The sequence below is a fragment of the Onychomys torridus genome, chromosome 18, assembly GCF_903995425.1.
Source record: "Onychomys torridus chromosome 18, mOncTor1.1, whole genome shotgun sequence".
NCBI classification, from domain to species: Eukaryota; Metazoa; Chordata; class Mammalia; order Rodentia; family Cricetidae; genus Onychomys; species Onychomys torridus.
In genome coordinates, this window is record NC_050460.1 from 14684323 (window position 1) to 14828501 (window position 144179).

At 40.2% G+C, this 144179-nt stretch overlaps 1 protein-coding gene across 3 annotated transcripts; it reads left to right on the forward strand.

Moving 5' to 3' along the window:
- Positions 1 to 53546: 53546 nt before the first annotated feature.
- Positions 53547 to 113108, forward strand: Tfap2d (transcription factor AP-2 delta). 3 transcript variants are annotated; one of them, XM_036168289.1, is made up of 8 exons: positions 53547 to 54114; positions 55192 to 55689; positions 59077 to 59137; positions 69253 to 69418; positions 69597 to 69715; positions 87092 to 87233; positions 90987 to 91100; positions 109626 to 113108. In XM_036168289.1, exons 1-8 carry the CDS (start codon positions 54076 to 54078, stop codon positions 109843 to 109845), a joined length of 1359 nt encoding a protein of 452 aa, XP_036024182.1. In that variant the 5' UTR covers positions 53547 to 54075; the 3' UTR covers positions 109846 to 113108. The 3 variants fall into 3 exon arrangements, with proteins under 3 accessions (XP_036024182.1, XP_036024183.1, XP_036024181.1); XM_036168290.1 differs by lacking the exon at positions 53547 to 54114 and adding an exon at positions 54305 to 54348; XM_036168288.1 differs by lacking the exon at positions 53547 to 54114 and having other exon boundaries at positions 54890 to 55689.
- Positions 113109 to 144179: the final 31071 nt, after the last annotated feature.

The window sequence follows — 144179 nt, forward strand, 5'->3', positions numbered from 1 at the left end:
AGACTCTCCAAGGACCAATTAAAGGAAAGGAGAACTGGGAAAGATTATTCTCCACAAAGAAAAAGAAAGAAGAATGATTCAGGGTGGATGTGGTTTCCCAATTTCCTTATTTTGTCTGTGAATAGAAAAACATAAGCCAAATACAAATAAGCGTTATCATCATCTTGTCCAGTTATTTGTTCTGGTCATTAAGGAGATGTTTTGTGCTCTCCGTTCTGGCCATGTATTCTCTAAATCGTAGTTGCCTTCCAATCTCAAACACTGAACAGTGTAATTGATTCCATTTTTCCACATCCTGGGGTGTGTGTGTGTGTGTGTGTGTGTGTGTGTGTGTGTATACATCCATATTTACAACTGGTGCTCATTTCATTAACAAGTACCATGTGACTCAAAAAAAATAGAAATCATAGATTACTCTTTAAATATACAAACAGAAAAAAACTTACTGGTCCTGTTTAGTATTTCTCATTTAGTTTTACCATCATATATTAATTATATATAATAGAGTGAGTTTCATTATGACATTTTCACATCTATATATAATATAATTTTGATCACATGAGTGACCACCCTTTATTTCCTCTCTTGTCTCCTTCCCACTCACACTGATGCTTTTCCTTTTCCCAACTAATCCTCAGTCCACTTTCACATTTCCCTTCATTTTCATGGGGCGGGGGTGATGGGTGTAACACAATGAGTTTAGTTAGAGTCATTTACAAGCACATGGATGAGAGGTTATTTACAGGAGCATAGACAAACTTCTCAGTGACAACATCACTGAAGAAAATATCTCATTGCTCCCCTCCCAGAAACCATTAAGTACCTATAAACTCTTGAGTGGGTGGGGGCTGCATGAGTCCCTCCCCCTACACAAACAGAACCTTTCAATGTTTACTATAGGGAGTGTTGTACAATGGGGGTGGGTGCATGTCATGTAAAGGTCAGAGATCAACTTTGTGGACTCAATTGCCTTCTTCCAACTTCTCATGGATTCCAGGGATCAAGTCAGGGTGTTAGGCTTTCATTCAAACACTTTAACTTGGCTAAGCCACTACTCTACATCAGCTTAAACTCATTGCCAATCACCAATCTTGGGTTTTATATATTATGTATTTTTAGCTTCTAAACCAATGTATAGAATACATAACAGGCTCTCAGAGGCTGATTCAGTTATTAATTGTCTAATTAGGGTAGTTGAATTACGCATTTCTATTGCATCCTTTAAACAAACCCTTCCCCTGCTCCCATATGTATTCTTTCCTCAAACTTAATTAAGACTAGTGGCTTCTGACATTCAAAGAGAAAGCCACTGAATCCATACACTGACCATAGGGCTTGTTGTCACTCAGTAATTTTAGAAGTATGGACTGTGAATGGAAGAGACTACCAAAGGGGCAGCAATACTGGCAGGTGGGCAGGCTCCTTCCCTTGGCTTATATATTTTAATGTGTTCAAAGTTCAGGAGCTCCTCTTTCAGCATGATCCTGCATTTTGCATCATGCTGGGTGATTAAGAACAAAGCTTCAGGGCCCTGTGGGAAGGCTCCCCTTTTCCAAGAACCACACCCTCCCCACACACCCATTTGCCCGAGACTCCAGCCACATCCTGAGACTCAGAGACCAGCCCCCAGCTCCCATCTGCCCTGGAACTCCCATCTGGACCAGAAAGACCCTCTGGTGGACACTACAACCTCAATGCCTTGCCCCCACACCTGCCTGCTAGAGACCCCAGACACTTCTGGAGACTTAGTGACCAGTGTCCAGCATTCCACCCTGCTCCGGAAATCCCATCTGGACCAGAGAGCCCCCAGCTCCCATTAGCCCCAGAACTCCCATTTGGACCAGAGAGCCCCCAGATTCCATGCGCCCCAGAACTCCCATCTGGACCAGAGCTTCCATCCTGTCCCAGAACTCCCATCTGGACAAGAGGAGCTCCCATCCAGACAAGATAAGGAGACCCTAGGGACTTCCTGAGACTCTGAGTCCAGCCCCCCAGCTCGTATGTGGCCAGCAATCTCATCTGGACCAGAGCTCCCATCCAGCCCAGAGCTTCCATCTGGACCAGAGAGAGGCTCGCTAAATCTGTCAGCTCTGTCTAGACCAAGTACACTGATAAGACCAAGAATGAACCCACAAGGTGATGGGCATACACCAATGCAAAAGTACATACAACAAAATAAAGAGCAATACAGTATCACCTGAACCTAGCCCTTCTCAAACAGCTAGACCTCAATATCACAGAATGGAAGAAACAGAAGAAAACAACCTTATAAGTAACATCATGAAGAGGCTAGAGCCTTATATAGAAGAAATCAAAAATAAAGTGGAGGAACAGACAAACAAAAAATGGGGAAAAATTCTACAAAAAACTAGAGGAAAGGACAATTAAAGCAGAAGAAAACAATAAGTCCCTGAAAGAAAATCATGAAAAAGCAAGGGAGACAGTCCAAGACCTGAAGAGGGAAATAGAAAAAATGAAGAAGACACTAGCAGAAGGAATGTTGGAAATAGAAAATCTGAGTAAACAAACAGGAACTTAAGATGCAAGTATAACCAAGAGAATGCAAGACATAGAAGAGAGGATCTCTGGTGCTGAAGATACATTAGAAGAAGTAGATTCATCAGTCAAAGAAAATACTAAAACCAACAAAGTCATGACCCAAAATGTCCAAGAAATTTGGGACACCATGAAAAGACAAAACCTACGAAAAATAGGGATAGAGGAAGGAGAAGAATACCAACTCAAAGGCACAGAAAATGTATTTAACAAGATCATAGAAGAAAACTTTCCCAACTTAAAGAAGGAAATGCCTATGAAGATACATGAAGTCTATAGAACACCAAACAGACTAGACCCTCCAAAAAAGTCCCCTCGCCACATAATAATTAAACAACTAAACGTACAGAATAAAGAAAGAATATTAAGGGCAGCAAAGGAAAAAGGCCAAGTGACTTATAAAGGCAAACCCATGAGAATAACACCCGATTTCTCAATGGAGACTTTGAAAGCCAGAAGGACCTGGACAGATATAATGCAGACACTAAGAGACCATGGATGCCAGCCTAGACTAATATATCTAGCAAAACTTTCAGTCATCATAGATGGAGTGAACAAGACCTTCCAAGACAAAACCAGATTTAAACAATACTTATCCACAAACCCAGCCCTACAGAAAGCACTAGAAGGAAAATTCCAAACCAAGGAAGTCAGACACACCCATGAAAACACAGGCAATAGATAACACCACAGCAGTAAACCTCAAAGAAGAGAAGTACACACACACTACCACCAAAAAATAAAAATAATAACAGGAACAAACAATCACTGGTCATTAATATCCCTTAATATCAATGGACTTAATTCACCTATAAAAAGACATAGACTAACAGAATGGATACAAAAACAGGACCCATCTTTCTGCTGCATACAAGAGACACACCTCAAATTCAAAGACAGACACTTCCTAAGAATAAAAGGCTGGGAAAAGACTTTCCAATCAAATGGTCTTAAGAAGCAAGCTGGTGTAGCCATCTTAATATCCAGCAAAATAGGCTTCAAACTAAAATCAATCAAAAGAGATGATGAAAGACATTACATACACATCGCAGGAAAGATCCACCAAGAGGAAGGCTCAATTCTGAACATTTATTCCCCAAACACAAGGGCAACCACATATGTAAAAGAAATGTTACTAAAGCTTAAATCACATATAAAACCCCACACATTAATGGTGGGAGACTTCAACATGCCACTTTCACCTCTGGACAGATTGGCCAAATTGAAACTTACCAGAGACATAATGGATTTAACTGATGTTATGGCTCAAATGGACTTAATCGATATCTACAGAACATTCCACCCAAACCAAACAGAATATACCTTCTTTTCAGCACCCCATGGAAACTTCTCTAAAATCGCCCACATACTTGGCCACAAAGCAAATCTCAACAAATACAAAACAATTGGAATAACCTCCTGTGTTCTATCAGACCACCATGGTTTAAAGTTAGATTTCAACAACCAAAAAAAAAAATAAAACCACAGAAATCCTACAATCTCATGGAAACTGAATAATGCTCAACTGAATCACCAATTGGTTAAGGAAGAAATAAGAAAGAAATTAAAGACGTCCTAGAGATCAATGGAAATGAATACACCACATACCCAAACTTATGGGACACTATGAAAGCAGTGCTAAAAAGGAAAATCATAGCACTGAATGCCCACATAAAGAAGATGGAGAAATCTCATACTAGTGACTTGGCATCACACCTGAGAGCCCTTGAACAGGAAGAAGCAAAGTCTCCCAGGAGGAACAGAAATGTAAAGGGGGACATAACAAGAAACAATGAGGAAATCCAGAGAATCACCAGGTCATACCTCAAAAACCTCTACGCCACAAAACTGGAAAATCTAAAAGAAATGGATAATGATAATTTTCTGGATAGGTACCACATACCTAAGTTAAATCAAGACCAGATAAACCATTTACATAGTCTAATAACCCCTAAGGATTTAATCAGTCATTAAAAGTCTCCCAACCAAAAAAAGCCAGGACCAGATGGTTTCACTGAAGAATTCTACCAGATCTTCAAAGAAGACTTAATACCAATACTCTTTAAATTGTTCCACACAATAGAAGCAGAAGGAATATTATCAAACTCCTTCTATGAGGCTACAATTACCCTGATGCCTAAACCAAACAAAGTTGCAACAAAGAAAGGGAACTACAGACCGATCTCCCTCATGAACACTGATGCAAAATACTCAATAAAATTCTGGCAAACAGACTCCAAGAACACATCAAAACAATTATCCACCCTGATCAAGTAGGCTTCATCCCAGGGATGCAAGGGTGGTTCAACATACGAAAGTCTGTCGATGTAATACACCATATAAACAAGCTCAAAGGAAAAAAACCACATAATCATCTCACTAGATGCAGAAAAGGAATTTGACAAAATCCAACACCCCTTCATGATAAAGGTCTTGGAGCGATCAGGAATACAGGGAACATATTTAAACATAATAAAGGCAATCTACAGCAAGCCAACAGCCAACATCAAATTAAATGGAGAGAAACTCAAAGCAATACCACTAAAATCAGGAACAAGACAAGGCTGTCCCCTCTCCCCATACTTATTCAATATAGTGCTTGAAGTTCTAGCTAGAGCTATAAGACAACATAAGGAGATTTAGGGGATACAAATTGGAAAGGAAGAAGTCAAGCTCTCCCTATTTGCAGATGACATGATAGTATACATGAGTGACCCGAAAAATTCAATCAAGGAACTAATACAGCTAATAAAAACCTTCAGCAACATAGCAGGATACAAGATCGACTCAAAAAAAAAAAAAAATCAGTAGCCCTCCTATATACAATAGACAAACAGGCTGAGAAAGAAATCAGGATACATCACCCTTTACAATAGCCACAAATGATATAAAATACCTTGGGGTTACTCTAACTAAGCATGTGAAGGACCTATATAACAAGAACTTTAAGTCTCTGAAAAGAGAAATTGAAGAAGATGTCAGAAAATGGAAAGACCTCCCATGCTCATGGATAGGCAGGATTAACATAGTAAAAATGGCAATCTTACCAAAAGCAATCTACAGATTCAACGCAATCCCCAACAAATTACCAACACAATACTTCACAGATCTGGAAAGAATAATACTCAACTTCATATGGAAAAACAAAAAACCCAGGATAGCCAAAAGAATCCTGTACAATAAAACAACCTCTGGAGGCATCACAAACCCCAACCTCAAACTCTACTATAGAGCTACAGTAATAAAAACAGCAGCTTGGTACTGGCATAAAAACCGACATGTGGACCAATGGAATCAAATTGAAGACCCTGACATTAACCTGCACACCTATGAACATATAATTTTTGACAAAGAAGCCAAAAAATGTACAATGGAAAAAAGAAATCATCTTCAACAAATGGTGCTGGCATAACTGGATGTCAATGTGTAGAAGGCTGCAAATAGATCCATATATGTCACTGTGCACAAAACTTAAGTCCAAGTGGATCAAAGACCTCAACATAAATCCAGTTACTCTGAACCTGATAGAAGAGAAAGTAGGAAGTACTCTTGAACGCATTGGCATAGGAGATCACTTTCTAAATATAACACCAGTAGCCCAGACAGTGAGAGAAACAATCAATCAATGGGACCTGTTGAAACTGAGAAGCTTTTGTATATAGCAAAGGACACGGTCAACAAGACAAAGCAACAACCTACAGAATGGGAAAAGGTCTTCACCAACCCCACATCTGACAGAGGGATGATATCCAGAATATATAAAGAATTCAAGAAATTAGACATCAAAATTCCCAACAGTACAATTAAGAAATGGGCTATAGAACTAAACAGAGAATTCTCAACAGAGGAAGTTCAAATGGCTGAAAGACATTTAAGGAGTTGCTCAACATCCCTAATTATCTGGGAAATGCAAATCAAAAGGACTCTGAGATGCCACCTTAGACCTGTCAGAATGGCTAAGATCAAAAGCACAGAAGACAGCTTATGCTGGAGAGGATGTGGAGCAAGGGGAACTCTCCTCCACTGCTGGTGTGAATGCAAGCTTGTACAGCCACTTTGGAAATCAATATGGCGCTTCCTTAGAAAATTGGGAATCCATATCCCCCAAACCCAGCTGTAGCACTCTTGGGCATATACCCAAGGAATGCTCAATCATACCACAAGGGCATTTGCTCAACTATGTTCATATCAGCTTTGTTTGTAATAGCCAGAACTTGGAAACAACCTAGATGCCCTTCAACTGAAGAATGGATAAAGAAAATATGGTACATATACACAATGGAGTACTACTCAGCAGAGAAAAACAATGACATCATGAGGTTTGCAGGCAAATGGATGGATCTAGAAAAAATCATCCTGAGTGAGGTAACCCAGACTCAGAAGGACAAACATGGTATGTACTCACTCATAGGAGGATACTAGGTGTAAAACAAAGATGACTAGACTGCTACACAACTTCAGGGAGACTACCTAGAAAACGGGACCCTAGGAAAGACCCAAGGATCACCCAATGACAGAGAAATGGATGAGATCTACATGAACAACCTGGATGACAGTGGGAGTAATGAAGGGCAAGATTTGAGGGAAAGAAAGCTTAGGGGAGCAGAAAATCCCAGCTAGATCAAGAACAGAAAGGAGAACAAGGAATAACAGACCATGATAAATGAAGACCACATGAAAACAGGAATAGGCAGAGTGCTGGAGAGGTCCCCAAAAATCCACAATGATACATCCTCTATAGACTGCTGGCAATGGTCGAGAGAGGGCCTGATCTGACCTAGTCTGGTGATTAGATGGCTAAACACCCTAAGTGTTGTGCTGGAACTCTCGTCCAATAACTGATGGAAGTGGATGCAGAGATCCTCAGCCAGGCCCCAGGTGGAGCTCCAGGTGTCCAACTGTCGAGAAAGAGGAGGGTCTGCAAGAGCATGAATTGTTGAATCCAAGATTGCAAAAAGCACAAGGACAAATAGCCAAATGAATGGAAGCACATGAATTATGAACCAAAGGCCGTGGAGTCCCCAGCTGGATCAGGCCCTCTGGATAAGTGAGACAATTGAATAGCTTGAACTGTTTGGGAGGCATCCAGGCTGTGGGACTGGGACCTGTCCTTAGTGCATGAGCTGGCTGTTTGGAACCTTGGGCTTACACAGGGACACTTTGCTCAGCCTGGAAGGAGGGGACTGGACCTGCCTGTACTGAATCCACTAGGTTTAAATGAATCCCCAGGGGAGTCTTAGACCTGGAGGAGATGGTAATAGAGGGGAGGGGATGGGGGCAAGGTGAGGGTGGGTGCGGGAGGGAGGAGGACAGGGGAACCCATGGCTGATGTGTAAAATTAAAACACAAATATAATAATAATAATAATAATAATAATAATAATATTCCCCCCCCAAAAAAAAGAACAAAGCTTCACTAGCCTCTCTGAAGCAGGAGTCCAGTGACATCCCAGTGGCAAGGGACAATCAAGATACAGCCACCAGGGGTCAGCTGGTGGTGTCTTCAGAGAATATTGACTAATGGTGTTTGTCAGAATTAAAACGAAGTCATCCCTGGCATGATGCCTCTTCCCTGTAATTTCAAGGAAGGCAGAAAGATGAAGTTGTGAGTCTGAGGCCAGTCTAGGCTTCTTAGAGAAACCCTGACTTAAAGCCCACAAGAAAAATGTGTGTGTGTGGGGGGGGGGGGGGGATTAAATCACTTTCATTGACCCAAAATTGACCAGAGGTGAGAAAGTATAAAGAAGTAGTTTTTATGTTTACTTACTGGACATTATCATCTCATCTTGGTTTTTATTCATATTGCTTTATAACATTTGCTTCCTACATGTCTATGTTTCACCTAAATATGAAGATGTAAACACAAAGAGGGGAGAATTGCTGCTGTCCTGGCAGGAAGAAAAATAGTCTAAAGAAACATTGGTATGCATTTCTTTCCATATCAGACTTTTGAAACAATGGATCCCAATTAGTTGGAATTTTCCAAAAGAATCTCATGTTAGGAGATGAAAAATGCTGACACCTGAGACCAGCCAGAAGAGGAGCATGTGTGTGGAAGAAAAGCTCACACAGCCCCAATAACTTTTCGGAACACTTTGCAGGAAAGTCTAGAACCAAAACAAAGATGGGCCAATGCTAAATCAAATAACAGCTTGGCCAGGATTCGGCTTTACTAAGGCCTCTTGCCCTCTGTTTAAACCCCAATGTCATTCTAAGTCCCTGAGCTTTGACTTGCTGGTTCACTGGACCTCCTCATTGTTCCCTTTCTTACAGTGGCTACACTGAATAAATGTCCTTTGTCTGTTTTAATGTAAAACTAAGATTTTATTCAAAGGAAAGTCATAGGCAAACTTTGTGTCACTGCTGTAGAAATCACCTGGATTTTAAAACTGATTTACAGATTTGTACTCAGTAAGTCATAATGCGCTCCATGGTAATTACTGTTATCTTAGTCAATTTTATGGCCACAGAACATAGAATAATCTTAATAATTTAGAAATTAACCTAAATAGCGTATTGAAGCTGGGGAAACACACGAGGAAGAATGCTGCGGAGATGCAGGAATATGCAGTAGGGATTCAATTGGCTATGACAAAGGCATTTCCAGAGGGTAAAGCCAAGGCTTAAGGAGTCTTGGTGATACTGGCTTTTGAATATTAGCCATATCCTCATATGAATCTCTCATGTGCTATTGCAGCTTTCCCATTCCTAAGAACAGTATATTTGATAATTCTTTGGGTACAATTTCCCCTATACAATTAAAGTATTTGTATAACTTTATCCAGCTGTGCTAACAACAGACACAGTCAAGATCCCTAATTTCAGGCCTTTCTGTAATTATCATCATTAGCAACATCTAGCCAGGACCTCTCCAGATAAAAGTATCTTACCTGAGATACTCCCCCAGACTTTCTAAGAACAGACTTAAGCATCCAGACTATCTGTTTGAGAAGTCCTGGAGGATGTGCTAATTAAGCTTAACCTTGCCCTTTCCAAAGTCTTATCTCTAATTTTAGATCTACCTTTAACAATTAACTAAGAACTAAAGGGATTTTACTTACCATGTACATCAAGCTGTGACTCAATTTACCTAGCCACCAAGTGTACTCCCCCACCCTATCAGAAAACAGCAGCAGCCAAGATAGCTTGGACAGATAACGGGCCAAAGGAAAATAAGGCAGTTTTATTTTCACTCGTCACTGATAGACTCCTAACACTTTACCTAACAACTTCTAAAAATATAGTTTGAGCACAGAATTTTCCCTTTTTGATCTATTAACCACAGTTAGCCCTCAGTTGATTCATTCCCCATTAGCCACTTCCTTTTGGGGTTGCTAATGATAGCTGACAATTACTGCTCTTTTGTGTAGATTTTATTGCCCCTCCTTTTCACCTCGAGGGAATTCCAGCCAGGTGACCTTGCCTTAGCCAGAGCATTGCTATTGCATGGGTATATAACTATAAACCTCAGTGACTTAGAGAGGACTAGATTGGAGGACTAGAGGAGAGAACTAGAGGAACAAGATGGAAGATGAGGGAGAGCTGGGTGGGGAAGCAAGATGAGAAAGAAGGAGATGGGAGAGGAGCTGAGATGGGAAAGAACTAGATGGATGAGAACCTAGATGGGGCAGAACTAGATGAAAGAATTAAGATAGAATTTAGAGGGAACAGCAGAAAATGTGGAGAGAAATCAGTCGAGAAAGGAGATGAGCAGAATAGAAGCTGTGTAGAGAGAACTGACGCAGAAAAATAAAAGTGAATGGACTGAAGAGTTTCATGTACATAGACTTATATGAGTATCCCTCAGATTAATTAATCTGCTGCTGTTAGCATCTCTTCTGGAACTCTTCTGGGAGAAAGTTATCTAGGGGCTGGACCCCAATAGTCTTCATTAGAAGAAAAGTATGTTAACTGTGTAATCATGAACCTGGAGGGGATGCTCAGTACTGCCAGGCAATCATGTTCTATCTCCCTGTTTGCGATTTTTTTCCTACTCAGTGTTCAATCCTAGACGTGTTTCAGATTTTCTCCTCAATCCTCAATCCTCCATCAGTTCCTCCTTCATGCTTTCTCATCCAGCTTCTATTCTTGTATTCTGAATGAACTGGCTATGCTCTTAGGGAAGTCAGCTCATCCACTTTCAGTTTATCCCACCCTCTCAAGCCAGCACAAGAACAATGATTCCTGTAGTAATTCCCCTCGCTGTCTCCTAAATCCTGATGTCTTCCTCTCTGTCGTTTCCATGACTGGGCCAACATCAGACTCTTTACGTCCTCTGAAGAAGAAAAGTGAGATCTTGAATCTGCATCTCCCTCTAACTGCAACTCTGCACTACTATAATCTGGGACTTTCAGACCTCCTGCCTTCCTACCATTTCTGCTCGTGTAAAAGTCACCAATGATCTCCATTACAAAGATACTGTTTTACATTTATCCAGTCTTCATACTCAAGGTTATATCAACATCATGTGGCTTTGTTACTCTCTCCTTCCACTCTAATATACCTCCTTCTCTTGTCTTCCGAGGTGCCACACCCTGCTGAACCTAGTAACCAAACATACATTCAGTTCTGTCTGCAACACCCCCACTTGTAAGTTTGTTTGGCTTCTCAAGTTCTTATCATCCCCAACAACAACCGTACATGCCTTTCTCAAGCTCTTTTCTAAGCTTTTCCAACATGAATAATTTTAACACCTGAAGTTTAGTTGCTCAGGCCAAGAACTTGGGAGTAATTCTTGATCTTTCTCTGTTTCACATCCAGTGCTACAAAGAAATAGATGGACCAAGTAGATCTTTAAATTGTGTCCAGTTTCCAGTCAATTTTTGCTACTTTCATCCTGACTATGCTGGCCCACATTATCATCAACGGTTGTACAATTATTGCAAAGGCCACCTAACTTCTTTTGTCTCTCCTTGTCTTCTGAAAATTTTCAGAACAGCCAATATATCTTATTATATCAAATTAGCTCAAATTTTTGCAATCTTTTTTCATCTTGCTCAGATAAAATACAAGCGTGTGCATATGTGCGCGTGCACGGGCACACACATACACACACCTCAGTTGTCTCAGACTTCTTATATTATCTCTGGTCTACTTCATTCTACGTTAGCATTTCCATTCCAATCACCATAACACCTCTGCTGCTTCCTCAACATTCCAGGTTTGGTCTTTTCCAGGACTTCATACTTAACTACTGCCCTCTCTGCATTCAATCTTCCTCTCCAGGTAGCTTACTCCTTCCTTCAGGTCAGTGATTCTTAACCTGTGGGTCAGGACCTTTGGGGGTCGCATATCAGACATCCTGCATATTAGATGTTTACATTACAATTCATAAGAGTAGCAAAATTACAGTTACGAAGTAGCAACAAAACAACCTTATGGTTAGGGATCACCATAACATGAGAAATTGTATTAAAGGGTCACAGAATTGGGGAAGTTGAGAACCCATGCTTTAGGTGTTTATTCAATTTATTCAATTATCAACCCAACAAGAGCTCTATTCTGCCTACAGGAGGTTTCATTGTCTCCCCCACTAATCTCCTACAGTCTGTATCCCCTTTCTGCTGTATTCTAGAACATATTGAGATTTCAGCTAACATTTCTTTAAAGAATAAGCTGTTTTTTTTTTTTTAAAAAAATGATGGGCTGGAGATAGAACTCAGTTAATATATTGCTTGCCTAGACTTCTGGGTTTGGTCCCCAGCACCGTACAAAATGGACACATTTATAATACTAGCACTCAAGATGTAAAGATGGGAGAATCAAAACTAAGTATGTTTTATGGAAATGCCATAAAGGGGGAAGGGCTCAGGAGATGTCTGGCTTCCAAGAGCATTAGCTGCTCTTCCAGAGGATCTTAGTTCAATTCTCAGCACCCACGTGGTGGCTCAAAGCTATCTGTAACTGCTGTTTTATGGGTTCCTATACCCTCTTCTGGCTTCTGTGAGATCAATATGCCTGTAAACATAAAATAACAAGCTGTTTTATTTGAAAAGATGATAGAAAGTGTCAAAAAGGAATCTACTACTTTTGCGCTGATCCAAATTTTAATTAAAGAGGTTTGAGTTTATCCTTGGTAACATGGATGGTTGAGACCAGCCCTGGCTACATGAGGTGCTGTGTAAAAGAAAACAAAACATAGGAATGACACGAGAACACTTAAGAATATATCTCAAAAACAAAATTTGTTTTCAAAATTTCTAAGATCTGTGAAATGGTTGTCTGAAGGAGTACTCCAAATGTTTTCTTCAAATGACATATACAATGTTTATACTTAACATATAGTCCTTTCAGAAGTCATTGAAAATCTCTAGCATACTTAAAATTGTTTGAATGTATTCACTTTGAGAACAAAAATATTACCAGATACAAAATGCCATAAAATTTATGCCTGTTTGTTATTTTGTTGCAGACTTAAACTGGAACTAACTTGTTTTTTCATCCCTAAGACCTAGGAAAGCAAGTCAGTTTTGATCTAATTTGAGTTTGATCTTTTTGTTGTTGTTGTTGTTGTTGTTGTTGTTGTTTTTCAAGACAGGGTTTCTCTGTGTAGCTTTGTGCCTTTCCTGGAACAGGCTGGCCTCGAACTCACAGAGATCTACCTGCCTCTGCCTCCCGAATGCTGGGATTACAGGAGTGCACCACCACCGCCTGGTTTTGAGTTTGATCTTAAAGTGAGGGGATTAAAAAAAACAAAAACAAAAACAGAACACAACTTGGATAGTATACCAGCACATCTGATAATAACCTAGTAAGTGGAAATTCCGTCCTAGCTTATTATTGTTATTTTGTGTTTTATATATATATATATATATATATATATATATATATATATATACATATGTATATATGTATATACATATGTATATATGTATATATGTGTGTGTGTGTATATATATATATACATATACATACATTTGTGTGCATATGTTTGTGAGAGTCCATCAATTGATGTACATGTAAAGGCCAGAGGTCAAAATCAGCTGTCCTCCTCTGAAGAACCTTACCCTGGTTGTTTGTTTATTTGTGTGTGTGTTTGTGTGTGTGTGTGTTTATAGGTATTATGTGTGGATGTTTATGAGAACACATGTGCATGGACTTGTAGAGGCCAGAGATCCACATCATCTCACTTTCTCAGTAACTCTTTATCGTACTCTTTGAGATAGATTGCTTACTGAATATAGAGCTCTCTGATTGGCTAGAGAAGAAGGCCATGGTCCCCAGCCTCCAAGAATCCTGTGTCTGCTTCTCAGTCCTGGAATCATACGCACATGCTGTCACATCTGGATTTTTATGTGGTTCCTGGAGAACTGAACTCCTGCTTGCACAAGAAGCACTTACCTGTTAAGCCATATGTCTAGCTCCTTTGTATTATTGTTTTATAGAGTAGTTTTTCCTTTTTATTTAATTAAAATACAAAGACATTGTTTCTCTTCTCCCTCTTGCTCTCCTGCCCTACACATGTCTGACCCCCTCCCAAATTTACGGCCTTCTCTTCTTAAATTATTGTTGTTACATACACATATAAGCAAGTCAACATATAAATACAACTTGCTGAATATATTCAGTGTTGCCTGCATGTATGTGTTTCTAGGGCTGGCCACTGAGTACTGGATAACCAGAGGGCTCATCCCTAAAGAAGACTAATTCTTCCTCTAACAATTGTTAATTGACTGTAGCTCTTTGTCTCAGAATGAGACCTTATAGATTTCCCACATGCACATTGGGAGGTCATCTGTTGTTAAAATTGCTTGGGTCTTGTTTAAGCAGCCATGCTTTTGAGGTTTTATGGTTGTAGCTTCCATGTTGTAGCTAGATGGCACCATCTCACAGCAGACTTCTTGGTACTCTAGCTTTTAAAATCTTTCTGTCCCTTCTTCCCTGATGTCCCTTTAGCCTTGGGTTCAGAAATTGTGTTGTGAGTGTATCCACTGAGGCTGGGTACACCATGATCAAATTTTCTCTGCATTTTGGCTGGTTGTGGCAGTCTGTAATGGTAAATGTGAATATCTCCTTCAACTGTGAAAATTAGCTGCTTTGATGAGGTGTACAATCTACACTTATCTGTGGGTATAAAGATAAGTATTTAGAATGTCATTAAGAATTATACTGGTTTAGAAAAGTGTCAGTAACAGGTCTTCCTCTATAATCTATGACCTCACTTGCCCATGTCTAGATTTTTAATGCCTGCCATTATTTTCCTCTTGTTAAGTGGTCCTGGAATCCAATTAAGGAGTGGTTGATTACCACCAAGATGTAAGTGCCACCATTTCACTTTTAGGGACATCTTTTGTATGCTAGTCATTGTTGTGGTCCATAGACATCACAGCTGGGTGGACTATTGATTGCTTTCTTCCATTAGCAACTTTGTATATCACCTTCTGGGATGATGAAAGCTATTCATCATGGAGGAGGCTTTTGGGTCAGTTCCAGTCCAAATCCTCCAAATCCTGTACTCAAAGTATATGGTCTCTTCAGCAACAGGGACTTACATTCAACTTCTGGGAGGAAACCAAGGACAATAACAATGGGCTATATTTTGGGGAAGTGTCCTGCCCTTCCCTTACCAACAACTAGAAAAGATCCCTTTTTCCATACATGGTGCTGGGTTTTTGTTTTTTTTTTTTTGGTTGGTTGGTTGGTTTGGTTGGGGTTTTTTTTTTTTGTTTGTTTGTTTTGTTTTTGGGTTTTTTTTGGTTTTTTTTTTGGTATTTTTTGTTGTTGTTGTTGGGTTTTTTTTTTTTTTTTTGGTAGTCTATGGATCTCAGAGAGAGAATTATCACCCCAAGTGGCATGATTTCATTTATAAAACATTGTTTTAGAATTTACAATCTAAACAACTTGCCACACCATAGCCACAGTATTTTTCTAAGTAATTTATAGATGTCTTCCTAATTAGACATCTTTCTCCCTCAGAAGGATTCAAGTTACTAAGTAAATTAAAACAATCTTTTAGAATACATTATCACAATACATTATCATGTCTTTAGGAAGAATTGCTAATTTTTGCTTTCACAGATTGACTTATGTAATTACTATTATGCATGACAAGTCTTAAAAGTGACCGTAATAAGGGCTGGAGAGATGGCTCAGAGGTAAACAGCATTGACTGTTCTTCCAGAGGTCCTGAGTTCAATCCCCAGCAATGACATTGTGGCTCACAACCATCTGTAATGAGATCTAGAGTCCTCTTCTGGCCTGCAGTCATACATGCTGTATACATAATAAATAAATAAATTTTTAAAGTGACAGTAATAACCTAAATGAGTACTGAATTTAATTTTTACAATTAGAGGCAGAGAGATGGGTTAGTAGCATTTTGAAAAGGGATTCCCATCATTATCTGCATTAAGGAAAGATATAGCACCACCTTCTGAGGGTACCTCAACCAGGAGGAAAGCGTCTGAACATGTGCTATTGGAATGACAATGGAGAACTAAAGTTCATCACTGTCTGCACAGATTTAGGAAAGCAAGACTTTCAGTTCAATCTCTGAAATTAATTCCTAATCCAGAGGGCCCAGATCGTCCTAGTTTCAAGTGAGCTCTTCAAAGTGCTCAAAATGGGGACTACTTTTTGAACCTTGGATGAAACAGAAAGTAATTTGCCAGTTCTGTTTATTTTAATGATTTGGTATTCTCTGGGCCTTACATTACCTTTCATTACATTCCTTCACAGATGCTGTCAAATCTCTTATCTAGAAGCCCATTTTTAATTTATTCATCGATCACACCATCAGGGATATCTACAGGTATATGGTATCATCATCTATAGGTAGATGGGTATCTACAGGTAGATGGGTCCCTACAGATAGATGGGTATCTACAGGTAGATGGGTATCATCTACAGGTAGATGATGGTTATCTACAGGTAGATGATGGGTGTCTACAGGTGGATGGGCATCATCTACATGTAGAGGAAAGAAAGAATGTAAGGTTGATAGTCACAGGTATTATAGAATGTGCTTATAATCCTTACACTAAAGAAGATAAATTTCGGGTCCCCTTGACATCAGGAGTTTCAATCAAGCCTGGGAAATATAAAGACTTCATATAGATAGATAGATAGATAGATAGATAGATAGATAGATAGATAGATATAGGTATAGATATGCATATGTGTTTGTGTGTATACATATATGTGTGTGTATATATATGTATATGTATCTAAATATACATATATATGCTGTGGATATCGCTCTGTGTAAATAAAGTTCTGATTGGCCAGTGGCCAGGCAGGAAGTATAGGCGGGACAAGAGAGAAGAGAATTCTGGGAAGTAGAAGGCTGGGGAGACACTGCCAGCCGCCGCCATAAAAAGCAACATGTAAAGACACTGGTAAGCCATAAGCCATGTGGCAAAGTATAGACTAACAGAAATGGGTTAATTTAAGATACAAGAAACAGATAACAAGAAGCCTGCCACGGCCATACAGTTTCTAAACAATGTAAGTTTCTGTGTGCTTTCTTGGTTGGGTCTGAGCAACTGTGGGACTGGCGGGTAAGAGAGATTTGTCCTGACTGGGCCAGGCAGGGAAACTCTAACTACAAATGGCACCCAACGTGTTTACAAGAGTTTCCACCTAAAACCTGAGAAAAAGATTATAAAACAGAGCTAAAAACAGCTTCCTAATTGTCTCTCTCAAGTTAGCGGCAGCCTCCCTGTTTGAGCTACTATGGCGGGTTCCTGGCGTGTGCGTCTGACTTGCAGTGCGGCGGGAATGAGGAGTCTACAAGCAGCACTTTACTCTGCTGCATGGTGGATTTAGCGTTTGCTAGTTAAAAAAATAAGTTTCTGGGCTATTTACTGCTTTGATAGAACTGCTTCTAGAGCCAGAGCTGGCAGTAAACTGTACCACCACCATGTTGGGAAGCTGAGGTGGGTGGAGCCAGCAGCCACAGTGGCGTTTCAATCTTACAAAGATGGATATTACACAGAGAATCTGGTTTGTCTTGTCTTTGGGATTTTTAACTACAGAAAAAGATTTGATCGTAAAAACTGTTGAGTTAAACAAATATGTAAATTTTAAAGGTAACTTGACTTCAAAATTTGGATATAAGGATATGTTGCTTTGGAAAAGAGTCTCTGCTTTTGTTTCCACAGAAAGCCAGAGGCTGTGTTCCAGATTAAGATATATCAGGTTTGATCAGCCAAGACCACCTGAAAGGTCTCCAATGACACCATGGCCCAGATGATCTGACATCCAGAATGGTTTCAAGGCAACTGGCTCAGAGGTTCACCCTAATGGACTACTCTATAATCCTAAAATTTTCTTTGTATCCCCATAAGATATAGTGCCCACCTCCAGCAGGAAGTAGTAAGAGAAACTACGCCCACATTCTCAAAATTATCAAGCTGGCTTTGGAGATGGAATTGGCTCACTCCTTCTCTAAACCCAGACATATTGCTAAAAGAAAAGGTTAAGAGATTCTTGTGTCCCAAATCAGAAGAGCCCTCTGGTGTGGGGCAGAGAGAAACCAATATTTTTCTTTAAAGTAGATTGATTATAAATATGATCTCTTTCTAAAGAAGAAAAGGGGATATGATATAGATATAATAGGAAGAAAGGGTAGATTAAGGAACTTACTTCTAAAGAGCAACAACCCATTTAAAATGTTTTACATTGGTATAGACTTTAGTCTATTGATACAAACTTAAAGTAAATTTTGTTATACTGTGTGTATATTTCTACTTGTGTTTAAGGTAATTATGTTTATATAGCTCATTTAAAATTGCAATGGATAATTAAAAATAGATTAATAACTGGTCATCTATGATAATCATACTCATAGCCATGTTAGTTAAGTCTTCTAGGTATACAAGAGATATTTCAGATAGATAGGTAATCTTCAAATACTTCAAAGACCTACAGAATATGGCATTTAAAATACTTTTAAAATTTAGACTTTCTGGACAGTGAGACATGTCTGCTCCTGGCAGCACCGTTTTACTTCAGAGAGGAGGATGGGCATTAAAGACACTTCATATCTTATCTTCACCTTGGCAAAAATAGCCATTTGGGCAAGAAACTGTTCTTGCCTGGACTGCTTGATCGACTGGACATGCAGGACCCATAGAAAGGTGACCACTGAACTTTGCTTGACAAAATGGTCCTTCAGGTTCCTGCTTCACAGAGGAAACTGCCAGACATTCTACAGGACACCGAGAGAAGTGACTAAGAGACTCTAGGCCTATGGGCTAAAGAAAAATGCCCCAACTTTACAAAGGAACATTAGGTGACTGTCCAGGCTGCCAGCTGTCTCTGTCTACTCTTGCAAGACTCCTGAAAAATGTTTACATCCTTCTCCCAGTTCTCAGGTAATATGACACTTCTGAGGTCTTTGATGTGGTTGAAGACTAGATAGTTATAATTTCCTCAGTTATGATACAAGATAAGTTAGATATAAAACCTTAGACTCACAAATATAAGATAGATAGGATATCTTCTTTAATATTGTAACTGTAATTCTTGCTAGATAATTGTTTTGTTATATGTAATTATACTATGTTAAAGTTAAAACCTTCCTTTAAAAAAAAAAGAAAAGGGGAAGTGCTGTGGATATCGCTCTGTGTAAATAAAGTTCTGATTGGCCAGTGGCCAGGCAGGAAGTATAGGCGGGACAAGAGAGAAGAGAATGCTGGGAAGTAGAAGGCTGGGAAGACACTGCCAGCCGCCGCCATAAAAAGCAACATGTAAAGACACTGGTAAGCCATAAGCCATGTGGCAAAGTATAGACTAACAGAAATGGGTCAATTTAAGATACAAGAAACAGATAACAAGAAGCCTGCCACGGCCATACAGTTTCTAAACAATGTAAGTTTCTGTGTGCTTTCTTGGTTGGGTCTGAGCAACTGTGGGACTGGCGGGTAAGAGAGATTTGTCCTGACTGGGCCAGGCAGGGAAACTCTAACTACATATATATGCAGTACATATGTGTGAATGCAAAGTTTTAAATGTAAAATTACATTAAAAATAGGGCAGCCAACTGTCATCAGAGAGGCTTCATATTCACACAGCAACTAATGGAAACCGATGCAGAGACCCACAGTCAAACATTAGGTAGAGTTAGGGGAATACTTCAAAAGAGGAAGAGGAAGGATGGTAGGAGCCAGAGGGTCAAGGACATCCCAAGAAAACCCACAGAATCAACTAATCAGGACTCATAGGAGCTCATAGTGGCTGAACTGACAATCAAGGAGCCTGCATGGGACTGACTTAGGCCCTCTGCACATATGTTACAGTTATGTAACTTGGTCCCTGTGGGACATGTAACAGTAGGAGCAGGAGCTGCCTTTTACTCTGTTGCCTGCTTTTGGGACCCTCTCCTCCTACTGGATTGCCTCATCCATAGTTTATAGGGGAGGACGTGCCTAGTCTCACTGCAACTTGAAATGCCATAGCTGGTTGATGTCCATAGCAGGCCTGCCCTTTTCTGAAGAGAAAGGGAAGAGGAGGAATGGATAGGGTAAAAGGCAAAAAAGGGGAGAGACTGGGAGGAGAAGTGGAAGGGAAAACTTGAGAGAGAGAGAGAGAGAGAGAGAGAGAGAGAGAGAGAGAATGACACACCAAAGTGCGCTCCTCAGTTCAGAAAGAGGGAATACGTATTATAATCCTAACTTTCATTCCAAAGCAGAATTTTTTAATTGAACATGGATTTTTTTACAATATAATTCAAATCAATTTTTGCCTCTCCCACTCCTCCCAGAGTCTCCCCAACCACCTAAATCCACACCCTTCCTTTCTCTCTCTCATTAGAAAACAAACCAGCATCTCAAAACAATAAAACAAGAAAAAATTAAAACAAACAAGCCACAATAGGACAAAACAAACAAACAAACAAACAGAAAAAAAGAGCCAAAGGAAAAGCACAAGAAACACATACAGACTCAGAGACACACACACAGAAAACACATAAAAATAAATCATAATCATAATATGTAAGCAAAAGGCTTATAAGGAAAATAAAATGTCAAGACAAAGCAGTATGAAACAAACAAAAAAAACTTTCAAAATTACCATGTAATTTGTTTTGTGTTGGCTTGTGCTGAGCATGGAGCCTGCCTTTAAGTGTGGTTTGTATACCCAGTAAGTCTCAATTGGAGAAAACTAATTTTTTCTTTGCAAGTGGTTATCATTTGGAGATAGCTGAGCAGAATTTTAAAAGACAGAGGGATAAGGAATGATTCTGAGTGAAAAGAAGATGGAAAAAATCCTTAATCAAAATTCAAATTTGCCAAGTATGGTATCACAGTCTGTAATTCTATTAGTTTAGAAGCTGAGTCTGGAGAATCAAAGTTTTAAGTCAATCTGAGCTATAGATCAAGTTTCTGTCTCAAAACCCCATGCTTTTAACTTTCACATCAACAGTCAACTTTGACAAATACAAGGGTAAAATCAGAGGGCAGCATCAGACTGTTTATAAGGAGATACAACACAGCCCATCACACAGAGATCACGAGTACACACTGTGATGTCAGAGCAAGAGTGTTCCGATCTTCTTCATGCTATCTGTATGAATGTATGGAGTTCGGGATCCCCATAATAAGTGAGACCTGTCAGATTCATAATGATGCCTGTTTTCTCTCAGATTTGGAATCTGGATTTTAGAAAAGATACAAAAGTAGAAGGGAGAATACTTGGAAAAAGGAGAAAAAAAAAAACAGAGGAAGAGGGGACAAGGTGAGATAATGGGATTAAACATGATCAAATTATTTAATATGTATTTGTAAAAATGTCACAATGAAACTAATTGATTTATTTCTCTCTCTCTCTCTCTCTCACACACTCTCTCTCTCTCTCTCTCTCTCTCTCTCTCTCTCTCTCTCTCTCTCTCTGTGTGTGTGTGTGTGTGTGTGTGTGTGTGTGTGTGTGTGTGTGTGTGTATGTATGTGTAGTGTAGTGTATTAAAACAAGGTCCTACACAGCTCAAGCTGACTCAAACTGTTTAACTGTGAATGACCTTGAATTTCTGGTCAAACTTCCTCTACCTGCGGAGTGTCGGAATTACAGGCATGCATCATTATGTGTTTTTCTTATTGTTCCTGTTACTACTTATTCAATGATCATCTTCATTAAGCACTGGTTATATCCTTAAACTAAACTAGCATTCATTAAAGCGAGTCTGTGCTATTCGATAAATGTAATCTGCCCTCCAGGACCATGCCCATACCTAATGTTTACCTTCAGCATACCAATGTAGAGTTCATATACCAACAAGCTGAACAGCAACACTTTCTTAGTACCTTCTCATTGGAACATGTCAGGAAGAAAAGCCATGCCTTGATGCAGATAAAAGCCCACAAGGATCTTATGTCCAGAGTCAAATGCATTGTGAGGCTCCTTACCAATGTTATTGGTTGCTTTGTAAATGAATTGGAAGTCCTAATTCTTCTTCAGTTTACAAATCTGATAATCCTAGGGCTTGTAAGAAATCAGCTTTAATCCTCTTTTAAATGTTATTCAACAGGTTCTCTCCCATCATGGGAAGCAAATGAATTTTTCTTATCACATCTTCTACTAATTTACTTTCTTTCCACAGGAATTTCTCAGAAATAATTTAAGACTAGATTCTGAGAATAATTCTAACCTTGAATAACACATGTTTGAAGCACTCTGTCTCTTCAGCCAGCAAATCGCTTCTGAATCATGACTCAAAGGCAGAGTTTCTTGTTACTCCATGTGAAAATTAAATATGAAAAATATCTGACATATGGTGTCCATATCTGGGCTGTTCTCCGTGTTTTACAATGTTGGTTTAAATGGAATTTTAAAATTTGAGCTTTGTCTACCCTGATAAAAACAAAACCTCTTCTCTGATTATCCAATCCCAGTCTATAATTCAAGGAGCTGAAGAATGTAGCTAAAGTTTCACACTTGTTTTAAAAGCCAGAGGGGATGGAGGACATTGGGAGAACAAGGCCCTTCAAATCCACTGAGCAAAGCTCATATGAACTCATAGAGACTGAAGTAGCAGGCACAGGGCCTGCACAAGTCTGCACCAGGTCCTCTGTGTATATACTATGAGTTTAGTAATTTTATGAGACTTCTGGGGGAAGGAGAAATGGGTCTCTGATTCTTGTGCCTTCTCTTGGACTCTTCTTTCTGTTGGTTTGCCTTGTCCAACTTCGTTGTGATGGTTTTTGTTTTGTCTTATTATATTTTACTTCGTTATGTTTTGTTGTTGTATCTTAGAAGCCTGTTCTTTTCTGGTGAGAGACAGAAAGGGAGTAGATCCAGATGGTAGGGGATGTGGGGAGGAACTGGGAGGAATGGAGGGAAGGGAAATTGTAACCAGGATATATTATGTGAGAAAAGAACCTATTTTCAATAAAAGCAAGGGGAAATTTTCACACCCATAGTAAGAAATTCATAGAATTGTTAGTGCCCTTTTAAGCAAACCAAAAATTAATCTTGAATCAGAGTCATGGGCTACTCCAAAATTTGTGGAATAATATGGGGAAAACTATACCTTAATATATTCAAGTTGAAAAGTAAATGAAATTTTGTTTGTATGTTAATAATTGGGACCCCTGAGGGGTAAAATTCACAGTGAAATTGATATAAAATTTTTTCTCTCAACAGTATGAAAAATAGAATGTGTATGATCTAAAACTTAATGCATATATTGTTGGTTGAATCCATGATGTAAAGATCTGAAATAAAATTTGGAGGGTTTTTTATGTAATTGTGGGCCTTGGGCTCTAAGTGTGGTTTCTGTTTTTTCCTTTACCTCACATAAGTATTAAATTATTGCATTTGCCCCTTGCACACATTACCTTTTTGGCTTTTTGAATACATTATTTGGCCATTGACAGATCAATATTACATTTAGAGCTGGAGGAACTCATTAGCTGTCACTGAGTTTAAACTCAAGAGCTGTTCTTCTAATCACCACACTTTATAGGAATAAATTTAGCTGAGATATTAATGCAAATTGGAAATTAATATACAATTCCCTGAATTTTAATCTGAGTAATACATTTTGGGAGTTCCACACTTTGAGGAGGGGGCTCGGTGGTTACTGCTCTCTCAGAAGGCCCAAGTTCGATTCCTGGAACCCCTGTCAGTTGGTTCACATTCAATAATCAGAGCTCCAGAGCATCTAACACCCTAGTCTGGTTTCCCCAAACATGTGCATGTACCTACGCACAAACACACAAGATACAAAATTAAAAATGAAATGAATCATTTCTAAAAAGAAACAAAAAAAGGAATTTCTCCCCTTTTTGTAGGTCTCAATAGGAAGAAGACCTTATCTTCCACTGTGGAGAAAAATAAAATACTAGCTCCTGGACTTCATGGCAAATTCCTGGGATGGCAATTTCAGCATAAAGTCCAAAGTTTTCGTTCCAGGAACTGCTAGAACAAAAGCAAAAGTGTTGGGGGACCTGAACAGGACCCTGCAGGCTCAGGGTAGCAGCCAGGACAGATGTATAGAGATAGGCTTGTGCTCAGCAGAACTTTTCTGAAGAATGATTCAGTGTCTGATGAGGCCTCTATGATGTTGGGCCTCTTTAGCAGATTAATCATCCAAGAGAATGTTTCATACTGTGACTATTCAATAAAATACGAAAAATCTTTTACCAACTCTACTGTCTACATAATGCGTCAAAATAAGCCTGGAATGTGTGTAACAGAGACCTTTGACAAAGCACATTATTGTGAATAACTGAAAATTAGGGATTTGCCAAATATCTGTGTGGCATATACTAGATATGAGATGTGGCCATCTTTGGTGCAACCATATGTATTACCTCCTAGTCAGAATTACTCTGGTATAACATTGCTAATTGGTCACATAAAGGTAAAACATGTAACAAATTTCTTTCTGGATGGCTGATAATTAGCTGATAACCCTAACTTCTCATCCACTTCAGTAGTAAGTTTACATTTTATATAAAACTGACACATTTAAAGTGTATTTTCTGGAGTTAGAAGTAATATGCATCTATTTACACATACAATTTCCTTATCACTCCCACTCCCAGGTGTACTCTGTATACTTTGTTAGTGATAGGATATAAGCTATAAATACCTAAATTTTATCATCAGTTTCCCATGAGAAAAGAAGCCATATTTCACCTTTTTGTGATTTGCTGTCCCAGAAAGATTACCTACAGATTCTGTCATTTTGACTCCCTGCCCATTTGCCCCTTGACTCACCTATGGGTGTCAACGCTGACACAATGTCTTTGATGGTCTTGCCTTGACCACAGCTCCTAATGAGTATGGGTAGTCCTGCAGGGTATAGAAGAGCAACAAGATGGCAACAACCTTGCATGCTAATTATGCTATAGTTGTTCTTTCCATCTTCTCTGTCAAAGCTAGTTACTGACCACTATAAGAATGAGAAAGGACATTATCCAAAAGCACATGATTGCCTTTAAATGAAGAACATATAACTTCACACATCAATTCAATTCATCCTCCCTTGGAAAAGCATTCCACGACCACAACTAGCTGCCAGTGAGGCTGGGGATGAGAGCTCCAGCTGGATAGCCATATGCAGCATCAATATGTAACTATGAGATGAGGGATGATGCATGTGAAGGAATATCATAAAAGATGTCCTGGGGGTGTTTAAGAGACAATACATAAACACTGACTTGTCCTAAGTAGCACATAAATATTGGTTTCCTGCCTCTCCATGTCTGTTTTTCTCATAATGTTAGAAAATCCCTGGCATCAAAAGTTATTACACACAGTTCTCCCTACATGACAGAAAACTCCTATATATTTTCTGAGTCCAATATATGTCACTCAATCACAGGGAGCCATCTGTTCCTCTTGCCTTTCACAATTGCTCACTGCCATGTGCAAGGATCAAAACCTAGACCTGTGTGCTATGGTTTATTTCATACGTTCATTGTGTTTAGAACTACTAGAAACAGAGCTTTACCTTGAAATTACAAGACACATTCTAGTAACCTGGTTCTATCCTGACACTGATAATAAAAACAAGCATTTTAGAATAGATTTTATGTTCTGGGTCAAATTTAAGCTTACAAAAAACTGGTCATCAACTATAGAGTTAATACATACCCCTTCCCACACATCCTCTAAACCCAGTTTCTCCTGTTACTTTGTTTTTATAATAGATGGGTATATTTATTGCAATGCATGGATTATTGATGACAGGTTCCTCTGTGTTAGATAGTACTGTAGGTTTTGATAAACACAAAGAATCTTCAATGTATCATATAGAATAGTTTCCTTATCCTTATTCTTATTCATCTTCTTATTCATCACACCTCCTTCTCCCAGGTTAATACCTAATAACCACTGACATTTTTATTATCCCTCAAAACCTTACACCAAACCCATATAGTTTTGGATTTTTTCCTTTGGAATGTTACATCACTAGAATGTTACAGCATATAGCCTTTCAATGTTTGTTTCTCTTACTTAGCTATATGTATTTTTATAGCCAAACATTTCAAATTTCTGTTTATTTGATGCTGTGTTTTTCCTTCTTTGAAACAGGGTCTCATGCATCCCAGACTAGCTTCAGATGAAGACAACCTTGAGTTTCTAATCTTCTTGTCTCTACCTCCTGAGTGCTGAGAAGACTAGTGTATGCCACCATTTCAGGTTTCTTAGGGTGCTGATAATTGAACTCAGGGAATCATGCATGCTAGGAAAGTGTACTATCAGCTGAGCTGTATCCTTAGCCCCTATTGTATATTGACTGATAAATACAAATAACATGTAGTTATGCTGCCCAACATGGTGAAATAGGCATATATTTTAATCTTTATAATGTTTTATTTATTCTTGTGTGTGTGTGTGTGTGTGTGTGTGTCTGTCTGTCTGTCTGTCTGTCTGTCTGTGTTCATGAGTGCTCATGTGTGTCTGCCCATTCTTGGTGCTCAAGTGGAGGTCATATGACATTGTGCTGAAGTCAGCTCTTTCCTTCTTCCATGAGCTCAGTGGTCAATCCAGTTGTCAGGTTTGGCAGCAAGCTCCTTTACCTGTTGAGCCACCTAATGGCCCCTAATAATCTTTTCATGAACTTTTTGGCCATTTGCATATTTTCTTTTGATAAAAATGCATCCAAGTCTTTTGTCATTTTTAATTGGGTTATTTATTTTCTTGTTATTGTATTCTGTGAGGGTTTTGTGGTAAAATTGTTATTATTTAAGTGTATAAACAAGTTCTTGAGTGTTTTCATATGTCAGTGTATTGTTTTCAAAGGATAGTCCCTTTTGTGAATGTAAACTTCACATGGCTGGGCACAATGACTCATATTTATAATCCCAGCAGTTGATAACTGGAGGCCCACAGGGCTAAAAGTGAAAGCCTGTTTCATCAAGATATAGATAGATAGACAGATAGACAGACAGACAGGTAGATAGATAGATAGATAGATAGACAGACAGACAGACAGATAGATAGATAGGTAGATAGATAGATAGATAGATAGATAGATAGGTAGATAGATAGATCATATATATGGATGTTGCAAAATTTCTGGTCAGGCCTAATGTTGCAAGTCTGCAGTTCAGCTACTTGTGTTGCAAGAACATTGCAGGTTGCAGGCCAGATGGGTAACTGGTTAAGACTCTATGTCAAAAAAAAGTCAAAGCAGGTCTAGGGAATATAGTTTGATGTTAGAGAACCTGAGTAGCATATGCAAGGCCCAGTCCTACAGAAAATAAAAATATCTGATTTCTGTAGTAGGACTGTAAAATATTTAAATGTTAATATTCACACCTAAACATTTTAACCATTTTGCCTTCTCAGAAATAGCCCCCTTTTGCTTTGTTGTCATATATGTGTGTTTGAACCTAGATTCTTCAAATGAGAGAAAACATGACACATTTTATCTTTATTACTACTCCAGTTGCCCAGTGTTTCTTATTATACCTCTCTTTTATACCCCTCTCTGCCACACATACTCCCCTTTCCACTCTGTCTGTGTGTGTGAGTGTGTGTGTGTGTGTGTGTGTGTGTGTGTGTGTGTGTAGATTCCATATGTAAGAGAGAGCATGTATTATTTCACTTCCTGAATTTGACTTATTTCATGTAACAAAAAATTATTTCCTATATGTGTAGAAATCACTTAAGCTCTGTAAAACTCCAGTTTCTCACATTTATTTTATTAGTAGTTACTTGTGTGTAGTTGAACATTTAAAAAAATCTACCACAGCAGGCATTTCAAAATTATGATTTCCTGCTCAATGAGAAGCCAATTTGAGAAGCCTCTTTAAAAATTATTTTTCTTGGGACTGGAGAGGTAGCTCAGCAATTAAGAGCACATTCTGCTGTTGCAGAGGGCCCAAGCTCAGTCCCCAGCACCCACTCTGTGTGGCTCACAACTACTTGTGACTCCAGCTCCAAAGGATCCAGCTCCTTCTCTGGCTTCCACTGCAGAACACACATGTGCAAGTATTCACATGCCTACACATACTTAAAAATAAAAACAAATCCTTTTTAAGTTCTTTAAAATTTAACTTAATTTAATTAAAGCAAACAGTACAAATGAAAAGGTCATGAATAGGAATTGAGATGCCAAGTGTTAAGGTGTTCAATAAGTTATGAATTTTCCTGTCATGAGTTCTTGTCCTGCCATCCCTCAGAGATGGAATATCACCAGTTGTAAACTGAAATAAACCATTTCCTCCCCAAGGTGCTTTTGTTCATTTATCACAGCAATGAAAACCCTAATTAAGATATAGCCAAACCTCAAGTTATTACCTGTTCTTCATTTAGATATTGTGCAAAGTAAATAAAAAAGAGTCAAAATGTGCCATCTTTCCCCATGGGACATCAAATGACAATCAGGCAACATCCAGTAGATTTGAGAGGAATTACTTCATATCTGAGGTACCCCGGACAGAAAAGAATATGAGTCATAGACAGTAAGTACTGTCTTTCAGAACCCCACACACATGGGCTGTGTATAAAATCTGGCTTGAGAAGGGAATGTTTCTCATCAGGCCTACTGTGATAAACTGCTGTAATTGCCTCTGGTGGGGCCTGAAATTTCATACATTATGTTTTGGCCTGAGCCTGGGCTTTTCAGTGAGTACAGCAAAATTTTTGAAGAATATCTTTCAATTTTGGAAGAATATCTTTCAAAATCTGAAGTTTCAAGAAAGCTGACCCACTGATCCTGAATTATTTCAGATAACAAGTCTACTGCATTAATCCTTTGCTTGCAACCATTCATTAATTTCATGGTTGCCCAGATAAACACTAAACTGGCATCCTCAATCTAGCTCCAACCCTTTTATGCGCCTGTACTTCACTTGCATGGAGGCTGTCTTCACAATAGCCTTGCTAAAATAATTATATTTTACCAAGTGCTCTGGAATATCTATCTCTCCTGGGATTTCTCTCACATGTTTTACTTAACCTAGACTGTATCCCTTTTCTAATGCATAACCTGGCAATTCTTAATTATATAATTCAAATATTACCTCCTCTAGGAAGTTTTCATTAGAGCACATTGGGAAGAAAGTCCCATACCTCAATTTCAGACTAGTCTGCAAGTCTGTCTCATTGTGATTTTATTACTGTATTTTGGAAATCACAGGAAAAGTTAGTTGGTATTTTTATAGCCAAGTGCCCCATGCTAGCTATCTCCCTAATACCCATTCTCCTCTTCATTATAACAATAGAAATTTAATTGGCTTCATGGCTTTATGAAGCACAATCCTAATTAGTATTAACAATAAAAACCCGGAGTCAGATATCGAGGATGAAAGCCAAAAGATCAGAGAAGCAGAGCAGCAATGACTAGAAACTTCTTACCTCCACAAATTCTCAGACTGAGTGGGAACAAGATCCTGTCTCCACCTGCCTTATATTCCTGTTTCCACCTCCCTAGTACTAGAATTAAAGGCCTGCACCACCACCACCTAGATCCATGTCTCTTTTAGACTGGTTCGATCTCACGTAGCTCAGGGTGGCCTTGAACTTCTGATCTTCCTGCTTCCTCCTCCCAAGTGGTAGGATTAAAAGTGTGTGCCACCACTGCTAGCCTCTATAGTTAATAAGTGGCTAGCTCTGCCCTCTGATCTCCAGACAAGCTTTACTTGTCAGAACACAAACAAAATATCATCACACAACAGTTTTACCAAAGCAAAGTACATTTCCCATTCTCCCTTGAAGCAGGAGATATTCATTTCCATATTGTGGTCAATGGTATGTGAGCAGAACACTTTATACAATTTCCTAGTGGCAGCTTAACAAGTAAAGTGGGATCATCTCTTTGTCTTTTCCATGACAGGATATACAAATGTGATGGCTTTTTATTGTTCATTTAAGATTAAGTGTGTTTTTGAAGATTGGGGTATATGATAAAAAATGTCTTTATGCTAAAATAATTAGCACAGTGTCTGGTATATCATATATGCTAAATGAATAGGTACTAATAATTGTAGTGGATAGACATCCCAGCATTGGCCTGGAAGTTCCAACCCCCATTGAGGCTTCGGTAATGGTCATGCCCACAAGGCGGGGCGGAGGAGGAAGCGGAAGACTCAAGAAAGAGAGGAGGCACTCGCTCTCTTGGTTTGGTTCAGGGATGCTGGACACAGGAGGTAGACTGAGCAGAGTTCTCCAGAGAACACCGCCAGACTGGGCCATACCTTTGCTAGACCCTACAACCTATCCCTTCATTTGTAAGTTACCCCACAAAATAAACCTCCCTTTTAACTACAAGGAGTGGCCTTAATAATTACACCAATAAATAATTATATGTCTGTGGGCCCTAAATGAAACACAGCTAATCTATAGATGTCTTAAGAAAGGGAAGTGGCATAGCATGGTAGATACCGCCTCACCAGCTTCTGTAGATACAGCTGAAAAGCAATAAACTTTATGAAGGTACACTTACACTCTTGAGTGCACCTTCACCTGGACGAACAGTTAAATCACAGCTTAATGAAATCCTGGGAAGGGGGTCAAAAGAAAGACAAAGATACAAAAATGCAAAAAGTAGGAGTAAACCACTTTGTACAACTTTAAACTTTCACCTGGAGAATGCTATCTAAACAGCCATATACCAATCACTCCTTGCTTTCTCCTCCAACTTTAAAGATTTTTGAAGAACCCTGGGGTTTCTTTAGTTTACTTTTTTCTAATGGTTGCAACCCACACCTAGTCATGGAGCTATGGACAGCTGATTGCTGATGGAAGAGGGAGAGTTAGTTTTCTTTGAGGATATGACTCATAGTTGGTCAGTTATGCTCCAGGGGGCTGGCTTCATATTCCTGAGTATGTGAGCAGCACAAAGTGGACATCATGGGTTATCAAATAAAAGGGAGGGTGGAATGTGAAGTTGGGAGGAGGTGGAGGATAGATCTTGGAGGAGTCAGGTACAGGAATAAGGGATGAATATGATCTAAATATATTATATACATATATGAAATTCTCAAAGATTAATAAGATATTATATTGTAAAAATGTGAACTGGAGGGATGAGTCAAAAATTAAGACTGCATACAGCTGTTGAAAAAGCCCAGAGTTCAATTCCCTGAACTAGCATCATGTGGCTCACAACTAACTCCCTATAACTTCAGCTCCACAGCATCTAAAGCGTCTAGCCTCCACAGGTTCCAGCAATCTTGTATACATGCATACACATAGACCCGTACCCACATTTATAATTAAAGATAATTAAATAAGTCTGTTTCTTAATGCTGCAAACCAGGCATGTTGGTGTACATCTTTAATCTCAGCATTTGGGAAGCCAAGGCAGGTGAGCTTCTGTGAGTTTGAGTCCAACCTGCTCTACATAGTGAATTCCAGGCTAACCAAAGCTACATAATGAGATTCTACCTTTTATTTATTTTTTTTAATTACAGATATTTTATTTATGCATATTGTAAATGCTTCATTTTAAAACATTTTCAACAATTAACAGCAATCAGGAAAAAAAAAAGAGTTGAATAGCAACTTGTGGATGAAGGGTACCATAAACAAGAGAAAAGAGAAATTTCCTACATGTATTTAAAATCTACTATTTTTTGTAAGGGCACTGAGGGAAGTGTCTGGTTACATTTGTTTTCTTGATTTTTCTTCATAAAATATATTCTGATCCCACTGTTTTCCCTCCCCTAAATCCTTCCAGGTCCTCTCCAGCTGCTCACCAACCCAACTCCACACCTTTTCTCTCTCTGGAAACTAAAACATACAAATAAAGACAAAATAAGACAAAAATGCTCAAACAAAGCAGAATGAGAACCAAAAAAAAAAAAAACCCTATAAATATAGCATTGAGCTCATTTTGTTCCTGGGCACAGGGACTACCCTGAAGCACGTGATTAATATAACCAGTGTCTTATTTAGGGTTACCATTGCTGTGAGGAAACAAAACACCAAAGCCAAAATGCAAGTGGGGGAGGAAAGGGTTTATTTGGCTTACACTTCCACATTGCTGTTCATCATCTAAGGGAATCAAGACAGGAACTCAAGCAAGGCAGGAACTTGGAGGCAGGAGCTGATGCAGAGGCCATGGAGGGAGGGGTGCTGCTTGCTTCCCATGGCTTGCTTGACCTGCTTTCTTATGGAACTCAGAAGCAGCAGCCCAGGGGTGGAACAAAACCCAATGGGCTGGGCCCTCCTCCATCAATAACTAATTAACAAAATGGCTTAGAGCCATTTCTCAGCTAAGGTTCCCTCCTTTCAGATAACTCTGGCTTGTGTGTTAACTTGACATAATGTTAGTCAGCACACCAAGTGAGACTCCACTGGAGAAAACTAATTTTTCCTTTGCTAGAGGATATCATTGCCTATAGCTTCTTGATTAAAAGTAAGAGGCCATGTCCATATTGTGCTGGGACCCTGTCTGGCTTGAACCTGTGCAGACCTTGTGCATGGTACCACAGTCTCTGTGAGTTCGTGTGTTCATTAGTCCTGTTCTCTCTGGAGTCATCCTGTTTCCTTGGAGTCATCTATCACCTCTCGATCTTACAATCTTTCCAGATCTCTTCCAGATAGTTTCCCGAACCCTGGTGGGAGGGTTTTGATAAGGACATATCAATTAGGAAGCCTCTAACTTCAAAAAAACAAAAAAAAAACCTGCCAATGTTACCATCACTATAAATAAGACGTTTTTAAATTCTTAGAAGTCATTCAATATCCTTCTTATAGCATTGTATACTTAAAAAGAATCAAGGTCACTCTCAATTTATGATTAAGGAGCACTCACACACACACTTGAAATTAACTGTTTTGAAGACAGAACTCATCTGACGCATCATTTTATTTTTAGACAGAAGGGTGAGAGGAGAGAGAGAAACAGAGAGAGTTAGCACCATATATTTTAATGGCTAATACTAAGATTCAAACATTATTAAGCAAGGCTATATATAAAATATAGTATATATTTCTCTGTGTGTTATATTCTTTAATGTAAATTCCTTTTTTGAAGTTTGCAAATATGCTTAAAATGTAACAATATATTAGCAAAAATGTGTTTCATAGCAGTAGCTTTCTCAAAATAATTGTTAAAAATACAAATTAGATGTAAATGCCATGTGATTTCCATAGAGTATAGATTGTACTAAATTGACTTATAGATTTATTTGCCCTAAACCGCCTTGCTTACAATCACTAGTGCATTAGAAATGACACTTATGAACAAGCTGTGTCCTCACTTGAGTGTCTGAGCTTCATGGATCACACATATTTTGATTACAATTATTATCCACCCAACTTATTCCTGATCGTGTCTAATTTCTCACGTCTGTAGTATGCTAGACGATTACCCTAAAATGTACTCAATTTATTGTTCACTGGCAAGAATATTATCTTCATCTTGGGAAGCCTTTAAATTGTAGATAGAGCTGGCTTTAAATGATCTGATACAAACAATATCCCCCAACTTGACTCCAGCCTCACGCTTTCAGTTTGATATGCTTTGACCCATACTTCTGGCCTAATGTAACTCTCTTATCTGGTTCCATCCAAGCCATCCCGTGGGAAGCTCAGGTTTATGCTTTGAATGTATCATTTCCTTCTTTAGTACAGAGAAAACATGAGAAGTTCCAGGGGGTAAAAGGTTTATATATATATAAAGGACAAAGTGATTGGCATGTTCTGGTAGAAAAGTAGGAGAAAAAAAAGTTATCTGTGGCAAACCAGTTAGATGTCGAAAATGTGAATAAATTATTTTGATTCCATAACTTTGATTTTTAATGTCACATATCAGTTCCTAGGCTATGACCGCAGTTTTAGGATGTCCCTTTCAACTGTGTCCCAAAAAAATACAACCTATGTCATTGTGTGCTTCACTCCAGGAAGTCATGTTTTGCTACCATAGTTTGCTTTTCTTTATACTTTGATTTTGCATTTTTAACTTGTGTCTTACATGTCAACTCTGTCTCCTCAGTTAAAATGTTCAGTTCCCTTCAAATATTGCCAAAAATGCTCCAATGATTTTTAATATTTACTTTTGTGTGTGTGTGTGTGTGTGTGTGTGTGTGTGTGTGTGTGTGTAACCTGTATGTAGGTACCAGTGGGAGCCACAAGAAGCTTTCAGATCACCTAGAGCTGAAGATCCAAGTAGCTGTGAGTCACTGGACATGGAAGCTAGGAATGAAATTCAGGTCCTCTAGAAGTTTGACAAACACTAACCACTGAGCAATCAATCTAGCTCCTATACAGTAGCACTTCATCCAATACATAATATCTTTCTCAGTCTCTAAAACAGTATTTTATGTAAGTTCAATGATCATTTAGTTGTTTTAATCTCATTTAACTTAAATTATAGACAGTCAACATGCCTTATTTACATCTAAATAATAGTAAAATTCACTAGTATTAAGTATTGGGATAAATTTAATTTTGTATAAGGAGTATTTTGGGGGTAAAACAGCAGATTATTTATAATAAATCAACTCATAACCTGATTGAATATTAAGAATGTAATAATATTTATGTTTTGACAAATAACAATTTCACAATGATAAAGAGAAAAGAAACTTGATAGGAATAAAAACAGCAGATAGATTCTGTATTTTTAGATTAATTGAGTAATTCCTAAAGTAATTCTCATGATTTCAGCTGCTTCTTGTCTAATAATTTCACACTACTCATCTCTGCAAAGAAGCAAACTAAAATCAGTGACTCAAGGAACACAGTATTTAACTTAGATATAGTTCACTAAACAGGGAATGAAACCTTCAGGCCTAGATGGTGTCATGTTAGAATCATAGGAAGTCAGAGCAGGACAAAATTTACAAATACCCAGTGTAGCAATCCAATGTGGCACTAGATGTCGGAGACAAGGAATGCTCCTGAGAGTTGCAATGGATATAAAAATTAGAGACTAAACCAGCAATGGATTTAAAACTCCAAGGGCATTTCCAATTGCCCTTTTCCTCACAGTGTAAAAATACCCACCCACCTGCCAGGAGTAATAATATGGATTTGCCCATTTGTAAACATTGTCTTCTTAAATTCCCACAACCTTTTCTCTTTCAAAGAATGTTGAGAAGCTGGGAAGATGCTAGTGGGTAGGAGCATTGGCTATTCAACCATGAAGACCTAAGTTCAAAACCCTAACACCCATGAAAAGGTTGTGGCCAGACACACCTAGAAGTCCAGCACTGGGTGCTGTTGGGGGAGCAGTATGGAGACTTGCTGGCTACCACTGTAGCTCCCAACTCAATGAGATATTTCATGTTAAGGAAAAGGGGCAAACTGATAGATAATGACACCCAATGTTCTCCTCTGATTTCCACATATAAGTGCACGCACCAGCCTACATACCTCTTACACATAAGCCAAACACATGCACCACACACATACTCACAGACATACACATACATAACACCACAATGAGCGCTTGAAATAGTCTATTTATTAGTTTTTCCACCATCAGCACAATGTGTCAGTGTGGTAGCGGCTATTAGCCAGCCTGGTTGATGGAGGAAATCAAAGTGCACATGTTACACCATGAGTCATTCAAAGGAGAAGCCTGGAGAGGAAGAAACTCCTTATTTGTACGAGGCTACTCTTCATCATAAGATAAAGTGTAGGCAACTGAGTTTCTGTTTCCTAAAATACCAACGTACTAGAAATGGCAAGACCTTGTATTATAAAAATCTATTTGTTAACTTCAGTTTCATGATGTTCTGGCCAAAGGAGGTAAGAATTGATGCCAGAATCCTTCATTGATCTATGATGCACCCAAAGTATGTAATTAATAAATGAGTTGAGAAAATCCAGCAGACTACTTTCACAAGATAAATAATCTTTAAGCATATTTTAGTGAATACAATCACTTTTTAAAGATAGTGTTGAGAACCTGTTTACTCTTTGCACAAGACTGTCCACCGAGTTATAAACATCACACACAAAACTAAATACTAACCAAAAAGTGAACTAAATAGTGAACCAAAAAGTAAATTCTCAAGGCCAGATGCAAATGGATAATACAAATATCATGCTCTAGTAATTCACTAGAGAGAGAAATGATTGCACTGGGAGCCGGGGTATGCAGGGTGTGGCTCCTAACTAGACTGAGCATCGCTTTACAAAGGAACCTCTTCAGAAGAAAATAAGAATGAGTGTGCAATTAAGTCCTTTGAAGGATTCTCACTGTTGCTGTATCGACAGCGTTTGAATGTAATATGTAGGACACCATATCTATCTGAAGTGCAAAGCTCTCTTTTCAAAAAAAAAGCATTTTCCTTATTACCTTAGGATCAAATAATAAATAATAATAATAAATGCAGTTTGAGGAGGAAAAAGCCACCCTTCCATTTATTCTCTTTTTGTGTTTCACCTTAAAAGAAGCTTTGATAGTTTGATACATCAGTCGGCATCCAGCTTATTTCAGTGCTGGTGTGCTGGCCTCCTCCCTCTGGACACTTGGGATATTAATATTATCCTCTGTAACAATCAGCAGACGAAATGAAGCATTTACACAAATACTGCAAATTAGATTAAACTGCTGTTCTGATGTAACCCTGTGACATACAGTTTCTGGCGCATTAAGCCAAATGTACAAGCATTTAATGACTAATCCTTTTAGGTATTTTAATGCCCACATGAAGATTTATTGAGGAGGAAGGGGAAGCATATGCGGTTTTCCGTTAGAGCCTGCCTGCGGGCGGAGGATTGAACAGATTGGCTTTTTTTTTTTTTTTTAATTAATATTTCAGTTCTTTGTGTTTTGGCGGGCAGGTTGCACGTGGCTCTAGTACTGAACGGACAGCTCCTTTCTCTTGGACTGAGTGCTGAGGGGTAGCCAACTCTGAGGGCACTAGCAGACCCTGGAGACAAAAGGGGAGAGGTGGAGGGGATGGGAGAGTGAGGTCAGGTATTGTACCTCCCCCTCTTTCTTTTACCGCACACAGCCATAGGCTTACGTCCTCTAGAAATTAACCTACTGATCGATATTGGTAGAATTAGTCATACTAGCAGCCTCCTCAGTTCAGCCACAAAAGGGGAGGAGAAAGCTTGTCAGGCCCTCCTCCCTCCCTTGGGCTTACTACAAACAACTTTTCTGAGGCTCGGAGAAGACCTTTGAAGATGAGAGAGGCAAGTTCGCCTGCATTTTAGGAATCTTCCTGCAGATGGGAAGGTTTTAACTAGTGAAATCTCCGGGATCACACTTTGTTTTTATCATCATGATACCTTGGTGAATATAGTAATACCACCACTACCACCACCTGTGTGTGTGTGTGTGTGTGTGTGTGTGTAAAGAGAGATGGAGACTGAAAAAGACAGAAATATATATTATAATTATACATATTATATAATATATAATAATATGATTATATAGTATATATAATCACATGTAAAGTTTGTGGTCTCATTAAGCAACCTAAAATATCAGACATTATTGAAAGCTTTCTTGATATGATACTGCTTCCAATGAAGATTTGATTTGAACTTTATTTTAAAGTTGCTCTTTATAATATTGGAGAAGAGTTTACAGAGTTATGGGTAACGATACATCACCTTTAATTAGCTGGACATGTTGAGTTGTTATCCTAGAGGGCTGGAGAGATAGATGGTTCTGCTATTAAAAGCCCATGCTGCTCTTGAAGAGGATCCTAGTTTTGTTCCCCTCATCTCAGCACTCAGGTAGCTTACAACCACCTGTAACCCCAGCTCCAGGGCATCTTTTAGCCAGAGCAAGCACCTGCAATCATATAGCATGGGCATGTGCACACACACACACATTTGGAAAACAAGGAATAAACTTGTAAATGCTGTCATAGAAATACTGATTAAAATATATATGGATCATGTTAATGAAGCAAAAATACTTTTGTCCTCTGAGTTCAGACCTCTTCAACAAAATACCTTTCACATACATCAAATGTGTCCCCACATTTGCACTTAACTAGACCTAACCAGGATTTTCTCATTTATTATTTTTAAGTTTCTCATTTCAAGTGTTTGAGTGTTTCACCTGCATGTCTGTCTATGTGCCCTAGTGTGTCTGGTGCTTGTGGAGGTCAAAGAGGGTATCAGATCCCCTAGGATGATATTGCAGGTGGAAGTGAGCTGACATGGCATTGGAGATTGAAAATAGATTCTCTGTAAGAGCAGCCAGAGCTCTTAAGTGCTGAGCCATCTCTCCAGCCCCAGAATTTTATTAGTTTTAACTGTGTGTGAGCACATGTATGCATGCATATGTGTGTGGAAAGGAGGTGGGTATGTACATGTGAGTGCAAGTATCCTTGGGGGCCAGAAGCACCAGCTCTCCTACAGCTAAAGTTACAGTGGTTGTGAGCTGCCATGTAGGTGCTGGGAATTGAATCCTGCTCCTCTGAAGAACAGCCACTTCTCTGAACTGCTGAGCCATCTGTCCAAACCCATGGTGCATCTCTGTCTTACTGTCAGATATCCCTCCTGTTATTTCTTTTTAGTTGCCCTCTTCTAGGAAGAGGAGTGGACTGTCCAGTTAGGCAGAGCCATGTGATTACAGAAGGCCCTCCCACTACCTCCATCTTGAAATTAGATAGCATAAAGATTTCTGTACCTTAACAAGTAGAGGATCACCATCTTCCAAGGTCTGAACCCACAATGGTTCAAGTGCTACAGATAAACTTTCAGTCTGAGAATCCACAGAGATTTGGGACTTGTTTGTAATCTATAATGTGTGCCTCTAATATGGTTTTAAAAGATCTTGTAATAGAAAAAAATCAATGAAATGTGAATGGTCAGAACTATCAAGGATTGGTTGTGAGGGTAGATTTATAAACCAATGTCATTCAGTAGAAATGAAATGCAAAGGACAAACAGAATTTAAATTACCCATTATCTACTGTTCATACCTAAGAGGAAAGAATACAAAAGCAAGATGATTTCTCATTGTATATTTTATTATCAATGCCTCCAAATATTATCAGCATAATCATGATAGAAATTTTGAAGTATTTTCCATATTCTTTTATACTAAAATATCAAAATCAAAAATGTATTACAGAAGGTCCTCCCACTTATAATACATCATGATTTGAAGTAATTTTATTTCAAATTGCCAACACTTTCCAGACAAAAACAAAAAACAAACACATGCCTAGAGTTGAAATTTTTGGATTTGTATCTTGTTGTATTAAAAGATGTTATACATTCTTGGAAATCAAGATCCACCTCACTGAGAGTATTAGTAAGAACTGTTCCAGCTGTGCATGGTGGTGCATACCTTTAATCCTAGCACTTAGTAGGGGCAAGTAGCTTTCTGTGAGTTCAAGGCCAGTCTGGTCTACCTAGATAGTTCTTGGCTAGCCAGAGATACACAGTGAGACTTTGTCTTAAAAGGATATAAGCCAGGTGGTGGTGGCATACGCCTTTAGATCCAGTACTTAGGAGGCAGAGGCAGGTAAATCTCGGTAGCTAGAGTATTCCTGTGTCCATCCAGCCCCTGCAGCCACTCAGACCCAAATAAACACACAGATACTTATATTATTTAAACTGTTTGGCCTAATGGCTCAGGCTTCTTGCTATCTAGATCTTACATCTGAAATTAACCCATTTCTATTCATCTTTAAGTTGCCACATGGCTTGTGACTTACCAGTACTTTACATCTTCTAATGGTGGAGGCGGCTGGCAGCGTCTCCTTACTCAACCTTCCACTTCCCAGAATTCTTCTCTATCCTTATCCTGCCTACACTATACTTCCTGCCTGGCTACTGGCCAATCAGCATTTACTTATCAATCAATCAATCAATCAATCAATCAGTCAATCAGGGCAACACCTTCACAGCATACAGAATGATATCCTACAGCAGGTCTCTGTGAGTTCAAGGCCAGCCTTGTCTACAAATTGAGTTCCAGGACAGGCAGAGCTACACAGAGAAACTCTGCTCCCCTGCAAAAACAAAAACAAAAACAAAAACAAAAAAACACAAACAAACAACAAAAAAAACCACCCCCCAAAAACCAACAGGGTGTTTCTACAGTTTGGGGTTTCATTGAGGGATCTGGAGGAAGACACTAGAAAGAAAGGATTCACACTGTGCTGAGTGGTCACAGAGAACTGGAGAGGTGTGGTTGGAGATCTCAAGAACCTTTAAAAAGACAGACTGGGTGAGACTAAAGTTGCAATATCAACTTCCCTTATCAGCAGGCAAAGACTATGATAGATTTTATGCCTCACCAAATTCATATCTTATCTATGTTCAGATGAAATTAGAGTAAATTGTTTACACACCAAGCGGGCTGGCCTGATACCAAACTTCTGTAACCATGCTCAACAGGAGAACACTACAATACGAGTGTTAGTACCAAACAAGAGTGTAGCCACACAGAGGCCTCGTTAACATTACCCTTTGACATCAGGGTCTCATCTTGTTATTGTTTTTCTCAAGGAGCTTGTGCCAGTTTGCTGGGATTGTGGTAACAGAATACTACCAATGAGGCGAGCTGACGGAAAGTGGCTGTAATTCCAAGACCAGGATACCAGCAGGTTGTTTTCTTCAGGCACTTCTCTCCTTGGCTTGTCAGTAGCCATCCTCTTATGGTGGCCTGGCATGTGCTTTTTTCTAGTACCACTTCCACGTTGCATGAGTAGAGGAGAACCCACTCCTACTGCCTCATTTTATCTTAACTGCCACGTTCAAGGCCCTGTCTCTAAGCAGGATCACATTGGAAATTAGAGCTTGGGTGCATGAATGTACAGCCATTGGCATCAATGCACAGTTTTATAGATAATCTAATATTGCCCCTCTACTTACACAATATGGAGAAAGTCTTTAGTAGAATCAAGTTTGTATAGGTTTCAATACCAGTGAACAAGCTCTGAGTATCTTCAATTTCTAATGTTGCTATCTTCTTTCTCCATAGTAAACTGCCTTCATGGAAAGAAGGCTGGTATTAGGTATGAAACAGTTTTTCATTAGGTTGAGACATTCCTTATGTCTAGGCAATTCTTTCATAATAGACTTTTGTGGGCTAGGGAGTTGGCTCAGTTGGGTACATACTTGCCATCCCAGTGTGAGAGCCTGAGTACAGATCTCTGGAACTCATGTAAAGCTAGACATAGTCACTCATATTTGTAACCTCACTATTTCTAATACAGGATAGGAGGTTGGAAAGAAAAAACCCTGGAAGCTCATGGGCCCTTAGCCTGGCGTATGCTGTGGAGAACAAGAAAGAAACCTTGTCTCAAAGAGAAAGGTAGAGAGGTAAGGATCAACACTCAAAGGTGTTCTATGTCACATTCCCACAATGGTGCACCTGTGTACACACTCACATATATATACACACAAATTATACACACACGGGGGAAGGAGGGAGAGAGAGAGAGAGAGAGAGAGAGAGAGAGAGAGAGAGAGAGAGAGAGATTATTAAAGTAAGAATAGGGACTTACCAGAGAAGCTAAGTAACAAGGAAGATCCTAAGAGGGACACATAGATCTCCCTGGGAAGAGGAAATAGATGAGATGTCCTAGGCCAACTGGGGGTGGCAGGGAAGCAGGTAGAGAGAAGGGGAGGGGGGATGGAAACATGAGGAGTCAGGATGATGGTACAGTTGGGGGTACGATGTAGGGAGGGGGAGTACTAAAGAGATGTCTTGATAGAGGGGCCATTGTGGGGTTAGAGAGAAACCCTGGTACCAGTGAAACTCCCAGGAAACCACAAGGATGACCCTAGCTAAGACTCCTGGCAATAGTGGAGAGGATGCCTGAACTTGTCTTCCCCTGTAATCAGATAGGTGACTACACTAATTCTCATCATAGAGCCTTTATCCAGTACCTGATGGAAGCAGATGCAGAGATCCACAGTTAAGCACTGGGCCAAGCTCTGGGAATCCAGTTGGGGAGAGGGTGGAGGGATTATATGAATAAGGGGATGTCAAGATCATAATGGGAAAAATCCAGAGACAGGTGACCTGAGCTTGTGGAAGCTCATGGACTCTGGATAGACAGCTAGGAAGCCAGCATTGGACCAACCTAGGCCTTCTGCATCTGGGTGACAGTTGTGTAGCTTGGTCTGTTTGTGGGGCCCCTTTCTGTGGTACCAGGATCTGTCCCTGGTTTCATGAGCTGGCTCTTTGGAACCTATTCCCTATGGTGGGATGCCTCGTTCAGCCTTGATGCAGTAGGAAGGAGCTTGGTCCTGCCACAGCTTGATATGCCATGCTTTGTGGATTCCCAAGGCAGACCTTACCCCATCTGAAGACTGAGGAGGAGTGGATGGGGGAGGGGAGTAGAATGAAGGTGGGGGAAGGAACAGGAGAAGAGGAGGGAGGGGAAACTGTGGTTGGTATGTAAAATAAAGAAAAAAAGGAGAAAAAAAGAATAGGGGCTTAAGAGATGCCTCAGCAATTAAGATCACTAGCTGCTCTTCAAGAGGACCTGGATTCAATTTTCAACACCCACACAGCAGCTCATAACAACTCCAATCCCAGGGCATCTGAGAACTTCATCTGACCTCCACAATACACCAGACATGCACATGGAGCACAGATACACATGCAGGCAAAACACACATACACAAAATAATAATAAAATAAGTCTTTTTTTTTAGGTAAAAAGAATAGATTTGTTGTTGTTGTGTTTTTAAAACATTGTCTCATGTAACCTTGACTAGTCTTGAACTTCTGATCCTCCTGCCTCCATGTCCTAAGTTCAGAGATCTTACCACACCCATCTAAGAATAGATTTTGTAGTGGTATAAGACATTTAACTGTCACTCAAAGCCATCAAATTGCACCATCCCACCCTAACAGGCTCTCCTCTATGTTAAACATTCCATAGTTGGAGAAATAATATAAGCTTTCTGTGCTGATATCAGAATGAGGCAGTAGACTTATTCATCTGTAGAACTGTGAGTGGAGGCAATGCCTTTCAGAAAATGCTTTAAGGTGATCTTTCCTTTTCTGATTTTTGAAAAGCACAGAGAATGACTGGTCCAACTTGAGGCCCAGCAGCACACACCTGACACTGCCTCGATGGCCAGGAACCAGAAGCAGGACAGTCTAGAGACCCAGGAGAGAACCGAATATGACTGGCAAGAAAATAAGTCAATGAATTGATTTCTAGTAATTTTCTACTCTACTCATAAATTGATGCTTAGCCCAGCTGTCATCAGAGGGACATCATCCAGCAACCAATGGGAGCAGATGGAGAGACCCACAGCCAAACAGTAGGAGGAGCCAGTGGAACCCCGAGAAGAGGGAGTAGAAGGATTGTAGGAGCCAAAGAGTTCCAGGACACCATGAGAACACAGCCCACAAAAATAGAGTCAACTAAGCAGGGATCATAGCAACTCACAGAAACTGAAACCACAAAGGTGGACCCTGAGTCAGTCTGAACTAGGTCCTCTGCATATTCCTTATGATTGTGTAGCTTGGTGTTCTTGTGGGACTCCCAACAATGGGAGGGAGGGTGTCTCTGACTCTTCTCCCTGCACTTGGGAACCTTCTTCTCCTACTGGGATACCATATCCAGCCGTGATATGAAGGTTTGTGCCCAGTCTTACTGTATATTGTTAGACCGTGTTCAATGGATATGCCTGGGAGGCTTGGTTTTTTTTTAAAGGAAACAGAGGAGGAATTGATCTGAGAAGAAAGGTGGGGGAAGGGACAGGGAAGAGTGGAGGGAGGGAAAACTGCTGTTAGGATGTAATGTATGAGAGAAGAATAAAAATAAGTAAGAAAGAAAGAAAAGCATGGAGAATTGGAGTGAACACCTTGAAATCCTCATTTCTGAGACTGAGTCATTTCAGGCTATATTTTTTTCACTCATGAGACCAAGGAGCATATCCCAAAGTAGATAGTTTCTACATCTCAGTGTTATTGAAATTTGCTCCTAATGGGACCTGAGTTTCATTTAACCTTGCCATCTCAAAGGACAGGACAGTAATGCAGCTCTAGCATTGCACAAGGCCTCCCCTGCTATTTCCAGAGTCCAGGAAGTCGTAACAGAGCTTTCTCCTCTACTCCTCATTTGCATGTGTTAGGATGTGCAGTTGTGTTTGCTTAGCTTTGTCACCACAGAAGTCTTAGCATGCAGTTTGGAGCACACCCAGAGAGACTGCTTCCCACCTATTTAACTAGGGAAAGGACCTGCTCTCTCTAACTGCTTGCATATGAATATATGTGAAGTAGGTGGTGTTCAATCATACAAAGAACCTTCCACTGTATTATTTATCAGAATGTCAGTGTTCATTATAGGTATTTCTAATATATTGTGCATATTTAATTCATCACAGTCTATACATGTTGCCAGTATCTTGCAGTAGGGAAAAGTTCCAAAGATAGATTTAGTTTCTAATTTCTCAGAAAAGGAGGTCTCAAGAGGTGATTTTTTTTAACATGTTGAGGCAAAAAAGCTCAAGTCTGTACAGTCCATTTGCTGGGCTTCCTAAAGTAGGCTTTCCATGGATGGTCCACCTGAGCCAGGCAAGTGTCTAGGATGTGCTGGATGGATGCCTACATTACAGCAATCTCCAGAGTACACTGACCTCTGCTTTTCTTCTCCAGTAATTTCTTAGGAAGGGCACTATATCCAAAGACAAGGAGAGAATGACGTGTGGGTGGTTAATAGTAAAAAAGGAAACACATCCAGAGAGGTCAGCACAAGGGGAGAAGTACCAATAGATTGTTTCCAGGTTTGTAATTCCAATCACTGTAGAGAACATTAACAAACAAGGCATGTGGAAGAGCACTGTTGGTCCCTTCAAGCCACATATAATAAAAGAATGTAGAAAGGTGAGGCTAGAGAGATGGCTCAGTGGTTAAGAGCACTGATTGCTCTTTCAAAGGACCCGGGTTCAATTCCCAGCACCCACAGGACAGCTCACACCTGTTTGTAACTCCAGTTCTAGGATCTCATACCCCCACACAGACATACATGAAGGCAAAAGCATACATTCAGGCAAACCACCAATACACATTTAAAAAATTAAAAGTATAGTAGGGTGCTGCTGTAAAGGCATTACCTTCTGAGTTTAGACTCTTCCTACGAAATCCTCTTATGTGGAAATATCTAGTATAGAGGCAGGCAGATCACAACTGAGTGTAGTAGAAGGTGGATTATGACCAAAAAGTGACCCAACCCAATGATGTCAACCCACTAGAGAGACTATCTATCAGAATGATGGTTAGTTACAGCAACAAAATATACCAAGTGATTATAATGGATGTGGATCTGATGCTAGTCCTTGCCCATGCTATGCAAAGGTCCTGTTGCTAAGCTACACCCCTAACCTCCAGCTCCCAAATAATGTTAAGGCACTATACAAATGGAGAAAAAATGTTTCATGCAGAATGCTGTCCCCATCCCCACTTAATATAGCCTGGCTATTAGGCAAGAACAGAGTGATTAAATGTGCGTGTGTCTGAAGTCACAAAGTTCTTCTGTGTCAGAGTCAGAGAGCACTTTACTCTCATTCATTTGCACAGACAGAATTTCTCAAGAGAGAGAAATTCACCCCCAGACTGTTTAATTATCATAGAGATTACAACCAGAACTGACTTCAGAGAAAGGGACATGGTCAGATAATGCCCATCAGAACACAAAATACTTTTAAATGAAACGTCCTACTGGACAAGATATATAAGAAAGTAAAATCTGTGCAGATTTCAAGACAGTGTCTATGAGTATTAAAGGCAGGAAAAAGATAGCAAGAAACAAAGAAAGAAGGTAAACATGGATGGGCCAGGAGTTTCAAAACAAAACTAGTCAAGGGTAAGCAAAAGACAAACGTGAGGTCTAAACAGCATGCACAGAGCACAGAGATCTGGCCAGATTATATAATGAAGTCAAGAGAGTGTAAAGGCAGGCACTAACACAGCCAAGTTGAAGTATAAAAGAGCGATTGCACCAGAGATTAAGATAAATAAAATAATAAGGCATTGTTCCAGTACATAAGGAAGAAAAGGTCAATGGAAAAATAAACAGGGCCTCTGAGAGGCTACTGGAGTAATTGACAGAAGAGGCAGGCAAAGCTCTTTAAGGAAAAAAGAAGTAACTGGAGGCCTTGGCTGCCTCAAAGCTCCCCAAGGCTACTAGAAGGGAGACGAGGCAAGGACTTGCAATCCACAACTAGACAGATCCATGTGGGGGAGGGGGTTGTTGCAAGGTAAGAAAGGATCTGTGTGGTAGGATGACCAGAGCATGAAGTACTGGAGACGGAGAAGTGCCACTTCCCCCAACCCCATTGTCTCAGACAGTTCCCAGGACATCAAGGCAGAAGTGAAAGGGAAATCTTCAGAGATTAGCAGAGGGGCTGTCAGCAGCAGAGGTGAATCCCAGGGGGACAGAACAGTGCTGTGCAGGGGATATGCACATGTGGACACTGGAAGTGAAAGAGAAGCTGAGGGAAAGTGTGGGATAAGAAAAGGAAGAGGAGAGAAAGAGAGGGACAGAGATAAGGAGACAGAGGACGGAAGGAGGGAGAGAGGGAGATAGAGGGGGAAGGGAGGGGGTGTGAATAGGGAACTGAGGAGAGGGCATTTTTAAATATTAGGACAAGAATGTTAATTAAGGCGGGGCGGGGGAGGGAAAATATTTATTTGCCATAAAAGAAGTCATGAGAAGAGTAAGGATGACTGAGCTCTCCACTCTGCAAATCTTGCTTAAGGCTGAGCAGATGCAGATGGCACAGTACTAACTCTGAATCGAACTTGATTGTGTGACCTTCTATCTGGATAAAGTGTGAAATTCATCTGAAATCCTGCACAGTACTCTCTAGTGATGCAAAGTTTCTACAACTAGGATGTCTCTTCAATAGCTTCCTTAGTAATCTTCCTTCCCTCCCTCTAAAACAACCAACATTCATTCAAGTCCGAAGTCATCCTCATGGTCCACACTGATCTAATGCCTACACGGGCCACACACACAACACAAGCACCACACACACACACACACACACACACACACACACACACACAGGCACACACACACACACACACACAGAGACCACACACACAAAGGTACACAGAGACACACATATACACAGACAGAGACTATACACACATAGGTACACCCAAGCACACACAGACATACACACAGGCACCACACACACAGACACACAGAGACCACACACACACAGGTACATATAGACACACAGAGACCACACACACACATAGGTACATACAAAAACACACACAGAGAGACCACACACATGCACACACACACACACACACACACACACACACACACACACACACACACACATGCTTTGCCCCACACAATGATATTGAGGATAAGACCTCAAGACTCCTCTCTGTTGAGCCTTCCTTCTACTAGTAAAATATTCTCAAGTTTCCCAACAACTGGAAGAGAATTGCCTTTGGGATTTTTGTTGTTGTTTATTGGCTCTGTTTTGCTTTGTGTTCCTTCCATTTTGGAAGTTGAAAAGTTATTTCACATAGACTCAAACTTGGCAACTGGACCCTGGCCTCCATGGGTCCAGGATCTCCTCCTGCAGCCTTTCCAATTGAAACCCAAATTACTAGGCGCTCCCAGAAACCACTGTGGGCTTCCAAAAACCTCACCTTGGAAAGCAGGTACCAGAGACCTTCCTTCCTAGACACTGCTGACCACTGGAGACTCAGGCCAGAAGCCCTGGAAGACCTACAGAAGTCTCCGACTCCTGCTGGTCAACCATCCAGGGTGAGGGACCACACTGGAAGCCCTACACCCAAAAGCTAAAGGTCAGAGCCAGTCGGAAAGCTGAGGGCTGGCTTTGCCTCAGAATCCACAGGACTTCCAGCAGAAAGGCTTCTCAATGGCTTGTCCCTTGCTGCAAAGGAAACACAAATAGCGCTTGGAGAGTTTCCTGATAAACTCTTGGAATGGAATGGAGGAAAAAAATACGAAAGAAAAAACTGTAACTTCGGAGAAGTTTAGGTACAGGGAGGGAGTCAGTCTCTGAAGTGAAACCACAACATTTAAGTTCAAAGCCCTGAGTAGCCTGGACGATTATGCGCATCTTTTTAGCTCTCCCTTTTTGGGGCTTGCCTAGCTGAAGGGGTGAAGTAGGGTGGAAGGTTTTGTTAGCAACCTCTGGTCCTTTCTACTTACCTATGCTTGTTGTGAGGACAAAACAAGATAATGCTTGCAAAATGCTGACAGCTGGTCTTGCCATGTGATAAGCTCTCAATAAAATTTAAAATTTAGCAGTACTGTCAGTTTTTTGTTATTCTTCCGTCTACACAAAGGTGATTAAAAAAAAAAAAACTACAGCAACTTATCTACTTGGGCGGTTAAGACACTTGTCCTTGGGATCAAATGAGAACATACTTTTTTTTTCAGGCTAGCATAAACTTTTTAAAGCCTTGGTAAACGGAGGTGATATCGTCAACCATAAGGTTGTCAAATGGACTTCCAAACTCTCTTAAAAGAACGGGGAGAGGGCAACCTCTTTTGGAACACAGGCGTTTCTTGGCCCAAAGGAGTAAATTTCTCTGGGGGGAAAAAAAAAAGACCAAGGCATTGAGCAGAAAGAAGCGGTTGCTAGCCTAAATGAGGACAGCCAGCCGAGAGGCCTGCGGGGCATTGCACCCTGGGGAACCGCGCCCTGCTGCCTGCGAGTGTGTGCTCAGGACTAGATGGGCAAGCCAGACAGCTCCAGAGAGGCACTCAGAGGGATGCCGACTCAATCTGATTGGGATGCGCCCAATCTGAGCTCCAGCCCTGGCTAGACAGCTGTTCCTGAAGAGCCAGAAGTCACTCAGACAAGGGCCTTCGCTCAGAGTTTCACTGGTATCAAAGAAAAGACTTCAGATGAAAGTGTCCTCCTGTTTAATTTTCGACTAATACGTTCGAAAGGCTTTTTAATTGCTTGCAAATGCATTTTCTCTGTACGATTATGGAATCCGTGTTGCCTGTCGGCTGTAAGGCTGCGGCAGAATACAGATCCGTTAGGCTTTTGACAAACAGCTCGCAGAGCGGGGATAGGGTCGGACAGGAGGGAGGGGAAAAAAAGAGAGAAGGAAAGGGAAATTTTAAAAATCAGTGACAGCCCTTAAACCGAAACAGAAATGTCAATTTCCCCTACGTATTCTGCAATCATCTCTTCAAAAATGGCCTGCCTTTTCTCCTTTGCAACTGGGAAACATTTTTATGTCAAGTGGCCACTGGGTTGCTGCAGGTGAAAATGGTGAGGTACAGGGAGAGGAAAGAGGAGCTAGGGACTTCCAAAAAAAGACCCAGAAAAAGAAGCACGTCCGCAACTCACTAGAAAGGGGAGGGATGATGGGGAGGGGCGCAAAGAGATGGGGTCCATGTAAATGAGTCAAGAGAAAGAGAGGCCCCTCTAAATGAGTCATTTTAAAACACTTTCAGAACTGGCTGGAGCACTTCTCTCTCCACGGATCCTGTGGAGGAAAAGTGAATCCACCAGGGATTTCAAACACTGGATGGGAAGTCCAGCAGGGTTGTCTGTTCAGCCCCTCAAGGAATGCTCTGCTCACCAGCGCCCTGCAGCTGCGGTGAGGGAAGTGCGGGTGGAGAAAGAGGAAGGCTCCATTATAAGCCCATGGACCAAGAGAGATTTCAGGTCGTTAAAACCCTGAGTGATTGAAAGGGCCCCTGACAGGGAGAGTACTGATGGGAATGTCTTATAGAGCCAAAGCTCCAGTTAGAAACCTATTCAGGAAGAGTTCCTCAAAGGGCTGGGAATCCTAGAAGAAGTAGAGAGGTCCCTATGGGCAGGCAGAGTAAAAGCAAGCCCAAGGAAGGACACTGACATCTTTCAGCTTCTCTGTTCTCTAAAAGTATCATTTGTATATTCCTCTCAAATAAGGCTTCCCAGAGGTGAAGGGTAACGGGAGAATCTACAGATTTCAGACAAATGTTTCTTGGTAGTAGTTGTGTAATGGACATCTCTACTCTGCTGCTTTCTGTGAAAGGCAGCATCGACCCTTTGGGGTAGTCAGTGTTCTATTGTTACCCTGAACAAGAATAATTTAGGAGCCGGGGGCTTTATGACGATGGAAAACGTCTGTTATTTGCAAGTTCATGCTTGGGTTGTGGAGCTGCATGCACCAGTGCAGCAGAGCACACTGAAAATTCCATTCTTAGAAAATGTGCACAGATACTTGCTTAAGGCATAACATTAATGGATCAATCTTCTCTCTACTTTCCTCTAAAAAAAAAAAAAAAATGAAGGAAGAGAGGAAGGGAAGAAGAAAGAGGGAGAGAGTAGGCACATGGAGAATGGAAGATACATTTGTTAATTCCTGTTGGTAAATGTATCTAAGGGGGGAGGGAGTGACTAGAAATTGCCCAACTAGAAGCTAATGCTGTAGCTCAATGCTAGACAATATAACTAGTATAAAGCTTGACGTTGTATTCAAGAAACAAACACACACACAGGATAAATTATACTAGACAATTGCAATCATTACTTTATTTAGTATGACACAAGCAAATTGGTAAGCAGAAGCCCCAACTAGAAGAAAAAAAGGAGGAGGAGAAAGAGGAGCAGGAGGAGGAGAAGGAGGAGGAAAACTGAAGAAATACTTATTAAAGTTAAAGATAAGGGCTGAGACAGTTGTGCTAATTGTTTGCCATTCTCAAACTTACAGTGCTTACAGATCCTTTCAATGAAAATGCTTGAGAATGGATCCAGACTAAAGCAAACTGCATGGTAGTCACCTAGAAACTCAGGAAAAGGAAATTCAGCTTTCTAAACCATTCTTTCAGCTCTGAATCCTAATCAGGGCAATAGTGATATGCAAAGGGCTTTCTTAGCAGATTGCTAGAAGGATTTTTGTAGGACAGTCTGTTCTGTGATGTAGAACCAGAAGGAGGAAGAAAGGCATGACTATTAAAGAAAACTCTTCTGCCACAGAGGTGCCAGGTAGCAAGGTTGCCTCATGCTCATGTGGGCACTGGCCTGGCTGAGACTGGGATGCACACCACCAGTTTTCCCTTAGAAGGGGCCCCAGGCAGCCTGTCACCATGAATCCAACATGCTGTGGCCAGTTAATTCAATTACAACACCCCCTAGAGAATGTGTAGCCAATCACTCTCTAAGAAAGGAGGAAAACCGAAAAAGAGGAATTAACTTTGCTGAAAAGCTCAGTCTTTGGGTCAAGCAAGATGTCACTTATTAATTGCTCAAGACTATTAATTGGATGAGAGGGGGACAGGAGGAGGAGATGTCTAACAGAAACAAATCCTGAGGCTTCACCTCACACACAGAAGGCATCTAACACACCTGCCTCGATGAATTTATTTATAAAAGGGGCACACTGAGCAACCTCAGAGCAGATGGGAGGGAATACTGACCAATTCGTGCATATGGCACAGATGATTTCCCCAACGATCCATGGAAAGTGAAACAGCTTTTTTTTTTTTAAAGGTTGATATAGATGGGAGAGAGTACTTGACCAACAGAAGTTTCCCTTTGTCTAAGATGCTGATGTGAGGAATGGGATGTAGGGGAAGGATGAAGATGTTCCAATGGAGCCTGACAAAACAGATCCTATAACAAAAAGGTGTAGACTTTATCCTTCCTGCTCCGTCACCCTGAAGCCTATTTAAATGCTTCTCGCTTTCTGTGATCTTCAGTTTCCTACAAGCCCAAGAGTGTTCAGCAACTAACATAAAGAAACCCTTCGTACCCTTTGTCTGGTTGCTTAAAAGTCACTCGGGAAAGTGGAGTAGGAACTGGGAAAACAATGGAGAAATACAAGTGCCAACACCTCAGTAGGCACTCAGACAGAAGAGGCAGCTAGAAGGCACCCTATGGTAGCGTCTAAGCTTCACTACCAAGAGCATGGGAAGACTCCTTTTTTAAGGGAGGGGCTGTTTATGGCTGTGCCTGGAGGCAGGAATGAATATGTGGATCCCAGGGGCTCTACAGCAGGCTGAGTAGGCAGTCCTGTGTCCTGAGCCTCAAAGTTGTCCTGGAAGAGAAAGTTGTGCATCCTCTCCTTGGACCTAAGCTAAAAGTGAAAGTCCCTTCACCTTCACTGAAGACGTTCCTGATACTTAGGAGAGTTGAGGAAAGATGAATTTTGCTTGTCTGGGAGTGCAGACTACTTATAAAGCCAACATTGGGTACCAGAAAACATGTGGCACCATTCACAAGATAGCCTCTATATTCTTCTGGTGGGGATGGGGTTGAACTTTCTCAGGGACAAGATTTCTGAGATAAGATTACAGAATCAGTCCTCAGGTCCCATGGACTACCACATATGATCATATTATTTAGGTCTACTTTGGGTAAGCTATGAGGGCTGGGCTCAGACATAGCAAACAAAGACTCTAGTGCAAGCATTTGGGGGTGCAGTCTCTAAGGACCAACAGTGCTTCTCTCTCCTCTCCTACTTAAAGATCATGTCCTATATTCTTCCTTTTCATCTTCATTGACCTCACTTGAAAAGCCTTCTGACTTTGTTAGACTGCAATGTGGAATTGGGTGGTGGGGAGGTAAGTCCACCTTGACATGGAGAGCAAGTATTGGCTGCTGATCCTGTGAGGAAGTAAGGCATCTCTGATCTCTATTTCCCACGATGCATTTCAATTCTTGTCATGTGCCTTTGTCCATTTGTATAGAGCCAAAAGCTCTGAGTGACAGCCCCAGTTACCCTGCATGAGCATATCCTAATAAACCCACCCAAACCCCCAACCCCCCCCCAAAAAGCCACATGTCCGCTTGCCTGAGGCTTGTTATTAAGACACCTTCTCAGTTTAAACACTTTAAAGCTAACCAAATGAAATAGCAATTAAGACTGAATTACACTGTCTATCTCTGAGATGAACCAGTGGGGCCAGCCAGCCAGCCAGGATTTGTTGTTGTTGTTGTTGTTTGCATAGGCAAGTTTGCTGATAAAACCTTGCAAAGCCTCCATAGTTTGAGTTTGTAGTCATCACACACACACACACACACACACACACACACACACACACACACACACTTCAAAATACTAGGTAACTCAGTGGAGCAGTCTAAATTTTGAATGAAGTATAACTCCAAAACTGTTTGAAAGTTGAGAAATCCACCAAGAAAAGGTTTGTGTTGTCTCCTTCCAGCCTTCTCTTTGTAAAATGTAACTTCTAAGTATCCGGGGTTATTTGGAGGTAATGGTGTTCAAGTACCTGTTTCCACTATTAAATGGCTCACACTCCACATCTTCAAAAAACAGGAAAAAAAAAAGAGCACTGTTTACAAGAGGAAGGAAGAAAACACAAAAAAGAAGGAAAATAGGCTGTATTGGGAGTGAAAGACATTCACTTAAGTGTGCAATCTCCTCACACGTCTCTATTCTCCTGGATTTTTCCAGCTGTCCCACTTCGTTATGACGGGAACTTGGGACTGTCCATCATGGTTATTTATCTTAAAAACTGCTGAAAAAATGTTAGCCACCACCTGGCGTTGCCTTTCAAAAGGGAGAAAGAACCCAAATTCAATGTAAACACGAGAAAAAACAGTATTGGTTTTTACTTGGAAGAAGGCAGACACCCCAACTGGGCAAGACTGAGTCTAATGTCTGTAGGGAAAAAAAATCAGCTTTCAGCATCCAGGGAGTAGAACCAATAGGAGCCAGTGCTCAGTCATGGAAAAGAAAGGTTTAATTAATGTATATTTCTGTCTGTAACATGCACATATTGGGGGTAGATGTCCATCTTCACAATAAAAATGTGTAAATGCTCTCAGCAGAGATGAGTCCCCACCTCAGTCTGTATAGAAAAGCACGATAAAGAGTGGGGAAAATGGATAAAAATGTTGAAAGAAGCTTCAGTTCCTTATTAGGCGAAGATACAATATTTATTCCTTGTCTCATGGGATAATCTCCTCTGCCTATTGTCCTCCCCGTTCTCAGTGCTGATGCTTAATTTTCAAAACTTCTATATTACCAAGGGACCTACGACATCAGCCAAAGAAATTCTCAGCAAGTACAAAATCTGTTCCAGGGAGCTGCTTTTGTGCAGAGGGAAAATTTTGTTCCTACAGGTTTTTAAGTGGGTACGAGGCAAGGAGCCATCCGATCCGGGCAAAACCATTACAATTTAGATCTATATCTACAGAGCATTTTTTTTCCTTTAAAAAAAATTGGAAAATACAAGAAGTTTTGGATTTTTTTTTTTCCTGATTCTTTTTTTGGAGGGGGAAATTGCACCGTAAGCTTTTGGAGAAACCCAACATGTCAACTACCTTTCCCGGACTAGTCCACGATGCGGAGGTATTATTACTTTTTTTTTTGTGAGCGCGCGCGCGTGTGTGTGAGTGTGTGTGAGTGTGTGGCAGCGGTGGTGGCGGCTGTGGTGGCAGCTTCCCCTGCCTCTAATCTATATTGGACCGTTACGTTTAATTATAATCTGGCTTTCGGGAGAAGTTAAGGAAGGGAAGGGGAGAAAAGTTCGTTATGACATCTGTCGCCAGGGAGGGCAACTCTCCACGTTAAGCACCATTTGCGGTAATGAGGGAGAAGCGTAATCCTAACAATAAGGGGGGGATGAGGAGAAAGCTAGAGACACAGAAAAGATCCTCCGAAAAGCAAAGAAAAGGGACTGATGGGGGGTGGTAGGTGGACATGGGGGATGGGGAAGAACGTACCCCTTTTTCAAGGGGCTTATTCAAGGAATGGGATACAGACGGCTACAGAAGTGAGCAAGCTGAACAATTTGCACAGACTGGGATTTTTAATATATATACAATTATATATGTGGACGACAATGTTTATGAGTAGCCCCGGCTGAACATCTCGGCTTGGCCAGGCGGCGTTTCGGTGCGAGGGTTCGCTGGAGCGGCGAGGTGTGTCGTTGCCTCTCTGCCTGTGGACTCTCTCGCTCTCCCGCAGCCCCAGGTCACCTGCAAACCTGACTCGGACGCCTAGCTCCAGGCACAAGTTGGGAAGGGAAGGGCGTGTGAGTGTGTGGGGGGGGGGGTGTGTGTGTGTGTGTGTGTGTGTGTGTGTGTGTCTGTCTGTCTGTCTGTCTGTCTGCCTGCCCGTTTGTCTGTGTGTGACTGTGTGTGCGTGTGTGATATCGCCCCCACCTATATAGGGTGGGGGATTTCCCCCACCCCACTCTCTCCACTGTGAAGACGAGGCGGCCCACTCCCAGTTCAACTGTTCTGGAAGACTGTTTGGCGAAGGCGCTCACTGAGCCCCGGTTGCTCTCCCGAGCCCAGCGTGCTTGTCCTCTTTCTCCTAAGGAGAGGCAGGGAAAGCTCCCGACTCTAAGAGAGTGGATCCTTGGTTGCAAAAATGACAAACCTCAAGTTTTTCTGCTCTCCCCTTTCCCCCTCTTCCTTCCAGATACGTCACGACGGATCAAACAGCTACCGTTTGATGCAGCTTGGCTGTCTGGAGTCTGTAGCCAATTCCACGGTTGCCTATTCCTCCTCCTCTCCTCTAACTTACTCCACCACCGGCACCGAGTTTGCGTCCCCCTACTTCTCCACTAACCACCAGTACACCCCGCTTCACCACCAGTCGTTCCATTACGAGTTCCAGCACAGCCACCCGGCGGTCACTCCCGACGCCTACTCTCTGAACTCGCTCCACCACTCACAACAGTACTACCAGCAGATTCACCACGGGGAGCCCACCGACTTTATTAACCTGCACAATGCGCGGGCGCTCAAGTCTTCCTGCCTGGATGAGCAGAGGCGGGAGCTGGGCTGCCTCGATGCCTACCGCCGCCACGACCTGTCCCTCATGAGCCATGGCTCTCAGTATGGAATGCACCCAGATCAAAGACTCCTGCCAGGGCCCAGCCTGGGGCTGGCCGCCGCGGGAGCCGACGACTTGCAGGTAAATAAGCATGCAGCGGATTTGTCTGCGCCCTCCCCTCGCCCTCCCCCTCCCGCTCTCCGTTAATGTGCTGGCTGCAAGGCAGTCTCTCTCTCTCTCTCTCTCTCTCTCTCTCTCTCTCTCTCTCTCTCTCTCTCTCTCTCTCTCACTCACACACACACACACACACACACACACACACACACACACACACGACTTAGGGGAAGTCATCAAATTACAGGAGGACTGTGCCCACTCCGTTCCTCTCATTGGATCAATAGCCGCAGCCCCTACCTGGCGCCAGTCATCAGAAGACATTTTTGAATCTACATTTCTGACCCTGAGAGAAAAGGTGTGTGAGGTCGGTGGAGCTGGGTTTGAATCTAGCGGTCTCAGAGCAAGACGCGCTTAAAGCTGACGGCCAGTTCATTCTATCCTCAATTTCCATAATGTACAGGGTCTACTCTCATATTTCCACCGTTGGCCTAAACAGAGCCTGTAGGGGAATCTCGGAGAGAGAGAGGTTGTTCTCAGGAAATTGTTGGAACGAGATTGAAAGTTTCACAAACATATTAGATCGCTGTGTCAAGTAAGGAACCAAAATGAAAGCCTCAGAACTCAGCCCCAATAAAATAATTTGCACAATGAACTTCGCCAGAGTATAGCTGTACGGTATGCTGTGGCATAGGGTATGCTCTGCCTGACCATACCCAAGCTGGTAGCCCAGCAGGATGCTTTTCTCTTTATTCTTTCTTCTCAGGTCACTCCATGTTACATAAGACGCAACTCGCTTTCCTGTCAGAAATGAGGACATAAAGGAAGAAAGACAAACAGAGAAAGAAAAAAAGCGGGAAGGGAAAAGGAATGGGGAAAGGAGGAAGAAAGGGAAAGAGAAAGGAAATGTATTCAGACCCTGCAGAGGCCACCACTTAATCAAGTCTCCTACTTTCTTAACACGTTTTCCACATTCACTGCCAACAATAGAATTAATGAAGTGATGCCGTTGTCTTAGACACATTTCAAATCAAGAAAACCCATCAAGGTCTAGAGTAGGAACCCCAAGAATGCAACTTGAACTTTCTTTTAGTGGAAAGCATGCCTTCCTTTTTTCGTCTGCACAAAGCTTGCCATCTCCGCACTCTCCTGAAGATTGGGAAGATATTCCAGGAGCACAACTTGGAGACAGAAGAGATCTCTTGTTGCGCACAGAATATCTTTCCCCCTCCTCAACCCCTGAGCAAGAGATTAATTTTAAATTAAAGTAAAAGCCCTTACAGTTCCAACAAAGAGTTATAACCACATGATTCATGCACAAGAAAAAAGATTTCACTCCTTAAAGCTTGACTTGCTACACTTATATTCACAAAATAATTTTATACGCTTAGGGCATTTTTTTAAACATTTTTCCCAAGGATCTCCTTATGTCTCAGGAGGGGAAAAAATCTGCCATTCAATGCTTAGCTCAACTAAAACCTATTTACTCCTTTTAATAGCCACGTCTGCTGCTGATTTTTTTGTATCTGTACAAATTTTTTTTCTGTGCTAGGCACAAAGCTGGGCATTTTTCAAAAGAGAGGATTAGAACATTTGCAAGCACCGGACAAAGACAGAATCCTGTGCAAAAGGACACCGTAGTTTATCCAATTTTCGACTTAGTGCCATTCAAATGGTCATTTATGCAATGTCATCTGACCAAACAGCATGTTTTACTTATGAGGGGAGAAAAGTATGTTAAGTGAAGAGACCAAGATCTGTTTCTTCTAAGAAAATAAACATCTTAACAGTGCGCCAGAGAGTGAGAGGGGAGATTGTTCTGCTTCCTTGGAGAGCTTGGATGTCCTTTACCTTTTACACTTCAGATATCTTAAAATCTTTATTTCAGTATACCTCTTATATAGTTATTCTTCATTTTCCTTTTGTTACTTGTGTTGAAATAATATTAATCATACTGAGAAAGGAAACACTTGAAGATGCTAGATGAAAGAGTATGGTGTGCGATGCATACATGCACGTATGGTCATAAAGACTTCTGTATGTAAGTGCATGTATTATAATGTGTATGAGGACTAGGACAAATTTACAAATATATAAAGCTATTCTATTCTTCTGGATGTACTTAGCAGAATGAAAAAAAAAGAAAGAACCATAGCTACATTTAAAAGAAGAAATGAAGAAGGAGTGTGTGGGGAAAACCTGTCTCTCTCCTTTTATTTCTTCCTTTTTAAAACAGTCATCAGCAGATGCCTCATTTCAAATGCAACAAATGTAAATATACTTTTCCCTGCACAGAATTTTAAGTGAAAGTCCATTGGTTTAGAGGGCGGTCTAAGTCTGCCTAACAGATGCAAACGGTCTTGTGGCTTCAGTTCCATCTTTGAGTCCCCTAAAAAGATTTGCTATGGCCAACAAAGGAAACTGTCACACCTTTTCCCATCACCGCTTTAATTTATGCTCAGTCTCCAAGTTTTTTTTTTATATTGATTTGATAATCACTTTAAGGCAGAACATTTAAAATAAGAAAGAGCTGGTGAGTAGGTTGAAAAGGGGGGTCTTAAAGGCCTGCCTCAATGTGGTGGAAATGGTGAGGCTAAAGGGAGCCAGGGCTGTAAAGGTTGTTTTGTAAAGTGGGTTTTTATTATGCACCGACTCTCTCCGCATTTACTTAACTCTTCACGGGCTGTTGGGTAGGTTAACACCCTTCAAGGCCTCTTTCATGTCCAATACCTCGTTTGTTTGTGAAGGAAAATGAGCTTTTAACACGTTTTGATTCAGAAGGGGGAGAAAGACAGACACAGAGAGAAATTTTTATTTTTTTAATAACAAATCAGCAAATCCTTTCTAGTTTTCCAGTTTAAACAATCACTCAGCACCTTAGAAGCTTCAAGATCTACAGAGAGTGAACCTGAAGTTGTCTCCTCCATAGGGCCCATTTTGGATAGAATTATTTGGTGCTCCTGCTTTGGGGGAAACCAAATCCTTAGAAGATATTCTGATTCCTCCATGTGAAATATTTCCTCTGAACCTCCAAAGAAACTCACAATTCCAGACTTGACACTCAAGCTATAATTTTCTTCCCCCAGAAAGTGGTGAACATGTGCTGCTTGTGTGCATCCTATGTTCTTTCTTGGGACGCGAAGGACTTCTCATTTCTTTTGGGTTCAAATGAAAAATTTCTTAAGACCTCTGAAGTGTAATATCAGGGAGTGATATAAAATGCATACCTTGAGATGGATACAAGTTTTATATTGTAGTTTCTCTTAAAATAGTTTCCTTGAAATTTTGTTTGGTCAATGATGCCTTCAATGGTTGCCTGAGACAGAGGTCAGGGATAGACTAGTCTGAAATGTTTCACCCACATGGTCATGCCTATCATATTTGAATGCTTCTCTTTCCTTTTCTTTTATGAAGGGTTCCGTGGAAGCCCAGTGTGGGATTGTTCTCAACGGCCAAGGGGGAGTGATAAGAAGAGGTGAGTAGGGATAACTTGAACTCAAAATTCATCTCTAATCTGTTTCTTTGTTTTGAAGACCTGAGAAGGCTAGTAAACATCAGGTCTTTGTCTGCTGGTTAAGAAACAAACAAACAAAGAAGGATTATGTGAGTCTGTTATTTCAGATCCATATAGGCATATCTACATTTAAAGGCCTCCTTTCTTTCACTGACACTTCAGTGCTGAGTGAGCCTCAAGACTTACACTAGGAGCTACCTATTACCCCTCATAGAATGGCGACAGACTCAAACTTAGGGAGAAAATTACCAGGATTTAAAACAAAAGTTTTCACACTTCTTCACCAATACCACATCCTGGAGCAATTCTGGTTTCTTTTAGACCTAATGTGCCAGCCACAGCCTGGGTGTTTGGGGTGATGGTGTTAGCCATGGGCCTTGAGGGATTCTGTGAAAGGCTATATCACTGAGGCTTTCCAGGAGGCTAATGAGTCACCAATATTGTAGCTGCCTTATTATTTATTTTTTTTTGAAGCGTCCAGAAGATTTCTTTCTTTAAGAGAGGGTGGGAGGAGGAGGTAGTGTTAAGTGTACTGGATAAAGCTTTCTTGTTCCCATCTGTTGAGGAAAACATCTGAATCCAGAGTTACCCATGGCATTGGGAAGGGGGGTGAGGTGAGAGAGCTGCTGCATTCAGCCAAAGCACTGAAGGGGGCTGTATCTCAGATGTTCCATTTTGACAAAAGGGTTTGAACTATGACATTCACAGGGCCTCAAGGCAGTGCAGATTTTGCTGGCTCCCCTGCTTAACTGTACCCCAAGCCTCTGAAGTTTATTTTCCTAGCATGCCCAGTAACCCGAGGAGCACATGAGGCAAGAGGGACCAGCTGTTATCCCAACTTCATACGAATTAATAAGATGGGGCCTATTCACCAAGACTAATTCCTGCTTCGGGGCCACAGTCATCTCTAGTAAGCAAACCACTAAACTGATATTACCAAATAGCTGTCCCTGAGTCCCTCTCCATTTCTCTCAAAGTTACTTGCTTGTTTTATAGGAATAGTGTACTCTCATACAGCAATGGAATATTTTGTGTTTAAGTGCAAATCTCATGACCCAGCATCCACTATAAACATCAGAAGAGGAAACAAAAAATACTTATCTTTGGGACCTTGGCTGTTCCAAAAAAGTGTGTGCTTGGAATTTATGTAGAACTTTAAAGAATTTTAAATAGTCTGTTGTTGCACACTTTTTTGCGATTTCAAAAAAAAAAAAAATCAGAGTACGGATATCACTCTTCATAGTTATTTAAAAGAAACAATAATTAAGCTTTCCAGCCAGGCCTGTATTCAGCCATATTGGAATAACATAAAACAGAGACAAGTTTCTGAATATTAAATGTATCTGTTCATATTTATTGGACAAGTAAAATATACACAGTGAAAGAGAGGCTCAGTAAGTCTTGCAGTCTTGCTGATTGGTGTCGGGAAAGAAACACAGGAAAGGTGAGGCCAAGCGCTCAGGGCGCACAGACACCGTGGTGCTGAAGGACAGCGCCACTAATTAAGGAAGGAAGCCGGCTGCTAGGCGAGCGAGCGGAGTTTTTCCGCTGCGGTTCATTCATTCTGCTTCCTACTTGTTAAAGTACCTCCCCCAACGCTTGACTGTCACATCCAAACATAACTGTAGCATAACTGACAAGATGAATTCCAGGCTGAGCGCTGGAACTGTAGATGCCATGGAATCAATAAAGTTTCCTGGGAGAGTTAGTAACACTTCCCTTTTTTTCTGGCCATCCAAGAGGATCTAAGCTTTGAGGTGTCTAAAGGATGGAATTGAGCTCTTACCTTACCACAACTACAGAAGCGAAGCTCCGTGGGTGATATTTTCTTGTTTTTGTAAAACTCAGTACCGACTTGTTTCACCTTTTAAAATCCTTCTCTTAGTCTGCTATTTTAAACCAAGCATTGATTGTGGAGGAGAAAAGTGTAATTCCCACGGGAAAGAACCTGGAACATCTGAGTTGGGCAACAACAAAATCTGAAGTCCCCACCTTTGAGTAATTCAGACCCCAGCATCTGACCACTTTTTTCAATTCCCACATGTCTTACAGGAGAGGAACAATCTCGGCTCTGGAGAGGAGGGTGTGTGTGTGTGTGTGTGTGTGTGTGTGTGTGTGTGTGTGTGTGTTGGTTTGTTGGATGGATGGATGGATGGATGACTCTGTAGCTCTATCAGTATTCACAATTTCCAGGTGGATAGTAAGGACTCTTCTATTTTGTCAGCACTGGCAAGGCCCCTTATCTTAAAATACCCAGGAAACCCCTTCTCTTCGTTGTCATAGCGCGTTGTGCACACCGCAGAACTCCTAATATCATATAACTCAGGTCATCAAAAATAGAACATCTAATTCTTAAGTCATCTACTCCCTTCCCATCCCTCCTGTGGTGACAATGTCTATGCTACACAGGCAGATCTCCCTTAAAGTACGAGTCTGTATGCTTCCCCGTTTTCTCTCACAAATCTCTATGGCCCAAAGGCAGATCTGCACTGCCCCTGCGGCCCTGTGAATGTCATAGTTCTTGAGTATATTTACGTTCCTGATAATATCAAGCATTTACAATACTAGGAAAAAAAAATACGTTTCACTTCGCCAGACACTCTCTTCCAAGGCCTGCCTTGAGGAAAGATGCCTGCCTGGTTGTGGTATCTGAGGTGGGAAGAGAGAAGCTGGCCTGGTTTGCAGAGGGTGGACGGTCATCATTCACTAAATATGTAATAAAGACCAAAATGTCTTTTCTCAGACTCACTTTGTTAAGTGTCAGTTACATTTTTTTCCCTTGTAAACGAAAGTCTGATAGCCAAAAGATAACGTGGACAGACCAGGGAGATAGCAGCGAGGTAATTACCACCTAGATAAAATATTTGCGGCCCGCCTCGGAGGCCCAGCTCCCTGCGCGCTCACTCCCGGTTAATGGTGTGCGCGATTTCGCCCGCAGCTCCGCCGCTCCGACCATCAGAACCAATAATCTTTACTTTACCCTGCTCTCCCGTATCGATAGCTTCTTTCGCCCCGGGCGTTGGCTTTGATATGTTAATATTTCTGAGTAACAAATTCTGCAGAGATCATATTAATGTTGTTCGTACAGAGTGGAGCTTTGCCTTCGTTGAATATTCAGACAGTGGGTTTCAAAAGGCATCTCTTGAAGGAACGGGGCTTCTATTTACAGGAGTCGCCTATGTTTTCAATCATTAAAAAAAAAGAAAGAAAGAAAGAAAGAAAGAAAGAAAGAAAGAAAGAAAGAAAGAAAAAGAAAAGAAAGCCCACCACTCTTTTTTTTTTTCCTGGTGACTCTTCTGAGGCACCCTCATGGCCCCTCCCTTTTGTTAGACACCAGGCCTTTCATTTCTCTCTGAGTATTTAATAATAAAATGTTGATGAGGACCACTACGGTGACGAAGCTAATCATGAATGGACTCAGAATGGAATCATGATATGGGGTTCACTTGGATAAAGGGGCTCTGGCCTTCACACAGGCGTTGAAGATGAGAAGTCTCAGACTTCCTGTATGTGGGTGGAAAGGGACTCTTTGGCCCTGATCTCTTTTGTGAAATCGGGATGGCAAACTTAAAAAAAAGCGGGGGGGGGGGGGGATGAAAAAAGTGTAGCGGGGCAGCGCCCTTGTTTCGCTTTGTGATCATCTTGCCTTGCAGCCCCAGGCTAATTTCCGAAGCTTAAATACCACTGTAGCCTCTGGGCCGCTCGGAGAGGGAACCCACCGGCCACTTGCAGGCAGGAGCGCTTTCCCGATTGCCCTTGGCTACACAAAATACAAACTACTTTGAATCAAAACATTTGGGGGGAATTAATATGATTTGAACTCTGCACGTTTTAAGGGAGCTGGAGAGTGTCGGATCGCTGAGGTGACTGGCTCGCCAAGGCTGAGGCGTTTATACCGCCGTGCAAATATTGTCCGATCTGATTAAATTCTTCTTCAAAATAAGTTTTTCTGCAAATGCAGCCTTGGCTTCAACTGCCCAATAATCCTACCAATAATGGGTAGGATAGAACTGACACTTTTTGTTTTCTGTCGCCTTCACAGCGACTGGCCTGCTCCTCCTCGGGAGGACAGGTGCCTTGCTTTGTTTTTTGTTTGTGTGTTTGTTTGTTTGTTTCCAGGACTCTCCTGGGCCTTGATTGGACCTTTGAATCGCAGTCTTAGCTCCTAGCATCTTCTAAAAGGGGCAAAACAGATAGGCAGTTAGCTTAATCTCTCTTCCTTTGTCAGAATCTCATCATCGGTGAGCGGCTACCTTGAATCTCTTGTACTTAAGCTGGCTCGAACTCATCTCTTTGGTTCTTCAACCTTTGTGAATGAAAATAGAGCAGGTGACACACTGGAAACTTCGTCGGCCTTCTCTTAATGCTAAAATGAACATACTTGAGACTTGAAATTCTGTCTCTTTTCCCTGACCTCTGAAACGCACACACCAAAGCATAGTTTGTTGGACAATTAGTTTTCACGAGGAAGGAAATGCTTTGCTCCTCCTCCCCCTTTTGTTCCTCCCTTGCTCTGGAAAATCACCACCGTCCAAAGTAGGTTATGCTTTGGGAACTCGGAATTAATCCCTGAGCACACACTGGGACACACTACCCGGCAGCGGCTGTCTATCCCGTACCCAATTCCTTTTCTTTTGTTATGCTGGGACGAAGTGCGGCTCCGGGAGGAAGCAGCCGCTTGCTACCTGATGTAGCGACACCTGTAATAGCGCATCCCTCCATCTGAACAGCACAATTTGCGGCTGACACACCATCAAAGGCCTACGCGATGGCAACTACATCCCCACCTCTTTGCTGTTTGATTACAATTAATATCTGCTGCCATAGGGGGAGGGGGAATCCCACGGGCCGGGATAGAGAGTTGATAAAGGGAGAAAGGCTGGAGGGGGAAACAGCCCAGAAGATCCTACCCCACCTGTCGGACAAGAGCACCTCGCGGAAATGAAGCTGCAAAACAAACAGGGATAGGAAACTCTTGTCACCGCTTACACATTTTTAATGTATCAAAAAAAAAAAAAAAAAAAAGCGATCACTGGAGATGAAGAAGGGGAAGAAAAAAATCCCTACCGTTTGTATTTCTTTCATTTGAATTGTAAACATCTGTTTGGCTGTAAGGCGAACAGAACATTTATTTCGCTCCTAAGATTTGGTCTAATTATGTCAACACCAACGTTTGGGAGAGTGGGGCTGTGTTGAGGTGGGGCGGCTTGGTGGGCTGTGCGCTGGGACCTAGTGAGCCTAAGCAGGCTAGGAAGTTGATCACGCCTGCAGAGGCGCCAGGGGGCCTCTTGGCACAACTGAGTGTGTTCTTAGGGGTGGGTGGGGTGCGGAGACTGCACTGTTGCTCAGATGCTGCTCTTTGGAGACAACCACTCCTGTTTGCTCTGCTCTACACATCTGGGCTGAGAAGAGACTTTTAGCGCTTGGCTTCTCCTTAGGTTGACGTGCAAACAATGGGTAAATGAGTACCCAGCTTCACAGACCTTATCCTGTGATGCCGTAGGCTCTCTGTACAGAGTTAGTGTTGGGTACCATGACTCAGGCTACTGAGTATTCGTCTGTCCACTTCCTGGAACACATCATCGGCTATAGCGGGAAGAAGAATAGGTATGAACACCTTCAGTTTTCAAGTGACTAATTAAGAAAGAATTGTTCTCTAAACTAGTGGGCAAATTCCTACTCATAACCAGTAGTTTTTTGTTTGTTTGTTTTTGTTGTTGTTGTTGTTTTGTTTTCTTTTGTTTTTTTCCACCCCTCATGGTCTGAAGGCAGAAGGACAGATTCCCCATGCCAACCACGAGAAGTGCAGCTCCCTCTTCAGGCGCTTCAGGATCTATCAGGGTATGAAGGGCAGTCCAACTTGTGTGATTCTGCCAGATATAGTGACAACTACAGAATTGGGCTAATTTTTTCCTGTTACTTTGGCAGAATTGGGACTTTTTTTTTTTTAAAGACATGTCCTAGACAAGTGATCTGAAGTAGACAATTCTTAACTTCTTACACAGCTACTCATTAGAATTTACAGATTCTTTGCAAGAAACAGGAGGTCTCTCCAAATTTACAAGCACTGTCCCCTGTAGAAATATTGCTTCTCCATGTACCATGAATGGAGGAGGGGAGAACTCCCAAGAAGTTCTGCATAACCTCTTTGACTCTGGCATCCCCAACTGGCATGCTGAGCATAAAATGAGAACCACCCAACATCTGCAAGGGCTGAGGGGCCTCAGAGGCACCATGAGGACCTTGAGTGGGGGACACAGAATGACAACTGTTAATAGCTTGGTGAGGTCCGATTCTGATTGTCTTCTGAGTTCTCATCATCACTGTTGACAGTCTCCATTCCCTTACCTAGGTTCTACCATGTCACTACCTTCATTGCAAATGCAAAACCCTGGCTATCATGTCTTTGTTTTTTTGTTTTTCTTTTTCCCTCTGCCCTCCTGAAAAGTAACCCACTGGGAAGCAAGCTATCAGGTTCCCCAAGTTGATCTAAACTCTACAAGTTGCCCAATCTTTATCCAGAATAAGAGAGTTCCCCCAAGGCTGCAACGATGCCACGTATCAAAGCAACAGAAATTCCCTTTAAAGATTCCGTGACATAAAAAAATAAAAGAGTCTAGAGTTGATGGATAATCCTGAATACAAAATAAATCCTTGAGGCAATTTGTGTGTGCATAAAGCATATTCTTAATATGCAGCCTGTGTAACTTACCTAACACATGCCTACTTTAGCAGAAGCCAACATGGATGGAGGAGCAGAAACACTCAGGGTCTCCAGAGTTCACAGATGGTTAGGTAGCCTACCTAGAGGATGCCCAGGGAGCAGCCTACTTTCAACTAAGCCAAAAAGTGACAGATTTTTGAATGTAGGAAAACTAGACTTAACTCCTTTTTCAAAGATTGTGACCACATTTTCTTGCTAAATTGAGTTTCTAACCCACAGATTACTAAGAACAGGAGAAGTCTAAAATTCCTAGCAGACAGAAGAAAGGAAAAAAAAACAAAACCTCATATAAAATGCTCAGACACTTAAGACTAATTCTTTTTCTTCAGTAAAAAGTTGTCTGGTGTACAAGGAGAGATGTTAAATGTTAAGATATATGTCTGCTTCTGGTTCATAGTGACTGCAGGTAGAGACCTCCTTTCAGGAGAAGAGTGGATGGATATTGTATACACATATTTTTTTATTGATTGTTGATATTTTCCTCATACTGACTGAAATCCCCAAGCAATTGTGTCATGACTCTGACTGTCTGACCATAAAATCTAGATTCACTGAAACTATCTTGACTTTCATTTCATTTCAAGGTTTTGAGAAGTCAATTTCCTTTATTTTTAAGTGCGCTCTGTATCTACAGGTACACAGTGTAAGAATTAGTGAAAGTGAGTGAGTAGATAACCAAGGCCCCAAGAATCTGTGAAATTTTCCTAATGTTGTTGTTATTACTATTACATTTGAAATTCCATAGAAATTCAAAGTGGGGAAGAATTAGTAAATTTGTGTGTTTCCAGCTGCTGAAGAAGATAATTTACAAGTTTTATGCATTTGACTCAAAGAAAAAGATTTTAGTTTAACAGTTGACAGACCTTCTGACTTCTCAGACTTTAAAACCTTGGTCTTGTTTTCAGAAAATGGCATAAGGAATTTTTTTGGAATACACAACAGATTTTGCCACGATGCCTTAACATTCTCTCCTCCCTCCCTTTTGTATGGTGGGAACATTGGGCCATATAAACTGGCTCAGAATTATTAAGGGAAAAAGACCTTGATCATTAGCAGTGTTAAAGCTAACTTGGGTAGGAGGTTACTTACTGGGGCACAGGCAACTTCTCAGCGGGTACACTACTGAAGGAATGATACTGTGTCCCTCAGCAGCCATTAGATGGGAATAGTTCCTTAGAGATGGGTGAGGCCCTCCCTTGCCCATGCACCAGTAAATAAACCCTCACCCATGCTTATGTAAGCAACCATAATTAAATATTAAGTTCAAAGGGTCAGGGGGGGGGATAAAAATAGAAGGAAGACTTGCTGGAAAGAGGTTTTCAGAGAGAAGGAGGATGACAGAAGATAATGGGGATAAAATGACTGAAATTCATTATGAACATGTATGAAACTGTCAAAGGAAAAAATATATTCCGGGCAGTGGTAGGGCACACCTTCAATCTCAGCACTTAAGAGGTAGAGGTAGGCATATCTCTGAGTTCAAGGCTGGCCTGGTTTACAGAGTAAGTCCAAGAGAGTCAGAGCTATACCAGGAACAAAACAAACAAACAAATTTATTTTAAAGAGAAATATGGGTAATTGTAAAACAGCTAGGAAAAATTCTAAGCATCGTAGGGTTGGAAATATTTTAATATTCTTACTTCTAGGTAGGGATTATTTTACATATGTTCATGTCCTCCCAGGTTCTTCAGGTGACATGCCCAGGGAACACCCCTGAGTCTAAAGAGCAGAGGTTCCTTGCTGTAACTGTTGCAATGATAGGGGCTACTTGGGGGCAAGGGATAAATTCTAGTCCAGTACTCCTCAAACTTTAATGAGTATGAGCAACATGAGACTTCCTTCAAACCATAGATTCTGAATGAGGACCAAATGGGGTCTAATATCCCACACTCCTGACTAGCTTCTCCCTAGAAAGCCAAAGCAGGTCACCCCCTTAGTAAACTGATTCGGGGCAACGATCTTCTGCATTTTTCTTTTTCTAATCCCTTTCCCTCCCTTCCTTTTCCTCATGATTCCCTTTTCTGGAAAAGTAACTTAAGCTTACCTACAAATAAAGCAAGAAAATGCATGCTCAAGAAAAAAAAAAAAAAAAAAAACAACCAGCTGTGAAGAACAAAACAGAGGGGTCACACAACTGTCAAGAGAACTTGCTGCTCTTGCAGAGGACCTGGGTTCATTTCCCCGCACCCACATCAGTCAGCTCACCAGTTCCAGTGCATCTGACACCCTAGCCTGCCCCCCCACACACACACTTTGTAGGAAATCTTAAAGGAGAGAGAGAGAGAGAGAGAGAGAGAGAACAGTTTTGAATTCAAATTTGGCAATGAACCTTGAAAACCGCCCTCAGAGGTCAGAGGTCTTGTAACATATGAAGGTAGCCTTACATCCCAAGTTCATATGCCTCTCATTTTAGCAGGTTGGGCTCTGTCTGGAAATTTTTGAAGCAAGTTAGCAATTGAGCATCAGGAAATTATGACCAGTGATGCTCACATTTGAGTATCCAAGTCTATTTTAGCCAGAGAGAGCTGTCTGAAGTTATAGAGAATTGAGTACGCTGCTTCTGCAGGAGTATGAGGGGCTCAAGAGGCTCTGTAGAACTTGAAGATACCCCATCTACAGGAACTCACTCCATCATGGTAAAATTGTGTAGTGATGTTCTGAATGGTTACCCTTGCCCTGCACCCTAACAGTAATGGTGAAGCAACCACCATAATGATAATAGTAGCCATATTTAATGCAGGTAACTAGCTAGCACGGGGTCTTACACTGTGTTTGCCTACATGTGCTGACAGTGCAGATTGAAGTATGGTCTACAGATTTGACTGTATTGTCACCTACATAGAAATTTCTGGTGATGGGCAGGTGATTTTTAATGTCTATGGGGATTGGTGCCTTTAGTTGGTAGATGGATGAGGGAAGGAAGAAGGTAATTTGCAAACATTTTAGAAAAGAAAAGCATGCATCAAGAGTTTCAATCCATTCTGTACATGTGCACAGTCACATGTAACTGTGTACCAATAACAACTACTTTTCTGAGGTTAACTCTTAGATGTGGGGAGATTAATAAACTGGTGTGTTTCTTGATGCAATAATGTCAAAATTAACACTGTAGAGGAAGCCTATGTTGTAGAAGGTGCTAATTTTGCCTAGGATTACAATGGTACACACAAATTCATTTTCTATGTGATATGCAAAATCCTAATTAGTTCTTGGAAGTCTATCTTTTGAGTAGCCTAATGTGATGTAAATGGAAAGGAGACACAGCTGTTGCCATGTATCTCTTGATACTACCTGCCCTTCACAGAATTCTATTCTTTCACTATTACTAACATATACATTTTTCACTTCCAAGGTGGCACCTGTGTGGTCAACCCCACAGACTTGTTTTGCTCAGTTCCTGGTCGTTTGTCCCTTCTCAGTTCTACTTCCAAATACAAGGTGACCATTGCTGAGGTAAAGAGGCGTCTCTCACCACCTGAGTGCCTCAATGCTTCGCTCCTGGGAGGCATTCTGAGAAGGTAAGATGAAGCTGTTTAGACACCTTGTTTCGGGTAACTGAACTGATACCACTCTCGAGCCTTATGTATTTTTATCCTCCACCCACTGTGGTGGCATCATCCCCATGAGATCAAGTTGTCTCATAATTTCTTCCAGGTATTAACTAACCAAACTTAATTGTCATTTACTTCTTCACAGAGCAAAATCCAAGAATGGTGGCCGCTGCCTAAGAGAGAAACTAGATAGGCTTGGCCTAAACCTGCCAGCTGGAAGACGGAAAGCAGCCAATGTCACCCTTCTCACTTCCTTAGTTGAAGGTATGACTTTCATGTTCTTGAAGAAATAATGAAACACTGGTCTCAGTGGTATTCCAAGCCTTGGTTAATTTTACTGCCTTACTGCAGATTTGTTAAGGGTGATCATTAACAATAATAGGAAAACTTCCTAATTAATTTTGACAATGATTAACTTTGCCTTAATGGAAAGTATAGCTAATGTGTGGGATATCAGTTGACTTACTATGCTTGGCAATCATAGGGAAGGTGGAAGAAGGCAATGGAAGATGTGTGATACTTCACCAAGTATTCCTCAGATAACAGCAGCTAGGCCATGGTCTTCTCACTGCCTTATTATCTTAGAGTTTGAATAAATCTAGTTTAATCCATTGTAACTCAGTACAATCTCCATAGGATAAACAACCTTGTGAGGTTCATAATTTACTGGGCTTGAAAGCACATTGCATTAAACATCATGTACATTTTGACAGGGTCTAACTATGTAACTCTAACAGGCCTATGACTTACAGAGATCTGTCTGCCTCTGACTCAAATGCTGGGATTAAAGGTGTAGGCCCCATACCCACAAAGTTTATAGACATTATTTTTTTTTTTAATTGTAAATGATCGGCCAATAGCTCAGGCTTGTTACTAGCTAATCCTTACACTTAAATTAACCCCCAATTCCTACCTATGTTTAGCCATGTGGCTTGGTTACCTTTTCTCTGATCTTGCTTCCTGTGCATCTGCCAGCAACTCTGACTCTGCCCTTCCTCTTCCCAGAATTCTCCTGGACTTGTAGACATTTTAAAAACATATTTAGGGCTTGTAGACATTCTTAAAGCACATTTAAGTTCATGCTTCTGTGAAGGGGTAAACTGAGTCAGGGAGAAATTGATGTTAAGAAGTAGTATATAGAGGGAGGTGGAAATGTACTGCGAAGTACTTTTTCTCTCATGTTTTTCCTTTGTTTCTTCTGAAAGGAATAAACTACATGTTTTCATACAATTCTTTGCTTAGGAGCAGCTCCACTGAGTTCCAGGTTTTGTGGGATTTTGAATGCCAGAGGAAAGCTCTTTAAAAATCCATAATACCATTTTAAATATAAATGGTGAATGGCTTTCTTTCCTTGCCAAGTGTTTTAAGAACACACTTGTGAGACTTGTGTTGCATCAGTTTGCTTGTGTATATGATGCTATGGAGAGTGAGAAGCATAAGTTATCACATTGACCTTTCTCATATTATAAATGTGTGGCATGTATTTGAGTAACATTAAGAATTTCTATGATCTAAGCCAGACACGGTTCACATGATAGTAACCTAGCTTGGAGGAGTGGCAGAAGGCTAGCCTGGGCTACATAGTAAATTCCAGAATGCCTTTGGCTTCTGAATGAAATGCTGTTAACAACAACAAGCCAAACAAAACTAAACAAACCGTGGGGGACCAGTCCCTACCCTTTTCCCAGGGTACTCCTGAGGAGAAAGGGATAAGAGATATTAGGTAGAAGGACAGAGGGGAGAGAGACAGACAGAAACACAGGACAGCCTCGGGAGGGTCTGGGTCATTATCCACCAGCCCCTTCTGTCTCTGCTAAAGGGCTTTTTAAAGGAATGCCAGGGGGCAGGGCAGAAGACCTCCTTTGCTAGATCAAAGCATACCACACATCCAAGTGCAGACCCTTCCCAACACCCGGTAACCATGCATGAAGGTGGACAAGCAATTGCCTTATGCAGCTCTGCTGGATAAAGCAAGCTCAGATCTCACTGGGAAACCTTTGTAGGCCTTCACAACAAACAAAAAACTGAGAGCGAAATATTTTGACCATATTCTCAAAGTTTGTCTTGAAAAAAAAGATAGCTTTGTTAATTCTGTTATCAATAGTTGTCTGTTTTTATTTGATTTGTTGGTTTTGGTTTGGTTTGGCCGAGTATTTTAAGACAAGGTCTCACTGTATTGGAAAGATCAGTCCAAAACTCACATCATTCTTCCTACCTCAACCTCCTGAGCAATAGAATTGTAGGTACCCATCAGTAAACCCAGCTTCATAGTAGTTATCTTTGCTCCATGCCCCAATAGTAGCAGCAACTACAACAATCAGACCTTTGGCAGCAAACATTTAAATTTAATCAAAGTTACTCTTAGAGGTTGGTCATTGCCAACCATAAGTCTGAACTCTAAAGTGACCCAAATTCTAGACTTTTTGAATTCTAACATGATACTTCAAAGTTTGGCATTTTGAATTATTTTGTGTTTAGGATTTCATGTTGGAAATATTCAAGTAGTAATTTTGTGCAAATATTTTTAAATCTGAAAAAGAACTTCTGAAATTCAAAACACTGTGGACCTGAGCATTGTGGGTAAAGGATAATTGGCCTGTACTATGTCCTGAATCTTACTTTGTGTTTGTTGCTGCTGGGAACTGAGAAATTAATAAATAAGAGATATCTTATTTATTGTCCACATATATGTACTGGTGGGGGCAGAGCAAGGTTACAAGAATGTAACTAATTATTGACTAAAAAGGAGATAGCTTCCTGCTCATTTTAAATAAAAATATTTTTTCATTATTGTATTTTTAAAGGGGAAAACAAGTAGATGTAAAGCAGAGATTTGAGATGCACATAAATGGTAGACTATGAGTAATTCATGCCCCTCCCAGAAATTCTAAAGCTATTTTCTTAACTATCTAAAAATTGCCTACTAGCTTTCTTTTTTAATTTTAAGGTTTATTTATTTTTAATTACTGTGTACAACTGTCTTTCCTAAGTGTATATTTATGTAGCATGTGTGTGCTTAGTACCTGGTGAGATTTTAAAAGGGCATTGAATGCTCTGGGACTGGAGCTACAGACATATGTGGGTCACCGTTGTGAGTTCTAAGAATCAAGCCTGAGTTCTCTAGAAGAAGAGCCAGTTCTCTTAACTGTTGATCCATCTCTTCAACACCCACACCCCCAAATCCCCACCCCACACCCTACCCCGTCAGCTTTCTTTTCAATCTACAGTCTTGTGGATAAGATTATGCTGTTTCTTCACCATTGTTTACTCACTTCTTTTCTTTATATCCTGGATTTTCTACATTATCCGTGCATGATAATGACCAGGAACTAACCACTTGGGTTCTTTAAATATCTCTTAGATAATGCTTGAGGCCAGGCAGTGGTGGTGCAGGCCTTTAATCCCAGCACTTGGGAGGCAGAGGCAGGCAGATCTCTGTGTGTTCGAGGCCAGCCTGGTCCACAAAGTGAGTTCCAGGAAAGGCACAAAGCTACACAGAGAAACCCTGTCTTGAAAAACAAAAATGAACAAACAACAACAACAACAAAAAACACACCAAATAAACAAACAAAAAATGATAATGCTTGAAACTCTCACAACTAACAACCAAGATGAAATTAGTAGTTTTTCAAACACCTATGTGACCTAGTACATGAGTGAGGGTCAGTCATCCCTCATAGTTTGGTATAATATTTGACCACAAAAGAGGCAAGATCTTGTTCCCATTTCACCCATCCCTTTCTATCTATGTAGATTTAAATACACAACCAAGGATTAAGCACATCTTCTAATATCCCGTGAGTTTGTTGTCTTCATTTCTCCTTCTTATTCATACTGCTATAAATTTTCTTCTGTCTAAGTATCTAGAGCAAAAAAGAGATGTCAGCCTCTAGATTATATAATGGTCTAAAGTTTCTTAGCTTTAGCTTCCTGAAGAGACACTGAAAATAATTTCAGTCTTCTTTCTCTAGAAAACATTCAAAGTACTCAGCCATGATGTTTCTGTTGTAGTTTTGACATTTTTGCTCTGTGTTTATTAGTTATGGGCTGTTGACTTTAGAAGCTTTGCCCCCTGCAGCTTACCCTAGAACAACTCTGAAGAGTTAGTTGTTCAAAACTATAGGAGGCAGCAGTGATGTAGTTGCTGCTGTCCATCACCTCCTTTCTTACCTGCAGTTTCCTGCAGTCATTTGCATTTAGAGTGGGACGGAAGTTCTGTTCACCAGAGCGGAATGCCTTATGGATCAGTCTTGCTGCTTTGGGGAACCTCAGGTAGCATTGTCAGGAAACTTCCAGGGTTCCAAAATGCCGCTCGTTTAAGTTGTTTGGTATAAACGCCTAGACTAGCAGTTTTGAGGGGGGCCAAGTTCTCATATTTACCTTTCCCTCTCCCTCCTCCTCTTCATCTTTCTAAACTGTGTCTTATCTCAACAGTGTGGAGCAACAGCAAAAGAAATGTTTAATTTCCAAAGACTGTATACAACTTCTCTTCTGTCTTTGTTAGTTGGAACCGCTTATTACCGTTACTGTCTTCTTCAGTTTCAAATATGTAAATTTCCAGACCATTCTGTTTCCTACCTCATGGGAACTAGTGTACTACCTGCCAAATCTGTTAATCCTTAGGGCTCACTCCTTGACCTTCTAAGAATAATATCATTTTTAAAACTGGTATTGGAATGGTTGGTTAGCCTGTCTCTGCTCCATTTTCCTCATTTATATACAAAGATCATAGTATCAACGCTAACTAGGGGAAGGCTAGTTGTTACCTCTGATATTCCCCCCTCCTTTCTTCAGCAACTTAACACAATGGCAGCTTGCTTTTTCTTGGCCAGTCAGACACATTCCTCATTAGTAGTAGTCTTTCTTTCTATTATAGTCTCACCAGGGACCAAGAACCCAGAGTTTTGTCTGTAATTGCACATGTCTCTAAGTCCCAGGAATCTTTTTTATATTGTCCAAAGAAAGTAAGGCACTGGAACCTATCATCATACCCCTTCTGCTATTAACTACACGAAAATCCATCACTTGGTCGAACATGAGTGTAGGGTGAGCTTAAGCCGTGCTACAAAATGCTCGCTCTCTCTCTCTCTCTCTCTCTCTCTCTCTCTCTCTCTCTCTCTCTCTGAGCAGAGACTTGTCTGCAGTAACTTAACAATGAAGAAAAGACCAGAGGGACCAAGGGTTGGTAACATGGCTCAGCAGGTAGAGATGCCTGCCACCAAGACCCATGACCTCACTTGCAGAGGTATACTGTGGCACATACAATCACCCTCCCTCAGAAAGCAAAACATTTTAAATGTAATAATTTTTTTTTACTAAAAACATATTCTCAAAAGGATGTTTTGATAATCTAACACCCTGTATACACAACACCATATTATATGACTTTTGTATAATTAGTGACATTAACATCAATTAAATACTTGGTGGCACAGAAGCACCTTAAAGTTGATTATTACACTCTAGTTTCCTTTCATCTAAGCCTCAAAAAGAGTCGAGAATGTGGCTTCTGCGGGCGAATAGCCTGTTTGAACTCAAGTCTATCTATTGCTTACTACAGGGAGGCACATCAGTTACTGTGAGTGTCCTTATCTACGAAGCAACATCTTATTCATGAGGTTGGGGTGAAGATTCAACACAATATGGGCAAACCCCCTGAGCATGATAAGCAGCCCAAAGGCAGTGCTCAGTATGTCTTAGTAATCACTATTCTCAAACAAGAAAACTAAATCAAGAAGATTAATGGTTCTGTATAGGATTATACAGTTGGAGACCACAGGGAGAAGAGTCCAGTTCTTCGGCTTTGCAAACTCTTAAGTCTGTTTTCCATTTTGATTTGTTTTTGTTTCATGGTGAGCAGCCACAAACTTGATTCTTAACTTGAATGAAAGAATCGAGGCTGCAGGCTCTTTCTACCTTGCAGAGTGCCCCTGCCATCCCTGTGAACTCTAAGCAGGCATTTCCACCTCTCTTACACCCATGACCAACTATAATGTTGTAAAATCTGTCTGTGTAAGTCTTCTGCCACTTAATTCCCCCAAGTTATTTTAATTTGTAGTAATTAATATTATTCTTAAAAAATTACTGACAAAGTTTACAAAGCTCTTCCACTCAAAACACAATAGACTCTCATCTTTAAAATAAGTGAAAAAGTGTGTGTGGGTGCATGTGTATGTGTGTGTGTGTGTGTGTGTGTGTGTGTGTGTGTGTGTGTGCCCCGAGTTCAGAGAATAACTCCATGTTGGTCCTCATTTTCCACCTTGTTTGTGTCCTGGTTGAGGAACTCCCAGCTATTCTGCTGTCTCCACTTCCCACCTTGCCATAGGAGTAGCAGCAAAGCGCTGCACTATCTGCCTTTATTTTCAACTGGATATCCAAAGTCAGGCCTTTCCTCTTGCACAGCAATCCCTTTACCAGCTAAGGCATTGCACCAACCTAATAGAAGTAATCTTTTCATTGATATTTGGTCTACAGGAAACTGACACATCAGAAAATGCTTTCCCATAGGTGAGAGAGCTCACAAGTGGAGTTTCTAAGCGTTGTAGTCTATCATTTATTTTTAACCTTATAGGGAACTATTGTCCACTCCTTGTGACTTTAGGAAAGGAAACCAAACCAAACCAAACCAAACCAAAGATCCTTAGAATCTTTATTCCTGTGTATTAACCATACCATTTGCTCTATCATGTATCTAGGGAGTTTAGAAGTTGCCTTTACACAGGCATGAGCAACAAGGGCTTATTTTGATAAACAAGGCTAAAAGGGTAGCCTGGAATGATCATGGCATGTGCATATGTCTAAATGGGTCACCACCCTCCAAACAGCTCCTTCACAGCCCTTTCAGACAGCACATCCCCCATTAGTCATATCCTGTGATGAAGGTGGTCACCCACATTCTAAAACGGCGTGTGATATGAAAAGTGAGGCTGTGATAGCGCTGACTGGCATTCCCTTTAGTTATACAACCTCCAGGAAGAACAGCAAGTGGGGGACCCAAGTTTTCCCTTTTGCATACAAAGAGTCTGAAACTGCCATGTCTTTGGGGGCATAGTTTTGCATTTCAAAGTTAATGGTAGAATTGACCTCAATATATCTAAGTATAACAGAACTTATGGAAGTCACTCATTCTAAGGCCTCTTCTGGCTTTTTTTTTTTTTTCAGGCCAATGAGAATTACAGATAAATTTCCTCTTAGCACAAAAGAGTTCCTAAGAAGGAGATTCTGTTTTGATAACTGGTAATTAAGTAACAATTAAATATCATTATGTAATATCTCAGGACTTTTTTTTTTTTCAGGAGTCAGTAATTGGTCTCAGCAAACCTGTCTGTCCTGTAGGATACCATGGACACAGGGGTACCACTTAGAGATAGATTATCATCTTAAGCGGTCTTCTTCCTTGATATTCCTCTGACTTTTCTTGCTTACTCCTCTTCAGTTTACCATTTTATACATTTTTTAGAGAGGGAAGGTACTTGTTTATAAAGGCAGAAAAAACGGGATGCTACACAATTTCATCTCTGCTTCAAAATGTGCTCCAGGGTCCATGTACTCCTCTTCCTACTTAAAGAGAATGCCAGTGTATGTGTGAGGCTGTTGACCTCAGGCTTTGGCCCATTGGCCATTACTCTGTCTTGTAATTAGCCGGGTTTACTGAAGAATACACATCTTTCCACTGATTTCTAGTTTCTTTCTTTACTCTTTTTAAAATTTTGCTTTTCAGAGATTGTGGCTCAGCTGATGCGCTGTTCAAAGATTTCATTTGAGTTTTTTTTCTATTCTTTAACATTTCTTGGAATTCATAGGCCTTTAATCAAATCATAAATTAAATTAAAGTAACAAAGTCTTAAAATTACCTTTTTTAATATACAAAAAATTCTTGAGTTCAAAACGAAATCTTTCTAAGAACAGGGCAGAGAATGATTTTGCTCCTTTATGAATATATTTTTTAAAAGACAACACATAAAAATGATATAAAATCCAAATATTGTGAAGGGATATACACTCTGTTTCCAAGATAGCTGGTTACTTTCACAAAAGATAGGCAACACAGCTTGTCTTTCTGCTTCATTCCAAGGATATATGTATGTATGTGTTTAATTTCATTTTTAGAAGAAATTATGGTATTCTATAAGATGATTTTTTACTTTATGATTTTATACTTTTTCTTAATGTTCATTCTTTTTATAATACGTATGAGTTTTTGGCTCCTTTTTTTTTTTTTTTTTTTTTTCAAGACAAGGTTTCTCTGTGTAGTTTTGGAGCCTGTCCTGTATCTCTCTCTATAGACCAGCCTGGCCTCCAACTCACAAAGATCTGCCTGGTTCTCCCCTGCTGGGATTAAAGGCGTGCGCCGCCGCTGCCGCCGCCGCCGCTTCCGCTGCCACCGCCGCTGCCGCCTCCTCCACCACCACCACCACCACCACCACCCAGCCAGAGTTGTTGGTTCTTTTAAACACTGAGTAAACACATTATAATTTATTTTTAATTCTTTCTTTTTTTTTTTTGAGCTTATAATATATTTGCATAATTTCCTCCTCCTCTTCAATCCATCCAAACCCACCCATATACTCCTTCTTGCTTCCTTTCAAATGCATGGTATCATTTTTCATTAATTGTTTTAACATACAAGTGACAGTATACAGATTATGCCAGTTGTACTTATGTATTATTGAGGAATACACACACACACACACACACATACACACACACACACACACACTGCAATTTAATGAGTCTTCTACTTAATATCTCTAAAGAAATTTCAGCTTTGGGCCATTAAATAGTGTTACAATGAATAGCCTCCTATTATAGATATATTTACACAGACAACCAAGAAGGTCTATGGTAAATTCTTAGGAACAATGTTTCAGACTCAAAGGATAGTGTATTTGCAATTTTAATAGACTATAGGCAAATTATTCTCAATCATTGTTATAAATATGTAGTTTAATCACAATATAGGTAAGACATTTGCGTGGTAGAGTCTAATTGCACTTGTACATAATTGATTTGTTCTAGTGTTTTTAATATTTGCTAATTTGATGGATTGGAGAAAATCTCTTAAAATCTAGATTCAACACATACTTAGTCATTTATCGGTTTTACTTTCTATATATTGACTTTGTATTCACAGAGTAACTTTTTGGAATTTTTAAATTAGAGCAAAGTTGATCATTGCAAACTCCTTATCACCCAGATTTCATTTGTTTACTGTTACAGGGATTTTTTGCTTGTTCAGATCTTTCATTAAAATTTATTGTCTCATAATTTCAGACATATATATGTATAATGTTCTTTAATCATAACCCCTTCCCCATTATTCTCTCTTATTCCTTTCTTCTTCTCAACATTTTCAGGCATTTGGCTTGCCTGTTGATGGACATTTCTCATGTAGTTTTTGAAATTTCAGTTTTGATTTTAGTACCTTAAAAGGGACCCTACAGTTTCAAAATCACAAAAGAATCACACAGGTTTTTCAATTACTTTGTGGTTTAACTTTTTATACTTTAATCTTTTATCCATCTGGAATTTGTTTTATTGTTGGATGTATGATATAGATCCAACTTTCTTCCTTTCCAGATGGCCACCCAGTTGGACTAACACCTTTTATTGATAATCCATCATTTCCCTCCTAACTTGAAAAATGAGCTACATCTCACTACACTCCTCAGTTTGAGTGTACTTTTTGAGTAGAACAATGTCTTTGTTTCCTTAATCATGCTATTTTTGTTCTTATTACCACATTTCCTTTCTTGTTTCTAGAACTTATATCAGCGAAATATGTCAGTGTTTTAAGAACATACAGCTAGACAGAACTCATACAGTTTACCAGTAACTCAGTGGCTCCTGCCTTCCCTCATGTAACCCACAGAATCCTTCTAGGGGAGATTATGTGTAGTCCATGTGCATAATGCTTTCTCCTCCTCTTAGGGGAGAGATTTTCAACCACAGCTGAATAGAACGACTTTAGGAGCTTTTTAAAAAAGCTCATTCCCTAATACCAGAGATTAACTGATATTGGTGAAATCCAGTGGATTTTTTTTTTAACAAAAAACATGAGCTAGAAGTACAGCAAGGGTTCAGAAATTATGCCTTTAAGTGTAGCTTGTTTTCTTAAACAGCTCTGCTGACATAATGGTAGGCTCTTGTTTACATGAGTTTGCAGTATAAAGTTAGTCTTTCTAGCAAGTGTCTTTTGTTTGGTTTTTCTGCTACATTTGTTGGAGTGCCTCACAAGACTGTTAAGATTAACCAATAAAATATTTAAGTGACTGGTTGTCACAGATCAGGTGTTCTGATGATTGTAGGGCATTGGAGGAAGTACAGAACTATTGCTTTGGCAAATAAAATGTGGATATTTTAAAATAATCATCCTTTACCTGGGAAATTGGCAGATTATGGAGACCTGTAGCTAGGTCAAAGATGCACTGAGCTGGTGCTGTCGACTGCATCCCTTCAGAATAAGCTTGAACACATAGCAGAAACGCTAACTTTGTGCTTCAGAGTTAAGATTTAATTGTCATTTCATATTATAAGAAAATGTATCACCTGCCCTTGCAGTGCAAACCCATGATCACAGCTACTCAAGAGACTGAGGCAGGAGGATTACAAATTTAGGACTTGTCTTGACTACAGAATGAATTCAAGGACAGCTTGGGCAAATTAGTAAGACCCTATCTCAAAAAAGGAAAAGCAGAAAGGGCTAGGGACAGAAAAGATAGATGGCTCAGTGTTAGAATACTTTCCTAGAGTGTCCAAGGTCTTAGGTTGAATCTCCAATACTGCAGAAGAGAGAAGGGGAAGGGAAAGAGAGAGGAGTTTATTAATGTAATATCTATGTTTAAAACTTGTCAATGCTAATAGGTACTCTTTGAAAGAGACTGCTCTTTCCCCATACATGAAAATAAGATCGAAATCACAGCTATGTGAGCAGTATTTAAAATATATGAGTCATTGTCTTTATTAGATGCTGCAATAGTAGATTAAGTGGGTAAGGGTTATCTAAAGAATTACATAGTTAAATTTTCATTTCCCATAGACTGTTGTTGAAAATTTAGTTATAGAAAGTACATTTTTTCCTAAAATACAATTTTATTGGTTGATTTATTTATTGATTGATTGATTTTTTGAGACAGGGTTTCTCTGTGTAGCTTTGCACCTTTCCTGGAACTCACTCTGTAGCCCAGGCTGGCCTTGAACTCACCGAGATCCGCCTGGCTCAGCCTCCCTGGTGGTGGGTTTAAAGGCATGCACCACCACCACCCGACAATACAATTATTTTAAAGAAAAAGCTCTCACAGCAATACCCAAGTTTGAAAACTCAGATGTATTAACTTCTAGTGTAAAAGTAAATATGGGCTCTGGAGAGATGGATGTACAATTAAGAGAACATACTCCTTTTCCAGAAAACAAGAGCTCAGTTCCCAGCACCCACATCAACATCTCAAAGCTGCCTGTAACTCCAGCTGCAGGAAATCACATGCCTCCTGGCCTCCTGTCACGCATAAACACATGGCACACACACACATACAAATGAATGAAAAAAATCTTTAAAAATAATAAATCCCGATCTCTTCCTTTTGAAACCCAAATTTCAGTACAATAGTCAACTGGCTTTTCATCAGAAAACACTTTGCCATTAACTTCCCACTTAAATGTTTTTCTAATATTTTCCCCCATAATTTTACTTTGCTTTGGTGTATGCAAAACTGAATCCCCAGATATCTGGCAAGCAAGTTGCATGCTGGAGTTCATCCCATGTTTTGGGATCCATTTGTCCCTGCTTTTTAAGAGCATCATTTGCTAAGCCGTCACCTGAAACACTAAATCATCTCTTTGTGGTCTCCCATTTTACAGATGGGGATGGGTTATCATTTGGCACACACACCCTAAAGCCTTTGCAGGCATTGATCTCATCAGTGTGGATGTCTCAATTGAGACATTCTTAATATGAGATGAAATGAATCTAGTTTTCAAAGTTAGGATGCTGATGCTTGTGCTCAAAGGGTAGATGCCCACATGACACAATAAACTGAAATAAGCAGAACGTTTAAACCTGCTCAGAACTATAGCATCTTGGGGAGGTGTCAGTGGCCATATATGAGACAGAGAGGGGGAAGGGTCTTGGTCCTTCCTAGGAGGCGCTTTCCACCACAGGTGACTGCCTATTGCTCGGACTCAGAAAAACACACAGTTTGGGGTTGTTTTGTTTTGTTTCACAAACCAATCAAAACTCACAGAGGCTTATCCTTACACTTTTCTGACCCTAAAGTTTGTTTTTCTTAAGCCTGTTGACACTCAAGCATCTGCTCTCAAGAACTCCCCTTAGTATGTCTCATTGTTTTAAAATAATGTGTGTTTTAATTGACGGATCCATTATCCATTCATTTTTAGACTCTCACACACAGAGCTCTTGAGCCGTGATACCCACTTTTTAACTACACATCAGAATGTCTTCACTTGCCACTTCTTTGATGTAGCATCACAGAACATCCCCTAACAATGTTACACTGCAAGCCACAGAAAGCAGTAAACAGAACTAAGGGAAAGAAGGATCTGGCCGTCAATGCAAATGTAAATAGCAGCTGTTCTCCTCAAACTGTTTTTAAAACCACCACACCATGAGAGCTTTGATTAAAAGAAGACAAACCATCAAGAACCAGGCTTTAGCACAAACTCAAGGGGCCTGCTGCCAATCTCCCGTTTTCACTATTTATCTATGTTAGTGATTCTCAACTTGTGGGTCATGACCCCTTTGGGGCGAACAACCTTTTCACAAGAGTTGCCTGAGACCATCAGAAAACACAGATGTTTATATTACAATTCATAACAGTAGCAAAATTATAGTTGTGAGGCAGCAATAAAAATAATTTTATGGTTGTGGGGTCACCACAACATGAGGAACTGTACTGAAGGGTTTCTGCGTTAGGAAGACCACTGAGCTATGTAATAGTCTCTGCTAAAATGTGACTTAAGTAGCTGGATTGGTGTGAATGACGGATTGTGCAGCTACTCTGCTATATGCACCTTGGCTTGCTATATAAAGCTGAAAGGTAACATGGTCCACACTGTCATTACGCTGGTTTGAAATGACCTTTACCTCTTTAAGAACTGCAAGTTTATCCTCTGGTCAGGTGCGATAACATTCATTATTTGATGGGTCCAACTTTCTGTCTTCCAGTGTGAAGTTTCACAAATGATTCATTTTGTCATTTTTCTAGTAAACATGAGCACTCTGCATGGCATGCTATGTCCTTTAAAAGAATCTTTATTTCATTTTCTTCAAAATATGCATGTATCTTTTTCCTGAATCAGTTAGAGTGATAAACTGTTGATAATAAACTTTTTTTTTGGTCTTTTGAGAGAGAGTTTCTCTGTGTAGTTTTGGTGCCTGTCCTGGATCTCACTCTGTAGACCAGGCTGGCTTTGAACTCACATAGATCCTCGTAGCTGTGCCTTCTGACTGCTGAGATTAAAGGCATGTGCCACCACTGCCTGGCAATAATCAGTATGTTTTAAATGCTGCTTGTTCATTACAGCATTACTCAAAATAAGGGCCCCCATCAAATCATGAGTATACAGAGATCCTTTATATTTACTCATAGAATATCTGTTTTAAATGCAGAGAAACTTGATCTTTCCACACAAGTCCTGGCATTGATTGTTGGTGGTTTGTGGGCATGCCTTAGTTGGCTAAATTACAAAGTGCTGTCTGTGCTAATAGGCTTGTTTCATTGAGACCTTTTCCCCCCATTGAGTTAGGCTCTTTGTAAATCTGAGAATAGGTAATCTCATATTGTGAGAAGGAGAGAAATGTTTGCAATATGCATGATTAGATGAGAAAATCACTGGTAATATTAGCACCTATCAATAATAAATAAAATGTAAATATACTTGCATCATCAAAGTTGCCTTTTTTTTTTTTTTTACATTTATTGATAATTGTTCACTTTGAAAATTCCAAGCAGGTTCTTAATTACATCTTCCAGACACAGCAGGTTGTTCTTTTCTGAATATTATATATATATTGTTCTTTCTTTTTATTATTTTAGCTTTAATTGTGTGTGTCTGTGTGTAGGGATGGGCATATGAGTACAGGTGCCTGAGGAGACCAGAAGAGGGTATAGGATCTCCTAGAGCTGAAGTTACAGGCAGTTGTGAACCACTCCATGTGTGTGCTGGGAAGCACATTTGCATCCTATGTGAGAGTAGTGTACATGCTCAACTGCTCAGCCATTTCCCGAGTGCTCCACCAGTTCATATTTAGCCAGTAGACACAAAGCAAATAAATGAGGGTAGAGGTGTATCTCACTGGTACACATACTTGCCTAGCATGCGCACAACCCCAACTTGGTGATACTTTCCCTGCCTTTCCCTCTCTCTCACCCAACATATATGCACATCACACCAACAAATCATGATTAAAGTGTCCTGAGTCTTGTTTCTTTTATTTAGCATACTTGGGAGGGAGAGTTTGAAAAGACTAAATATAGAACCTCAGTTAGTGATATACAAACTGATATTTTGGAAAAATGCTTGAAATGTACTATTTTCTCTGAAAATAACATGGATAGAGGTGCAGTATAACGAATAACTATGTGATAGAGCACATTTAATATATGAAGAATGGACATATGGGTTTCTATTGCAAAATTCTTTCAACTTTACTCTGTGTTTTCAAAAAATGTGTCTGAGAAAAATTTTTATTAAAATTTTTAGTTATAATAAATGTTAAGAGTAAGTTTTTGTGGGGACCTCTTCCTAAATATTAATTTCTCAGTGTTCTGTGATTCTCAACTGCCTTTTCATTTTTTTAGAGCTGTTAACTTTGTGAATATAAGTTTCCCAGACTGAGAGGCTTATTTTCAATAGAAAAACCATATTTTACTAATAGATGTCACCTAGCCTGTCTCTTCATATCTATAAATGCCTCTCCCTCATGATCTACCATGTGAACTGTCTTTTTTAATTTATTATATTTGTGTTTTAATTTTACACATCAGCCATGGGTTCCCCTGTCCTCCCCCATCCTGTCCCGCCCCCACCTTCCCCCCAGCCCCTCCCCTCCATTCCCATCTCCTCCAGGGCCAAGACTCCCCTGGGGATTCATTTAAACCTGGTGGATTCAGTACAGGCAGGTCCAGTTCCCTCCTTCCAGGCTGAGCAAAGTGTCCCTGTGTAAGCCCCAGGTTCCAAACAGCCAGCTCATGCACTAAGGACAGATCCTGGTGCCACAGACTGCATGCCTCCCAAACAGATCAAGCTATTCAATTGTCCCACTTATCCAGAGGGCCTGATCCAGTTGGGGGCTCCACAGCCTTTGGTTCATAATTCATGTGCTTCCATTAGTTTGGCTATTTGTCCCTGTGCTTTTCCAATCTTGGTCTCAACAATTCACACTCTTACAGTCCCTCCTCTTTCTCGACAATTGGACTCCTGGAGCTCCACCTGGGGCCTGGCTGAGGATCTCTGCATCCACTTCCATCAGTTATTGGACGAGAGTTCCAGCTTGACTGTTAGGGTGTTTGGCCATCTAGTCACCAACCTAGGTCAGATCAGGCTTTCTCTCAACCATTGAGAAGTCTACAGAGGATATATCATTGTGGATTTCTGGGGACCTCTCCAGTGAACTGTCTTTATGCACTCCTGGAGTTCATTCACCAACTAGTCTGTTGTTCTGTGAGCACACAGCAAGTTCAAGTCTGTAACTGCTTAGAGTGTTACATTGGACAGTTATTAAACACGGGTCACATGATATTGTCATTAAGCCTGATTTTTTTTTTCACTTCTCCATGGAAAAGTTTGATTAACTACATGGGTATTGGGTCACCCCCACCCCATGATTACCATCTTCTCTGAACCTCTGTAAAACATTTTAACAATCATTTGATATTTGTAATATCATATCTCCTATCCCTATAACACCAACGCACATGGGTAGGCTATATACAGTGCTTATAATGACTCTATGAAAACCATAAACTGCTATTGTAGTGTTTAATTCCTTCTTATTGTTATAACTGCTAGTGTTGCCATGACTGTCTCAATGTGTGTGTGTGTGTGTGTGTGTGTGTGTGTGTGTGTGTGTGTGCATGCATGCACACATGTGTGAATATATGCTAGATAGAGGTCAGAGGACAATCTTGTAAAATCTTTTCCTCCTTCCACCTTTATGTTGGCTCCAAGGATTGACCTCAGGGTTTGTGTGGCAAGAATTTTATCCACTGGGTCATCTTGCTACCCTCCCATCCCTGGTTTTTAGACAGGGTCTCATGTAACCCCACTGGCCCCAAACTTTCTCTGTAGCTGTTTGGTTTTGTGCTGAGCTGACAATCTATCCCAGGGCCACATACCCACTAGGGATGAATTCTATCAACTGAACTACATCCCCAACCCAGAGACAGCGGTATTTTGAGGCCCCCATTTGTCTTCCCTTTACACCTGATTAAGACTGCCTTGAACATGGGCTGGAAAAATGACTCAGTGGTTAAGAGCACTGGTTATTCTTCCAGAGGACCCAGGCTCAATTCTCAGCACGTACATGGCACAACCGTTTCTTAACTCCAGTCCTAGGGAATCCGATACATCACACAGACATGCATGCAGGCCAAACACCAATGCACATAAAAAAAAAAAATAAGATTGCCTTGAATAAAGTTGGCCCTTAGTACATATGTTGTAAAGTTTGATTTTATGTTTGTTTGCGGGCATGCACTTGCTCACATGGGCAGGTGTGTTGCTGGGCATCAACCTCATGCCTTGTGCATGGCAGGCCAGCAGTGCACTTGCTCATTTGGGCAGGTGTGTTGCTGGGCATCAAACCTCATGCCTTGCGCATGGCAGGCCAACAGTTTACCACTAAGCAAATCTCACTCTGAGAGTGGGATATTTAAATAAAGCTTGCCTGTCATATATGATTTTTGCTTAACTGATTTTTAAAAACACTGACCATTACACTCCAGATTGTTCTCCTCCAGTATATACTACTTTCTTGGTAAGATATTCTTACTCCATTTCTTAAAATTTTACTTGCACTCAAGATTTTGTGGACAGACAGAACCTGTTTATGATTTTGCTATGTTTTATAATGTTTCAGAGCTTTCTGGAAGGCCTGACATTGACAGTACTATACACATAATAAACTGTCTCTAACATTGTAGTGTGAAACTGATATTACTCTTTCATTTTGCCAAGTGTAACAATTTTTAACGTCTCTTGAGCCCATTGCTAGATATTTTGATCGGTGTCATGGAAAAGCCATCAGAAAGCCCCCTATAGATTACAGACATTGTGCTGAGTAGCAACAAAAAGTTATATCCAAGAAGCTTTTCCCTTGGTGCTTGTTGAGAAGAATCTTGGAAGTCATTCTTCTGTAATGTCAAGAGACATTCAAAGGAAAGAGTCAAAACTCTCAGTTTTCCACAGTTTTGCCTAGAAAGTTCTCTGTTACTTTGTTTCCATCAGCATTCATTAAAGATGATATTCCCTCTCATTCCCCCCCCCCCGACTCACCCCCCCGCATTGTTCAAATTGGATAGAAACAAAATGATGCATCTGAACACAGCTATGTGTGAGAGTTGGGAAAAAACTGTTCTAAGGTAGGATATCGATGAGACACTGACCTGTGCTTTCTGCCAACAGGTGAGGCTTTGCACTTGGCTCGGGATTTTGGCTATACATGTGAAACAGAGTTTCCAGCCAAGGCAGTAGGAGAACATCTCGCCAGACAACATATGGAACAGAAAGAACAGACAGCTCGAAAAAAGATGATCCTAGCGACCAAGTAAGTGCAGTGGAGATGCCTCTCTGGACCTTCATCTCCATTTTTCCTGTTTTCTTTGATTGAAGACAGTTTAGAAGTCATGAGTTCTCTAAAAACAGTGACTCACACTCCAACATCTAAATAGATTGATCAGGACTCTCTACCATTTGTACCAAGGCATCAAGGGTCATATGATTAGACATGGAAATTCTCACCAGAATATGCAGAAATTAGGCCAACCATATGGCTCAACAGTTAAAGATACTCACTGCCCAGGCTGACAAACCTGAGTTCAATCCCAAGGCCTCCCATTATGGAAGGAAGGAAAGAACAGACTCCTACAAGCTACTCTCTGCCTTCCACTTGTGTGTCATGGCATGTGTGTGCACAAATACACACACACACACACACACACACACACACAGGGAGAGAGAAAATGTGTGTGTGTGTGTGTGTGTGTGTGTGTGTGTGTGTGTGTGTGTAAGATATAATAAAAGTTTTAAATACACATCAACTACAATATTCTTTTGGTGAGATATCCAATCACTGGTTTTCATGTGCAGATTGATCTATATCATTCTTTGCTACTTTGATAAATAGTAGATTTCATTGTATTTAAGTATATATTTTTTTCAAGACAGGGTTTCTCTGTATAGCTTTGCACTTTTCCTGGATCTCTGTAGACCAGGCTAGCCTCCAACTCACAAAGATCTGCGTGCCTCTGCCTCCCGAGTGCTGGGATTAAAGGCGTGTGCCACTACTGTCCAGCTTAAGTATATTTTATAAAATACACAGTTACAGAAAAATAACATTGGTTAAGTGCAGGTACCCTCCTAAACCCTCTGTGTTTCTAGTGTTTGGTAGTTAACCAGATATTTTGGCATAATTTAGATAATTGTTTAGGCAGAAAGATAGAAACTAGACACATTTTGAACCAGACATGATTCTTGTTTGTTTGGTTGATAGAAAACACCGGAAAATCTCATCACTAACTTAGAAATAAATATGCTTCACACCTGATGTATGTTAAGCAAAGCCAGAACAGCTAGTGATCTGAACTGAATGCTGTGACTTTAATAGCAATCATCAGTAGAAATACCAAACTTTAAATCGAGAAATCAGCTAAAATTTCTTACCTCCTTAAGGACAATGACGTAAGTGATAAAGTTAGAGTGTTGTGAGTCACTGAAGATCATCTTTGTTGCATAATTCATAATTTGACATTTTGTTTTGAGACAAAGGAGTCTTTCATATCTAAGCTTCAGAAACGAAAATTTAAATAAGAATGAAAGTAGTCAGAATAATAATTCTGTAACTGTCCTATGGAGAGGGTGGTAATTGCCACTGAATCCTGCATGATTGTCATCTGTATTTAAGTACGTAAGCTGTCCTAGGTCAGCAAGTTAAGGGACAAGACAAAAAAAATCCACCTAGGAGCCTTGATGCTGATTCTGCTAGAGCACGGTGTTCTCTGCTGAATCACCTGCCAGGAGCTCAAGCTCTCCAAGCTTTCATTTTCCTTACTTATTCTCCAGTTCATTATAACTTGCAGTGTTGTTTGGATACAAATGAGGCTGGCTTGTAAAACTGTAAATTGGTTTATTCAATGATCCAAATAATCATCAGTGTTTATTGCTTAAAATTTATTTCAATCTGAGAGAAAACTAAGACTTGATATGAAGTCAGTCTAATCTTTGTGAGAAAGAAAAAGACTGTAATGATGGACTACTGCACAGGAATTCATATCATTGGTCAAAAAATTTAGGTATGAGGCTATATTTATGTTTTTAGCTAAAAATCTAAAACAAATGTGACAATGTTTCACTCTTATGTAACACAGAACCCTGGAGATGGTAGCACCACAAAATGCCATCAATAAATAAGTTGCGATCAACTATTGAAACCCAAGTAGTATCCTTAAACCTATCCAGTTTCACTTCAGAGAGAGGGGTTCCATAAAACTGCAGAAAGCAAATTCTCAGCAATACACTTGGTAAAAACTTACTGTCTCACTCTCCACAGAAAAAGGTCACAAGTGACTCCTTGCCAATGTCAATAAAATTTAGCCATCAAAGGACAAGAAACTGCACTAGAACTTCACCAGAAGCAAATTGTACTTTAGAATATTCTGCCACTTTAAATTTTTGTTGTCTTTTCTTTAATGTCTGTGTGTATGCGTGCATGCATGTGTGCGTGTGTGTGTACATGCTAGGGCATTCAAGTGGACATGAGAAGACACTTGCAAGGAGCTGGTTCTCATCCTCCTCTGTGTGGATCCAGGAAATAAAACTGAATTCTCTGTCCCAGTGGCAAGCAACTTTACCTACTAGCCAGCCCCCTTATCACTTTTTTATAAATATTTGTTGGTGCAACAAATTGTTTCAGAGCAGAGCTGTTACTACCTTCATGACCATTTGAGATGATTTAACCTTTCTGTGCTTACTCATGACGACAATCAAGGCCAAATCCCAGTGAAAAAAGACATACATGCAAAATAACTGTACCATCCCTTGAATATCAGATGTTCTTACCATATATAAAGAATGCTTTTCAGAAATTCCTTCATGCTTATTGATTTCTTTCTATAGCTGCCATGTTAATTCACTGTATTAGATATTTTTAAAAACATATTTTCTGGCCTGGGATGATGGCTCAGTGGATACAAATCACTTGTCCCACAAGCATCAGGACTTGAATTTGAATTCCCAGAAATTAAATAAAGCCAGAATATGATAGCATGGGCCTGTAATCCCAGGCTTCTATAGAGAGATAGGAGACAGAGACAGGATAATCTCAGGAGGATCAGGGGCCAGCTGGTCTGCCGTGTGCAGGGGCAAAACAACAGAGGTACTTTTGTAAAAATGTGGAAGGTGAAATCTGACATTGGGGTTGCCTCTGACCTCAACCCATGCACCATGGGACGTGCACACCCATACTCACATACTAAAATGCACACCTGTAATCCCAGCACTCGGGAGGCAGAGGCAGGCGGATCTTTGTGAGTTCGAGGCCAGCCTTGTCTACCGAGCGAGATCCAAGAAAGGTGCAAAGCTACACAGAGAAACCCTGTCTCAAAAAAAAAAAAAATGCACACACACACAACACAGAAAAAAATAAATGTTACATTTCTTTACAATTATGCCATTTGGACTTATGCATTACAAGGGCTTAACTGTTAGTCATGATACACAGAAACGTTTCTGATTAAACAAAGGCTAAAATTCCTAGTCATATAAGAAGAGCAGCAAAAAATTCTCTGCAAAATGCCAGCTGAAACTGGTGGGCTTATTTTGGAGCAAGAGATTATCTACTTCAAAATTGAGGCATGAAAGTGATCGAAAAGAATATTATATTGCAATATTGAGGAAAAGAATTTTCAGAAGTTGGTTTGAATTATGGCTTTGAATAATGTAAGCCTATAACTCTGGCTAAATTTGTCTATAGATGAGATGTACTAAAAAACAAATTGTAATATTTTTAAAGATGATTACTAATTATAATTCTCTTGTATGAATTTTTTTATATCCTGAGATTAATGTGTAAGGATTCACTTTAAGAATGAATGTGGAGTCAGTGGCTGGGAGCAGGTGTTTGCTGGAATTGTTTTTACAATCATCTTGTGGTCCTCAGGAGCAAAGTGAAACTGCTGACTGAGACATCCTCCTGGTCTCCTTTAAAGGGGGCGAGGTGGGGGCAGACTTTGATAGATAATGTCACACAAAACTAAATATCCATTTCAGGAGTTCCATTTTAGTCTTGTGCTTTTTGTTGTAGACAAATTTGTAAAGAATTCCAAGACCTCCTGAGCCAAGACAGATCACCCCTGGGCTCCTCCAGACCTACTCCCATTCTAGACCTGGACATCCAGAGGCACTTAACCCATTTCAGGTAAGGTGGGCTCTCCTATGTGTTCAGATTCTAAGTGGCTAATCCACACCCACAGGCTTCTGTACTGCTATCGCAGTTCTGGTTAGAGATACACTCATTTGTTAAAATAGAGACTTCTGCACTATTAGGAATGCTATAGCAAGATACTTTAGATTGGACAACATACAGATTATATAAATGTATAGTTCAGATTCCAGGGCTTGGAAGTCTGAGAGCGAGGTGTTGGGAGAGTCAGTATCCGGTGAGGGCTCTCTCTCTTCAGACCCTTTAACAGCTGTGCTGTGTGATGTAAGGGGCCAACAACCTTCCAGGAGACTCTTCTCAAGGGCAGGAATCCAATCTTCCATGACTTAAATATCTCCCTTAATATGCTCATCTTAGTATCTATCATATTGGGGTTTAGTTTCAATGTGTGAATTTGAGAAGAGAGAGACACACAAAGATATTCAGGCCACAGCAGTAACAGCCTGAATTTTAAAAAAAAAAAAGTTTTTGAAGCATTTTAGAACAGAATGTTTATTATCTTTTTGTATTTATGAAGAAACTATGGCTTCATGAAAGTGAATGTTATTAGATCAAGGCATACTAAGAAGTTTTACACCAGGATTCTGATGTTACTTATGTTGTTAGGGTAAGATGTGTTAAATGAACAGATGTGACTGAACTTAACTAAATATCATTGACTGAATTTTTAGGAGTATGTTAATAATTTGTATACACCTAGAAAATATAGATGGTTCTTAAACACAGGATCCTTAAATGCATTATTAAAGTCATATTTTAAGTTTCAATTTCTGAGATATTTTGGAAGTAAATGGAATATTTTTCTGGTAAATTTACTCTCTAAATGTAGTAAGAGAAAGAAAATGGTCACTGCTTAGATTTTTTTCCCATTTCAAAACTTTAGAATTATAAAAAACAGCATTTCTCATTCATACAAAATATTTCATCTTCTTTGAGTTATCGTTTGATGAAAAATATAAGCAATGTTAATGAAAGATTAATTCACAATATGGGGTGGTGGACACACATGTAATCTCAGTACTTGGGAGGCTGAGGCAGTGAGTATTAAGAGTTCAACTTCATGCCAGGTGGCAGTGGCACACGCCTTTAATCCCAGCACTCCGGAGGCAGAGCCAGGAGGATCTCTGAGGGTTTGAGGCCAGCTTGGTCTACAGAGCAAGATCCAGGACAGGCACCAAAACTACACAAAGAAACTCTGTCTCAGAAAAAAAGTTTCATGAGCTACTAAAGAGACACTGTTTCAAAAATGAACAAAGAAAAAGTAATAATCATTAGGATTAAAAATGTTTTCAATACCTGCATAAGTTATTTTCTGAAGGCTGAGAATAATTTATTAGACTTTAAAAAGAAAATCCCAGGGCAGTCAACCTGTGAATCATTTAAAAATATTTTTTTATTCCTTTTACCTTTTTTATTGAAAATATGTTTTTTTCTTATAATATATCCTGAATATGGTTTTCTCTCCCCAAACCCCTTGCAGATCCTCCCCACTTCTCCACCTATCCAAATCCACACCCTTTCTCTCTCATTAGAACACAAACAGGCACATAATAATAATAATAATAATAATAATAATAATAATAATAATATTAATAATAAATACGTAAAAACAGAATAGGACAAAACAAAGAAACAGTAAAACTTCTTAAGGTTATAAGGCTTTGAAGACAATACACAAATATTTATATAATAGGGGCTTAAATAATTATGCCTGCAAAAACAGAGCATTTTTTAAACGCAGTATTTTATCTTAATATGTCCCAAGGCTACTAAAGATTCAACATAAACATAATCTTTCCAGATTCTACTTAGAATTTATTTTTCAAAGTTGCACTTGACATAGAATACATTTCTCAGAATTTCATCTGCCTCTCAGTGGAAATAGTATGGACAAGTGTAATAAAACTAGGATAAAATAAAATGTCTAGATATATCAGAGCACAAGGTTTTGGAATCAAGAGAGTCATTTTCAAACCCACGTCTCTGTAGGTGTGAACTGTGTTGCATGGGGTAACTTTCAAACCTTTGTTTGGGTCCCTATAGAACCTCTGTACTATCTGTAGTAATGTGACAAGGAATACAAATTTAACACTTAGTAAATGGTGTATTGCTTGTTTCCACCAATGATGCCAGTTTAAAAGGAATTGACACCCCCAGAATTATCTTCATCATTTTGTTTATGCACACATGAAAGGGATTTGGAATTTTTACAGATGTTAGATTCAGAAGTTAATAGTTTTTTATGTAAATTCAAATCGGGGTCTGAAGAAGTTTGTAAAGTTACAAGTTTACAAGGATTTACTATTAAGAAACAGAGAGTCAAGACCTTACACCATAAAGATGAGGAGCTTATTTCCCGTTAGGCATTCTAATGTCTTCATCCAAGAGCTACCTCACTCTTCTGGCCCAGAGCATCATGGGTTTTAACTCAAACATCAGCTTCTGTGAGTAACAAATGGGCAGGAGAGGTGCATATTCAGCACAGGCATGACCTGCTTGCTAACTAGCTGATACTTTTGCAAGCAATAAACTAAAATGCCACCAAATTGTGTGTGTGTGTGTGTGTGTGTGTGTGTGTGTGTGTGTTATATGTGTAAGTGTGCATGAGGAGGCTTTATCACACTCTACATCATTCTCTTGAGACTGGGTCTCATACTGAACCTAAAGCCTACTCCTTTGGGGCTAGACTGTCTGCCTAGCAAGCCAAAGCAAACCTCCTGTCCCTATTCCCCACAGTGCTGGTGAGTATAGATCCTGGCCCAGATGCTCATTCTTCTAAGTGAGCAGCTCTCCTATGGGTTTTACATGCTCTTATTTACCTTCCTTCTTACACTATGGTAACAGGGTGGTGTTTGCCAGGGAACTAAAGAACTAAATATCCAGGAAGTAATGGTGGCCCACTCCTTTAATCCCAACTCTCCAGAGACAGAGGTAGGCAGATCTCTGAGTTTGAGGCCACTCTGGTCTGCAGAGCAAGTTCTAGGACAGTCAATGCTACACAGAAAAGCCTGTCTCGAAAGAACTAAATAGCATAACTGGCTGCTTCTACTCTCTGGAAAAATAGGACTTTTGGTGAGATACAAAACTCACAAAATATGTGCCTATAGATTCTCAATCACAATTTGAAACATAGAACTATATATTTAGTCCAGGTGGTTGATCCTAGCACTTGAGAAGCAGAGGCAGGTGGATCTCTGTGAGTTTGAGGCCAGCCTGGTCTGCAGAGTGAGTTCCAGGACAGCCAGAGATACAACAGAGAAACCCTGTCTCAAAATAAATAGATAGATAGATAGATAGACAGACAGACAGACAGACAGACAGATAGATAGATAAGCAAGCCAAAACAAAAAAAAACAAAAAAAAAATCAACTATATGTTTGAATGTTCTAACTCCATACTTAATTGCAATAAATGTATACTAATAGTTTTAAGAATAATTAATAAATATTGTAAGTAATAGTGATTTTACAATAGTAGCATCTCTGAAATTTTGACATAATGAGAAATTTATATATTGAGGATTTTGTATATCTCAGTTGTGATTTCTTGTTGATTTTGCTTTTTAAACACTTACCAGAATTTTCATTTATTTTTTTCCTCAAATTTCAGATTGTTAATTTGTATAAAGCTCACTGGTTTCTTTGGATTCTGCAAGTCACTGGGGTTAAAATTTATTTTATACTAAATTTACTAAACTATCTTTTCTAAATTGTACTAAAAGCATAAAATTTACCTTCTTCTCCTTTTTCAGTCAAGTCCAGCTCTAGAGTTAAGAGTATTTACATTGTTGTGTGAACAAGCTCCTAGAGTTTGTGTGTCACGGAACTGATACATTATATCCATTTAACAACTCCACATTTCCCTGGATTTCTGGCCCTTGGAATGCAGTCTTCTACTTCTTTCTGTGACTCTGATCACACCTAAGCAGATTATACAAGAGGTGTCTTTTGTACCTAGTTATTTAATCAGGCACAACTCACCTCAGGTGCACCACTGCTGCCAAATATGCCATCCCCGCTTCCCTTTAAGACCATGAAATATTGCAGTGTGAGTGTAAAGCCTGCATCTGTTATGTGAGTTACCTACTGATGAGTTGGAACATCTTTTCGTAAGTTTGTTAGTTAGTTGTCACAGTTCCTCATTGGATTACTTGATTCTGTGCTGAGCTGTAGTACTTTGTTGTTTATTTTTACATTAACCTTTTAAATGATATATTAGACACACAATTTGCAAATTCTTTTTTTTTTTATCTTCCTAAGGTCACTTTTTCACTCTGTTGAATGTGGTTCTTTGAAGCAATTTTTTTTTTTTAAATTTTGGTGTAGATTGATTTGTGTATTATTACAATGATTTCTGTGCTTCTGTGGTACATTAGAGAATACTTGCTAAATCCAGTGTCTTGAAACTTTCTCCTATGTCGTCTTCTAAGAGTTTTACAGTTTTAACTCTTATATTTAGGTCTTTGATCTATTTTGTGTTCATTTCTGCACATAACTTAGAGTGTGCAGCTTCCTTCTTTCCCATGTCAAAGTTATATCATTTTAAACATGGCTGTCATTTTTAGCTAAAACCCGGATTGAAGGCTCCTGACGAAGCTTCAGTGGAATTTACTCACTGTTTCATTTTATTTTTAAAGGCAACAATAACATATTTTAACAAGAGGTTAGTAAATGTAGGCTCATTGATCAGTCTTGAAAAGACTACATGGTTTATAAACATGGTCCTTAAACTTGGCCTCATAGCAAAATTACCACTGAATCCCCTTTAAAAACCTCAAGGATTAGAATCAGTGTGTCAAAAAAGAAAAATGGAACTCTTGGATTTATGTTATTTTCAAATTCTGATGGCAAGGTTTGAGAAACCAAGTCCTTAGACATTCCTAGGCTTTCAGCATTATTTTTCGTACTTTGAAAGAAATACGATTCTGATGCATTTACAAAATTTTTTGGCTGGGTGGTGGTGGCACACACCTTTAATCCCAGCACTTGGGAGGCAGATCCAGGCTGATCTCTGAGTTCACTGCCAGCCTGGTCTACAGAGTGAGATCCACGACAGGCACCAAAACTGCACAGAGAAACCCTGTCTCGAGAAAAAACATTTTTTGTGTGTGTCGTATTTTATTTATTATGCATGTGTGTGCACATGCTACAGCATGCATAGAGGTCAGAGGACAGGTGGCAGCAGGTCAGTTCTCTCCTTCTACCATTGACTCCTCAGAATGGAAACCAGGCTTAGCAGCAGGCGCTTTACCTGCTTAACCATCTTTCTGGCCCACGAATTCATTTTTCAGAAGAGACAGTAAAAATCCTGTGGATCTGTGTCTTGGATAGCAGTATCTTTAAAAAGTTCTTCATATATGATTCTGCTAATAGTCTGGGTGAAACTGCATTAGACAAGTGTGTCTCTTTTGTTGCTTTTTGCTGAAAGTGGTAACTGTGATGGAAACAGGCTCAAGAGAAAAACATCGCAGCCTGCATTGCAGTGAACACAGGCAATCTGCCGACTCTGATTTTCTGCTAGTTTTGCTGAGTACTGGCTAGGAAAGGAGCAAAGAAAGAGCATGGTTGGACAGGCATAGAGGATTCTGTGATTAGGAACATTCACCTGTATTACCATTTTGTATAAGCAAAGTCCTCATAGAGCAGGGCATTGATACCTTATTGGATTATCGACTCGGTATCTTGAGAGTTCTGGCTTGCTCTCAGCAGACTGATTGTATCTAGCCAAAGATGGGGAGTGATCTGGCCCTGTTAAGTACAGAAACTATCTCTGGTTGTCACAGCAGATGACATACTGAGTTCTGGAAAACCGTGACAATCATAGTGACCGCTCTTAGGACTCACAGCCTTCGGAGACACTTGTTTCCATCAAAATGACAGGAGGCAGATTTATTTATTATTTATCACTTCCTAAGTACCACCAGCAGTGAGAATTGTCATAGAGAACACAGCAGACACCACACATCTTTCAGAAAGGGAAGCGATTTGATTGAAATCTGCAGACTACTCTCATGCACTCAGTGTCTCCAGACCTGGTGATGTCAATTAGTGCAAGATGGGATAAGGCTTCCAGGAGAGGACACACATCTCAAGTCAAAACCACAGCCCTAATTTTCTGAACTCGGGGTCAAAGAAATTGCAACACTCTCTCCATTCTTTGTGTCTCATATTCTTATAACCTCCTTGAATATGAGGTCACAGGAGCACATGTGTTCATATAAATAAGAAGTTAGAACACCATTAATGATCAACTCAGAGAAAACAGCCTGTCAGAAAAATGAGGAAGATTCTTCCTCAGCACCAACCTTGGAAAACTGATATGTTAGTTGTTTCTTTTGTTTCACTGTGCCAATGGAGAATAGTGTGAGCACATTCTTCAGGAACTTCTAAATTAATGGAAAACAATATTATTTCATACAAAGCTGGATGTGGTGGCTCTATAACCCCAGTTATATGTCTCTAACTCCAGTACTTGAGAGGCAGAAACAGAAGGACTGGTATGTGTTCAAGGTCAGCCTAGGCTATATAGTGAGTATCACGTGAGCCAGGGCCATATAGCAAGACACTGTCTCAAAAAGGAAATCAATCCAAAACATATAAAGAAAAGAATGAATACAGTATTGGTAATTACACGAGGCAAAAAAAAAAAAAAAAGGCCTTTATCTTTCTATCTTTCTATGTGTTGTATCTAACCCATATCAAATGTTATTACAATTATATTTCACTTGGGTCTTGGCTATGTCTTGCAAGACTTCACCACCACCCCCCAGGGTCACAGGTCATGGAAGGAAGTGATAGGCCTTCTTAATTCTCCAGTATAAGTCAAAAACGTCTACTGACAGCTTCCTGTCTTCAGAAATGGGCTTTCGCACCACTGCTGTTACTCTTCAGAACTAAGAAACACATAGGTGCTTGCTGGCGATCATGTTTCCTGCAGGGTTGGGTCTCTGTTGGGAGGCCCTTACATTTCTTTCTGACTCTTCAACATTCAGATCTTTTCCTCGGCTTTGCTGTCAAGCTGTCACCCATTGCAGGCTTGAAAACTTTAATGACAGCCCACTCTTGTATGTCTAACAAGTCTATTAGAAACGTCTTCCTCCATTGATAGGATTCTCTCTCTAACATCTGTCTCCTGGAGGGCTTCGCACAGTCAATTTCATCCTGTTTCCAGTTTGCAGAGGCAACCAACTCTCATGTCCCCAGCTTCCTCTCCCCCTGTTATTCACTCCCACTTCCTTTGGTGTTCCAGGCAACAGCACTGGGATGTTCTAAGGGCTCTGTCCTTGTCAATATATCCAGAAAACAGAACCAGTCCTACTGTAAGCATATTTACTCCCGTCCTGGGACCCTGAAGTGTGCACATTTTATTATTGCTGTTTTCTTGCTTTCTTGTGATTGGACAGTGGCTGGGAACAAATAGTTTGCTCTACTCCTCTTGCAAAAGAATTACTCATCTTTAGTAAGAGAAATGGAGATGTTGATTAAATTTTCAATCTAAGACCAAAACAGCTAATTTTAGCAGACAAGAGACAAAATTCTCAAGTCTTCTTCAAAGAGTTCTTGGGCCCTCATGGGGGCTCAGTGAGGAGGAGGACTGAGTTCCATTGCCAGAACCATATGGTAAAGGGGAATTGACTTCACAAAGTTGTCTTCTGATGTCCACACATATACTGTGGCATGTGCACTCAAGCATATATGTACAGAAAAAAATATTTAATTAGTTGTGTGGGGAAAATATTCTTCTAGCTCATGCAATTACTTTTAAAGAGTACAAGGAATCATCAGTCTGAATTGTGAAGAAAAAAATCCTGTTTCCCAAATAAACTTCTATAAAAGATTGACATTTAATTTCAACTTAGACTTCTAAAGTAAGGGCCACATCCAAACGCAAAGAGAAACGGGCCGGTAAGGACTGAGATCTGCACTGGTGTTACAATTAGAAATTCCACTAGCAAAAACGTAAGTTTAAACTTTAACCAGGCAAAGCTTTTGTTTATTTATCACATAAGAGCTGTCATGATGTCCTTCTTTAATTAGTATATGTTAAATTATTTACATTTTCTTAAAATGAAGTAGGAAATTAAGAGGCTGAGATGGTCACAGAAGTGTGGCCTTACAGTGGCAGAGGGCTATTTCTCTCCTAACCTGATAGACCATCAGGGAAGTTATAGACATACTTCTCCAAACTGGACTTATAGAATGCCCATCTCATAGGAAGGCCCTTGAAAGTGTTTCTTGACTGTTTTGGTTGAAGGACATTTGACTGTTGTACCTATATTGAATTATTGCAATGCACAATGACCTATCATTGGCTCCTTGACTTTTCCGGAGCTGAAGTGTTGCTTAGTTCCATGTTTATAAAACTCGATCACATAAAGTTTTTGTAGCTCACTCTACCTACCAACTTCCCCTGGAACCCAAGTTCTGCAGTTGTTCTTGGGGAAATGCTGGAAACATTGAAGCCGATACAGCACAGAATATACTTTAGCCCTGGGGAGACATGCCCAATTCCCCAGCTGCATTTAAATTGCTTGGGAATAGTTTTTTAAACACTGATCCCTTGGATCTCATCTCAAACCAATTAAGTTGGGATCTCTAGGGTAAGATCCACAAAATGAAATAAGCTGGCTAGGTAATTTTTTTATGTATGCTTGTGGTTGAAGGGCAGGGGAGCAGCTTAAGAAATCATGGAATCATTGTGAGTGTTGCCAAAGCCACTGTAATGAGCAGCTTTGAGTGGTTCTCCTCCATCTGGGAACCAAATACCTTCATTATGTACCTTAATGAAATTCTATTTAAAAAGCACTTGACACTGTAAGATAAGACACTGTGTGGAAAGAATAAGTATGATCAGCTGGTGGTTCCCCCTTTCTTTTATCTCCTTGTTTAGGCAATTAAAAAATAGCAAAAAAAAAAAAAAAATTATAGCAAAAGTAAGCCCCTAACTCTTTCCCCAGGGCAAGTGTTTCTCTCCCTAGCCTGTGTTTAAACACTAATTTCAGGAGATAAAAAATACCTCATCTACATTGTTTTAAATAAACATAAATTTGGCAGAGAAGACCCAGAACCCTTTGCAGGTGTCTTCTGGGATCTATTCCCAAGAGACTGCCCTTGTTGTTCCCATGATTGCAAGAATGTACTTTTCTAGCAGACACCACCTGCTACTGTAATGGGAAGGGCACACACAGAGCCTCAGACTGTATTTAGGTGTTGGTCTTCAGTGAGTAAGTAGGGGGAGGATGCAATGAGAAGCTGGTCTTCCCTTGCGGTCTTGGGGCTTGCATGCCTCCCAAAAGCCAAAGCACAGGAATGAGGTCAACACAAGGAGGCCCTGCATGCAATGCTAGGAATCAAAAGATCCATGAGAAGCAAACACTCAAGAATGATGCAAGATGACGTAACAGCATGGTAGTAGTAACAAGCTACACTTTACTTCAGCTTTCTCATACACCCAAAGAACAGGGGTGCGGATCGGACATAAATGTGCATTCAAACAGTTTCTACCTAGAAATTCGGGGGTAAGGGTAGAGCTCACAGTAAACTACTTTCTTAGCATTTGCAATGTCTTGGGTTCAAAGCCCAGTATAGCCACAAAAAAAAAGTTAAAATTTTCCAAATGAAATTATTTTCATTCTATCTAAATGATGATTGCTTCTCCCCCCACCCTTGGTTCATACTTCTTCTGGTGTGTATCCTAACACACTTGATTGTTTTCAGCAATTTTTGTAGCCTGAAAAAGAAAAAGAAAAACAAAAACTATAAAAGCACATCTGTGGTTGGTAGCCACAACTTTGTGGCCCAGTCTCCAGAAGAAAACAGTAAAGTAACTTTTGCTTTATTTTTAATACATACTAAATCAGTGTTTGCTTGGTACATGTGAATTTCTAGGTACCAGACACAATTTTTTTCAAGATAGAAAGGGATTCAGAAGAGACCCCAGGGATGCTTAGATAAATCCAGGCACAGATAAAGCATTTCTGAAGGGCAGTTTGGCCAGTGTAGAAACAGCATGGTAACATTTATCTAGCACAGACTACCAGAACGCAAACCATGCTTTGGTTTTTCTGATAGTTGACAACTCTGTTACCTAGATTTGTGCTAAGCACTGATAATTTCAATATTTCTTAAATAAGCATGGGTAACGCTTTGAGCATAAGTTAAATATAAGTGCTTAGCCAAGAATTACACAATGTCTTGGTCATTTTTCTTTGCTGTGATAACATATCAAGACCAAAATCAATTTAGGGTTTATTTGGCTCACAGTTTATGGTCCACCATGAGGGGAAGCCAAGGCATGAACTCAAGGCAGGAACCCAAAGGCAGAAACTATCAGGGACAGTGGAGTAAAGCTGTTTGCAACTCACTCTCCATGGCTTGCTCAGCCTGCTTTCTTACAGCACCCAGGACCTCCTATCAAGTAGCACCACCCACAGTAGGCTATTTCCTCAACATCAACAATCAGTCAAGAAAATGCCTTCAGACTTGTCTACAGGCAATCTGGTGGAGACATTTTCTCAATTGAAGTTCTTCCCAGATAACTCCAATTTGTGCCAAGTTCACACACACACACACACACACACACACACACACACACACACACACACACCTAATCAATATACAAAGTTCTTGCTAGATCTTCAGAACTGATGCTCAATACTTTATAAATGTAGACAGGGTCTGCCATAAAATGGGTTGTAACCACTGTTAGCAAAGCCATAACATTGTCTCAAATTCTTCTGTTCCACACAAAGATCTACCTTTTCTTTTGTTTCTGAGTCCAATTCTTCACTATTAGAAACTGCTGAGCTTCTGTTCTGACTCCTTTGCCTGCTCTTGGGATCCTTTCCACCTATTGGGTTGCCTCATCCAGCATTAATATGAGGGTTTGTGTCTAGACTTATTGTAACTGTTATGCCCTTTTCGGATGATATCCCTAGGAGGCCTGCTCTTTTTTTTTTTTTTTTTCCAAATAAGAGAAGAGGGGGAGTAGATCTAAGGGGGAAGGAGAGGTAGAGGGTAAGATTGGAAAGGGTGGTGGGAGGGAGGGCAAACTGCAGTTGTGAGGTAATGTACAAAACAATAAAAGAAATGCCTGAGGTGATGGCCCACACCTTTTCATCCCAGCAATCAGGAGACAGAGGCAGGTGGCCAGCCAGGTCTACAGAGTGAGTTCCAGGACAGCCAGGACTACACAGTGAGACCCTGTCTCAAATAAATAAATACATAATAGATAGATAGATGATAGATAGATAGATAGATAGATAAAAATAATAAGAAAAAAAAAGAAAAAGAAACTGTTGAGGCTAATATGGTGATACGTGCCTGAATTCCAGAATTTAGTAGGTGGGGACAGGAAAATCCAGAGTTCAAGGTCAGCTTTGGTTACATAGTGAACTTGAAGCCACTCTGGGCTATTTAAGACTCAGTATCAAAAACTTAACACAACAACGGATGATTACAATGTTTCAATATACTTACCTTCAAAATGTTAAGATCCCTGCTGGTGCTAGCTTTGAATCTCTACACTTGGGAAGTAGAGGTAGGAAGAGCTTTGTGAGTTCAAGGCCAGCCAGGGATAAGTAGTAAAACCTGTCTCAAAAAATAAATAACTAAATAAAAACTGTTACTGGTTATATCATTAGAACTTATCCGGGTTGCCGGGTGGTGGTAGTGCATGCCTTTAATCCCATCACTTGGGAGGCAGATACAGGCAGATCTCTGTGAGTTCAAGGCTAGCCTGATTTACAAAGTGAGTTCCAGGACAGACAGGACTATTACACAGAGAAACCCTGTCTCAAAAAAACAAACAAATGAACAAACAAACAAAAAACCCGGTCAATCTCAGTCATCAAGAAGATAATGACATGTAAATAACTGTTTGATTGATGATCAAATGGTTGGTTGGTTGGTTGGTTGGTTGGTTGGTTGGTTGGTTGATTGACTGATTGATTGCTGTGCTGGACAGCAAACCCAGGGCCACCCACAAAAATTCTACCACTAATCTACACCCCCAGCTCCAAGTGCAAATTTGTATCTAAAATACAAAATGTCACATATCCATGACACACATGTGCAATCCTACCCATACTCACACACAGAATCACACTATCTCTAGAAAATATCACTTTACTCTTTAGTGTCTTTCCAACCTCTGAAATGTGGAAACCTGGGTAGGGCTTAATTAATCATTAGAGGAAAGTGGGAAACGGAGCTTTACCTGCGAATCCAGCAACATCCTCACTTTCTTGAGTTGAGTCTGTAGGAGTTTGTCAGTGGCTAGGCTGTAGAATGATGCTCTAGAGAATGTTAGTTGGGAAACCTAGCAAAAAAGATTTTAAAACCATGACTAAAATTAAGAGGATGACTTAAATATGTTACCTTTTCCCTAAAGTCAGGTGCCATAAACTACAACTGTCTGTGTCTTTTAGCAGGGAAATACATCCTTCTGAGTTGGTTGGCAGAGCTTTCCTCCTAATCACTAGGAAATTAGTAAATAGGAAAATGAAATCAAATGACCTGGATCCCATTAGACAGAAAACGAATTAGAATGTGGTTCCAGGTAGAGGTAGCTTCCCATCTCACCAGACCAAAAAAAAATCTTTTTTTTTTGGTCATGCTGGGATTGACCCAGAGCCTTGGATATACTAGCAAGTTCTCTATGGCTGTTCAAACCTCAAATTTGAATTCTTGATTTTGAGTTTACTTTTTCTGATTTTTTTTGTGTGTGTATTAACTATTTTTATTATTTGAAGAATTTTTTTAATGTGCATTTGCAATCTAGGACTGTCTACATCTGTACTCTAAGCTATACAGAGATGTTAGAAAACCCATGGTTTCTTCAATTTTTTATCTTTCTTTCTATGTATTTTATGGTATTATCTTTTTAAAATTTTTTTTTCTCCTTTTTTTATTTATTATATTTGTGTTTTAATTTTACACATCAGCCATGGGTTCCCCTGTACTCCCCTCTCCCGCCCCTGGCCCCACCTTCCTCCTAGCCCCTCCCCTCCATTCCCATCTCCTCCAGGGCCAAGACTCCCCTGGGGATTCAATTCAACCTGGTGGATTCAGTACAGGCAGGTCCAGTCCCCTCCTTCCAGGCTGAGCAAAGTGTCCCTGTGTAAGCCCCAGGTTCCAAACAGCCAGCTCATGAACTAAGGGTCCCACTGCCTGGGTGCCTCCCAAACAGTTCAAGCTATTCAATTGTCTCACTTATCCAGAGGGCCTGATCAAGTTGGGGGCTCCACAGCTTTTGGTTCATAATTCGTGTGTTTCCATTAGATTGGCTATTAGTCCCTGTGCTTTTCCAATCTTGGTCTCAACAACTCACACTCTTGCAGTCCCTCCTCTTTCTCGACAACTGGACTCCTGGAGCTCCACCTGGGGCCTGGCCGAGGATCTCTGCATCCACTTCCATCAGTTATTGGATGAGAGTTCCAGCTCAACTGATAGGGTGTTTGGCCATCTGATCACCAGGCTTTCTCTCAACCATTGCCAGTAGTCTACAGTGGATGTTTCATTGTGGATTTCTGGGGACCTCTCTAGCACTTTGCTTCTTCCTGGTCTCATGTGGTCTTCATTTATCATGGTCTGTTATTCCTTGTTCTCCCTTTCTGTTCTTGATCCAGCTGGGATCTCCTGCTCCCCTAAGCTTTCTTTCCCTCAAACCTTGCCCTTCATTACTCCCACTGTTGTCCAGGTTGTTCATGTAGATCTCATCCATTTCTCTGTCATTGGGTGATCCCTGTGTCTTTCCTAGGGTCCCGTTTTCTAGGTAGTCTCCCTGGAGTTGTGTAGCAGTCTAGTCATCTTTGTTTTACATCTAGTATCCTATTATGAGTGAGTACATACCATGTTTGTCTTTCTGAGTCTGGGTTACCTCACTCAGGATGATTTTTTTTTCTAGGTCCATCCATTTGCTTGCAAACCTCATGATGTCATTGTTTTTCTCTGCTGAGTAGTACTCCATTGTGTATATGTACCATATTTTCTTTATCCATTCCTTTTCCTGATATTTTAAGACTTTCATTGTATGAACTGCTCTTGAGTCAAACCTCTCTCTTCCTCCTTCATCTCTCCTAAATTTCATAAAATTGACTTTTGCCTAACAGTTAGACCATCTACCACATTAAGACATTTTAAGACTTTAATTCTATTATCCCATATAGGGACTCTCTTCTCTATTTTAATACCAGCTGCTAAGTTAAAACTCCAGCATTCTTTCGATCCCCTTACTAATTAATAAGTTAAGCAGAGCAGAGCCTGAGGAATCTCACTGCACTTCACTAAGGCTTGGTCAAGGCTGCCAAGGGCACTCAAACCCATACTTGGGGTGCCACCGCACAACTACATATCAATGTACCCCATTTTGCTGTCATTCTGACTACTTTTCTACCCAATTTAGGACTTGGCATTTTGAGAGATTTTTGTCCCAGGCATTGTGAAAATCACCCCATAAATTGCGTCAACACTGCTCTTGTTACAGTTTTTAAAAGCAACACAGCATGTTGCAATCCTATCACCATCTCTGAACCCAGGACAGACACACTTCAGCTGCCATGTCTCCATCTGAAGCCCTCAGGTTCCTGGCAGTGCTGATAAGAAACTGGGTCTCTCAAATGTTGAATTTTGGATTTTTTAAAATGTATTTTTAAAATAAAGTGGCAGTCTTACAAAAAAGTAAGATGAGTAGAATGCAATGGAAAACAGTGGCAAAGACACACAATGGAATGGTTTTCAGTCATATAAAAACAATAACCAACTGGGAAATCTTAACAGCATAGATGAGTCTCAGAGTGGTTAGGCTGGTGAACGCAGTCACAGGGACTCATGGATGTTATGATTTTGTTTACATGGGATTCAGAGGAAAAGCAAGAACTGTAGCTAGAGAAATTAGAGCACCACTTTGTCAGGACCAGATAGTGAGAAGTGAGAAAATGGGTCTGAGAAATCCTTGTTAGTAATGAGAGTAGTTACACAAATGTTTGTCAAACACACCCAACCACAAAAAGCAAGTACTACTTTAGATAAAATCAAACTAGATAAGCTTAAAGAAATAATTATTATAATAATTAATGAAGACTTTAGGGGCCTGCCTTAAAGCCTTCTTTTCAGGGTTCTAAAACAGTTGTTACAACAAGTGAGGAAAAACTAAATATCTGAGGGTGAAGGAATGAATTTGCTCATATCATACTTTGTTGCATGTCTCTTTGTTCTTCTGCTTCTCTACATCTACAGCTTCTTCTCAGCTCTCATTCTTAGCTCCTCTCTTGCCTGATCATTCACACATTTCTAACAGGAGACTCATTGCAATCCTGAGAAAAGTTTCAAAACCATCAAGGTCATAGCACATTCCTAGAACGGACGATAAGGAGCAGAGACATTACCATGGTAACACAAGGTTCCAAGGTCTCAGGACCAGAAGGAGGGGGCAAAGTGCCCAGTGCGAGAAACTCTGAGATACAGCTTTTTATCAGGAGACATGGCAAGCAAGGAATTAGCAGGCTTTTCTTAGGATGTTTTGTGTTAGTAACCTTGGTAAGACACCTCTGACTCTGACCTTATGCATATCTGTAAAGTTTTAAACTTATGATCTATTTACAAAGGCCTTTAGTCTAATTTGAACTTGCTCTGAAGTGAAAATGAGCAAAATGCATGCAGTTTGTGTCAGACTGAGGAGAGATTGTTATTTTGATAGTCTGAGCAAACGGAACAAAGCAGGCTTTAAGTGTTTACAGTCTTGTGGGACAATAGATCTGGCTATGAAGCATCTCCTAGTATATTTTCTATGTATCAAAATTATATAGCTAAATAAAAAGTCATCTTCCTGACCACCCACAGATATATGTGCCCATAAGTCTGAGATATAATCATGAGATTACATATACACATTTTCTGAAAATGTATGGTAATGGTGAGATATCACAGCTGTTATAGATGAAAGCAACAGTATTCAGAGTCGGTGGCCTACAAGCCTTGCTTGACAGTTTAGCCCATCATTGAACATTCCATTGGTGGGTTGACATCTAAATTATCAATTGCTATAAACTGTAATTACATTATGGCCCCACAATAGCTCATGAAGATGGCCTCTGATAAATGAGGCTAGAGAAGATAGCTTAGTGATTAAAAGCTCTAGTCACTTTTCCTGAGATTAGATTCCCATCACCTACATGGCACTTCACAACTATCTGTGACTCCAGTTCCAGGGAATCTAACACTCTGTTCTGGTCTCTGTCAGCACCAAGCCTGAAAATGATGCACAGGCATACATGTAGGCAAACACTCATGCACATAAAACAAGATTAAACCTTAATATACATTATTATAGGAATGTCTTCTGGGATGGTCACACATGCCTTTAATCCCAGGATTTGGGCAGCGAAAAGCAGGCAAATCTCTATGAGTTCAAGACCAGTCTGGTCTGCAGAGTGAGTTGCAGGACAACCAGGGTTACACAGAGAGACCCTGCCTCAAAAGAACAAGAACAAAAACAAAAACAAAAGAAAGGAAGGGAGGAAGGGAAAGAGGGAGGGAGGGAGGGAGGGAGGGAGGGAGGGAGGGAGGAAGGACATAAGTTCCAGGACAGCTAGGGTTGTTACACAGAGAAACACTGTCTGAAAAAAACAAACAAAAACCAAGAGAGAGAGAGACAGAGACAGAGACAGACAGAGATACTCATGTTTTAGAAAATGTAGGTTATTAAGTTACATGTAATAAGTTCTACAACAAATTCCTATAATAATAATTTTCATCTTGTTTTTTTGAGACAAAGTCTCACTGTGTAGCCCCAGCTAGACTGAAATTCTCTATCTTGACTATTCTTATTTACTAAATTATCAGTGACAAAGTATTGCTTTTCTTTTCAACATATATTAATGTTAGCTAAAGTCAAGGTAAATTTTGTAAGTTATCCCAAAGACTTTGGAAATCTCTAGAACAGCATGAAGAACATGCAAATATTTTACTCTTGTCAATGGGTATATCACAGTTGTCAACATCTATAAATGGCACTATGGCACTGTAGTGGGGACAGGACACTATAGCCAGAGCATCACCCTCCCCATGTTCATGGATTGATGTCATCCACATATAAGATGACCAATCCTATTAGCATTTTCTCTAACGTGTGTCAGTAGGCTAACTTAGATTCTTTGTTTGAATTGTTTAACTTTTTTATGATAAAGATTTATATCTTAGGAGTGGTGACTAGCAGCAGGTAACATACTAAGATGGGAGTATCTAATGAAAAACTATTGTCATTGTAACTTTAACAACCTATATTTGTACACAGTAGCTTTACTTATTGGATATAGAATACATATATACATATATACTCAATACTGTATTATCTGTTATAGTGTATGCCTAACATGTGCCCAGTATGCATTCTGTATTATTATAAGATACAAGCTTTGGAAAGAAAATTTACAGTATCACTTTAGGACAATTTCACACAAATGAACAATATGGATGGTTTTCTTCACAAGAGGGCTAATGTGCAGCTATATATTTGTTCAATGAGAGATCTATTTCATAATTGGATGTGATATTTATGCTGAGCTTGAAACATTTCCCACTTGAACTTACTAGTTTCTCTTAGTTTTCTTCCAAGACAAAGAGAGCAGCTTACATATGATAGAACTTTATTTCTCAATATCTCAGAGTCTAGATCTAAATAGATTCTTTCTATGTCCTTCTGTCTCTGTCACCAAGCTGGTATCTTCATGTGTATAAAGTATAGATCCTTTGCAAAGAAATGGAGGCTATTCAGTGTCTATACAAGCAATGAGAAATACCTCTGTCTAATTATATTCTGCTATGGACAGTTTGATCTCTTCTCAAAAGCAGGGAAGAAGAAGCTACAATACAATCCACAGGTGGATGGTTATGTGCCTAAAAAAGCGCTATTGCCATTAAAGGAAGGAATGAAGTCAGAGGAACCAGCTATCAGGTGCACTCAGTCAACTCTGGTTGTCTTATGAGTCATTTTAGTTATACAAAATGGCACATAGTTTACGGTAACAATGTTATAGATGCATATGACATGTGTTAATTGCATGCACTCCTTACGACCTGACCGTCCAGTCCTCTTCCTAGTCTCCAAGAGTTACTCTCAATATCCTGAATTATCTTCCTCAAGTGTGATCTATGCCTACACATGCATGCATGACATTCTCTGGGAAGCAAGATGATCCTTGCTTATAGAAAGACGCATGTTCTACCTACTTCCTAATAAGATGAACAACCAAGTTACATGTTACTCAGACTTGCTGATAATTTGTACACATAAAATCTGTCAACAATGAGCCTTTGTCTCAATGGATTGTAAGCTTCTTATTGGTCTTATTGGTCAAGGGGAATAACTGGATTGTATTGTTTCCATAATAAACAGAAACATCACAGAATGCGGTAAGTGTTCAACGGAATGTTCTGAATTAAATAAAGGGATTTTTATGTTTCAAATTATTCACTTTTTTTCCCTACTTCTTCTCATTTCCAGTTTGATCACTCATGGTTTTGGGACACCAGCAATATGTGCAGCTCTAAGCACTTTCCAAACAGTCCTCAGTGAGATGCTTAACTACTTGGAAAAACACACTACTCACAAAAACGGTGGTACGGCAGACTCTGGCCAAGGACATGCCAACTCGGAGAAAGGCCCGCTGCGGAAAGCTTCAGAAGCTGCTGTGAAAGAGAGCAAAACAGAAAAGACAGACTAGCTACATCGAACAGAATCTATTTCCAGAGAGTCTTGCTGCTCGTATTTTTTTTTCAAATATATATATCCTTGAGGGTGACTAATTTTCAGTGGACCAAATCTTTACCCTCCCCAAGGCTTCCATAAAATAAAATCAAAATGGAAATGAAAAAAAAAATGAAACAAAAAGGACAAATCTAGAAAAATGGAGTAAAAAAAAAAAAAAGGAAAACAGCAGTGTAACTGTGTGATGAAATTGTTACTTTTAAATTTTATGTTATGATAAAACTCCTTTTGTGCACGTAGTATATTGTTCTGAATTATATACACCACAGTTTTCCAGCACTTCTGGACTCTGGAGGGGAAGCACATGCTTTTTCACATGTAACTGATGCACTTTCTTAGCCAGCTATGTAGTTAGGGATCAGAGAGCATGACCAAACTGGAGTCTGCTACCAATGGCTGCAGCCCCAGTCATCCTTGACTTAACTCCCTGTCACTCAAGAGTGCCTCTTCCCATTAAATAGGCCAATCTTACATTCATCCACTAGTACATGTTTGGGGAACTGACAAGGGCAGTCACGAACTTTTGTTCTGTGAACTGGCAGCAATTCTAAATATTTGGTCACCCCAGATAACTGAATTATCCGTGCCTTGGTGGTGTTTAAAAATTCCAGAAACTGTCTCCCTTCTATCTACCATTCCCTTCCTCTTAGGCCCCCTCCCCCACTTCTAAGAAGATATTCAGAAGACATATATGACACTGGAGGGGATGAGAGATGAACTCTTCCATGCCAACCTCCCAGTTCAAAGAAACACCGAATTTAGTACATGGGGTATACAGATACAGGAGAGGGGAGCTTTGCCACTCACTATTGTGAACTCTGTGGAATGCAACACTGTTTTGCCTGAAAATTATGAGAATACGAACAGTAGCATTTCTGAGAAGTCCTGCCTGTAAGACATGGGGCCCCTTAGGGGACTGGGGGTAATGACTGTGTGGTTGAAGCGAGAGCCATGTTTTTCTGCATCTGTACTACATCTACTTGTCCCATATGTTCTAAACCTTTAGAGGCCCAAAAGCATCCAGGCTACATTCAATAAAGAAAACAGAATAATCAGAGAGAAGATCTTTACGTTTAAACCTTTTATGTTCACTTTTATTTCATAGCTTGTTCTTATAGCTTCCTTGTCTTTTAGTTAAGACACTACAAATGAGAAGTTCCTGACTGCAAAGACCAGGGCTAATTGAAAGAATGTTTGGTCCACAGAAACCTGTATGTGTCAAGAAAGTCCATTGCTACCATGTTGTACTAGCCTTTCTACTGTTAACAAATACACCTCTAGATAGGCAAATAAAAACATAGATCATATGTAATAAAGGAGTTATTTTCATGTGTGGACACTCAACATTTAGTTTAGCATGAAAATATTACCCTCATTAACATATTTCAATTATTTTTTAAAAATCTCTGCCATATTGTAACTTCATGGAGAATATTAGCATTATTGCTAATGAGAGGAAATATCTGGAATTTTTGTGTATCAATCAAAGGAACTATTTTTACCTGACAATAATTCTTAAAACACTTATCTTGAATCTTGTACAGGAAAGAACCATAACCACTGAAAACCTGAAGTTTTTCTTTAAATTTATTCAACAGGAAATATACTGAGGAATTCCCTAACACTGGGATTTCATAGTAATACAGTAGAAGAACTTAAAATAAAAAATTGTAAAAGTAAAGAATTACGATTTTACATGTTTAGTTCCATTTTTCAAATTTTACCACTACTTTAATTTCATGGCTTTAATTTCTATATCAAACAAGAATAAAACAAAGCCAACACTCTTCCACAGTTCCAAATTTCATGAGAAAATGAATGATACCATGTTACAAGTTTCCCATATTGTAAAATACACACACAAAACAAAAATGATAAATATTTGAGTTTAGTAAGTGGTAGGAAAGTTACACCTAGATAATATTGACTACTATTTCCTCAATGAAATTTCCACATTAATTGTTTTTATTCCATTTATTATTAACAATACACTTGTGTTTAACATGGCATTTTGAGATGCATACTACTAGGTACTTGACGTAGTTATACACCATGTCAAATGCTAACCAATAATCAGATGGAACACTAGATCTGGCTTATGTTACCAGTCTACTTCCTCACCCTTAGTTGTAACTAGTTTGGGTTCTAAACACCTCAGTAGGGGTGTTATTATTTATTAGCCTTGAAACAAAATGTAACTATAACTACAGTGCTTATTACTTACCAGGATTGTGGGTGTTTTAAGAGTCTTAATGGACAGCACCCATCATTTCATTTAACCAGCCATTAGAACATAAATGAGTTGATGGACTGGTCCTGTTTAGAATCATCATTTATTATCATATTCTAATAGACATTGTTAATGCCAGCTTTTGCCTTGTAAATAATAGGTATTCAACACTTTTTAAATAAATGAGTAAATGAATGTGTGTTTGTTCTTTGTCCAAAATGGGCCAAAGGACCTTCTAATTTTTGATGTTTCCTTTCTATGCTCAATGTTTCAGTTGAGCTTGTTTCCTTCCCCCATGGTAATTTGTGGCTAAATTCTATTTGGATAAGGAAAACTTTTCATGATAGCCCATTAGTTGCATAGAGACACATTTAATATGGAAACCCAGTTAGATATCAAAATTTCAATAAGAATCAAATTAGAATATTTTCCTAGTTTATAATGAAGGTAGCTAACAAAAGTACAGTTTTCCATGTTATAAGTGATATATAAGTCTATTCAGATTAACTATTACTCAGACAAAAACAATTGTACAAATCTATTACACTTACTAAAACAATAAGAATTTAGCATTTAAACTTGGTGGGGTAAGTTAAGTTTCTATACAAAGACATGCTTGCTTTACAAAATGTCACAGCCATAGCTCTTCCATTAGACTTACCATTGGACTTAGGTTTGGTGGCTCTGAAAAAAATAACAAAAACTCCGAGTTACTCTCTTCTTTCTCTGCCATGTAAAGATGCTGATCTGTCCACCCCCTGCCTCTTAGTAGATTCCTTATCACTGGGAGTAATTTCTCGTTGACCTTGCAGGTTCTCTGCTTACTGTTTCTTGGGGAATGTGTAACAGGTGTTACGCTGTAAGCATCATCATCTATTGGTGACAGTGATAAGAATTTCATCCTTTGCCACCTGGTGCTTCTAAGATAAATGTGTCAATAAATTATCTGTACTAATAATGAATGAAAAAATAGAATCCATTTTCTCATATTCTCTTTTCCTTTGTGCTTCTTTGTAAGCATGAGTGAAATTTTGTAAACTGGGTCATACAACAGTGTGTTATCTTCTTACCAAAGGCAAGCCAATATATGAGAGGCATCAAGGTCTAATGGCTAACAGTACCATTCTGGGGCCAAGCTACCTGGAATCAAACAATGATTCTTTGCTTCATATTGTGTGATCTTGGACAAACTGTTGAACCTTTCTGTGCCTTTAACCCTTCCCCTCTGTGAAAAGAAGATAATAATAGTCATCTACTCCCAGAATTACTATCATAACTGCTTATCTCCAAACAAGAAAAGATTAGTGCCATGTGAGTGCTAACTATTGTCTTCAATACTTAAAATTTGGATAATAGATTTTTACCTAGTGATTAGTTTCTTGTCAATCTACAAAGCCACTTCTATGCCAAATTATTTCCTAAAGACTGGAGATACAGAGGGAAATAGAACATTATCCCAATTTGTATGACTGATACCAGTCGTTGAAATGTGGGAACTGCCATATCACAAACAAATACAGAATACCATAGTACAAAGCTGATTAACATCTAGAAAAAAGAAACTGGAGCCATGGAGCAAAATCAAAGAAGAGGGTGGTAATCAGGAAAGGGGGAAAGTGAAAATAAGGACAACGATGCTGGTTGTGGGAGAGCTTAAACACTAAGACACAGGAAGGATGCTGTGCAAATGCCAGCAGATTCACTTTCTATTTCTGGTTATCCCTACCTGCTTACTTTATTTGGTAGTGATAAAGATGTCGGCCACACTGTCTCAGAAAAGAAGTGTGACTCAAACACAAAGAATGCCAACAACAAGAGGTAAATTTCTATATAGTTTTTTAGTTTCAATCCTGAAGCACCTTCCCACCTCTCTAAGGCTGAGATATGGATTCAATGTTAGGGCATTTGCCTACCATCTCAGAAGCACTGAGTTAAATCCCTAGAACCCCAAACAATAATAAACAATCTTAGGCTCTTAGGAACTTATGGTTAAAAAGCTTATCCAAATGAACAGTTATACTGTGCAGACACAGAACCACACATGCACACACACACACACACACACACACACACACACACACACACACGACCAGAAATAGCCTAGTGGTTTGGGAAAGAGGGGAACAGGAATTTTAAACAGCTTAGATATTATTGAATCTCTGATATCTCACCACATACTAGAGGTGAGTTTGGTTTTTCACGGCTCATGACAAAGGATGCTTGTTACTACCAGAGGAAAGGGCAAGGTGCACAAAACAAAAACAAAAGCCCTGCATCAAGCAGAGTGAAAGGACAGCCTCTAACGGTGTGATTCTAGATTAGTGGTTCTTACAGAGCCGCACAGATCCCTCCAAATATTCTAAACATAATGCAGACAGACTAGGATGCTAGTGGGTGCAGGACAAAGCAGAGAAAACTGCATCTGCTGTGTCAAGCTCAGCAGGAAGCAATCCAGACAGCTGGGAAAGATGCAGAGTCCACACAGATTGGACACAATAACATACAGGTATGTGTCCAACACATGCTATAAATGCAGAAAACCCTCTAGGCTTTCAGAATGAGGGACATGAATAAAGGTGGACAAACAGGTGTTATGAGGATGAAAGAAAAAAATGAGATGCCAACATTAGCAATTATTTATTAGCTACTATGCCCAATGATAGGAGAATAGGAGAGTGCACATAACGTTAGTGAAATCTGGGAACTTCAAGAAAAGAGCCCTCTCACCTGTGGTCTTTGCACAAACCTCTGAAATCTATCTTAGGTCTTATGAAGAAGGTATTTCTGAAGTAGGGTATCCTACTATTGGGTATGTAAAAGGCTGGAGGCTCAAGACCTAAACTTTCTTTTCTGCTGGAGTAATGCTGGCTATAATTGGTGACCTGCTGGATCGTACTTCCCCTTTCTTGTTCTTCCTAATTCTAAACATTGTTTCCCACTGATAGATGCCTACTGGAATCTTGACAATTTTCAGCTTCATATGGAAACTTAACCCCCCTCCCCCCACCACCACCCCAAAAAAACAGTATAGGTAAAGCAATCAAGAATAATGAAAGACTGCTAGAGGTATCACCAAGCCCAACCTTAAATTGTACTACAAAGCTATAATGATAATAAAAAACCCAGCATGGTATTGGAACGAAAACAGACACATTGATCAATGGAATCAAGTTGAAGAGCCATATATAAAACCGCATACCTATGGTCACTTGAGTTTTTAGAAAGTAGCCAGAAATACATGCTGGAGAGTAGACACCATCTTTCACATATAGTGCTGATCAAACTGGATGGCTGCATGTAGAAGAACCTAAATAGATCCATACTTACCACCCTGAATGAAATTCGACTCCAAATGGATCAAGTACTTCAATATAAAACGAATACACTGAACCTGATAGAAGAAGAAGTGGGGAATAGCATCAAACATATTGGCACAGGAGAAGGCTTCTGAACAGAACACCTTTAGCACAGGCACTAAGGTCAACAATTAACAAACAGGACCTAGTGAAACATAAAAGCTTCTGAAGGGCTAAGGACACTATCACTAGATAAAGTGGCAATCTACAGAATGGGAAAAGATTTTTACTAACTACACAGCCAATAAGAGCTAATATCCAAAATATATAAAGAACTAAAAAAAAATACATATCAAGAAAACAAACAGCCCAGTTTAAAAAAAAAAAAAATGGAGTACAGACCTAAAGAGATACTTCTCAAAAGAGGAAATGTTTAGAGAAATGTTCAAAATCCAGTCACCAGGGAAATATGAATCAAAACTCCTTTGAGTTTTCATCTTATACCCATCAGAATGGTCAATAAAACAAATGATCGCTTGTACTGGCAAGAATGTGCAGTAAGGGAAACACTCATCCATTGTTGGAGTGTAGACTTGGACAGTCACTGTGGAAATCAGTGTAATATTTCCTCAAGAAGATGGGAATCAATCTACCTCAAGATCCAGCTCTATCACTCTTGGACATACACCCAAAAGATGCATAATCCTGCCACAGAGACACTTGTTTAGTCAGTCATTGCTGCTCTACGCACATAGCCAGAAACTGGAAACAACCTAGATGCCTGTCAACACATGAATGGATAAGAAACATGTAGTACATGGATGGAGGGATGGCTCAGCAGTTAAGACCACTGGCTGCTCTTCCAGAGGTCCTGAGTTCAACTCCCAGTAACCACATGGTGGCTCACAACTATCTATAGTGGAATCTGATGCTCTCTTCTGACTTAAAGTATAATGCAGATAGAGTATTCATAGTTAAAAATAAATCTTTAAGAAAAAAGTGGTAGGTACATTTACACAATGCAATATTACTCAGTTGTATAGAAAAATGCACAGGTAATTGATACAACTAAAAAAGCCTTCCTGAGTGAAGTAATATAGTCCCAGAAAGACACATATGGTATGTATTCATTTATACGTGAGTATTAACTATTAAGTCAATGATAACCAAGCTACAATTCTTAGAACCACAAAGGTTAGATATTGGTGAAATTATTAAGGCCACTCCATGTAGTTAAAAGGGAGGTTTATTTTGTGGGATAACTTACAAATGAAGGGGTAGGTTGCAGGGTCTGGCAAAGGTATATTGCAGTCCGGCGGTGTTCTCTGGAGAACTCTGCTCGGTCTACCTCCAGCATCCAGGGTCCCTGAACCAAGAGAGAGACCTCCTCTCCATCCTTGGTCTTCCACTTCCTCCTCCACCCTGCCTTGTGGGTGTGACCATTACCGAAGCCTCAATGGGGGTTGGAACTTCCAGGCCAATGCTGGGATGGCTGTCCACTACATCTCCCCCTTTTGTCTAAATAAAAAAGTTCTAACCTAATACAAGACTATATACAAAGAGATGGTTATCAAATATTGTCCAGGAGTAATGAGGGATAATGACTTAGATAAGTTGGAATTACAATAAGTGCAAACAATATCAAGCAAAAAATCCACTACAGTTAGGTGTAATGTAAAGGACTAGGTGATACAGATGGATCTGCCTATACAATGGAAATAGAATATTTAGTTGTAGATGTATGGGTGGGGACTGGAATGGGAATATCAAGTGGAAAAGGAGGGAACAAAGGGAGAGACAGCTAAAATTAAGGGCCATTTGAGGCGTAGTATAAACACCTAACACAGTAGAAGCTTTCTAAAATATATACACATATGAAGGCAATCTAAATGAAATTGCCAAATAATGGGTGAGAGAGAGCCCCAGCTGGACATCTCTTGTCACCAAATGAAGCTTCCAAGTGGGTTACATCTAATTGAATTGTTGACAAAAGGAGTCCATGGGAATCCCCACACAACCATGGCTGTTGCCAAGATAACAGGTTGCTTTCCACGAACTGACAGCAAGGCCCCATTGCTGAAGGCAAAACTAACATAACCCATTGAACATGGAGAAGTAGAGTTGATGCCTACCCAGAGCTTACAATCCTATATGCTACTGTCTTTGGTTTGGGAAGGTAACTCTGCAGCTACCAAAAGACTGTGGGAGTAACTGACTACATCTGATTTGACTTAAGGTCCATTCCAGGAGATGATACCTAACACTGCTGGAGTGATCAAGAACCTGAGACTAGATAGCCCAGAAACCTAGGGGGAAAACTAATACTATGGTTCAAGCAATGAATTGACTCCTAACTGCATTCTGCCATACTTTGCTCAGTCATGATCAGAGAAGCTTCCTCCTGCAGCAGATGGGAAAGAACACAGATACTCACAGCCTGTCAATATGCAGAGAGTGAAAGATATCACAAAACTCAGCACTAAATAGGATGTCTCCATCAAGTCCCTTCCCTCAGGGCTCAGAGAACCCTGTGGAAGAGAAGGTAAGAAGACTGTAAGAGCCAGAGGCGGTGGAGGATATCAATTAAACAAGGCCCTCCCAGTCAACATGTTCAAAAATCATAGGAATTCACAGAGACTGAGGCAGCATGTACAGGGCCTGCATGGGTCTGCACCAGATGGTGTCCTAATCCAGAAGCTATCTCAAATTGATAACCATGAGCAAATGATAATTTAGTCTTCTCTAAAGGAGTCTCACTGGGGAAACAAACTACTCTTAAGTGTGAGTTGTGTACCCAGCAACAGATGACCAACAGAAAATGAACTCAGTGGCATCCTTGGAGGTTCTTTGTCTCATAATGTCTTATTGGGGCTTTCTAAAAACTACTATTTATCTTAATTTTTATTTTCATTTTATTTATATGTATATTTCTCTCTTTTTGCCCTACAGGTCCTACATATTATGACTTTCACCTTAGTGCTTTTATGGGATTCCTGAATGTGCAAATAAGTGGGTCTCTGTATCTATATCTGTTTCTGTGATTTTCTTGGAGTCTTTTTCCTGTTTGTTTGTTTTACCTTATTCCAGTGTCTCAATTTCTGTTCTATCTTATTTTATTTTATTATTATCCCTTAAAAGCCTGTTTTTATTCTAAGGAGAGTCGGAAAAGGGGTAGATCCAGATGGGAAGAGAAGTGGGGAGGACCTGGAAGGAGCAGAAAAAGGGGAACCATAATCAGGATACGTTACGTGAGAAAAAAAAATATGCTTTTTGTTTGTTTGTTCATTTTGGTTTTGGATTTTTGAGACAGGGTTTCTCTATATAATAGCTCTGGCTATCCTAGAACTTGCTTTGTAGACTAGACTGGCCCCAAATTTACAGAGATCTGTTTGTCTCTGCCTCCTGAGTGCTGGAATTAAAGGCCTGAGCTGCTATTTTCAATAAAAGGAAAACATTTTTTAAAAAAAACTTGAAAAAAAAGAGCCCTATGGAGAATTATTATGGCATAATAATGCTGATTTACAGCCTCAGCAACACAGAGTATAGAGGGATGGGTATCTCTAGAAGCTAGTAACACAAAGAGCGAGCCTGTTCAGGTAAGCCCACACATCTGAAGGCTATATAAGCCCTTCCCACCCACCCCTGGGACATAAATGCCACCTGTGATGGATGCACTTGATTGTCAAGGTGATAGGATCTAGAATTAACTAAGAAAGACATGTCTTGGTGGGTCTGTGTGGGTATTTGGAAGTATTAACTGATGGAAGGATACCCTTCCTCATTGTGGGTGGCACCTTCGAACAGGTGGCCCAGATACCAAGGAATCCAAGAAATAAATCTCTGCTGCTTGCCTGCCTTCACTTCTTGCTGGTAAGTTTGTCTATCTAGTTATCATTGCTGCTGCTGCTGCTGATGATGATGATGATGATGATGATGCTGCCACTGCCATCAGAATTCAGCTTCTTTGACCTTCCAGTGTGCACTAAAGTACAATGACATTTCAGAAATATTAAAAAAAATTTTTTTTTACTTAGTATTCACACATGCACATAATGTTTTTTTTTAACCCTACAATTCCTCTTCTCTCCTCTGTCCTGGCTCCATGTGTTCTATTTTTCTTTAATACCCTTTGTGTCCATTTGGTGTTGTCTGTATGAGCATCAGTGTCAGGTCATATACTGATGCACAGTGGACTATTACCAAATTCCTGATCATATCAAAACACAGACAAAAATGGGGGTGGGGGGCTGGAGAGATGGCAGGGAGGTTAAGAGAACTTGCCACTCTTGCAGAAGACCTGGGTTCTGTTCCTAGAACTTATGGTAGGCAGTTCTCAACCACCTGTATCTCTGCTTCAGGATATCTGATGTCCTCTTCTGTCCTCCTTGGGGATGCATGGGAATGCATACACGTGAGCTCATACATGTGCAAGAGCACAGGAGCACATGAGTACTCACACACAAGTAAATGAAAATGAAATCTATCTATCTCTCTCTCTCTCTCTCTCTCTCTCTCTCTCTCTGTCTGTCTGTCTGTCTCTCTCTGTCTCTGTCTCTGTCTTTCTCAATCTGGTCTTTTGTTTTTGTTTTTTGGTTTTTTGTTTTGTTTTGTTTTGTTTTGCTTTGTTTTTGAGACAGAGTCTCACCATCATCTCTGGCTGTCCCGGAATTCACTGTGTAGGCCAAGCTCACCTTGAATGCACAGGGATGTGTCTCCCAAGTGCTACAATTCAAGGAGTGTGCATCTGGAAAAATAAATCTTTTTTAAAAAGCAAAAAATATAAATTAAATCATAGAAAATAAATTGACGTTTTTTGTATGTCCAAATTGGCAGACAGCTACCCATACCTACCCTCATTTCCACAATAGCAGGTTCAAAAATATTAATTCACTTTGGGGAACTTGAAGTAACTCACTTTCTTCACTGAGAAGGCAGAACTAAAATTTTTAAATAAATATGCATGCACACCTGAGCTATTGCCAGCTGGATTTCTGAGTTTTCAAATATACTCCTCTTTAATACTTTTTGTTGTTGTTTTCTTTTTTGTGTTTCAAGACAGGGTTTCTCTGTGTAGCCCTGGCTGTCCTGGAACTCACTCTGTGGACCAGGCTGGCTTCAAACTCAAGAAATTCACCTGCCTCTACCTCCTTGCTGGGATTAAAGTTGTGCACCATCACTGCCCGGCACTACTATGTAGCCTCAATTACCTCTTTCTTTTAAAGAGCCATTTGGAAAAGGCTATTGGGCATGACATAAGCATATGTTTAATCTTTCAGGTCCAGTGTTATTGCTGTCAGTGTATTTTGGTATGCGCCTAAATCCTCAATTCTTTTTCATCTCACCACATGCTCATTTCCCCTAAGCGATATTATCTATTACTGTAATTCAATGACGTCATTTTATGTTAAAAAAAAAAAAAACCTACTATTATTTGTTTTTGTCTTTGCACTGGCTATGTCCCCTATCACAGTTTGAAAATTCTTTCTACAGTGTCACGGGTCATATGGTCTTTGTCTCACCTACTGCTGCATAACGTGAAAGGAGTTGTATGCAATGTGTGAACAAATGGCCACAAATAGGTTCTGTTGTATATATTCCTAGGGAGACCTGAGCAAGTGTCTGTTCACCCTACCTAAGACAGTGACTACAGAACACAGAGACAATTGCATCCTTGTATAGCTTAGTGACCCAGTTAGTTTATGGGACTGACTTACAGGAGCATGGGTGAGAAGTTACTTACGGCAACATGGATGACTCAAAGGTGGCTGCATCATGGAAAGCTTCCCCTAGCATGGATGTTAACTGGTGAAATATACATCCCTGGGGTACCCTGTATATGTGCAGACAACTTGGCTGAGTAGAAACTCACCCCTCCCAGACAATTGCTGCTGCTGCTTCTATAACTTGAGGACAGGCCTTGCAGATTTTGGAAGTTGCAATAGCTTTCGGCCCCTTGAAAGTTTCAATTCTGATAAAATAGCTACTGGATAGGTTCTAAGGAATTGTCACCTACGACATAAACAGTGGTACTGTTTCTAGGAGCTGACTTATATGAAACTTCTGGCACTTGATGTCAACAGGATTAAATTCTCTTGATGGGGATGGCAGAAATGTTATTTGCCTCTTGCAAGTTGTACTAATAAAAAAAGATGGCCATGCATCTTTCTTCATGTTCTGTTTTGTTCATCATGAAGTGACTGCTGTTCCAATCTCAGGACGAGGATTCTCCACCATGACACTACATAGTCCCCCTCACCTTCCAGCTCCATCTTTTCACCCAGTCAACTTGGAAACCAGGAATCCAGTGCAGCTACCTTCATTTTGTATTACTTCATGCTGTGTTGCAAGTTTGGTGACATAATTCAGCATCAAGTTAGCGCTACACTTTTTTGTTTGTTTGTTTATTTGTTTGTTTGTTTGTTTTTTCTCTGTGTAGCCTTGGTTGTCCTGAAACCTTGATCTGTAGCCCAGACTGGCCTTGAACTCACAGAGACCTGCCAGCCTTTTCCACTCCAGTGCTGGGATTAAATGGATGTGCTAACACTGCCTGGTAAGTATTATACATTTTTGTAGGTCACAAGTACAGCCAAATGTTGATTAGAGGATCAGGTAAGGTGGTGCACACCTTTAATCCCAGAACTCTTGAGACAGAGGCAGGCAGAACTCTGTGGGTTTGAGTCCAGCCTAGCCTACAAAGTAAGTTTCAGGCTAGCCAGTGATACATGGTGAGGCCCTGTTGTGGTGGAGAGAGAGAGAGAAAGGAAAGAAGGAAGGAGGAAGGAAGAAAGGAAGGAAGGAAGGAAGGAAGGAAGGAAGGAAGGAAAGGAAGGGAGGGAGAGAGGGAGAGAGAGAGAGAGAGAGAGAGAGAGAGAGAGAGAGAGAGAGAGAAAGAAAGAAAGAAAGAAAGAAAGAAAATTAAAAACTATGACATCAGTAAATTTGAGGGCAAATGGGTGGAACTAGAAAAAAATCATCATAAGTGAGGTAACCCAGACAGAGAAAGACATTGTATGTTCTCACTCATAAGTGAATATTAGCTGTAAAATAAAGGATAACTGTGCTGCAATCCACAGACCCAGAGAGACTAGGTAACAAGGAGTGTTCAAAGTGCAGGGAGGGGATGCCTGGATCTTCCTGGGAAGAGGAAATAGAAGAGATTTTGTGAGTGGACTATGGGTGGGTGGGGATGGGAACATGAGCCATCAGGTTGGGGGGGGCAGGTACTGAAAGAGTCTGCTGGAAAGTGGGGGGGCATATTTGGGAGTCAGGTAAAAACCTGATACAAGTAAATGTCCCAGGAATCTACAAGGAAAACCCCAGCTAAGTTTCCTAGCAATAGTGGATACATAGCCTGAACTGGTCATCTTCTGTGATCAGGCAATACTTCAAGTGGAGAGAGTGGAACATCACCCAGTCACATACCCTTCTACCTACAGTCCGTCCTGTCTATGGGATATGCTGGAGTAAGGATGGCCTAGAGATTGAGGGAGGGGAAACTGTGGTTGGGATGTAAAACAAACAAACAAATAAACAAATAAATAAATAGAACAAAATATCATAAAGTAGAAATAGCTGAAAAAGACAAAGGCCAGTGGATGGTAAACTACAAAATGAAACCATATATGAATAAATGAAGATTAGGAGGTATGTTTGTTATAGGCGACCCTGCTACAAATATGACTCTGAGTTCGCTAACAGCCAGTGCAAAATAGAAATTTTGAGAATTTAATTTGATTTGCTCTATTTGTATCTAACAATAATCCAAAACAATTGACTAAAAAATGTAGCTGTTTCTTACACATTTGCCCTTGGGCCTAACATCCTTTCATCAGATTAACATTTCTCAGCCACAATGACGCTGACACCTGGAAATGATAATTCTGCTATGTGGGGCTATGTAGTCCACTACATACCAGATGACTATAGCACTCCTCCAGCTATGGCAACCGAATGTTCAATTGCCTGTGTCCAGTGGAAAACAACCTATGTCCCTGTAACTCTGTGCCTTGCAGTCCATCAACAAAGAGGCTGTCTCTTGGGGCTGGAGAGAGGGTTCAGCAGTTAAGACAACTGGCTTCTCTTCCTAGATCACTCAGGTTCAATTCCCAGTGACCATATGGTACTGGTAGTCCACAACAGTTAAGTTCATACATCCACTTCCATGGGGATCAGATGTCCTCTTCTGTCCTCAACAGTCACTGAACACCCATGGCATACAGAGATAGATGCAGGCAAAACACCCATAAACATAAAAAAAAAAAAAGAAAAGAAAAAGAAGATATCTGAGACAAATGACATCATATCAAAGCTACAAAAACAAAACAAAACAAACAAAATAAAAACCACTTTCTGTAAGAATAATATGGTTCTTTAGTCCTCTGCTGGCCTGGTCCATTCAACAGTTAGAGCAAGTAACTGAAGCCCACCACTTAGGACTTTAAGAACACTATTCCCCTCTCAGCTAAACCTGGGATGAATATTGGGTTACAGGCAAGTTGCTATTTTATGTTGCTTTTTTTTTTTTTTATTGCAATGACTTTGCTGTGTGTTTTCTTATTAAAATGGACTTAGTCACAAGAACAACTTAAATCAAGATTGGCCTCAAACTGAACAGTGTTTCCTACTTCTTCTAAATTCTGCTGCTCTGTTGACATAGCAATGCTCACTCTTTGAAACAGTCTGCTTCGTTGTCCTAAAGATAGTATGAAAAGCAATCGATTTCATCTTTGCAGCATTTTCTTATACTTTGTTCTTATCCATCCTTCCCCAACTCCCTGCGCCTCCTTGCTGCTAGTCCCCATCCTTGTGATACCATCTTCCCTTTAGCTTTCTCTGAAATTATTGTTGTTGTTGTTGTTGTTGTTACATTTTAGTGATTCTCTATTTCTTTTTTTAAAACTTTTTATTGATTCTTTATGGATTTCACACCGTACATCCCAATCCCATTCATCTCCCCATCCTTTCTCATCTGCCCTCTGCTCTTGAAAGCTCCCCCCAACAAAATACAATTTAAAAGAAAAACAAAAAACAAAAAACGTCTCGGCATGGAAGCTGTGGTGTGACACAGTGAGTCACACAGTACACCTTTTAGTCCATACATCTTTTCTTGTAAGTGTGCATTGCAGTGACTCATTGGTTGGTTCGAGGCCTTTAGCTTCTGTTACACTCTTGATACTGGACCGTCACTGGGACTCCTCTTGAATACCCTGCTGTTGTCTTGTGTCATGGAGATCCTGAATCTGCAGGTCTGGCCCTTTCACATGTTCCAGCAGTTCATAGATGAGGTGGGTGTTGGGGTGGGCTAACTCCTAGGCCTGCTTCTGAGCCTGGGTGGTAGCTGGGTTGGTCAGCCTGCCAACTTTCCATCATTGTCACCACTAAGGCAAGCTCTCTAGTTCATCCAAGCAGCAGGCAGAAAGGAGAGGAGTCAGCTCTAGTGTGCTGCCCAGGCAACGTACAGGGCTCAGGGCCTGCTCTGCCATGTGCTGCAGCTGGTGAGGCACAGGACCAGCTCTTCCACTATTGTGACCCCCGGGCCACTCTCCCTCCTGCTGCAGGTGGTGATGCTCTATCTATACGATGATGGAACATGGACTAGAATATTCATAAATATTAGCTAAGTAACAAAGCTGTTGGGCAGCATTATAATTATTTTTCCTTTAATTTTCATTCGTTTGGTTGGTTTTGGTCTTTTTTGCTTGCTCCTTTTGATTTCAGGGTATTTTTTATACAAAGTCTCACTCACTATTTAGCTTTGGCTGGCTTGGAACTCACTATGTATGCCAAGCTATACTTGAACTCATGAAGATCTGCTTGCCTCTGCCTTTGGAGTGCTGAGATTAAAGGTGCATGTCACCAGGCCCAGCAATGTAATTCTTTATAGTGGTTCTTCATTCATTTTTGAGTTCTAGCAGAATGAAAAGTGATAAGAACAGGAACCGGTCTTTCCCAGTTTTACAGTTTGTGGAACAGCCCAAAGCTTCAGTGTGGTATGTTGATGGCATTTGTTACAGTGCGACACTCAGCCAGATGCTTGAGCAACTGGAGTTCCTCAGTGTGGTTAGAGAGACCCATAGATGCAATGCAAGCTCACCTCTTAGCAGTAGTGAGATCAGCTTGAAGTCTCACTCAGGAGAGCCACCCAAAGGGCTGTTGTTCGCAGCTTTGCTCAGTAAATCTTTCCTACATTTCCCCTTTTGCCCATTGTTCCTCCATTCACTACTTCCTCGGATTCCAGTTTCAGCCTCACGGTGGCTGAGAAGGAGCTGAGTCACAAGTAACCAGACATAAATGTCTGTCATACTCCAACACTGGTATTTTCTATGAGTTTGTGATCTAGAGGGACATAGGGGTTCCCTTCCTCTGCTTTCGTCTTCTGAATTAAAACTTGGTGAGTGAGGTCACCATGGGGAAGAGGAACAGAATCAGCTTACATATCAATGGATACAGATGGGTACATGTGATGGACTGAGAATGACCGGGAACAAACAGATGATGGGAGACCTAAGAGAATATTCTGTAGGTCTTGTATGGCTTTAGGTTTGCATGAGCAGCAAACAACTTTTTGGAAATATTATCCAGGCATTCATGTTTGGAGAAAGAATTTCAGCCATAAAGATGATGTCCCTTTGGTTTTAATTTTAAACACTCACCCAAATAAATGAAATAGTAACCATAAGACACAGGGTTGTGAGGCTACCACGGTTTTTAGTAACTATAAGGTACAAAGTTACTAGATAAGCTGATAAATTTAGGGGAAGATTTATATTCCCTGAAATCCATCCCACATATGGAATACAGCACATATAGTATTTAAATGGAAAAGGTAATTAAAAGTTATAGGATATGTCACACACAAAGTACCAACTTTCTGAAAAAGGAATAAAGGTGATGATTAGAAGTAATTTCTGTCCTGGTTTATAACTACAATAAATGTAACTTCCTTTTTTCTGCTAAACTTTACTCCCCACAGAAAACTCGAGTTACTGGGTGCAAACATAATGGAAATAGTGATTTCCAACCAGCTACACCAGTTCCTAGTGTCTGTGTAAGCCACAGAGCATGTTCTACTGCCCTCTGCTGGAAGATGCAGTGAACACTCACTTTCACACAGATTGCAAAGCGGAAGAAATGGAGGTGCTTTTTTATTATAATTCAACATGTAGATATTACTACCTCCAGCCATGTACCACCTAAGATATATAATGACTGGGGAGGAATAGAATGATTGGGAGGTAGACAGACAAACAGACAATGTCCAGGGTGTAGAAAATTTACCTAGAACATTCTCAGTACCACAGAACATTAAATACATTTAAAAACAGTTTAAAATTAATGTGTGAGTGTGTGTGTGTGTGTGTGTGTGTATGTGTGTGTGCACACCTATGTGACTATGCAAGCCATGTGTGTGTAGGTGCCCACAGAAGTCAGAAGAGAGTATCTGATCCCTTGAAACTAGAGTTACAGGTGATTGTAAACAATCCAACATGGTGAGAATTGAACTTAGATCCTCTGCAAGAGTAGTAAGTGATCTTAACCAGTGAGACATCTCTTTATCCTCCAAACACACTTTTGATTGCTGCGTAATACATAGATGATAAATAAAATAGAGAAAAAGACGAATGGGAAAGGCAAGGGGTCAAACGAAAGAGGGGATAGGAGGGGAGGGGATAAGAAAGAAAGAATGCTCAAACGCTGGCTCAGCGATGTCCTTCCAGACACACGGCTAGAAATTAGTATGCATTTCATATTTTTTAAATTAGGTTCACATCCATATCCCAGCTTTAATAGCACTGTCCTGTTAGCAAGCACTTTCACAGTGTACTGTCCAAGAGAAGCATCCTCGTGACCTCATTAAGGAACTAAGGAAAGGAGGCAGAGAGTACAAGTAACATGGCACACTGCAGAGGCTTATGAGTCCTGGAGTCCTGAGTCCAGGCTAGAGCTAAAAGCTCTAGTTTATTCTGCCTGAACCCCGTGTGCTGGCCCCTGTCTTCTCCAGATACAATATTTCTAATTATGAAATGATACTAAAGAAATATATCTGACTGGATCTGGATGAGAACTTCAGGAATGTGAAGACAAGTTTTGGGACATGTCAGGAGCTGGGAAAAAATACCATTCACAGCTGGGTGTGGTGACACACACCTTTAATTCCGGCACTCTGGAAAGTGTTCAAGGTCAACCTGGTCTACAAATCAAGTTTCAGGACAGCCAGGGCTACACAGGGAAACCCTGTCTCAAAGAAAAAATGAAACAAAACAACAAACAGCAACAATACCTTAGTATTCCATTGCTAAGCCACTGGTGTTTGGAGAGTGTCTGACATTTATCGAGCTTCCTGAAGAAGGACTGGCTCCATAAAGCAACCAGAAAATCTTTGTGCACAAAACCTCTCCAGAGAAGAAACAAAGAGACCATCTCTCCCTTCACTTTATGTTAGAGGTAAGACTGATGATGCCAGCCTGCATCAGAGGCTGGCCCAAGGACCCATGAAAGCTGGACCCCAGAACTCATCCTCATGTCATTCTATCACACTGTTTTCTAATGACACAGCTTGCTCTTTGACCATTATTTATGGAATACCCAGAGTCTGGGGATAACGCTATGTCTAACATGGGATATCTGAGGAAAAAATCTACATACACTATGCTGTTAACTTTATTCCTCTAAGACAAAATTCCATCAATACAGCTACCCCTCTGTCAGGCATTCAGGGCAACAATAAATCTGGATACACCAAGCTCCTTATCTGTCTACTTTATTTCTCTGGGATGAAATTCTATCTCCATAACTTCAGTTCTGTCCGGTTTCCTCTCATAGTTCTGCTAACAACTAAGCTCTTATGCTTCCTGCCTTATCTTCATCCTCTGTTTCTTCTCCCTCCATCTTTGCTAGCTCTTTGCTCCTGGCTTAAGAGTTCTGCTTTACCATCTACATTACCTCTGTGTTCTTCTCTTCTCCCTGGTCATGCCATTCTCTCTGCTCTACGGAAAATGCCAGTCTCTTCTCTCTGGCCACTGGTTCTCTGCCTCCTCAGGAATGTTGTTCTACCTTCCACTTTGATATGCAAAAACATCTTTTGTTCTCAGTCAGTTGCTCTGGAAAGCCATTAGGCCTCAAGGCAAGAGGATGGTCTGAGCTTCATTAGCATAAGAAACAAAGCTATGTGGACTGCTTGTCTGCCTAGTGACCTTATCCAAGTACTGGTTCCAGCAGGGAAGTTAGTTACCTAGAAGTTCAGCAGATCTGGAGAGTTGAACTGTTAGCCAAAAGGTCTGGAAATATTTGGGCATACAAGAATTCATAACAGAAGACTGCTGAAATATTAAAGGCTTGATAACACCAAATATTCATAATAAATGGCTTGCCTTTTGACATACCCTTGGCCGTTCAAAGTATAGCTTTAATACACAGCTGAATCTCTGTAATATATTCTTGTGGCCATCTACAATTATTATCTCCTGAAATACGAGGAATCCCAAGTTGCCTTTTCATTGTTTAACTTCTTATCAGCACATCCTGATTATACAAAATAATGGGTTCCCTCATGACAGTTTTATATGTTCATAAAAAGAAATTGGGTTATATTCATCTCTTATCCTCTCTTGTTCCTCTCCCACCCATCCCCTGCTCTTCCCAAACAGCATCCTTGTAACTTTAACAAATCTGTTTTTTGAAATCTATATTCCACATGTGAGAGAAAATCTGTTACCTTTCTGGGTCAGTCTCTTGTGTTTAAGATGATTATCTCCACTTTCTCTTCATTTCCCTACAAATGGTGCATTCAGCCCTTCTTACTGAGTAGTACTCCATTGTGTATATATTCATCCTTTCTTTACTACATAGCGTTTCCTTCTCCTTAAACTCCAAGAGGGTCACATTCATTCCAAAAGCATGCACCCCAAACTGTGCTTCCCAAGTTTAAAGTTTGTTTAAAACATGTTTAAAGCTTGCTGGAAGCTTTACTAAATGAAAAATGTATGGCTCTATTTTCAATTTACCATATTAACTGAATCAATACATCAGTGGTAAAGTTGAAAAATGGTACTAAATTCATATTCACTGCTGAAGTATTTTCAGATTTGAAAGCCTATATTTCCAGGTCTGCATTTGTCTGTTTTGACTTGTCTGTTTTGATTCCTTGACTTTCTTTCTTGTCTATTAACTCTTTTTATCTCTTCTCCTTCCTCACCCAGTTCTCTGCCTGTGATTCTCTTCTCTTCTCTTCTCTTCTCTTCTCTTCTCTTCTCTTCTCTTCTCTTCTCTTCTCTTCTCTTCTCTTCTCTCCTCTTCTCTCCTCTCCTCTCCTCTCCTCTCCTCTCCTCTCCTCTCCTCTCCTTCCTCTCTCTCTCTCTCTCTCTCTCTCTCTCTCTCTCTCTCTCTCTCTCTCTCTCTCTCTCTCTCCTTTCTCTCTTTCTTCCTCTCCACCACTCTCTGTGCTGGTTACTTTTTGTCAGCTTGAAACAAATGTTAATATTACTGGGAAGAAAGAATTTCAGTTGAGAGCTAAGGAACTGCCTCCCCTCCATCAGAATGGCCTGTCCATAATGTTCTCTCCTGTTTAGGGCACTTACACCTCATATCTACTCAACCACTTCTGGTTCTTCCAGAAGATCAAATGTTATTCTCCAGCCAGTTCTTATTCATCCAGTGCTCCAGCCTGTATATACAATTCTTCACCATGTATTTCAGAAATAGTCCCTTCTACACATTAGTTGTAAGCCATTGAATTACATGCTTCATTTGTAAACTCTGACATAATAGAGTATTAAGACTCTAACTTGGAAATTTTGAGGGGATTCCCAGGTTGGGTCTGCTCCCATGGTGCTCATCAGCCAACATTGGATATCTTAATTAGTTTTCATAAGAACATTTTATTCTTATCCTTATGAATATCTACAGATAGGAGATTCACAACTTGCCCATCATGACAAATTATTAATATGGGGAAAGTGACTGTAGAAAGGTCAAAGGTCAAAGAATCTGATCCCCAAACTCTGATAATTTTTTTAAAAATAGTCATGTCAAAATTCAGATAGGAGTAGAGTTATATTATAGAAAAGTCTTAATTTCTCAAGTCAATCAGCCTTCCCTTTTTCTTTAAAAGAAGTGTTATGGTGTATTAAACACTATTTCATAAGAAGAAAATAGCAATTTTATCAACTGGTTTCTTGAAGGACCACTCTGTCTGCTAAGAATATGAAGGAATCATTCAATCAGGATAGATATCATCACAAAACCAAATAGTTGCAAATTCTGGTGAGGATTGGGAAAAGAAGACTGTTCACTGATGATGGGACTGTAAACTGGTACAACCACTGTGGAAATCAACAAGGACATTTCTTTTAAAATCCCAAACTGCCAGCACTCCAGAGGCAGAGGCAGAGGCAAGCAAATCTCTGTGAGTTTGAGGCCAGCCTAATCTACAAAGCAAGTTCCAGGACAGCCAGATTACCCTGGCTCCCAAGTGCTGAGATTAAAGGCATACTGGCTACTCTTTCAGTGGACCTGGATTCAATTTGCAGTACCCACTTGGCAGCTCAAAACTATCTGCAACTTCAGTTCCAGGAGTTCCTATGCCCTCTACTGGCCTCTTCAGAAATAAGGCATGCACGTGGTGCACAAACATAGATGAAAGCAAAACATCAACAGACATATACTCATTTTTTCATTTCAAACTCTGAATGTCGCTGCCCATACCAAGCATCCATTGTGACCTGTGCTATCAACAGAAGGAAGACATAGGAAGCAAAACTCAGATTTTACTCTCCATTTTTCTACTCTCTTACCTACTTCATTTGTGCTGGCTTCATAGCCCATCTTCTCTAGTTGACAATTTTTTGTGAGCCTTTTATCTACCTAATCCTAGTGCTTTGAAATTTAATAAAATAGCATGGACACAGAAAATTATGTACTCAAAAGAAAATTAGGACACAACTGTGGTATATAATGAGGGATAGGCCTCAAGAATGAGTTAATCATTGAGGAGACAGCTGGGCCATGAGACGTGCAACAATGATGAGCTCCTAACCAAGTGTGGTTTACTCCAACCAGGCTAGAGAAATCAGTGAGCACCCCCTGTCTAACTAGGTGACAGTTCCTGGAGAAGATAAAGTAATGTCAAGATTAGAGAGAGTAACCAGGCTGGGTGGCTCACACCTGCAATTCTAGCTCCCAAGGCAGGATATCAAATTGAAGGCAGACTGGGCTACAGAAAGAGAGCAAAAACAGCCTTGTCTCAAAAAAAAAAAAAAAAAAAAAAGTGAAAAGAGTGAAGGATCCAGTTAAGTGGTAGTGTGTTTGTCTAGTAAGCACAGGGCCTTAGGTTCGATCCCCAAGACAATAAATAAATAAGGGCTGAAGAGATGGCTCAACAGTTAAGAACATTTACTGCTCTTCCAAAGGACCTATGTTTGGTTCCACTCACCTACATCAGGTGGCTCACAAGTACCTGTAACTCCAATTCCAGTGAGTCCAAAATCTTCTTCTGCCCTCCACAGGTACTGCATGCCCATGGTGCACATACTGACACTCAGGTACACATGCATACATATGAAATAAGTGAATGAAGATATAAATGAAGAAGTTGGAATGTAGCTCAGAAGTGGAGTGCCCTGGGATCAATCCCTACTACTGCCAAAGAAAAAAACATGGCAGAGTAAGAAAAGTCTAAAGATGGGAATCAATCAAAATGTTACAACTATAAGAATTGTTTAATAAGGGATTGGAACAATGATCAGAGAAGCACATGGAAACCTGACTTCCAGACAGGTTTGATATAACAGCAGCCAGCAGAGGTCTCTAGCTGGGAGCAGAGCTGCTGACGACAGTGTTAGCTTTGAGTCAGCATGGGATGCCAATCTTTACTACACATTTCTCTTCAGAATGAACATATGCTATCATTGTTTGTCTCTTCCAAAAATCAGCAGCCTCCCCTCACCAAGCCCAGTTAATTGGTAATGTCTAGGAAGAAAGAGGAGAACTCTACCTCCCCTTGTGTACCAGAATAAACTTGTCATCATTAACCCTCTGTCAGTTCCTGTCTTGGAGAACTCAAAAAGGAAGCAACACTTTTAATACAACTTTCCTTTCTCAAAATATCAATGTCTACTGTGTAACTTTTGCATCTGGCAAGCCACAGTTCAAAGCCTGGATTCATATTGATATAGTTACGTTTCTGGAAAGTCTGTGTTATTACAGCTCTCAGGGTAACATAGTCATTCATGTTGGAAGGACATTAACAAAAGACTCAACATATAAATGTTGTACATGAGGAAAAAATCATTTCTGTAACGTAAAAGAAATCCAAAGATATTCAAGAGTCGATACAGTGACTCCATTCATCAGTAGTGGGGTGTGACTCTGTCCTTTAGCTCCCCATTAGAGATTTGGCTTTCATGATTAAGGGTTAGCACAGGGTCAAGGAGGGCTGCATGATGCCTACCATGCATAGAACAAAAATGAGGGATAAGAAAGAGGCAATGGTTCTTTCAGCTGAGATGTATTCTGCTGTATATACCTCCATTGAACATACTTCCAGAAGCCTCACGTTTATAATTCATTGGTCATAGAATTCTATGACCATCTGAAATTGGGAAAAACAAAACGACTGTTTGTAGCCCTTTCTTTTCTTTCCTTCTTTTTTAAAATGCAGGCTCTTCCCATGTAGGTCAAACAAGTAGGTTAACCCCCAATGACCCTCCCTTACTGCTCAGGCCTAAGAGAGTGTCTTACCACATCACTCTTCCCCTTTCTCTACTTGAAAATGATATCCAAGCCTCTTAAAGTGGCAAACCTCTGTACTTCCAATACTCTAGAGGCAAAGGCAATGGTGTCATGAGCTCAAGGCCAGACTGAGCTATATAGCAAGGACCTACTTCAAAAAAACAAAGACTGTGCCATGTAATTCAGTTTTTAGAACACTTGAGTGCTGCGCCCCAGATCGATTCCTAAACACCAGACACATACAAACACAGAGAGAGAATGAGGAAGGAAAGACCAGGTCTTTCATGTATTAATTCAATTGTATGTATTCCCCTAGAAGTTATTATTATAGTTTTATGCTGATTCCTCTGAAATACTATTTTAATGTTAGTATTATTAAATCTAAAGTGATGTTATTGCTGGATTTTCATCATCTCTATGCTTAATTTTTGAGTTAAATGTATGCACCAAAATATTTGACTATGTCTGTAAATGTATAGACACTATATATATATTCCTAGACATCTATAAAAGTAAATAATCACTTGTATGATGGTTACTCTTCATGGTCCACTTGGCTGGGTTTGGAGTCACTGAGGAGACACATTTCTGGACCTGCCAGTGTTTCTGAGGGTTGAACTGAAGAGGAACTGAAGAGGGAAGATTCACCCTGAATGTCAATAACATCGTCCCATGGGCTGGAGTCCCCGATGAAAACCAAAGAAAAAAAGGGAGCAGAGAACCTTCATCTCTCTCTGTTTCCTTATGTAGGAAGTGGGCGACTGTCTCACACATCACGAGCCAAAGAGAACTTTTCCTTTCCTAAGTTGTTTTTGTCGGGTATTTTGTCAACATCAACAAGAAAAAAAAACAAAAAACAAACAAACAAAAAAAAACGACTAACACTGTCAGTCATATTTTTCAGGTTTTTACTGCACAGTGAATGAGATTATTTGGTGGGCAGAGGAAAAATTCCTGCTAGGCATACATCAGTTGTATGGACTTACTTCTTAGAACTACCCTGGGAGGAAGAGTCACATTTACTTCCACATCCACAGAGATTCAAAATCTTTGTACACAAAGGTTTCAGGTTCTGTGCTGAGTTAAGTTACATCCATTTCACCTTGAATTGTCTAATTATTTTAAGAGTTTTGATGTTAAGTATAACCACAGAAAAGCATTCATTAGTCAAATACACATTGCAATAATATGATTTCTCCATGGCAGCTGGGAGGGTGATATTCTCAGCAGCCAGTACCCAACTTCATCCTCTGTCTCTCCTTGTGTTTTCTCTGTTTCTTTTCACTTTTAAATCTACTTTCTCCTAGAAACAGTCTCTAAAACAGACATCTAGAAACAGTTGTTGGGACAAAGTGGGCTGCAGCCTTTCCTGAGCAGGAGAGCACTCTTGAGGTAGCAGTCCCAACACTGGTGACCTGGACCACCCACCAGTGGAGCAGGTGGTGGTGTATGCAAATAATCCCAAGGATCCCACCCAATCACAGAGAGAGAGTCCAGATCCCACAGGAAAGGAGAGAGAAACACATGTGGACGGGACCAGGAAGATCTGTGCCTTCTAGCTACCTAGGGCTTTGTGGAAAGGGAGAGCCAGAGCCCGGAAGCTGTCCAGAGTTTGGAAGATGTGCCTGGCCAAGTCTTCCCATTTACTCCCAAGCTTGGGCCATCCCACCTCAGCCTTCACACTCCAGGTGCAGGGGCCCTGGATGTGCCTTGGGAAGTCTTGGCTGCACAGCCATTCTCATGAGTATTGGCATTGTCCCATCCTCTTTAAGAATAGATCTGGTATTATCATATGCAGCAACCAGGGTTCATCTCTGTATTCAGCTTCTCCAATTAATAAATGCTCCCAACCATGAAGGGATTTACTTTGATTATTCTCATCTCCTGGTCCCAGTGTGGCTAGTGCAATGTAGGAGTTAATGGAACACATACATTTAACCACTGCCTGGCACAGATCATAGACGTTAGCCATTGCTGTCATAACCAAGAGTGCATAATATAAACAATGGATATTTAATAAATGTGTTGGTGCACAGTTCGTTCACAAATTTGATTTCAATGGCTGTTATCAGACTCCCATTATATTTTAGTTACACAGACAAGAGAGTGAGATGTATATGAAAACGTATTAAACAAAAAGCAACAAAATATGGAGTACTGCTTCTATAATACATTATAAAAACTCAACAACTATGGTTGGTACTATGGCTCAGTGGTTAAGACCACTGACTGCTCTTCCAGAGAATCAGGGTTCAGTTCCCAGCACCCATATAGCAGCTCACAACTGTCTATAATTACAGTTCCAGAGCATTTGACACTTCCACGCAGACATGCATGCAGCACAAACACCAATGCACGTAAAATAAAAACAAATCATTAAAAAAGAACTCAAAAACTAACATTATGCAAAACTTACAAGCTGGGTCAATAAAACAAGCTACTCAATACCATTCAATTTCATAGTATTTTGTCAATCATCACAAATGTTTTTTTCCTAAAGTGTCAAGTATACACCCCACACATGCTACATAAGCACTCTGCCATTGAACTACATCTCCCAGCCCTAATTACAAAGCTTTTTAAAAGACTTTTAAAAACTTAGCATGAGATAACACTATGTTTCCAAAACTATTCTCAAACAACTAAGCCTAAGCTATCCTCTTACTTCAGCCTTTTGAGTGCTGGGACTGCAGACATGAGCCATTGTGGGGGGCTTGACCCAATAAATATGCCTGTGGATCAGGATATGTGTCAATGTCTGTGTGCTTTTTAATTGACAGACCTTAGAAATTAAAGAGAAATATATCTAAATCATTCTTTTTTTAAAGCATAATTATTTATACAAAGGAATGAATAAGCATTTACATACATGCACACATATATATGTATACATATACACAATACATCAAATACACAAATCATATACTAATTTTCTTTAGATAAAACTAAATCTGAAAACTCTCATTTTGATTTTTTTATTTATTTTGTTGGAAGTTTTCTTAATTTCTACCAGTTTTTTTAATGTTTACTGGAATTTTTTTCTTTATTATCATGTGTTTTAAATTTTATACATCAGCCATGGGTTCCCCTGTCCTCCCCCCTCCCGCCCCACGCCCACCTTCCCCCCAGCCCCTCCCCTCCATTCCCATGTCCTCCAGGATCAAGGCACTCCTGGGGATTCATTTAAACCTGGGTGGATTCAGTACAGGCAGGTCCTGTCACCTTGCAGACTGAGCAAAGTGTCCCTGTGTAAGCCCAAGGTTTCAAACAGCCAGCTCATGCACTAAGGACAGATCCTGGTCCCACAGACTGAGTGCCTCCCAAACAGATCAAGCTGTTCAATTGTCTCACTTATCCAGAGGGCCTGATCCAGCTGGGGACTCCACGGCCTTTGGTTCATAATTCATGTGCTTCCATTCATTTGGCTATTTGTCCTTGTGCTTTTTGCAATCTTGGATTCAACAATTCATGCTCTTGCAGACCCTCCTCTTTCTCGACAGTTGGACACCTGGAGCTCCACCTGGGGCCTGGCTGAGGATCTCTGCATCCACTTCCATCAGTTATTGGACGAGAGTTCCAGCACGACAGTTAGGGTGTTTAGCCATCTAATCACCAGACTAGGTCAGATCAGGCCCTCTCTCGACCATTGCCAGCAGTCTATAGAGGATGTATCATTGTGGATTTTTGGGGACCTCTCCAGCACTCTGCCTATTCCTGTTTTCATGTGGTCTTCATTTATCATGGTCTGTTATTCCTTGTTCTCCTTTCTGTTCTTGATCCAGCTGGGATTTCCTGCTCCCCTAAGCTTTCTTTCCCTCAAACCTTGCCCTTCATTACTCCCACTGTCATCCAGGTTGTTCATGTAGATCTCATCCATTTCTCTGTCATTGGGTGATCCTTGGGTCTTTCCTAGGGTCCCGTTTTCTAGGTAGTCTCCCTGAAGTTGTGTAGCAGTCTAGTCGTCTTTGTTTTACACCTAGTATCCTCCTATGAGTGAGTACATACCGTGTTTGTCCTTCTGAGTCTGGGTTACCTCACTCAGGATGATTTTTTCTAGATCCATCCATTTGCCTGCAAACCTCATGATGTCATTGTTTTTCTCTGCTGAGTAGTACTCCATTGTGTATATGTCCCATATTTTCTTTATCCATTCTTCAAGTGAAGGGCATCTAGGTTGTTTCCAAGTTCTGGCTATTACAAACAAAGCTGATATGAACATAGTTGAGCAAATGCCCTTGTGGTATGATTGAGCATTCCTTGGGTATATGCCCAAGAGTGCTACAGCTGGGTTTGGGGGATATGGATTCCCAATTTTCTAAGGAAGCGCCATATTGATTTCCAAAGTGGCTGTACAAGCTTGCATTCACACCAGCAGTGGAGGAGAGTTCCCCTTGCTCCACATCCTTTCCAGCATAAGCTGTCTTCTGTGCTTTTGATCTTAGCCATTCTGACAGGTCTAAGGTGGCATCTCAGAGTCCTTTTGATTTGCATTTCCCAGATAATTAGGGATGTTGAACAATTCCTTAAATGTCTTTCAGCCATTTGAACTTACTCTGTGGAGAATTCTCTGTTTAGTTGGGCATTTTGATGTCTAATTTCTTGAGTTCTTTATATATTCTGGATATCAGCCCTCTGTCAGATGTGGGGTTTGTGAAGACCTTTTCCCATTCTGTAGGCTGTCGCTTTGTCTTGTTGACCATGTACTTTGCTCTACAAAAGCTTCTCAGTTTCAACAGGTCACATTGATTGATTGTTTCTCTCAGTGTCTGTGCTACTGGTGTTATATTTAGAAAGTGCCAATGAGTTCAAGAGTACTTCCTACTTTCTCTACTATCAGGTTCAGAGTAGCTGGATTTATGTTGAGGTCTTTGATCAACTTGGACTTAAGTTTTGTTCACGGTGACAGATATGGATCTATTTGCAGCCTTCTACACATTGACATTCAGTTATGCCAGCACCATTTGTTGAAGATGCTTTCTTTGTTCCATTGTACATTTTTGGCTTCTTTGGCAAAAATTATATGTTCATAGGTGTGTGGGTTAATGTCAGGGTCTTCAATTCGATTCCATTGGTCCACATGTTTTTATGCCAGTACCAAGCTGTTTTTTATTACAGTAGCTCTATAGTAGAGCTTGAGGTCGGGGTTTGTGATGCCTCCAGAGGTTGTTTTATTGTACAGGATTCTTTTGGCTATCCTGGGCTTTTTGTTTTTCCATATGAAGTTGAGTATTATTCTTTCCAGATATGTGAAGAATTGTGTTGGTAATTTGATGGGGATTTCATTGAATTTGTAGATTGCTTTTGGTAAGATCTTCACTTTTACTATGTTAATCCTGCCTATCCATGAGCATGGGAGATCTTTCCATTTTCTGACATCTTCTTCAATTTCTTTTTTCAGGGACTTAAAGTTCTTGTCATACAGGTCCTTCACATGCTTAGTTAAAGTAACCCCAAGGTTTTTTATATCATTTGTGTCTATTGTAAAGGGTGATGTATCTCTGATGTCCTTCTCAGCCTGTTTGTCTACTGTATATAGGAGGGCTACTGATTTTTTTGAGTTGATCTTGTATCCTGCAATATTGCTGAAGGTTTTTATTAGCTGTATCAGTTCCTTGGTTGAATTTTTGGGGTCACTCATGTATACTAACATGTCATCTGCCAATAGGGAGAGCTTGACTTCTTCCTTTCCAATTTGTATCTCCTTAGTCTCTTTATGTTGTCTTATAGCTCTGGCTAGAACTTCAAGTGCTATATTGAATAAGTAGGGGGAGAGGGCACAGCCTTGCCTTGTTCCTGATTTTAGTGGTATTGCTTTGGGTTTCTCTCTATTTAATTTGATGTTGGCTGTTGGCTTGCTGTAGATTGCCTTTATTACGTTTAGGTATGTTCCCTGTATTCCTGATCGCTCCAAGACCTTTATCATGAAGGGGTGTTGGATTTTGTCAAATGCCTTTTCTGCATCTAGTGAGATGATCATGTGTTTTTTTTCTTTGAGTTTGTTTATATGGTGTATTACATTGATGGACTTTCATATGTTGAACCACCCTTGCATCTCTGGGATGAAGCCTACTTGATCATGGTGGATAATTGTTTTGATGTGTTCTTGGGTCTGTTTGCCAGAATTTTATTGAGTATTTTTGCATCAATGTTCATGAGGGAGATTGGTCTGTAGTTCTCTTTCTTTGTTGCATCTTTGTTTGGTTTTAGAAGGAGTTTGGTAATATACCTTCTGCTTCTATTGTGTGGAACAATTTAAAGAGTATTGGTATTAAGTCTTCTTTGAAGATCTGGTAGAACTCTGCAGTGAAACCATCAGGTCCAGCGCTTTTTTTGGTTGGGAGACGTTTAATGACTGATTCTATTTCCTTAGGGTTTATTGGACTTTTCAAATGGTTTATCTGGTCTTGATTTAACTTAGGTATGTGGTACCTATCCAGAAAATTATCCATTTCTTTTAGATTTTCCAGTTTTGTGGAGGAGAGGTTTTTGAAGTATGACCTGATGATTCTTTGGATTTCCTCATTGTCTGTTGTTATGTCCCCCTTTGCATTTCTGATTTTGTGAATTTGGATGTTCTCTCTCTGTCTTTGGTTGGTTTGGATAAGGGCTTGTCTATCTTGTTGATCTTCTCAAAGAACCAACTCTTTGTTTCATTAATCCTTTGTATTGTTCTCTTTATTTCTATTTTATTGATTTCAGCTCTCAATTTGATAATTTCCTGGCCTCTGTTCCTCCTGGGAGACTTTGCTTCTTTCTGTTCAAGGGCTTTCAGGTGTGCTGTCAAGTCACTAGCGTGAGATTTCTCCAGCTTCTTTATGTGGGCATTCAGTGCTATGAATTTCCCTCTTAGCACTGCTTTCATAGTATCCCATAAGTTTGGGTATGTGGTGTATTCATTTTCATTGATCTCTAGGAAGTCTTTAATTTCTTTCTTTATTTCTCCCTTAACCCATTGGTGATTCAGTTGAGCATTATTCAGTTTCCATGAGATTGTAGGATTTCTGTAGTTTTTTCTGTTGTTGAAATCTAACTTTACACCATGGTGGTCCGATAGAACACAGGAGGTTATTCCAATTGTTTTGTATCTGTTGAGATTTGCTTTGTGGCCAAGTATGTGGTCGATTTTAGAGAAGGTTCCATGGGGTGCTGAGAAGAAGGTATATTCTTTTTTGTTTGGGTGGAATGTTCTGTAGATATCGATGAAGTCCATTTGAGCCATAACATCAATTAAGTCCATTATGTCTCTGTTAAGTTTCAATTTGGCCGATCTGTCCAGAGGTGAAAGTGGGGTGTTGAAGTCTCCCACTAGTAATGTGTGGGGTTTTATATGTGATTTAAGCTTTAGTAATGTTTCTTTTCCATATGTGGGTGCCCTTGTGTTTGGGGCATACATGTTCAGAATTGAGCCTTCATCTTGGTGGATCTTTCCTGTGATGTGTATGTAATGTCCTTCATCATCTCTTTTGATTGATTTTAGTTTGAAGTCTATTTTGCTGGATATTAGGATGGCTACACCAGCTTGCTTCTTAAGACCATTTGATTGGAAAGTCTTTTCCCAGCCTTTTATTCTTAGGAGGTGTCTGTCTTTGAATTTGAGGTGTGTCTCTTGTATGCAGCAGAAAGATGGGTCCTGTTTTTGTATCCATTCTGTTAGTCTGTGTCTTTTTATATGTGAATTAAGTCCATTGATATTAAGGGATATTAATGACCAGTGATTGTTCATTCCTGTTGTTGTTTTTATTTTTTGGTGGTAGTGTGTGTGTACTTCTCTTCTTTGGGGTTTACTGCTGTGGTGTTATCTATTGCCTGTGTTTTCATGGGTGTACCTGCCTTCCTTGGGTTGGAATTTTCCTTCTAGTGCTTTCTGTAGGGCTGGGTTTGTGGATAAGTATTGTTTAAATCTGGTTTTTGTCTTGGAAGGTCTTGTTCACTCCATCTATGATGACTGAAAGTTTTGCTAGATATATTAGTCTAGGCTGGCATCCATGGTCTCTTAGTGTCTGCATTATATCTGTCCAGGTTCTTCTAGCTTTCAAAATCTCCATGGAGAAATTGGGTGTTATTCTGGTGGGTTTGCCTTTATAAGTCACTTGGCCTTTTTCCTTTGCTGCCCTTAATAATCTTTTTTTATTCTGTACGTTTAGTTGTTTAATTATTATGTGGCGAGGGGACTTTTTTTGGTGGTCTAGTCTGTTTGTTGTTCTATAGGCTTCTTGTATCTTCACAGGCATTTCCTTCTTTAAGTTGGGAGAGTTTTCTTCTATGATCTTGTTAAATATATTTTCTGTGCCTTTGAGTTGGTATTCTTCTCCTTCCTCTATCCCTATTATTTGTAGGTTTGGTCTTTTCATGGTATCCCAAATTTCTTGGACATTTTGGGTCATGACTTTGTTGGCTTTAGTGTTTTCTTTGACTGATGAATCTATTTCTTCTACCGTATCTTCAACATCAGAGATTCTCTCTTCCATCTCTTGCATTCTGTTGGTTATACTTGCCTCTGAAGTTCCTGTTTGTTTACTCAGATTTTCTATTTCCAACATTCCTTCTGATAGTGTCTTCTTCATTTTTTTCTATTTCCCTCTTCAGGTCTTGGATTGTCTCCCTTGCTTTTTCATGATTTTCTTTCAGGGACTTATTGTTTTCTTTTGTTTTAATTGTCCTTTCCTCTAGTTTTTTATAGCATTCTTCCCATTTTTTGTTTGTCTGTTCCTCTACTTTATTTTTTATTTCTTCTATATAAGGCTCTAGCGTCTTCATGATGTTACTTATAAGGTTGTTTTCTTCTTCTTCTTTCATTCTGTGATGTTCAGGTCTAGCTTTTGGAGAAGGGCTAAGTTCTGGTGATGCTACATTGCTCTTTATTTTGTTGTATGTACTTCTGCCTTGACGTCTGCCCATCTCCTCCTGTGTTCGTTCTTGGTCTTATCAGTGTACTTGGTCCAGAGAGAGTTGACAGATTTAGGGAGCCTCTCTCTGGTCCAGATGGAAGCTCTGGGCCAGATGGGAGCGCTGGTCCAGATGAGAGTGCTGGCTGGATAGGAGCTGGGGGGCTGGACTCTGAGTCTTGGGAAGTCCCTGGGCTCTCCTTATTTTGTCCATATGTGAGCTCCTCTTGTCCAGATGGGAGTTCCTCTGGTTTCTGGTCCAGATGGGAGTTCCAGGGCAGGATGGAAGCTTGGGGCTTGTCTCTGATTCTCAGGAAGTGGCTGGGGTCTCCAGCAGATGGGTGTGGGGGTAGGCTGTGGAGACTGCAGTATCTGCCTGCAGTCTTGGAAAAGGGGAACCTTCCTGCAGGGCCCGCCAATTGGCATGAAACTGGGGCCAAGTTGGTCAGGTCCTCCCGGGGTGGCCTGTGTCCAGCAGTGGGACCCAGGCGCAGTTGCCTCTCTGACTATAACCCAGGCACTCACCTCTGGACCCTCTAAATCATTCTTGATCGTGATGGTTGATGATAATTTGTGGAAGTAAATTTAATGGAGGGAAATCTAAAACTTAGAAGATTAGGGAATTGAACATAAATGCTCAGCCAGCAAATGGCTCTGGTCACATCATTTCATGACCTAACTCCCTTCTCCATAAAACCATGGGGCTGGTAAAATGCTTGTTTATATGCCTGCAGTTTTCAGACTTATTTATTTTACTAATTTTCAATGTGTATAAGTGTTCAGCCTGCATGTGTGTCTGTACCTCACATATGTGCTTGGTGCCCTACAAAATCAGAGGACATCTTTGGATCCCCTGGGACTGATGTTATGGACAACTGTGAGGCACCATGAGGGTGCTGGGACTTGATCCTAGGTCCCCTGCAAGAACAGTCAATGCTCTTAACCACTGAGCCAACTCTAGCCCTATACCTTCCTTTTAGTACTGGGTTTCTGAAACCCTCACACAGAACAGTTAGACATTCTTATCATTCCAGGTCTGCTTCATAAGAGTTGACTGAAATAACTTGAGTTGTAATTTATATCCAATAACTGTATTTCTTGTTCACATTTACTCTCAGGCATTGTAGAATTGTAGAGGGAAATGGATTTTAAGAGTACTAAGTCTTCCCTCCTGTTCTTGTGTACATTGGATTTATTTGAGGATTACAATTTAATAAAATTTAATTTAGATGATTATGCAGTTACTCTGAATGTTCCTCTTTGTGATTGATGATGGCTCAGAAAAGACTGGGCAAGGCTTTCCAAATCTCAGCACTGTTGACATACTGACAATTTTTTGTTGCAGCTGGTATTCTTAGACACTGTTTGAAATGTGACCACAGCTACCTCTTCCTCAATGTGACAGCTGAAAATATCTTCAGGAGGGGTGCAGCTCAGTTTGCACTAGTGCTTGGATCCCATTCATGGGATTCTGTGTTTGATTCCTGGTGCCACATGCGTACACATAACACACAGGTATTTCCCAATATCCTCTAGTGATTAACCACCCCACATATTGAAGACCACTGAAGTTAACAGATTATCCTATATTCTATATATAATATTATTTCCTTTTTTACACATAATCTTCCCATTAATCTCTCTTTCTTTTCCTTCAATCTTTTTTTTTTGGGGGGGGGGGGTGTCTGAGAGGGTTTCTCTGTGTAACAGCTCTGGCTGTCCTGGAACTCGATTTGTAGACCAGGCTGGTCTCAAACTTGCAGAGATCTGCCAGCCTCTGACTCCCCAGTGCTGGGATTAAAGGCATCTGCTGCCATGCCTGGCTTCTTCAATCTGTTTTTATTCCCTCTTTTATTATTCTATTTTTTTTCTCCTTTCTCTACTACTGTCAGTGTTGACACTGTCTAAACCACTCACCCACGGGAATTAGAGAAACTAGCTTGGTGAGAAAACAGAGTGAAATCAAATTGGGCTGAGATCACATTTCTGCCATTCCCAGTTCTAGGACAGCTTGGAAAATTTGCTCAATTTATTTGAAACTTCATTGTCTCATCTGAAGTAATTACATAAGATGGGATGTTGTTTGTTTCATGGATGGTATTAAGAATTTGTTAAGGAGCCGGGCAGTGGTGGTGCACGACTTTAATCTCAG

Coding starts and splice junctions, on each gene's coding strand:
- Tfap2d (XM_036168288.1), top strand. CDS start 55,141: ATGACAAACCTCAAGTTTTTCTGCTCTCCCCTTTCCCCCTCTTCCTTC. Junction 59,138..69,252: donor AGGGGGAGTGATAAGAAGAG/GTGAGTAGGGAT, acceptor TTCACTTCCAAG/GTGGCACCTGTGTGGTCAAC. Junction 69,716..87,091: donor TCTCACTTCCTTAGTTGAAG/GTATGACTTTCA, acceptor TTCTGCCAACAG/GTGAGGCTTTGCACTTGGCT.